General features: G+C 40.0%; 5 protein-coding genes and 1 non-coding gene across 6 annotated transcripts; 3 read left to right on the forward strand and 3 right to left on the reverse strand.

The window, feature by feature from the left end:
- Positions 1–61900: 61900 nt before the first annotated feature.
- On the reverse strand, positions 61901–61994 carry trnai-uau (transfer RNA isoleucine (anticodon UAU)). The gene is made up of 2 exons: positions 61957–61994; positions 61901–61936 (listed from the first exon to the last, which is right to left on the reverse strand). It is a non-coding gene; the product is annotated as a tRNA-Ile (tRNA).
- Positions 61995–63737: 1743 nt separating this feature from the next.
- On the reverse strand, positions 63738–66232 carry hcar1-3 (hydroxycarboxylic acid receptor 1-3). Its single transcript, XM_023279402.3, has 2 exons — positions 66117–66232; positions 63738–65369 (listed from the first exon to the last, which is right to left on the reverse strand). The coding sequence occupies exon 2, from the start codon at positions 65316–65318 to the stop codon at positions 64335–64337; it is 984 nt and encodes a 327-aa protein (XP_023135170.1). The 5' UTR covers positions 65319–65369; positions 66117–66232; the 3' UTR covers positions 63738–64334.
- Positions 66233–69072: 2840 nt separating this feature from the next.
- Positions 69073–72478, forward strand: LOC111574673 (transmembrane protein 229b-like). The gene is made up of 2 exons (XM_035952474.2): positions 69073–69230; positions 71204–72478. The coding sequence occupies exons 1-2, from the start codon at positions 69179–69181 to the stop codon at positions 71671–71673; spliced, it is 522 nt and encodes a 173-aa protein (XP_035808367.2). The 5' UTR covers positions 69073–69178; the 3' UTR covers positions 71674–72478.
- A 1319-nt stretch (positions 72479–73797) lies between these two features.
- On the reverse strand, positions 73798–80438 carry haao (3-hydroxyanthranilate 3,4-dioxygenase). Its single transcript, XM_023279401.3, has 10 exons — positions 80267–80438; positions 79952–80030; positions 78636–78719; positions 78308–78414; positions 77157–77246; positions 77021–77064; positions 76792–76937; positions 75140–75208; positions 74376–74458; positions 73798–74182 (listed from the first exon to the last, which is right to left on the reverse strand). The coding sequence occupies exons 1-10, from the start codon at positions 80353–80355 to the stop codon at positions 74110–74112; spliced, it is 864 nt and encodes a 287-aa protein (XP_023135169.2). The 5' UTR covers positions 80356–80438; the 3' UTR covers positions 73798–74109.
- Positions 80439–83920: 3482 nt separating this feature from the next.
- Positions 83921–100720, forward strand: papolg (poly(A) polymerase gamma). The gene is made up of 24 exons (XM_023279386.3): positions 83921–84280; positions 86150–86308; positions 86601–86667; positions 86851–86932; positions 88918–89027; positions 89141–89194; positions 89621–89732; positions 90012–90101; positions 90333–90471; positions 90606–90678; positions 92541–92661; positions 92852–92936; positions 93678–93731; positions 94351–94470; positions 94573–94682; positions 95699–95820; positions 95914–96071; positions 96260–96360; positions 96651–96853; positions 96968–97051; positions 97138–97197; positions 97330–97433; positions 97542–97642; positions 98444–100720. The coding sequence occupies exons 1-24, from the start codon at positions 84264–84266 to the stop codon at positions 98602–98604; spliced, it is 2487 nt and encodes an 828-aa protein (XP_023135154.2). The 5' UTR covers positions 83921–84263; the 3' UTR covers positions 98605–100720.
- A 2458-nt stretch (positions 100721–103178) lies between these two features.
- On the forward strand, positions 103179–116887 carry rel (v-rel avian reticuloendotheliosis viral oncogene homolog). The gene is made up of 11 exons (XM_023279388.3): positions 103179–103296; positions 103721–103759; positions 105073–105212; positions 105372–105520; positions 106338–106429; positions 112890–113030; positions 113691–113795; positions 114003–114221; positions 114365–114430; positions 114535–114609; positions 114716–116887. The coding sequence occupies exons 1-11, from the start codon at positions 103290–103292 to the stop codon at positions 115621–115623; spliced, it is 1941 nt and encodes a 646-aa protein (XP_023135156.1). The 5' UTR covers positions 103179–103289; the 3' UTR covers positions 115624–116887.
- The last annotated feature ends 5009 nt before the right edge of the window (positions 116888–121896 follow it).

Below are 121896 nucleotides of genomic sequence, written 5' to 3' on the forward strand. Positions count from 1 at the left end.
GCCGTCTACAAATCTGTATTGCTCTTCACTGATCTGTGGTTTAATTTGTTTGTTGTTTTTTGTTATGACCAATATAATTCTTAATAATTATTTTGTGAGGTGGCTCATAAGGCTGATTGTTCTGAACTGTTGTTCCTGGTTTCTTTGGGAGTGGGGTGAAGTCAGTGTTCATGACTTCACAAGGTCTTTTGGAAGATTACCGCTGTTGTACATCATATTTAGAAAAGCTGTTAATTTCTTTGCTCCAAAATCCTCAAGTGCCTCGTACATTTGCACTGGGATATCATCTGGTCCAGTTGCTTTTGCCTTCTGCTTCTTCTTCATAGCATGTTCTACTTCTGCTTTTAGTGTCGATGGTCCATTGTTATTGTTGTTGCCAGGGAAAGTGCTGTCCCATTCTCTATCTTCATATAGTTACTCTGCCAAGGAGGCGGAGCCTCGGTGTAGTTATGTGACGATCGAGATAGGTTTGTCTGTTTGATTTTCATCTGTTTGTCTGTTTGCAACATTAATCAAAAATGGACTAATTTTCAGGGAAGGTCAGAAATGACACAAGGACCAAGTGATTAGATTTTGGCAGTGATGTGGCTTATAGTCTGGATCCATGGATTTGTTAAAGATTTCTGTATCATTGTGAGATAGCGGCACGGTGTCTCTGTAACTATGACAACAAGTGAACACTACGTCAGCTGCCCGCTGATGATCACATGATTGCGATCCTGCTATAAATCGACTCCTGCGGACTTATCAGGACTTATCTGTTGGAAATGATACAAGGAACAACTGATTAAATTGTGGGGGTGTTTCTGAGTCCCATCGATTCCCACTGCCCGCTACATATTTAGGGCACACGATTCGGTATCCGTACATAACGTACACATGCATAACACGTGTCTGCGCTCAACACAAGGTCATTTTGTTTGTGGATATATCTATATTAAATATATTTTTTCAAGATTTCAGCCATTGAAAATGATAAAACGACTGAGCAGCCTTGGTAAAGTACTGTGCTTTCTGAGTGTTTTCCTTGTTCTCCTATGTATTCTGACCATCTTCTCAGGTTGGTGAGGTTCAAGATTCCAGCTGTCATTCATTTCCTTTTCCCTATTCTTTCTTGTTTGGAGAGAACCTTTTCTGCAGCTTTTGTTATGCTATCCTTCGGGTTTCACACGATTGTTCCATATCGCTGATGTTTTGCAGTAGACCATACCTCTTTTTTTTACCTCAACTTGGAATTTACTTTTGATGCCATTGCTTGTTCTCTGAAGTCCACCGTGGATCAGGCTTGTCCCAGCACATCGGCCAACACCCTGTTGACGGTTCATGATTTAGGTGCTCACCACTGCTGACTGGGAGCATCTCACTGCTGTTCTACAGATGATGCAACCTGGAAGTCTGGCCATAACTATGTGGTCTTTGCCATGGTGGCTCAAATGTTAAGAGCTGTCAATTTCTTCCTCTACCACCACGACAACCAGCTGCTCTCTTCCTGTCTTGTATGTCCCAGACTTGGATACAGAAACCATGAAATATCATTAAATGCATGACATAAAGATGAGACTAATCAACTGATGAAAAAGTGTCTTTTCACCTCTTAAAACTTGATTTTGAGCCCATAGGAGATGACAGCTGATGGCTGAGGGTTAAAGTCAATGTAGTGAACCCCTGAAGAAGAAGAGAACCAGTTCAATTACAGGCACAGACATTGTCAGCCTGTAGACTTACACATGGAAAACCCACAGAACTGTATTTTTAACTTTTGAAAGAAGGAATAACACATTCATTGCTTGACACACAAAATGTTTTAGTAATAAATAATAAAACAGACCCATGTTGCATTAATGCAAAATTGCTTCTATAGCCTCATTTAGTCTGTTATGACAATAAGCATATATTGGTTAACTGGCTAATGGCAAACTTTATGCCACACAGCCAATGTACTGTGTGATTGTCTATAATAAACACCAAATTAGCACAGACAGACTGAGGCAATGAGCCGTTGACTTTTTTGTAATGCCACTAGTTAACACAACAATGCTGGGCGTGATTGTAAAATGTTCCATCAATTCAGTGTTTAAAAAAAAATCCACCTTCAACACTCGAATATAGCATTTTAAAATGTTCTCAGATGTGTAAAACAGATGTCTCCAGATTTTTTTCACTTATGTGCTGACTTGATTTTAGTTTATTTACCACCTTTATTGTTGCACCCAAACATACCTCACTGTCTGTCTAAAATTACCCTCAAGTTCAAAAAGCCCTCTCTTATTCTGTACCTGAAACACAGAAGGTTTTGTTAAAGAAGACAGATGTTGCACTGCTCTTTTTCAATCACATTTTAGCCAAGTATAAATTGTAAAGTGTTTCGGGATGACTTGAGAAGGTTGAACTCCATCAGCAACTGAATCTATCAAAACAAGACAGTTGGATGCAAGAATGCCATTAGACTCCTGAATGTCAGGAAAGCATGTCCAAGCATTTAGAAATATCTGCCTCATAGAATTTCTAATGTTTTTAGAGAAATATAATAATCCATTGTCTGTTTTCACAAGATTGTTCAGAATTTTATGGATGTTACCCGTTTGGTTTTTCCTTAGTGCACCTACATCTGAGCAAAATATAATATCTTAAACAAGCTTCTCATGGCAAACATTGAGAGGAAATGACAAGAAAGTGGAGACTTAGCGAGGCTCTTCCCATGACTGCTTGTATCACAGAATATTTTTGCAGATATTTGGCCCCAAAGCCTTTGCAGTCGTTACATCCAAAATAAATCTGGAGCTGCTGCTGAGTGAAAAAAAAAACAAAAAAAAAAAAACAGAACCAGTCTGATGATTTACTCAGGGAGATTTTTGACCAGAGAGGTTTCACACAAGCACAGACACAACAACTGTTGAGTCGATAAAAAGGTGCACGCACATTTCCACAGAAGGTGACCTCATGACCCGGAAAAGCCCCATCGCCCCACCAAATCCCAGACTGGCCTGACCGCACTTTTAACACATACCGACAGGTGTGTGTGGGGGGAGTGTGAGAATCTCTGCTAGTGTGACAACAATGGTGAGAGATCACTAACACCACAGGCTTAATGTATAGATTCCAAGGTCAAGCTTTTTCTCCCACACGTCTCGTCTGGTGAATAACCCTCTATGTGCCACGGCCGCCGGTCCAATGGCCCATCCGGATGCCGACACGATTACCACGGGGATACTGCGGTTGGATTCTTGAGTGGCTGCTGTGACATTTCAGGATTAGTCATGATGGCTGATAGCATGAGCGACTGCTAATTGCATTATCAATGGATGGTACTGTCTGCTCTGTTTGCCCACTCATATTTAAGGAATTCTCTCTTCCTCATGTCCAATTTTTTGTCTTTGTGGTTCTTCTCTGTTCAGCCCTGCACTGGGGGGATGCTAAATTACTCTTATTTTATGTAAAAACTGTGTCTCAGACAGTCTAGAAAATATTCTGGATTTGGTTTGATAACCTTGGTGAGAGCCTGTTTGGTTCCACCACATTTTGGATTAGGTTTAATCATCCTTGGATTCGCTGGAAACAGGTAATAATCAAGTTTGTTTTTTTATTTCCACGGGTCCGTTTTGAATCAAGTCCAAAATATTGGTCTGCTTTAGAGCTCTGATCCTCAGGGGATCACTGTGTAGAGATGGACAGTGAGAACTATGCAGACTATGAGATCCTCCTCTAAGCCCCAGTGATTGCGGGATAAGACGAAGGTCTGCCGAGGCGTCTTAGTGGAGTGCGAGGAAGCATGTTAAAACCAACAAAAACAAAACCCATCATCTCTCCTCAACATCTGCAGCCACTCACAGTTTCCATGTTCTGGCCTGATGAGCCACAACACATGTTGGGTCTGAGCAAGCACTTACACAAGCACCACACATTCACAACGAATCACTGGCAGAGCTTATACATGTGTGTGTGTGTGTGTGTGTGTGTGTGTGTGTGTGTGTGTCTGTGTCTGTGTTTGTGTATACTAGAGGCAGGGGAGAGATGTTCTTGGCTGAAGCACAATCGGGACTCAGACATCTTTCTTTGCCAAGGACAAGTTTAACTCTATTCTGCTTATTTTTGGCAGCAGTGGCCCGAGTAAATCACAGTGCTGCTTTATTGGCAATCAGTGAGAAGCTGCCACAGGCTGCAGCCCAGTTCTGATCCACTCGCTACGTCCACAAGACTCCATGCTGTGCGGGGATCAGGGTTCGCACGGCTGTACAACTACAGGCCAGTGAAAGGGGACTGAAACTGCAGAGCATCAGTTACAGACTGGAAAACTATTTTTCAAATGTCTGGAAAACAGTGAGACAGCTGCCCCTTTTCTCAGTGACAGACTAAAGAGGAATGTACAGTAATACTAGACTGTGACTTAAGAAGGATGCTGACAGACAGAGGCATTCACAAAGTAGTTTTTCCATAGAAGCGTTCAACGGACAAATCCACGATGTTTGTTGTTGGACTTAAGGTCAAAGAACAGTTTAACACTTGGCTTTTATTCACATTCCTGCAGAGACTTCTATGAGTAGAGAGACGACACTTTTTTTTTTGTTATACTTTTTATAATTTCCTCCAGAAACATCCATAACACAGACGAGCAAAGTTACATAAATACATCAAACAATAACAGTACAATTATATGCATCATTTACAGGTGCATGTATGTATATATATGTGTGTGTGTGTGTGTGTGTGTGTGTGTGTGTGTGTGTGTGTGTGTGTGTGTGTTACAATGCATAACAAGTTAGGATATAACTGAACAAATAAAAGAGATAACCAAACAAAAAAAAAATCAAACCAAAACACTATAATAAACAATGTACTATCAAATATGTCTGGAAAGAAACCATTTACTCTTTACCCAAATTCCCATCCCATCCCGCCAGTCAAACATACTGAACTGTCAGCTAGGTTTTGGTTCATGTATATGTCAAGTATCATTTAAGTTACATTCCCTGGTGTTAGAACGACTCCCAGATTTCTGCATAAGTGTATAGTGAGGCCAGTAAAATGGTTGGAGTTACATTCAAAGGAACCATACTTAGAAAATAGTTCAATTTAGGGCCTATAACCATTTTTATGGACTGGACTCTCCCCCATAACAAGATCTGCAATTTGTCCCAACCTTTAAGAAGGAGCTGTATCTTGTTGAGAATTGGACTGAAATTGTCAAGTATCATGTTCTCCAGCCCTGGGTTTAAGTATTTTAGACTTTTTGGCACCCATTGAAATTTCCAGCTTTGAAGGTACTTCTGTAACAGTATTTGGATAAAGGCGTATTTGGCCCAGTTGATTTTTTAGCCTGAAACACCTGATAAAGATTTGACTAAATCCAGCAATTGGGGTACAGACACAAGTGGGTCTGACATCAGGATCAGGATATCATCAGCAAAAATCAACTATTTGTTTTCCCGACCACCCGTTGTGATCCCTCTGATAGACTGATTAAGTCTGACAGACACCTCTCTTAAAAGTGAATGAAGCTACAGCCATGTGACTGTTAGCTTAACTTAGCATGACTCTGTTAAACATAAAAATATTTCAGTTTTTTAAATCTATACAGAAAGTGAAATGGATGCATTGCAGTTATGGTCAGGTTATGTGCAGGGCTGTTTGTAGGTCAGACTCATGCTGTTGGCCACTTTCTATTGTTTTTATGCAGGTCTGCCTTTGAAAAACAAGTGGCTAGTTTCTTTACCTGTTTACAATGTTTATGTAAAGCTTGGCTAACCAGCTGCTAGTTGCCACTTGATATTCAACCGTCTCAAGACTATTCCTTTAAGATTAATACTCTCAAGTGAGTTTGAAGTGAACTTTTAAATTGTTCTGAAAATAAAACAGATAAATTGCGAATTAAGCTTGTTTCCATGAACTTCAGCTACAATACACATGGTTGTAACAAACAGAGTAGAAGAAGCCAGAAACAAAACCAGTTCACCAAAAATATGTAGAAGAACAAGAGACAATCAAAACTTTGTCCATTTCAGAAAGTTGAAAATATCATGTCATGTCAGTCGGTATCAGTTAGCTGTGGACTCTCAGCAAAGCAAGTCAACAGAGAGGTGAAGACACAATATAAAACTGAGGGGTAGAGATATATAATGACCTTGTTTTGTACTTATTTTTTCTCAGATCTTTGCCTTTCTGTTGGAGAAATTTGTTTGTTCATCTAAAAACTGCTCATTACATGATGTAACGGCCCTCATGTGCCACCTCTGATGAGGGCTATGAGTATGTGTTGCTGTACCCCGCATTGGCTATAAAGGGCTACAAGAAGAAAATAATTGGGTATGAGTGGATTTATTCTTTCCTAAATAATGATAGTATATAAGTATTAGTTGTTGTATTGGAATATCTCCAAACCTTCAACTTTGTTTTCATCTTTGCATGAAAACAAGTAATGAGATTCAGCCAAAGCTGTCGGCACTTTAGAACAATAGCAACCCTCTGGGCTTGAATCACTCTTTCCATCTTTTTCGAGTAGATGTGTTTACTGGCATTCAGGAAGCCGCCACCCACAGCATGGAAACATCTGATTCTAAACTCAGTTAATACAACATTTTTAAACATTTGCAGAATATTCACTCATACATGCACAGTTCTGCAGCTTGTTTCTACTACCATAAAAGTGAACATAAGTAAACATTTTCCGTGTTTGTGTTTTTCCAGTGTTATGTAAGGCATCAAGCAAGTTCAGAATGTCATGTTCACAGTCAGGGGTTCTGAGGGGGTAAAGGGGTTAACAGTGTTGGTGCCTCTCTGGTGATTAGAGTATCATTACAGGAGGATTACTTGGAGGATCATCTAGGAGGTTACACTAAAGACAGCTGTGCAGTGGAGGGTGGTCTGGTGGGCCTGGGAACTGAGGGTCAGACTCCGAAACACAGAACTACACACAATCAGGTCATGTCAAGTGTGAGAAAAGTCAAATCCCGCTACGAGCTCAGATACAGTGTTGTGTCTGGGAGTAAGACGTGTGGTGGGCAGTCAGAGGAGGCCACTTTGACTTCAAACTAACCTCAGTGGGGGAGTCAAGTGTCTGCAGTGTCACCGCTACGATTCATGCAGAGCTGAAACCAAACCGGCTCCTTCGGGAGAACTGGGCAACCACTGCCTCCTTGTGTGTCACTGTAAGACATGTATGTGTGTGAAGAGGAAACGTGAGAAAGTGCGGTGCAACCCCAGATGTTCAGGAGTAAAACACGTTACACACACAATCAGAGAGAGAGGTTACACTCAACAGTCCAAAATGGTGTAGTAAACGTACAAGGCACCGCTGCATGTTGTCTGGCCTGTTAGCAGATTTAATTTATGTGCTGCTGTGTTGTAAATGTCAATGACAATTTTCATATCAAAGAAACACATTCCACCTATGGAAAGAATAAGAGAGTGAGGAGTGGGTGCTAAAGACTTAGACAGTCTTTATTATCATTCAGTATACAGCAGTGCACACAGAAGAAAATTACGTTGCAGTTGGCTCAGTACATATTTAGCATAATGAAGAATGTGTTCAGATATAAAATTGTCACACACACATTTGATTGCACATCTGATACAGCAGTGATTGAGAGGATGGATGAATAACAGCCTTGTATCAGACGTCACTGTGTGAACAGAGCCAAAAAGGTCTCCATTCATGATTGCTAATCATAGGACTGTCGCTTAGCAACGGCAAGAAAAACAAAAATGTTGTGGAACAAATTAGTCGACGTGATTCAGTGAAAATTCATGAGCGAGGACATGAAGCTCCGGATGGTGAATGTTTGAGTCATGAGTGAGATGCTGTACTGAAGAGCTTTGATACAATGCAAGAACAGACACACAGAAGTAGACATATTAGCATACAGAATCCATCATGCATACATTTTAACATGTTTAAATATGCATGCAGCACACACATGCACCGCTCTCTCTCTCACACATAAACATCTGTATACTATGGAGGGCCTTTACAGCTCCCAGTGGATGAAATCCCTTTATTAGTGGCCAGGAGCCCACTGGCTGACTTTAAACCTGGCAGGGTCTGCCTGGGCCCCGGAGAGAGTGGCGAGCCATCTATAAATGTGATGATTGTTGCCCTGCGTTTTCCCCTGCGCTGTGTAAAAACCAGCCAGTGACCCTCCAACCTCCCACCCTGGCACCAGTCTCAGCATCCCACTGGCCCCAGAATGGCTCCCGCAGCAGAGCCACGAGCTCCAGTCGCCTGCACTTAACTGTAATCTCAGGGACGTTATTGGGAATTCAATAAAAATAACAGCCGCTGAATCTTTCACCCAAATTATAGGGTTGAGTGTTGTGCAGACTCAGGAGGGGTAGGGGCTGGAGGGGTGTGGTGTGGAGGGTCTTGACGAGTAAAAATAAGAGGTGGGAGCAGGAGAAGGGGTTGTGCACTGTACAGGCTGAACCCTGAGTTACGGCCACAAACTGACCGCTAATGAACCAAACTCACACTCCTCTGTGATTTGTGAGGGGTGAGGGGTCGGCCCACAACTCTCCGGCCCTGCTCTGTATCCAAGAACCTCGCAGCACTGCCATTTATTTTCTCCATCCTTCAGTTTCTTCCTCCATCCACTAACACAGTGCCTCTCAATCTCTGGTTCACGATCCCCAAAGGAGTCACAGGATGATTCATGGAGTGTGAAAACATGGATCTTTAATTCACAGCTACACAGCTGCATGATTAATGACTTTTTCCATATGAAATTAGTGTTTGCAGACTTGAGCCTTCTAAAATGAATCAAATAAAATAGCCCCAGAATGGGAATATCAAATTCAGTGTTGCAAAGTCTTACAAATGTATGTTCCCATCCACAGCAAGAGGGCTGACCCTGGGGTCAGACTGAAAGATTGGTTCAATTTGGACCTTGCAAGAAAAATATTGGCAACTGACCAGAATCTGATTTGGATCTCACAGTAAGAGCTCTGGTCATTGCACTGACAAAGTAGGAGTTACAGTCTAGAACCAAGTCAACAAGAGGGGAGAAAACCTGCAGTTTAATGAGGCAGATTGTGAACAAGCCAGCTCCGCTGCACTATTTGCACCATTTACTACTTATATTTGCACCATTTACTACTTATATAATGGACTCTATAGTTCAGTACGTAGTGAGTAAACTGAAACATTTGCTCATCTTCATTTTTAAGCTAAGATCATGTTGGTATCTGCAAAATCTGGTGGAATGGATTATGGTATAAGTTGGGGTAAAATAAGTAAGATGGCAGATTACACTGTTTACCTCATGCTTTGGTTCTGAACATATTTATTTGCAATGAAATTGCTCAGAATGATCCAAATTAGGTTTGGAAACCAGAGCCCATCTGGTTAACATTTTGGTGGAAATGCCCCAGTAAACTGTAATGGTTACTTAAAGGACAGATTGGCCTTTACCATTTACCAATAGTTTTACTATTTTCAAGTAGATTTTTGTAACCTAGAAGTGTGCTTGTATATTTTGCCCCAGCTAAAGTCTTTTTAGTGATCTCACCATGTTCCCAGATCTCAGCAATTTATGCAGTCAATACAGTGCTGCTATTATCAAGAGGAAATAAGGCCAAAACCATGACAATAAACCAGTATATCTGATGTCTGCAAATATTTCCCAGGAATGGTACAACATATGGTGTCGGGGTATACTTTGGAAGAAATCCAGAAGATGCACCAGCTGTACAGAGTTAGCGGTACAAGCATGTGCCACTGATGAGGATATGACGTCAACCTTAATCAACTATCTGACACTTTTCAAACATGGCCACTGCTAAAGGATCGCTTTGGTCTGACAATGAAAATAAATGTTTCGTAGATATTAGATCAGACAAAAACATCCAATCAATGAGAGGGAAACACTAACTGTACATAGAGATGAATGAGCCCTCCGTGATGTCATCCATTGGTTTCCTGAACAGTAAAGTGAAGCTCAGTGTGGTGACTCCAGCTGCTTCCATCTTTGCATCGCATGACTCCTCATAACTCCCAACTAATCAAAAAATTTGCAAAGAGGTGGAATGGTGGTAAAATGACATGGGCCATGCAAACTTCTCTGGGTCATGGATTGTCATATGATACCCACCTGTTAGATAAAGCTGGTACACCATTAATTATGTAATTTCAAGCCTTAATTTTAAGCCTTAATAAAAAATAAATAAATTACCAGGCTGTAAACATGTTTGTTCCTACTGTCAAGTTTGATATTTTAACACTGGAATCTATGGAGACTGACCTACTTTTGTAGCCAGTCTCAAGTGGCCATTTGATGAAGTGCAGTATTTTGGCCTCAGTTTTCAGCCCAAGTCATAAAAATGTCAAAGTGTGCTGAATGTCCTCGCATTTGCATACAAAATAAAGGCAGCCGCAAAGAGAACTACGGCTCCATTCTAAACATTAGTATGGAACATTACTGTGTACTCTTGGCAACAGAGGAGTTACAAGAGAGGACAATAGTACCCAATAAGAGTGAAGCTGTAATAAACCAGAATGACTCTTTACAATTATTAAAATAAATTTCAAAATTGTTGTGTAATTTTAGGGGTTTTCGAGAGTTTCCCACCCTGAAAAGAATAAGTTCAAGCCTCATCCAGAGGTGCAGTAATGTGGGACTCCCAGCAGACCGGCCCAGGGAGCGTGTTTTACGACTGGGTGGAGGCCTGAGTCCTTGGACACAAAGGCTTGCCATAAGAAATAGTTACAGCAGCTCAACAGGGACACATAACATCAGACGGGCTTAAACTGCAATGATCCCTGCGAGGACACTGGGCAGACAGGGCAATCAGTGGTCATGACATAAAAACTGATCTGGAAGGGAAGATGACGAAGGAAGAATGTGAATTCATTCCGTTTGTGCTGCACTTCAATCAGTGACACCATCTCCCTTCCTTCTCTGCCCCCATTTGACAACATGCCAGCAACTCTACAACCAGCTGTTTCTTATTTTTCTTCTGCGCCCCCCTCCCTCTTCGCTCCCTGAATCATTCAACCTCCCCCTCCTCCAGTCTCTCCTCCATCAGCGCTCCCTCCATCCAAACATCCAGCCCCTCTCCCCTCCACATAGAAGCCACAGAGCCTACCTGATATCCACATCACACACACACAAGCTCACTCTGGAAGGGCGGAGGCATTCAGAACACATATGACTGGTCTTTACCAGCATCCGAGGTGATTTGATTGGCTCATGCCCTGCACACGCAATACCGCTTTTGCTTTCAAATATTATGCAGCTTGAAAGATGAATTTGGGAATTTGGGAGACGCGCTTTCTCACATAGAGGCTGTGTATTAATGCTGCCTGTTCACAGACTGAGGTGAGTAGCGCACACTCCGAGTTGTCAGCAGTCGGCCCCGACAGTGATAGCGTTGTGAGGGTCTACACACACACACGTACACACACACAAAAACACACGACCTGTCCAATTAGCTCCTGACATGAAAAACAGTGCTTAGTGCTGTTTTCCTGTAGTTTATTGAGTAAACAGTGCAAGTAAATGAGCATCACACATCAGCAGTAAAAGGCACACACACAGCTGACAGAGCCTCTCTCACTTTCTCTCAGTCTCTCTTTATATCACTCACTAACTCGCTCTCTGGGCCTTAAATAGAATCTCTTTATATCTAAATATTTTCCTTTTTCTTCACAGAGGAGATGATGGAATGATTCCTGAAATTTAAACTTGTCAAAATAAGTCTATGGAAACGTGTGTGTGTGTGTGCGTGTGTGTGTGTGTGTGTGTGTGTGTGTGTGCGCACACGCGTGCGTACATGCATGTTTCTCATAACTGAGACTTGAGCCTCTCCCAATATCTCCAACTGACTTAAGGCACATATTTACTCAAATCAGGCTCATTCATCTAGCAAGTACGAAACACTTTCTGCTTTTGTATGTTGTTTCTTAACTCCATTCATGCACATGCACTCTTTGTCTCAAACACAGCTACAAAAAGCATCTTTGTTCTTGCACTATCTGGAGTGGGCCGAAAGATAAACAAGCATTCTTTTGGGGGAGATGAAAGAGAGCTGGAGAGAGGGAGGGAGGGAGAATGTAAAGGGAGAGGTGATACTGAGATGTAATCCTAATTATATGGGTGAGATACAGCCTTGTATTGGGAGAAGAAAAGCCTCTCCTGCCACAAACAAAGCAGCTTCTTTCTGATAGCAGGATGATAGAGTTGTTAATCAGGATGTGGGCATTGCAGCTTTTTCAGCATGTAGCTAAATACAAAGCCTGAGTCAGTTGATTATCTTTGCTTATCACAAAGTCTGAAAATGAAGAAACTGCTAGATTGGTTCTCATGAAAAATACCAAAAACCTCAGTCTGCCATTAGAACACAGCTGGTTAGCAGGTGACGCAACTCTCACAGTGGAAACTTGGCAAGATGCAAGAATCAGGGTGCTGAAAGACAAAACTCCAGCTACACCATGAGAACAGCTGATTAAATGACTGAACAAAGCCAGAACATTGGATTATTTATCTGTGCATGTCGAAAAGTTCTTGTTCTGCATTACAAAAGTTGGTAAATTATTCAGACAAGTGTGAATTTCAAATTTTGAATTTCAGACTTTTTCCAGACTTCATCAAGTCTTGAGATATGATTAGCGAGCTTCCTTCAAATGTAGCTTAAACTTCATCCAAACCTTTGAGAAAATCAGCAAAACAATACGATTTAATGTCTGTTTCTATTTACCATATTGTAACGTCCACACGTTGACTGACCTTGGGAAAGACACTGTAGCTGAAGTTGTTCCTGATCCAGGCAATACCTTGCATGGCTGCACTGTCGCTTTTGTAGTGTGAATGGGTGAATGGGAAACACACTGTAAAGTGCTTTGAGTACCACTAAGGTAGAAAAGCTCTATGTTAGTGCAAAGCATTTACCATTTGATACAAATAAATGCTGTGATCAAAAAGTTCTGGGACTGTTCACTGTTAACGTGCATGAAGCCCAGTCACTTACGCAACATACAGTATGTGAGTAGTAACTGTCAGAAATCAGGACTCTGTGTGATATTGCCGTATCACCAGCAGAACGTGTGTCAGGTAGCTGTGTATTTCAGATTTCTTTGTGGTCTGCAAACTTGAGCAAAGTAGAAAGCATCATTTGTGAAGGTGATACAACCTTCATGCAGAGGATCATTACTTGTAATGTGTGGTGGGTCTGCAGCAACCACTGTGAGAAGAAATTGCACGTTTCACAGTGAAAGAGCAAGCTGTTTTCTGAATTGGACAAAGTGCTTCAGGTCAGGAGTGTATAAGAGCATGTTGTTTTCTTCAACATTCACATGGTTGTCAACCGGGAATTATTCCTTCAGGGTCAGACTGTCAGGTTCTTCTATTTTACTGCAACATCTTGAGGTGTCTGAGGGAGAACACTCGGTGCAAACAATCCTCTGTTGCATTTTCTTTGGAAGAGACAGTAAATTAGCATTTAGTACAGCCATTTGGGCAGAATTCGCTGAAAAAATGAGTGTCTTCATAAAGCGTAAATGGGAAACCTGTTAACAAGCCAGTTCTTATTTCCACATCCTGCATGCACATTAGCGTGCATTTGGAGTCATGTTTTTGAAGACCTGGCATAAATAAAATCCAAGGTTTAATCTCCTTTTAGCTGTGGTTGGATCTTTGTCAACCCAGGAGAAAAATGTCTAGTGGTTTAGCCGGTAAATGCTCCAGCATCTTCACCAGCTTGTCACTAATTTCATCTGTCCACACGATGGTGTCGGGTATGTAGCATGCAGTGGAATTCATCAGAACCTTTTCATTAAAAACAGCTGCAGGTTGCTGCTGGGGATGACACTGATGAGAGCTGTGAAAGTGAAAAAAAATTAGTAATGTTGAGTGTCATAAAACAACGAGCTGGAAGAAGTTGCAGCTCTCCATACACCTGAGGAACTGCAGAGTTGGGTGATAAGTAGCTGTGGTTCCATCACTAGTGTTACCTCTCGCCTTAACTCATTATACAAAACAAGCAGTCATTTAATCAACTGTTTGTCAGTATCTTGGTACATTGACTTAAATTGGTGATATTATTTAAGTAAAAGACTGCAAGTCATTTCAACCGCAGTGTGCAGAGGTCAGAAAGCCAAAACAGCAGGCATTGTGTCACTGCCATTAAAGTACTGGTACTAGATCTTTCTGATGGAGATAAATTTAACAGTATATATGTTATTGTACCCCACAGACCTTTAACTAATGAGTAAACATTGCACAAAATTAGTGGATCAAGTCAGGACTCTCATAAACCCCACAAGAGCCAATCCTTTACTATAAAACTGTTCAAGGCACTGTGAAAAGGAATTATCAGCTGTCTTTGGATGGCATGTGTGTGTGTGCATGTGTGTTTTTAGGATAAGGGGTTTTGAAGACAGGAGAGTAGAGGGTGATAAGATCGAAATATCTCAGCAGTGTGTTTACTTTAAGCATCAGCGGTACTGATGTAGTCCAGACCAGCTGAGAGTTGTCTGCAAAATGAGGGATCAGGGAGGAAAAATGTGTGTGTGTGTGTGTGTGTGTGTGTGTGTGTGTGTGTGTGTGTGTGTGTGTGTGTGTGTGTGTGTGTGTGTGTGTGTGTGTGTGTGTGTGTGTGTGTGCGTGTGTCTGTATTACTCATGTTGTGGCGGCATAAATCGGTTTACACAGTCACATTGTGGGGATCCATACCTATAATGTAACCCATTAAATTTTACTATGAACATTGGATTTAAGGTTACAATTAGGCAAGTAATAATCATAGTCGGGGTTCTGAATGCAAGTCAATGCACTGTTCTCTGAAGGGAAGGAAACATGACTGTGTGTGTGTGTTTGTCTGTCTTCACTCCCAAAGTATTGTACAAAAGGTCAGCAGGCTAAGGAGGCTTGCATCACATTCAATAAAAGCAGAACGACAGAATATTTTTCCTACATCTGTCTCACTCGATCTTGGTTTCTCTCTCTGTCTCCTTCTCTCATTCATTCTGCAGGGAGCTAATGCGGACAACTGTGTCCCTTTGCATCCAATCACAGCTGTCCTGAAGTCTTGTGTGCCAGGCTTGAGAGAGTTTTTGAGTTATGTGTACACAGAGGGTTGCAAAATCTAAACACATGGATGCACTCAATGCATCTGGGACAGCACTCTTAGACATGCTGGAAGCCTTCAATAGACACACAATGGTTCATCAAAAACTTCCACAAAACGCAGCTGCACAGACAGCATGCAAAAGGTTTAAGCAGTAACTACACGAGTCAGAAGACTGCATGAGTTTTTGTGACCACAGGTAAGTACACATTTGCAATTTCTCCATGGACGTCAAACTGTATCAGACAAGAGTATCAGTATCAGTCAGCAGCTGGAAGGAGTCAGCCTTTATGTCGAGTGGAGAAGAAACGGCAGTTTTCACAGTGGAGGAGCTGGCAGTTTCCAGCACTGGACAAAGTCTGTCGGGTGAGGAGTGCATCAATGTTTTCCTTGAAATTCATGTTGCTGCGCACATTAATGTTGGATGTTAATTGCATTCCCCAGGATCAGATTGACAGTGCACAGTTCTACTGTAATGCTCTGAGCTGTCTGTCACTTGGGGCAGATTACTTTTACTCTGATGCAATGTCATATGGCTGCTCCAGTGTACTTTCTGCCCACTTGCAGCATGGTGATTACACACTATTTTTTTATTGACAATTGACAACAACACAATCCTCGCCGCCTGCATGCTTCTTGCTGAAATGTTTTCATGTACATATATTTGTACCTTTTAGTTTTTACTAAAGAACAAAATGTTTTCCATCAGTGTTGCTCAGGCTATACACCGATAATTCAACTTGAAGAGTTTCAAGCTCATGCGAGCCATAGAAATACCCCAGCTGTCAGTCAGCTAACATTGTCAGCTGGAACGTATGAAGCAGAAGCAACCAGTATGCCGTTACAGTGAAGGCCTCAATCTGCACACATTCCAAATTCTGATCAGATTATACACATTGGCAATTTGTATGAACTGCTGGAAAATGAGGAAACAACAATCCATTACTTTGAATTTGATCATATTTATTGATAACTGTGGTGTATTACCGTATTCAATGAGAGCAGTCATAACTGTTACAGGAAGCAATGGAATAAATAACATTGCTTTCCCAGAATCGTGTGGGGAAAAAACCTCTGATTTAAATTTCCAGCGTCACAACACCCTCCTGTGGCCTACAATGAATGAACTAAACCATGCTCATTGACACATCATGATGTTCCTTCACACGCAGCACAAACATTGTTAAATCCCCTTGATTTTGGGTTCCAACCAAAAGTTCAAGAAAGCCGGATCTGAAGCGGTGCTATTTTCCTGCTCCTATATATATATATATACACCGCTCTCTTTACACGCTCTGCTGCTTTTCATTCTCTCAGATGGTGATTGCTGTCTGTTCTCAAGAGCCCAGCGATACTTCCCTGGTGAATGGGGGCCATGATACTTTACAGATGTGTATGCCTGTGTGTGTGTGTGTGTGTGTGTGTGTGTGTGTGTGTGTGTGTGTGTGTGTGTGTGTGTGTGTGTGTGTGTGTGTGTGTGTGTGTGTGTGAGAGAGAGAGAGAGAGGGTGCATCAGCGCAGTTTCCAGTGATCTGTTATTGGGTTTACGAGCTGGTCTGTCAGATGCAGAAAGCTCCTGAACCATTGCTGCAAGTTTCTTCTCACCACAACAGCTGGGCGCCTGAGGTATGAGCTTGTATTTGTTTGTGCATACTGCATACTGCATACATGCGCGGATGCGTTGCTCTCCCGGGCCAACAGGCATTTTCTTTCTGTCGCTCAAAAAAGCAGGACCCAACAAGCCTACATTTATTAACCAAACCAGTCCTTTGGAAATCCCTTGTAATCCTCCATAACTCCCCTATAGCCCTTTTATAAACACTCCAAAAAGTTTACCTCATGCTTTAGCCTCATCAAGGATCTGCATTTCCAACCACCATAGACAAAAGATGAAGAACGCCCACCACTCAATAATGAGAGACAGGCTGATTGAATGGTGGGCAGACTCAGAGGCAGCCAGCGCCTGTCATTTAGGTCACTGTGTTACAAAAGATGAGGAGCATCGTTGTTATTAAAGGACGTTTTCTGTCTACTTATTTCTGTCTGTGTTAGTGTGCTTTTGTCTTAAATATATACAAGTTAACAATTTCACTAATACATTTCATTAGCACTTCAAAATGGCCTCTCAAAAAGCTAGATGGTGGTTCCTAACAAAATGAGCATGGAAATATTCTGTGCATATATTGAAAAGATAACAGGATCACAGTTTGCCACCTAAGATACTCCACAAGCAAACTTTATTAATTTTTCCTAATGAATACCACTAAAACAGAGTGATTGATGATGTAAAAGGCATTTGAAAAAGAAAAAACATTTCACTAAATCAACTTCTTAAAGACAGTTGTTCAGTATTGTGCAGTGCTTCCAAACAAGATCATAAAACAGATCTCAACTGCTTAAAGCAGCCTGTGTGTTTCTGTTTTCTCTGGCTCTTTGCATGGGAAAAGTTATTTGGTCTGTAATAGTAGTCTTAAAATAAAGTGCCACAGAGCTACTAATGTTGAATGTCAATTGTACATACACACTGGTTGTGAGTATTGCAGTAGGTGTACATGTTGCCTTTTAATGAGAATTATTGCTGTTATTATTGCCATTTAAGAGTCATTGTCATCACTTCATTTAAATTTTATTGTGGTTGATGATACAGCTGATGATACATACTCTTCATTAGGGAAAGAGTGCTTCAGTGGACAGTAATCCCAGCCATATAATTGTGTGTGTAGTGACAAACGTTCCAGCCAGGTCTATGCCTTTGTCTGAGGATTAAGTGTCTCTCTGCACCTTCACCCAGCTTCTGATCTCTGGCTAACAAACACACACATATAGACAGAAAATACGTGCTGATTGCAAAAGTCAAGGCCAGTTAAAAATGTTGCAATCAGTATGAACTTACTTGCTCAGTAACAAGGGTTACTTGCACATAAGTATGATTTTATACACCCCTGTAAAGTTTTTCACAAATTCTTATGCATCGGGTCTTTGTGTGGCTATATGTGTGTACAAGCATACATAGATGCTCAAATTAAGATCTTGACTTTATATGGTTTCTTTTGCAAGTCCATTCACAAATACACATGTGGATACCCTGCAGTGCAGGTGCATACACGTATTAATTACAACATTAAAATCTCTGACAGGTGAAGTAAATAGCAATGATTATCTCACTACAATGGCCCCTGTTGAGGGGTAGGTTATATTAGGCAGCAAGTAAACAGTCATTTCTTGATGTTGATTTATTGGAAGCCGAATAAATAAGCAACATGAGGATCTGACAACCTTTGACAAGGACCAAATTGTGATGACTAGTTGACTAAATCAGATCATGTCCAAATTAGCAGGTCCTATGGGGTCTCCCTGGTATGTAGTGTTTAGTACCTAACAAAATTAATCTAAGGAAGGACAACCGGTGAACCAGAGACAGGGTCATGTGTGCCAAAGGCTAACTGAGGTACATAGTGAAATAGCCTGTGTGGTCCAATCCCACCAGAAGTTACAGTAGCAGAATTTTTTTGAAAACCTTAACCACAGTGCATAGCAGTTTGCTGTGAATGGAGCTGTGCAGCCGCAGACCACTCAGTGTCCATGCTGACCCCTGTCCACTGCCAAAAGCTCCTACAATGTGCACACGAGCTCTTAAACTTGGCCAAAGAGCAATAGCAGAAGGTGGTCTGATCTAATTAATTATGCCAAGTTTGTTGCTTACCAAGGAAAGAGATGGCAAGGGAATGTAGCAGAAGTAGTCGGATGCTTTGAGCAATGTTCTGTTGGGAAATTTTGAATTCTGCATCGACGGGGATGTTGGTATGAGACGTACCACCTACCTAAACATTGTTGAAGACTTCACACTACCCTTTAAGATAACAATATTGCCTTACAGCAGTGATATTGATCCCTGCAACACTACAAACATTGTTCAGGAGCAGTTTGGGAAACATGACAAAGAGTTCAATGCGTGGACTTGACCTCAAAATTCCCTAGATCTCAATCAGATTGATTGAGTCCAGGCTTCAAGAGGCCAGAGCAGTTTTTTTTCCGTTTAAGGGAAACCTGCACAATATTAGGCAGTTCTATAGACAGCAAGACTAGCAGAGCTAGCTACTCCGATTCATGTAGGTCTGGAAAAAAGCTTCGAAGATTTAACGCCAACCAACAAACAAGACTGGTTCAAGATGAATTGTGAGAATACATGTTTTCCATTTCCTGTCACAGCCCTGCTTTGGGGAGGTCCACCCTCGCTGTCTGGAAAAGTGCATTCGAGCCTGGAGCAAGTCCACCTGTATGAAATTTGATATTTTTAAAGCTTTACTCACAGCGTAAGTCATTATTACTCTTCCTGAGTGTTTAAACTTTTCTCTGCTTTTTTTAAAAGTCAAAATAACATAAAGATCCAATAAAGTTTTATTTTTGCTTGATGGCTTATTGCAATTCCTCATGTCAACCACATAGAAAATGCACAAATGCTCAGATGTGTTTTTTCAGGTGCGAAGAAAAATTAGGAAACAAAACAAAATACATATAACTTTTAAGGAAGTCTTTGTCTCAGCAAAAATGTATCATGTAATGATTTGTAGCAAGTGACAATTGGAACATGACTTTAGCTGTAGTGTCTCCTAACCTGGACAGGGCCTTTATTGAAGACCTGTGGTCTCCCTGTGAGCAGTGTTGCATTTCAAACACTCAGCAGTCATAAACCTTGCTGTTTCCAGGTCCAGACTCTGACTGGCTCAAAGAGGGGTCATAACATAGGACAGGAATCCAACTAGTTCACCTTGTTTGTGTCAGAGGAAGATGGTTATGGGAATAGCACACAGTTTAAGTCATGTGCAGTTGTGTCTTTATTTGAAGAGGCTGCAAGGAGCTTCAGATTCATGCTGGCACTCCAACAGAGAGAAGAAATGAGGAACAGATTGTGAATAGATGGGTGGTGGGGTGGAGGTAAAGAGTGTCTATAGAGAAACTATGTGAGAGAATTTAATTACTGACATGTCTTTATGGTTGCAATATAATACTGAGAACAACCGATAAAAATACGTCATGCTAAACCAAGCACCAGTACAACTATACCAGGTGCAGATGAAACTGACTCACAGTTGAAAATTAAGTTCCAGCATAATATTAAAAGAAAGGAAAAAATAGAAAAGGTGAGTAGGGCTGCAGAGCAAAGGGCTTTTAAATCAAGGTCAGCTACACCATAACTCATTTTTTTGGCTCGGTGGCCAGTTTGACTGCACTAGCTTGGAAGATCCTACAGAACCCAGATGCAATTAATTTCCAATAGGTGGATGTGCGTCCAAGGGGGACACATTTATGTCCCAGTCTCCCTCACAGGCTTGACTTCCTGCTGTCTAAGCAGAATGAATTGAGTGTGAAAAGGCCATCTGGAAAAATGAGAGGTGATCCAGGAGGGGAAAAGAAAAGGCAGAAAGGGAAAGATGCAAAGTGAAAGGGAGAATGGTGGGATATTTATCTTTTCCTTCAGAGGTACAGCACAGAGACAGCTTTTTCTGCATCTCAGGATTATTATTATTATTATTTGAAAATGCTAGTTTTGATTAAAACTATTGCTTATAATGTTTGGAAAGATCATTTGACAAAATTAGATGTGATATCTGGTATTACTTAGGAATGCTTTTTCCCTAAGTACCAGTTTACTATATTGAGTGTCAAGAAGGTTTGTGCTTCTCTGATATGTGGAGTTCCTCAAGCCTCAGCACTGTGTCCTATCTTCTTTTCTTTTTGGTTAAGAAAAGAATCATTAGTAAAACTTTCTGTGTTTGTGAAACTTGTTGACCTTTGGTCATACAGAGAGCAAATTTAACCATTTTACATATTTCACTTAAGGTATGTAGCTGGATGTGTCATAGTTTTCTTTAGTGAAATCACATCTACACTGAGGTTCTGGTCTTTTGTGGACTTCAGGTTTACTGGGTCATAATCTATCCCTAGTCCTTTTGGAAATATTAGCTGAACATTGATTTTCAGAAATCTTTGGGTCACCTTTAAACCCCAGTTTAAATTTGAGAAATTATCTTAAAAGACCGATATCATGCTAAATCCTGGTTTTGATCGTTTTTAACATAAATATGTCTCCAGTGTTTCTAGATATCTACAAAATATGAGAAAAGACCATTCTGTTGTTTCTTCCTTTCTCCATAGTTCAGAAAGTGTCTCTAAATAAACATGTCTGCAGTCTGTTGTGACGTCAGAAAGAAAATTCAAAATTGAACTCTTAAAATAAATGTGGTTCAACCCTTAGTGAGTTGCTGATCCCACACAGTCTCACCAGAACTCAAAAGCCATCAGAACAAGGACTCCTGGTTGTGCACCAGAATTCAAGACCAGTGGTGACCAGTCTTTTGCTGGCTGGTTTGTTGGGTTACAGAACACTCTCCCTCTGGGGCTCAGATTAGCAAACTACGTTGAATGTTTTGAACCTCATCACATGACCTCTTCATTTCTATTCTGCTATTGAATCAAATAGACTAGTTTTGAGAAATGCTTTGAAACTGTGCAGCAAAATTAACCGGCCTAATACTGGGTTGATTTTACCCACTTAAAACCACCCAAGACAATATGGTTGCAGACTGTTACAGTATCCTCTAGCGCTACTTACATGCCAGTGTTTTCATATTTATTTTTATATGTAGTTTTGATGTCATATGCACATTGTTTTGTACAATTAACAATATGTTTATGACAGTTTAGTAAAGTTAAAACCTGAACTTATGCTAAATAACTCAACAGTAACAAAAAAAATTACTCTTAAGTTTCCTGTAAAGCGCCAGAGTGATGTTTAGTGTGTAGCAACGTGAGACTGTCAGTCTGCAAAAGATGTTATGCAAGTGTCCATTACAAAAAATGTCAGAAGTAATTAGCTGGCAGTAACATGTAGCTGTAAAATAGAGGAAAAGAAAAGCAGCCAAAGGGGGAAGAAAGAAATTATGATATAAATGGGAACAGACAGAAAGAGTAACAGACCCTGGGTCAAATCATTTTTGAACATTTACTTTAACCTGCCTGGAGTACTAGCAGGTTAAACAGCACAAATAATGTTAAGTCAAACTGCCAGCCACAGAAAAGTTCAACAAACTGACTTTCAAATACTTTCAAATGATTGTCTAATAGTTCTGGCGTTCACTGTATTGTTCTATGTGGCAAATCCCACCCATCTGGCACCGAAGCAGAACCAACACAAATCATGAAAATTATCGTCAAATATTATTTGGCTTTGGATTTCAGGCCCCTGGTGGGAAGAGAAGGAAAGAGAGATGGAAAAATAGCAGTTATCCTCTCCTCCGTGAGTCTCTAGCTCCCCCAGTGGGGCGGCTGAGGCGTCTCACAGGCACTCTGCATCCGTTTGTCATGTTCTTATCTGACATCCATTAAAACATAATGGAGAGCAGATGCCCTGGAGATGGATAGCTCACCATAACACCCACCCACACACGTACACTGAAGCACACACAGACATCTGCAGCATCTATAGAAATAGGTCTAATTACGTAACACTTGCCCCACTCTCTGTGGAACACTGGCAACCATGCCAGGCTTTACTAAATCAAGAGATGCTTGGGAGATAAGTGACACCCACTTGCAAAAATACACAAAATGACAGCCTGAATGTATGCTGTCTATGGAAATGAGCACGTACACGCACACGTTTTCATGCAGATATGCAAAATTGATTAAATGATCACAAGCAGAAAAAGACAAACGCACTCACACAAACTCTATCAGTCACACATTCAGATGCAGTGATGTAATGATGGGGAAATGGAATAACAATTAGTGAAACGCCTTGGGAGAGCAACGCCTACAAACTGCTGAGGACGCAGAGTCATCAGCCAAGAATAGACCGTCAGAGAAAGGAAGGGAAGAGAGGAAGAGAGAAAAACAGGGGAAAATGTGCAGTGTCACTGGGACCAGACCTCCATCATGTCTCTTCACCTGCCAAGAAAAACAGCCATCACCAGCAACACAGAGGGAGAGGGAGAAAGAAGAAGAGAAAGAGAGAAACAGACAGGGAGTGATGGAAAGAGAGGAAAGGAAAAGGCCATATGTAGAGAAACAGAAGGACAAAGAAAGGGCTACAAATGGAAAACAAAAGGAAGTGTTAATCTGTAGAAGGTCAAGGCTAGCAGGACGACATGATTGGACAGCCTCGTGAAGGCGACGATGATGCTGCTGATTGGAGGTGAAGGGCCAACGCCTTGGAGATGGAGCCAGAGTGACCATGCGTTTACGTGGAAACGAGCATTGTTATGAGTACAGTTTGTCCTCTGATGTCATCCTGCTGCTTCTCGTGGCCGGGCCTTCAGCCATACCGCTGGCCTGCTGGTTAAACACACAAACACACAGTGACACACTAACACAGAAACACACACAGATGCACAATATGCAACAGCAGAAAACACACACTTAAAGGCACACAAAATGCTCCACATTAACATACATGGTCAAAGCTCACACAAATACACACTTAGCCATGCAAAGGTGTGAAACAGCAACTAAGACCTTATGAATCTAGCACCCCAGTGTCACTTGGACCTCTACCATGAGTCCACACAGATCATTGTGGTGATTATATGAGAGGCTCAGGTTATGGAAATGCGGTGGGTATGCTGCTGAAAGTTGCTGAGAACTTTGCCCCTCCTTCCAAACAGAGATTTCAGGGTCTGATCAGAGACTAAGTAAGCTGACTGTCTCACTCCAAGCCCGGCCAACGATGACTGATTCTATCTCCTTCAGGGTTTGGGAAGCGCTGACGGATCCTGTCACCATTGGCAAAGTGGGTCTCCACATGTGCACAGTCACTAGTCTCCACCCTGCAGCCTTCTAAGACAAAGACACACAGACAGCAGGACGGATACACACAGTCTACTGGATTTGGGGTCGCATTAAATCAGGCCATCTAATGCAACAGATTGTTTTCCAATATCAAAGGAACATACCACTATATAGACTGTCTACTGAACTTATCACTAGGGTGATGAGACCCAAACCATTCATTGCAATGCTTATGGTGTTAATGCTTTAGCATGTAGCTGAATGTGAAACTTACAACAGTGACACAAAATGACTATATGTTAGTACATCATGGCTAACACCTAAGGAAGAGCTCCACTGCAGATATTATCACTAGCATGCTTGATAGCCTGTTGTACATCAAGATTTACATTGAGAAATCAAAGCATTAATACCTGCCTAATATGAGTTTGGTTCTTTGCATGTCACCAAAACAGCTCCAGGCTGCCAAGGCTTTGACTGTACAAGAACCCTGAAGGTGGCCTGTGGTATCTGGCACCAAGACCTGGCACTGTTGACTTGTTCCAGCACATCCAACACAGTGCTGCCAGGTTATGGTATTTTCCTTTTCCTACTGTTAGTAGGCACTCACCACTGTTGAGAGGGAGCACACCACAAGCCTCGTCATTTCAGAGATGCTCTGATCCAGTCATCTGTTTACAAGACTTAGACCTTTGTTAAAGTCATCCCTGACCTTGACATCACATCTCTTTGAGTATTCATAATACTTTGAGTATTCATGTTCATCCATGTGTTTCCATGCATGTGAAGTAAATGCAGCTCATGGACTCTGTGCATAACCGTGCTGAATTCAGAAAGGAACATAATATGTAGTTCTTAACAGGCCTTAAATGTGCCTCTAGTGATTGTCAAAGTACAATCACACCCCCTGTCTTTCTTTCTATAGAAATATAAATTCCTAAGCTGTTCGTGGTTGTTTGCTCTGGTTACCAGCTCCACAACTCTGCCCAAGCAGTGCTTAATCAGTTTCTCCCCATGTTCAACATCTGGCTCAAGGCAAAAGGAACTTTTTTTATGAGACATCTGCAAGATTGTACGTACCAAAATATGTCATCAAAGAAGCAAGTTCCATACACGCTCAGTGAACTGTGGTTGGGAGACCTCTGGTTGTAAAATCATTTAACCTGGCTCATCACTGGTAACAATAACAAGATTTTATAGACACCAAAAAAAAAAAAGAAAGAAAAACAGCTTAGCAGCATTTGGGAAAGTTTTGGGACAGTGCCTGCCCTCAAAATTGGACCAACATTGGACAGATTTTGACAGGCCATTTATCGCTAGTGTTGCATCCATCCCAGAAGCAGGCATACTGGTTTGGGGTCTCTTTTGAGACAATTACTATATGCCATGTTGGGATTCTAGCATTAAGTTTAGTCAGCAACAACAAAGTAGCTTCATCTGGCGATTAAAGTGAATAAATATTTGGTGTCATTAAATACAAAACTGCCAGACTTGTCATATCAACATAGTAAACATACTGTTAACATTACCTCACCACAGACACACAAATGTTTGCTTGCAGAAGGCAGGACTAATCAAGACTAGGACTATAACTTTAATTTTCTTTTACTGTGGAGGATGGCAAAACTTGTGCAGTCTGTAGAACTCAAGTCCAGATGAACTTGTCACAAAGTCCACACCAGAGTCAGCAAGCAATCAGTACTACAGGAAACATGTACAATACAGAACTTGCAGCTAAATGCCATGTACATAGTTTTCCCAGCAAGGAAACATAACCAGGATGCAGTAACGTTAGCTTCGCCCAATCTTAGTCAACAGGACAGACAACCACACCAAATATTCTTATTGACACACATGACGATGATGCCTACTTGTCAATATCAGGTCCCTCTCACAAGAACTGAGTACCTCAGTAAAGCAGAAAGGAAATCCCAGTTGCTGAAGACCAGCCAGTTTATACACTTCTGCTGTAGGTGAGGCCAAGCAAGACTCTACCTGCTTTTGGTTTGAATTATTAAGACATGACTGGATTTGTTCTTGTTTAATTAGGCTTTTTGATTTATAAACAATCAAAGCAGGCTTGTTTTTGCTAAATGTGACATCACTGGCTCCCCGTCATTCCATGACTGATGACATGAGCGGTGACCTTGTGGATATTATTCAAAGATTGCGAAATTTGAGTGTCCTTTGTTTTGTTAGGCACTTTTAAAGTTGATATAGATATCCTGAACAAAGACCAGGAGACAGTCATATCTGAGAGAGTTGAAATGTGTTGGACATTAGATTGATTATCATTTACACAGTAACCTCAGGGCAGTAGTTGGAGGGTGAAATGCTCACAGCTCGGAGCTGCACTGCAGAATACACAATTACATATCTTGGGATTTAAATAAGCAGCCAATAGATCGACAAACTAGACTGGTGTTAAAGTCCATCTCCAGTTGTCAGTCTAACCCCTTAAAAACACATTCAAAGTTTTTCATGAGAATAATCCCTTCCTGCCTTAAATGGCTTAGATGGGACTCTACACTGTTTCTTCCTCTAAAATGGATCTATGAAGTCCTTGCATCTATCTCAACCCACCGCTACCATTTGCTGAAGCTCAAGCACACTGGATCACAAACAACTTTGCTGAAACAATGTAAAGCTACTCTACAAGTGTAATTCAGCCATATGTGTTCATTGCTGGAAATCAATTGTAAAAAGGATTAATGACAGAAAGTGCCACCCACAAATTGACTGAATTGGTTCCTTAGATTTGTCATGTATAAAACCCTGGTTGTCTGAATCTGTTTTAAGACTTTAAGAGTAATTAGTATCCACCGCAGTTTCAAAGTTTAAAAAGCTCAGTAATTGCTTTAACTGCTTGTTTTGCTGATGAGACTTTACCAGCATAAAAAAAAAAAAAAACATATAAACAACTTGATTTTCACTGGACGGGGTCCAGAGGAATCCCTTTCTGTAAGTGGAGATCCCCTGGAGAAGGACTGTTTATCCCTGTTAGGATGCTCTTAAGCAAAGCACTTTCTCATATAATTGTAACATCATATTAATTGAAACTAAATACAAGTAAGAATTACCACTAAAAGGGAAAATTTGATTAACCAGCACTATACGCTTAACCTCATCCAAACTCTGTTTGCTGTGTTTACATCAGCGAAGGTACTGACAGATATTTAAGTGTTCTTCAGGGCCTGATTGTGTGGGTACGTCCTATGGGAAACCCAGATAATATGAGTCCTCTCATAAATTTGTGGCTTTCCGGACTCAGTGTTCTTCGGGCAGCTATGATTGACTGCCGCTCCAAGGGTCACTATTTTCTGGGTGAGCGGCTATGTCTTAGGGGAGACAGAAAGTAACTCGTGCCTCCGGAACCAGAGCTATAAATCTGCATGTGTTTGTGAGTGGATTCAATATGTGTCTATGTCTGCATTTTGCTTCGAGGCTCACTTAACTCTGGCGTGCAGTTCACTCTTGCTCGCCCATCAATCAGTTCTCACTTTATAACAGTAGGGACTCGCTGTTCAGAGAGAATCATGGAGTCAAGTACCTTTGACCCTAAAAGATCAGTGATTGGTGGATCCTGACTTCTGAATTCTACAGCCACGTGAGATGTTGTTTTCCACTGTGCCTATTATACAGAAGGACAAAGACATAGTAGCAGGTGTCAATTAAATACATAAGGGACAAAATAACAAGGAAACAATGTGGCCATTGTTGAACTTCTTTGATGTAATTATTTAAAAGCAGGTGTCCTATTGTTCACTGAATGTGATGTAATATAACTTATTAAATATTATGCAATCTAACTGCAGGTGTGGTTGTTAGTTCTTTTATTCTCTTTTCATGTGTACCAAAATATTTGTCTCCAACCCTGTGGAAGGCAACTCACACTGATTCCTATTCTATTTTTTTAAAATACAGTTTTACAGGCAGTAATTATTACTACTAATTGTTGATGTTTGAAGTTGGAACTGTTACTGTTACGCAGTTTCCAGGCGTGTTTGTTTCCTGTCTTGCTTCCTTGTTTGCTATCTCTAGTCATTAGCTATCGAGTTTACTCAGACTTGTAAGCATATTAAAGCAGAGGTTTTTAACAGCTAATTTAAATATTAAAGACCTTTGACATCTACCGCAGTCGGAATGCGGCATAGTTTCAGCAAAGCTGTGTACATTCAACTCTGTTTTACACATGCTCATCTTCTGTGTGTACACAACTGTCACATCACATGAAATCCGCATAACTGACTTTACTGGTTACCAAATGAGACATGAACAGGCCTGCGGTTGGCGCAATGAGGATGACTCACTCACCCATAATAACACACCCTGGCTGGGATTTGCCTAAATCAATCAAACCTCAACAACAACAGTAGGTCTTCTTTGACCTTATAAAATGAAGATTTGAAGTGAAGCGAGTCATGTTTGCAATTTAACTTGTCTGCACAAAGACTGGAGACTTTCATATCATGACAAAAACACGTTACTTTTCTTATGTGTTTACTGTTTACTACTGTGCGCTACTTTTGTTTACACGTTTTTTTTTTACAAAATAGGGTGTTACAGTCCTATGGTACTGCAATGAAATGTTTCAGTTCTTTATGCAAAAGTATGTGCAACATAAGCTTGATCCACAGATGAGCCCATGTCTTTGCTCTGCAATTTAAAATATCTGTTTTTTTATCTGTATGTAAAAAAAAAAAAAAAAAAAAAATCCCCACAGCTACTGCATTTCATAACCATTTTTGAACTAGAAAGTATTAGAAACAAGGCTTTATTCTCTGTGGCAACAGTAAGTTAACTAGCCAACACTGTTCTCTACTGCAGTTTGGATTTTTCACACTATGTAGACTTAATATGTCTGTAAAGTATTGTTTGAAAAGTCCATTCAGGATTTTATATTTTATGAGACATAGAGGTGAGGCAAATGTGTTTGTCCTGCTTCCCGGAACTCCAGCCTGTCAGGACATTGAGTCTACACTTGTCCTAACATGAGCATTAGTTCTAGTTTTTTAGCCAGTCTTCATGCAGGTGAGGAGAAGAGAATTCACTGTTTCACCTGCCATGAAAAACACAGTTATGTGCAGCACATATTGTTGACAGGAAGTTAATGTTTCTGAAAAGACCATGGAGTTCCAGATGGGATGTCTAAGCCAGGACGTGTGTGAAATGCAGCTGTTCTGCTCATGTTGTTCTCTGAGATTGGTTATTAATATCTCACACTGTGTTAATCACCACAGTTAATACAACGTCCACAGCCACTGCTGAGCAGCTCCACAAACTCTGTTCTTACTTCTGATGTCCTCCAGGTGGAATAGACGAAAAAGAAGATCTTTCTCTACCAGTCAGACTTAAATGTGAATGTAATGTACAAACACATTTTTTGTAGATAAATAGCTAAGCAAAACAAACAAAAAAAACACAGCTTTTAATAGTTTTTAAAGCCAACCAATATAAAAAAAATCTGAGAGGGCACGTGCCTGTTGAGACGATGTTGAATTTATCTACAAGAAAAAAATAAAACTCTTGTCTGACAGAAACCTGGGTGGCCATTTTGGTTGGTTGGTCATATTATATTGTTTATTTATAGCTGGGCAACAACAATGTAATCCAAGGAAATGTTAGCTCAGTCTGTGGTCTTGTATTCCAGCTTCCACTCTGCTTCTCATTGATACTATCACATAATTATTCCTTCAAATAGCAGGAAGAACCTAAATCATTGTGATGTAGGCAGAAAGCAAGGACACACTCTGAATGGCTCGATGAAAGCCGAAAACAACATCTCACTGCGAATGTGGGAGACTCGAGAATCGAGGAAAAGCATTGTGACAAACTCTGCGTTCTTGTTGTTATTGTTACGATACAGCAAGACAAAAGTGAAACATATTTCTCTTTGCAATGGAAAACCGCTCGGCTCAGTGCGCTCCAGCTGCTTCGGTTTCCTCCCTCACCCGTCTCCCCCAGCAAGACGTCTTTCATGCCATTGTGGATGTGGCATGTTGGAAACACAATGAGCCCAAACTACACTTCCCCTGGCACCAGTGCTGCATTGTGGGACCTGCTGGGAGGAGATGTAGGGTCAGGGGAAACTCAACTGGGGCCTAAGAGTTTACAGTTGAGAAAGTAAAGACAAAGGGCAGCCATGTATATACATATTGACCTTTTGGGTACTTTAACGTCTTGTCATGTTTTCTACCTTTACAAAGTTCATTCTTTCCATTTTACAGTCTGTTGGAAGTCAAGTATGTGGAGATTAAATAGGTAGAAGTCTAATCCATGTTTAAATTGTTTTACCAGCAACGGTGGAAACGAATTCGGGATGGCAATGATTTATATTAACAAACAGACACTAAATATACCCAACGTCGTCAATGACAGGATGTCAGTGCCACCACAGTCAGACAATGTACCGTGGTTGTGTAGAATTGGATTGTGGACTGTGGTACCTCTGTCATTTTAAATGAAGGTGTGTGCATGTCTTAGTTTTTAGCAGCTGCCACTCATGGTATACAGACAATCTACAGATTAAAAATTCCCTGGAGGCCACCATTACAAAGAAAATGTTTGTAAAACTTTGGACAGGACACCTCCCGTTGCAAATATGGCCAATTTTTACTCTTTCTATTGTGAATTTTAGTTCATGAACATTACAAACTTGTTAAACATCCCAAGAGCTCCAGAAAGCAAGCATCATTTGTGCATCATCTCGAATGGAGTGAGGGGCATCATCAGGGTAGGGGCCTAGCGGCTTCACTTTGTTGGCACTGCGGCACACTTTCAAGCTCGCTAACGGAGCCAAGCCCCACCACTCTTGACCCATCACATACAACATACTTTGTCGAAGCCTCTTGGCATTACATTTGAATGTAATCTGTAACCATTAGTGTCATTTTTTGTGTGAAACTTCATACAGGTCTGAAATAGATGCACCAAAATGGTCATGCTTTCCTGAACTTAAATTTTCCGTCCAGTTTTGGATTAAACCTCTAAAAAGTCACCTCCATCCATTGAAGTTACATATAGAGAGGCTTGGATGTAACTCTGCAGCAATGCCTACTCTAGAAAGTGCAGATCAGTGAGGTCGCCGACTCTTTTTCCACTCACATTCACAACCATAGTGTTGAGTGTTTATTTTGCTCATGATTTGCCTTCCAGCATATAACAGGCTATATGGACATGTTGGGTGTTATCACTGGAGAGTCAGTGGTCCAGAGATGTTTGCATTGCCTATCTCAACTCCAACAGCATTTGCAACATTTAATACAAGCTATTTGCTGTATAAAGACAGCCAGAAAACCATGAAGTTTTCAATATTTTTCTAATCATAACTGAAATTCTACCCGTGTAATTCATTGGTCAATACCTGTTCGAGAAAATGTTTTAGAAAAGACACTCGACATAGATGAGTATGGTGTATTTTCACAGGTGGGAACAAAGAAGTCGATGGTTTGAGATCTTCTAAATAGATCACCATAGCAGTTACAGTTTTTTTATCAGCTGATCGTTTTTTCACGTTGAACCTTGGAGTCAAGAGGTTTAGTGGTCAGTGTTTTGGTTTAATTAAAGAAACACCCTCAAGCCCATTAGCAACACCTATTTACAGCACGTATCTCGAGCTCACCCCAGAGGGCTCTGTAGGTTGCAATTACAGCCTCCACCCACCACACACACACATGCATACACACACACACACACACACACACCACTAAACCTTTTTCTCCTGACCATGACCCCACTATCCACCTCCTGTATGCCTCCAGCCTCTTCCTCCTCTGTCAGAGCTTGGATCAGGTTACAGGCCCATCTGATTGTGGTAAACACTGTGGTTAAATGTTGGACCGGGCCTGTGAGTTTGTGCGTGTGTGTTGTTGTTAGGTGGCGAGAAAGCAGGAGTTGTAAGTGTATAACAAGAACTGCCGCCATCCAGCTATTCTGCTTTACAGACTATGAACCCTGTTTGCGTTTCAAAGTAGATTATAGGCTGTTTTGTTTTCCTCTTCTTCTAAATTCAATTTGCAGCTGTGCACGTGGTCTGCGCTATGTGTTTAACTCCATTATCTGTTAGGTCATGGTCTGTTCAGCCGTGACATCCATACCATCCTGCCCCTGCAACCGAGCCAGTCAATTACAGTAATACTATTGATCCAAAACACACCTAACCCCACCATTACATTATCTTCCAGATCGACCACAAACAGCAAGGCATTCTCTCAACCTATACATCGGCACCACGAATAGTCTCTGAGAGCAGCGCTCGATTGTTATTAAAAATGACATCTCACCTCCCATCCAAATCAGACCTTCCTCTGAAGCTCCTCTCCTCCAGCTCCTTTCCAGCTTTTTCAAATGTAGCTGTGGTTATTTACAGCTGTCTACTACACAGATGAGCTGGATTTATGTTTGTATGTTAACCTGTTTCAATCCAAGCAGTCTGAGTGGTGTGTAAAAGGGCTTGAATTTGAGCTGGGAGTCTGCGTTTTTCTGTCATCTTCCTTATCGTTTAATGGTGTAATTACAAAAGTCTACATGATCTCTCCACATATGGGCTTAATTTGCAATCTGAAAGGCTAATGCCATATGTAGTCATAATTTACAGATGGTGATGAAAGCCAGTATTTATCTAATATTCTGTCTTCCTGCATTTTTCTGCAAGTGAAGTTCAAACATTTTCCCTCATTCATCTATGCTTGTAAAAGGTGGAGCATTCTAAGGAGACAAATGTCTTCACTGAAAACCATAAATGGTGAAAGGAATCATGAATAAAAGTGTACAAAGAGGAATTCTGAACAAAATGGTCTCTCCACAAGCTTTTCGTTGGTTTTTAATATCAATACATGTGTACATTCCCAACAGCACACAAAAAACACATAGAAAAAAGAATTCAAAAGCAGCTTGAATAAGGGCTTGGATTTGTTTAGTTAATTCTCCCTGATTGTGACCACATAGGTAAATGTGTGTGGAAACCACCAACACAGACTATTGTAAGTGCTCCTAGTCTAATACACTGCTGCTGATTACATTAGCAATAGATTCAAGCCTTGATTAAAATGACGCACAAACATGCACATGAACAGCTGCAGAGACTATGTAGTTGCTGTAATTATATCACTTAATAGTTCATTTGGAGTTCGTTCAGAGGACTCTGCTCCAAACATGGGTCAGCATCTCATACTCTGCCCCTTCAAATTTTGCACATGGATGTCTGTAGGATGTCTATCACATGCTTAGGGAGACGACACCATTCATGTCATGTGGACCCTAGTGGACCTTCATAAAGACATATAACCCTCATTTTAGTCCTTTGGAGTGACCATCAAAACAGGACACAGGACATGGACCTGCCAATAACTGTGCTGTGTTATAAGGTTTAAAGTCCTGATTGGATCCTTAATTAAACACTGTTAAAGTCACACCCTGCAAGTTGGCAGGATGGGTTCTTTAGTTTGTTATTGTGAAACCCTGCAAGTCTGAATCCAGTCATAATCCTGGCATTGCTACACTGCAGTTTCAAGGTGTTAAAGCTCAACCATGCTGTTATGACATGTCCTCCAGCATATTAAAAAAAAACATAAGGACATGCAAGCAAGGTAAAAATATCAGTTTTCACGTGACAGGGTCTTTAGGAAGAGCCTGATGAACTGTACCACTGACCACAGTTACCAGCAGGGCGTTAGCTATGTGCTGAAACGTCCTCACAGAACACCATAGAACGGCCTTCATCTAGTGACAGTAAAACTTAAGCTTAGCTAAACTAAGCGAATCAGTAGCTTCTCACAGAACTCACTCTGACTACCAGCTCTGTGACACTGTCTATCTTATAATGAGTGTCAATCAGAAGGTTAGCATGTCTTTTGTTAGCTTTGCTACTTATTAAACTTAGCTTAAGAAAACTAGCCTAACTAAAAAGACTCTACAGCCATGCTGGTGGTTCATTATGATTGTGTTTGGACTGAGTAGTGATATGAGCTAAATGCTAACATGCGCACAATGATAATTCTTACACGCTGGTGTTTAGCAAGTATAATGTTACTTAAGATTAACTAAGCAATGTAGCATGCTAATATTTACTAATAAGTACATTCCACCAAGTACAGCTGAAGCTGATTTGAATGTCATTTATTTTGCAAGTAAATGGTAAACCAAAGAATTACAAAAACCTTTGACCTCATGACTTTAAATCAGAAGTCTGAAAATCACAGAAGTTGTGAAATCCAGGACTATCGAGCTGACATAGGATGACTAAAATGAAGGTTGAATAAAATTGTTCCAGTTAAATTAGCAGACCATTAAAGCAAAAAGAGGTTGTTTTTTTCCCCTGGAAATATATTCATATGTTCTGGGGAGACAAACAACCAAAAAGTTGAAAGTTTTTTTAGTATATTTAGATAGAAAATTTTGAGTCATCGTTTCCTGTGAATTTCCCATATCTGTAAAATTACTAAATATCAAGTGAAATATTTGGGTATTTTGCTGAATATTTAAAGACAGTCCAACAGAAGCAGTGACTTGCTCTGTAAACAGATAAACACTAGCAGTGTTCTTGTGCTGAGAGTTGACAGATGAGCCACATACCAGTGTGACAGGCCTGTTTCCATAAAACAGTAAAGGAGTCCTGTGATTACCTGCTGCAGACGGGTGGGACTCTCATCTGTTCGTACAAGAGCGCTGAGAGATGGACAGATTGGAAGATGGGGGGCCAGATTCCTCAAACACAATCACGCACCTGAGATCAGATCATCACCTGCAGAGACGCACACTCACACACAGATTACACCCCTCCCTCATCTAGTCACATACACTCAAACACACACACACCTTCCAAAGGCAAACATAGTCCGCTTGTACAAACCACTGAAATGAGTGTAAATTGCGATGACATAAATGCAGGAAACTCAAGGATTAAACCAAATAGGCTGCAGCAACAGGTACCAGGATTCCAACCAGAGCTGTGGTGTTTGCACAGTATTTTAGGGGGGGTTGTTTCACTGCGCTGAGATGATACAGGTCATGTAAGGTAAACAGTGACATCACACAAAACTGTATGACCATTCTGGGATTATCCAAGCTTTCCTGGTAATCACTCTAAAGCAACTATATTTTTCTGCCAGGTTTATTTCAGATGTTGCAATCCAGGAGGCCTCTGCATCTGCTGCTACTGGCTGAAGGGGACATAATGTACAATGTGCTTTTCAAGCTGATCAAGCACACATAAACACACACACGCCAGCACATGGAGTCAGGAGGCAGGCATCCCCTTGTAGGCATTTCTGTGGGCAGCTGTGGCTCATAAGTGGTCAAGGCAGATGCAGACACAGTCAGAATGAGAGCGACATGGAAATCTAAGGCCCTCATTAGCACAGATGATTCAGCCCCTTTTCACATGACCATGCTGTGCGTGTGTCTGAGTGGGGAATGAAAGTGGGCGTGAGGGCATTTTCTACTAAAGTGTTGTTTACAATGGAAAGGTTGCGACCCCTGGATTTTCAAACAGGCCTTGCACTTAATATGTTTCCCAAGTAGATGCCAGGAACTAATGGTATTATTACACCCGCTGCTGTTGCCGTCATGTTTTCCTCATCTGGGCAGTTCTCTTATAATCACTTGTACATAAACAGTTTTAAACACGGGCTGAGATTTATATGCAGCTACTGAAGCTCCTGAGGTCAGAGGTCTGGTAGGAGGGCTGCAGGTGACCACAGGTGTGTGTCCGTGTGATCACAGAGGTGTGTTTTACTGCTGGTAGGGGTCAACGGTATACACTACAACTGCAACACAACACCAATAGTAAACTACAAACAAGGACTGAGTGACAGTGTTGCATAGAATAACAAAGAAGAAATTAGCTGCCGTCACTGTGAGACTGACTACTTCAGCTTTTCACCTGAAAACACAAAAAAATTTACCAGTCACTTATTACGCTTTTAAAGGGATTGTATTAGTTAATAGGCCACAAGATTTTGATATATTTTAATGGGCAAAAATCAAGTTAAATATACAAAATAAGAACCAAATCTTAAGCCTTAAAATGGCTTTAAAATTACAGAAATATGCCTTATCTTGAATTGGTGTGCTTAAAGGTGCAACTCTTCAACACCAAAATAACAGTAATAATTGGGGAAAGCTGTGTAGCTATTAAAGCCTTGTATCATAATTAATAGACTTAAAAGCTATGGTGTTTTCAAGCGTTTGGTTTTATTCTATTGAGTACCACTGCCTAATACAGTATAACTTTAAATTTATCATTAATTGAACAATCGCTGTTTTAAATTGCTGTGTAAATTAGGGGAGTTGTGTTGTAGTCTACACTTGTTAAGGTCTTTTGAGATTAAAGTAGTACACTTTAATTTTAAAGCTGCAACATTGTTCTTTCTATGTGCACTTGGAGGTAATGTAAGAGACTGTAAAAGCAACACAGACATAGAATCTACAGACAGTTTCCAAGTGACACAGAGCAACATTAGCTTTCATTAGGAGTTATGTTTCTGGCCATGTGGTGATTGTAAGTCACTCTTCTCTTTGCACTATTCTAATCTGCACTGATTCTTGAGTCAAATCGCTGCCCCTTAGCTGCTAAATGCTCCGCTGTGTTATCCAGCTATAGTCGCTAACTTTGTCTATGTGTCCTTTGGTGCCAGGAAGACAGTGTGAAGTTGGTGTATCTGAGTTTTCCGCTGCTGTTGCTACTGGAAACAAGGTTGATAATAGCAGTGACATTAAACCAAAACAGTGAAATTGTAGGGCTGGAAAACCAAAACACTGAGATGAAAGGAAGCTAAAAAGCTCCACAGAGCTGAGGCAAAGTGTAGTATGAGTTTCTAACTCTGTATTTTTGTCACTGTAGCAACAACTCTCACACTACAAATAGTCATTTAATTCACTGTCAGCGTATTTGTTGGGCAGCTTGAAGGTGTATAAAGGGGCTTATTAGGGGACTTTATAGAACCCCTAATCATCTTCATATCTTTAAAAGATTTTTTGATTTGAAAAAATGTCAGAATCAAAACGTGAAATATCAGTAATGCAACACGTCAAATCTACCTTGTGTGTTGAGATGAAGGTCCTGTACAGGGTTTAGGTTTATTCTTCACATTAAGGAATCTTCAGTCACATACTCACAATAATTTGAATAGACATCTATGGAATGACAAACTAATCAAATGACAAATGTTGTTGACTCCATCACATCACCGTCTTTAACACATGAGGTTTGCCAGTTTTTTCGACTTGTTCTTTTCTTTCTGATGTCATTAAGCCTCCTCTTCCATGATTGGCTTAAAAGGTGAGACTGTGAGTTCCAATCTTGACCTGGAAACAGCTACTAATTGTACCAAGCTGCAGACCGTTTTGTAAGCTACTTTTTCTACCTTTCAACTAAGTCTTTCAGTGGTTTCAGGTTTATGTAAGAAATCATTGTTTCATAGTGCTTGAAAAAGGCCAGATCGGCAAGAAAATTAGAGTATATTGTCAAAATACATTATCATTATCATCATTCATGGATAATTACTGGATGGATGGAAATGTGTTCTCTTAAAACTGATGTATAATCAGATGATCCATCTTGCTTCGTCCATGCAGGTGTGGACAGAAGCTTAACTTATTAAACTAACCCCTTTAATTAATGCAATGATGAAAAATACTGCTCAGGTAACTGCCTCAGGCAACCTAAAGCCAAACACACCCTGCCGACCACCTGAAGCATTGTGAGATACTGGAACAGCCCCCTGCCCCCAGTCCTCACCACATCTCTTGTCCTCCACCAAACCCCATTAAAAAACTCAAGCTCCAGGAGGAAACACCCACTTCCTCCACATTCCTGAAGGATTTTCCATACAGAGAATAGTAAACAAACCTGCGAACAAAGAGCGAGGTTGGAAGAGGGAGGGGCGCGCAGACAAGTTAATGTTATTTCCTTAGCGTAGTAAATCAAACCACAGGCCGAGGAGGTGGAGCGGCCGATTTCTTTTGTGACTTTGTGGAGGTGTTTACCGTCAGCAGCGGTGGCAGCAGGACTGGTAGAGGAACAAAGGCACTGGGCGAAGGCCTGCATCACCCTCCTCATCCACCCACTTACCTTTCCCAGCTGCCTGACACACAGACAAACACACACTGCATGGCACTGCATGGGGAGGAGAGTGGAGTTGGCAGGGGTAGGAAGGCCTTCTTATCAGCTTTCAGCATGGGAACCTCTGTGTTGTTCAGTGACTCGTGTCAAAACCTTGGCCTGAACTCGACGCAGAGGGAGCGCTTTTGTGTGAGTGTGTGAAAGAAGGAGAGAGAAAGAGGCAAATCTGGAGAGACAGGAAGAGAAACAGTTTGTCGTTAACTGACGAGTACAAACAGTCAGTCAGACAGTTAGCCCAAAGATAGATGTTTGGCTTATTCCCAGTGCATCTGACAAATAGGTAAAACTCCTGATTCGCCAACTGTTGTGTGTCTGTGTGAGATGCCAAGCACCTACTGGCGACATTTAACATTTTCCCCGACAGAGCAGGTGAGTCTTTGAATTTTCCAGTGCTGAGGGGTCATGCTGGCATACAGCTGTTGACTTTTAAAAGCGCTGATTTGTACAGTTGTCAGACGTTTCCTGCTGGCACACTGGCACACACACACAAAGCCTTGGCCTACACTAACCTCCAGCCTCTAAAAAAGTCAGCTTCCTTCTTTAAAGGTCACTCCACTCGGCGCTGACAGTTTCAGAGGGCATGTAAATTCATCATTCCACCTTGTCCAGAGACAATAAACCCCCAGTTTCAACCTTAGACCTCCAAGTTGCACAAAATACCGGTTATGCTCATATGTCACAGGAGGCCTGTTAGAGCCATGTTAGAGTGTTATGGAGGCCAGCACAAGATGTGTGAATGACTCATCTTCTATGCCGCTATCTAGCAAGGGCCCACTAAATGTGAGTCCTGACCTGCTGCTTGTTCTGACGACGTCCTTTGTTTTGTTTTTTTTCTTCGCTCAATCCCTCTGGCAGAGGCCGGCCTGTAGTTGCGGATCCTGCCCCGGCTTGCACACAGGAATGTACTATTGAGAAAGCGCTGCACCGCAAACCCTTCCAGCCATTCCAACCCGTAATCAGATCCAGCCCGTCATCCCCCATCCCGTCTCCAATCTCTTTCTCTCTGACTCTCTTTTACGCTCTTCAATCCACCCTCTCTCTCTCTCTAAATGAAATGCACACACGCAGAACACAAACACCCACATGCAGAACAAGCAGTCAGACACCCACACAGAATCACAGACATCAATTTGTAGACATGTAAGCTTGTGCAAACACGCCTCTCAAGTCACTAGTAAATGCAGCTTTGCTGGGGGAAAAGCACCCTGGTTGCACTACAGATGACAAAAAGAATGAACTGATATCATAATTAAATCAAGTAATTCCACATTTCCATAACTCGTCCATCACATTTGTATAAAATGGAGAAATGGATACCGTAAAAGGCTGGTCACACAGGAAAGTGCCATGACGCAATAGATAAGGAAGCTGGGAGCATGATAGCGCTAGTCAGTTTATAACCTTTTGTTTTTAAGAATATACAAAATTTAAATCAATACAGAAATATCAGACATGACAAGCTAGAAACTTACATTAGCTTGTAAGGATTTCTGTTGTCTTGATAATGTTTAACACTGTTAATCAAATCAATCAATAGAGTTACCGAAGTGGGAACAGTATATAAAAGAAAGAGGAAGCCTCTGGAACATCATCAATTGGTTTGTGGAATACTGTTTTTTAGGGTCTTGGTCTTTTTTAACCAGATCAGATCTTTTTTAATCAGTTAGAAAGTACATTAGTTTGGTTACAATATGTGTACAGCCTGGTACACAAAATTGTTTTGGTCTCTATTCCATCTATCATCAGTTATACAAGGTATGAATTTTTATGTAACTCAACTGTTTAAATTGAATTTGGGCTTGAAGTTTTGCATAATTAAGGATGTAGCCAGTTTGAGTTTGGGTGCTTCAAAGGATAGTGAATGTCAGAGACATTTGCATTGCTCAGCTATGCGTCACTCTTTGCTCATTTTTAGATTAATCAGGAGTAAGGTGGAGCCCGGCATGGTCAAGATGGTTATGATGAGGCTCAAAACACAGAGCATGAAAACCCCTGTTCGGAAAATCTCTGTGTATCTTTATATACAGCCTAGGGAGGAGAACTGAATACAAGATCACAAGATGATACTATATTTATTCAAATAAAATAAATCCTGCACGGGCTAAACATTTATCCTATACTGACCATCAAGTACCCATTTGTATCTACAATTCTGGGCCCATAGAAAATGCTAGTTAGCATCTTTTTAATCAATCCTGTATAGAGTACATGTGACTGAGATTTCCACTGGCCGAGCTGGCTGACTTCCCGCTCCCTGCAGGCCAGTCTCCATCACATGATGATGTAGTAATAACGTGGTTTGGCCTTTACATCAAAATCACAGCTCGGGCGTGACTGGGGGCTTGGCTTTTCCAATGATTATCTTTTCAGAATTGATGTTTGTAGTATAAGTAGCTAGGCTACTAAAAGAAACAAAACTTTAAGATTGTTGGGCCAAGAAAGCAAAGCTAATCTACAAGCCAACCGTTACCTGTAGGTTCCTCTATTGGCCACATGATTCTCTCCTGTTGGCCAATTTGCAGTTCGTCCCGATTGAACTTCTGTGCAAGAAAATCTACTGATGGTCATTAGTCATCAAAGTTTGAATGGCTGGTGTGACCAGGCTCTCAGAGTCAGTCACACAGAGTACATCTTTATGAGACAGGCACACACAGACAATTATTACACTTTCCACATGTTTTGAATTTCAAATGCGATCGACATCTCAGTCTGGTTCTGACATTTCATGAATGTTTCAGTTTACTTTCCCTGCTTTTGATAATCCACTGCTTGTCCCCTGCATGGAGAGTTTTGGTAACACTTGTTTGTGCATGTGCTTGCTGTGTTAAATCTAAACCTTGGTGGTTTCAGAAATAATGTTCCATCAGAACAAATATTTCAGCTGACATGCCCAGTTACAGTCTTAGTTGTCTCAGTCATTCATCCTGACAATGAACAGTCTCTTCCTCCCTCTATCTCCAACCACCAAATCTCCTCATCTCTTTCCACCTGAGTGGTTCTGATTGCTGCTGATCCTTCGTCTCTCATCTTCAGACCTCCCTCCCTTTCCTCCCTGTCTCTGCCTTTTCACTGAGGCAGGATGGGGAATATTTCTTTAAGCTCCCTTTTTTCTCTTCTCTCAGGAAACTCTGACTGCAGGGCTGTTTTGCTGGCTTTCAATAAACTCTTGGATCCTGTGCCTCTCTGAGAAACCACAGCTTCGATTACACAAAATGAAGCACCACACAACCCTGGGCAACCGAAAGGTGTTTTCAATAATTACTTATTATATGTGTTTGGCGAATCAGAAACATCTGCGGCAAATTTGACTGAAAGAGCCCCAAAACATTCCTAAAATAGGAGTGACGCACGCAGGCTCAGAGACACACACTGTCTCTCTAACACACACACACACACACACACACACAGCGGAGGGCTACACTGCGCCATTGTCAGTATGGGTCTATTTGCGGGCTGTTTTTTTAGCTGGCCACAGCTGCGGAAATGAATATCAAATGTGGTTCTGCTCCCATAAATCAAAACCGTTTGCTGCGTTCTGACTTTCTTTCCCCGTTTAAAGTCAATTCGCTGGGGCAGTGTGCATTACACTCACACCCCACGGCTTAACTCTTTCCTGTGAAACAGTCACAAAGCAGCGTTCAAGAGCTGGAGGTAAAGAGGACACAGAGAGGGAGAGGAGCAGATAAAAGCATGTTTTGAAAGTACAGTCGCTTAAATGTGTATCATGTATTATGTATGGCAACAGGAAGCCTAAGAGAGCAACACTGAGTACAGAAAATGTGGGAAATGAAGGTATTATGATTGCAGGAGAAACAATGGAAATAAGTCTGTGTTGTACACCCAGTATGTATGGAAAAGAATAATTATAAAGAATAAAAAAGAATTGGTTTCTCTTTAATGATGTCTTTGTGGTGTTTGTTCCTTAATCAAATTCTGGTGTAATACTGTCTGGAGTAATATTTCTGATGAGTGGACCTCGTTTCATGGTTGACATTAGAAGTAGGTTGAGGTTAGAATAAAAGTATTTTCAGGGCATTTGCATGTGTATATTTATGTGAGTTCATTTGTTATAAAGGAGAATTCCTATCACTGTTGTAGCAAAATCAGTTCAATCCAAAACTGCAGCAATTAGTGAATCCACTGATTACATCCTGCAGGGGCATAATAAGTTCAACTCTGGCGACATTAATTTATATACATTTAATGAGTTCCACATGCAAAAAACACTGGAAAATTATTATTGTCCTGTTAGCAAGTAAGCTAACAAACTTGCTAACTTATGATACCTGCCAACAAGATTTCGAGAGACGGGATGTTTTCCTGCACCTCATTAGCATTAAACTGAGGTATTGGCTGTTTTATACAAATCAGGAGCATCCACTAAATAACCAATGGTTGTTGAGGACAGCTGCTGATAATGCAAAGCTTATTTCTAATATCGTCAAATATTTTCAGAAAACAGTTTTTGCATGACAAGAGAAAGTTTGTACAGACAAACAACCACACTCGCATTCACACCTACGGACAATTTCGAATTACCAATTAACCTCAACATATTTTTGGACTGTGGGAGGAAGCCACAGTACCCGGAGAAAACCCACACATGCACAGGGAGAACATGCAAACTCCATGCAGAAAGATCCCGGCAAGACCAGGACGCAAACTAGGAACTTTGTAGCTGCAAGGCGAAAATGCTAACCACCAAGCCACTGAGGGCAGCTGCAGTACATAGTAAAATCAAAAATAAAAACTATGAAGTAAAGCTTGAAAAAATGACAGAACAAATCTAGATTAGCTGATAAACAAGTAATATTGACAAAGCTTCCAGAGCTCAGTATTTTGTAAGTCAGTGCAGTGAGATTTGCTGTGCCATTTTCTAATGTCACCAGACTTTTTCTAGTAATGGAAGTTATAACTGCTAATCATATGGGGCCCACTGTGGCAATCATAACACTGTGTGCGTGCCCACATGTGTGTGTATACGCAGGTGAAGGAGGGTGTAGCACTGAAAGCGCCGGAGGTCCTCCAGGACTCGGCTTTACCTCTGTTTTTTTGGGATTAGAAGGGATCCAACACTGTCCAAATCTTATCCTAACCTACCGGCCGGGCCAAACCAACACACACACTCCAGATCAAGCTGTGGGACAATAGACCTGGCCGTCTGTTGGTTTAGCAGGTCTGGATGCTTGCTAAAGGGGGGATTGGGGAGGCCTACTCTGATGTCCAAAGGCCTGGGAGGGTGAGGGAGGGAGGAGGGACTGAAGCATTGCCAAAGGGGAGTGTGTGTGTGTGTGTGATTGTGTGTGTTCAAGTCGGGCAGGGTGGAGAGGGGTCACATAAGGCCGTGTATGCGAGTGTATGTTTGGGACAGTGGAATGTGAGGGAGGAGAGGGCTGACATGCAGCAAGGGACATCCCATTAATACCAGACCTAATCTCCACCCAGGGCACCAACTATATACACACACATACACAGGAGACTGACAGACAGACAGACAGACAGAAGGCGGGGGGTTCATGTTTTCATTCCAAACTGAAATGGAAAGGAAGAGGAAATGTTTTCGTCCCATGTGATATAACCAACTCCTACATTTACACTGTCAGAATTGAATGTTTGAATACACACACATCAAAGTACTTTCTGTCCATTTGACCACCTTTTATAGCTTTTTACATTATTACTCAGAAATATCAGAGCAATATACTTTCAAAAATCATTCGGTAACAAGGTACTGTAGCTCACCTAAACATGTCAAACCAGTCAGACACAGGCAGTAATAAATAAACCCACAAAATAAATGTGCATCTGTTCATTATGTTCTTTATCAAGAGGTTGTTTTTAAATGTAAAACAGCTTTAGTACATTAAGGTAATTGTCATATGTAGCTCAAGGAGATGACATAAACATCAATGCTGAACGTATGATCACAGGTTTACTTCCTATGGATTACCTTAAAAAGACCTATGCATTTATTTTTAATCATAGAGATCATACATGTGGAATTATGTAGTACACAAAAAACTAAGTATAACTATGTTGTTCTGTGTTTTAGTTTCCTCAAAGTAGCCACTGTTTGCCTTCATTTGCAAACTATTGATAGTATCTTTACCACCTTTATGAAGTATTGACCTAGAATGGACACTGGATCAGGGAAAATCTGCACTCCGGTTCTGATGTGGTCAATTTTAAGATTTTTAGTTACAGCCACCAACTTTGTGAGACTCATACACGTCTGTAACTGTAGTTCCCACCGTTAAGCATGGAGGATGCTAACCTTTCTGGCTTTCTGTCACTTTTAAAAGTGAAAATAAATAAGACAATGGAGTCCATAAAAGATCTATACAGTACGTTCAACAATTGTTACCATGGCCTGAAAAAGTTTTCAAGAAGGCTCCTTTCCCATCTGCCATTTCCCAAACTCAAAACGTTTTAATACATATGTGAGTGTGGATGGTCAAATAAATTCCAGATTGCACCTTTAAACTCTATTCAGTGAAAATGACTGCTTCGCCCGCACTGTGCTGTCAGGCTTCATAAATTTCCCCTGAAAGCATGCTCTTTGAATGCAGCCTAATGTGTTTAAGCCCCAAGTCTGGGCAACATGTGCAAGCAAGTGCCTATTTGTGCTGTATTTTTGCACACACACATCCCACCCCCCAACCCCTGTTAGCCCCAGCTTTAACTTATTAAGATGGGCAGATTTACAGCTGATACTGAGCCGTAACTGGCAGCTCCACCCGCAATGATAAGGCAGCAGTGTCAGTTAATCGAACTGGAACTTGTCCGCTGGTGTGTGTGTGTGAGAGATAGTGTGAAGTGTGTTGGACTTTTTCATGCTTACGTCTGTGCGAGAACGCGTAAGCCAGACTCCTTCGGTGTGTATGTATACAGCAGGAAAGGACAGAGCCCCTGTGATGTGAGCTGTGGCTCCAGCTCCTCTAAGCTGAGAACGGCAACAATAACAACCCCCTCGGCACTGGAAGGAGTGATGTCAACCTCTCCCCTCCCTTCACACACACACAAACAAGTGACACCCCCTGGATTGCTCACATCAGACACTGGCTCAGCATAGCACCCTACCTTAGCCAGTCCTTACTCAACACACACAGACACACACGCACACACAGACACACACGCACATGCACACATGCACACAGCTTCCTTTGCCGGGCTCTCCAACCCTTTCCTCCACTGAATAGCCACATTCATGGCCGTCTGCATCGAAACATAAAAAGCTATTAATAAACAGCAAGGGCCTGCTGAGTGACACCTGCCCAGCCCTGCCAATGTACACTTAAGCCCGCTCCAGCAACAAGTGTTATCATAGTCTGCCCTGAGAACGGTGTCATAAAAAATATATTGGAGTTTAAAAATGTAGGAAAAATAAAGATCCTGGAGGGTCGCTTTTTTGTGGCTGGGGGAGGATGGCTGTACTGCACTTTGAGGCAAGGCAGGATGGCAGGGCAACAAGTATAACAGAATCTGCAGCCAGGTGTGAGTGCACGGACGGCAGGTTGTAAACACCGAGCGAAGGGCGTCAGAGGTGATAGCCAGACTGTATATAGGGCAGAGAAGAATGGTGCTACATAGAGAGCCAATGGAATAATACCAGTGGGAGCACTTTAGTGAGCTGCTGCAGCATAGAGCCAATGGAAAATCAAGCTGTGCCATGCTAGTGGATGTGCCAGAGTGAGAGGAAAGGAGAGGAAGAAGTCCATGAATAGGATGAGGATGATGAACAGCAGACCCAACTAAAGAGGAAAAATGGGTGAAAGAGGAAGAAGGTGAGGAACAGGAGTGTGCGCTGTATTACAGGCTGCTACATCGACTTGTTGTCTATATGGACTGGTTAGGTGGTGCTGCATCCCATAGTTTTCACATCTGTATTAAAACAGTGCACATCACAATCTTTCAACATCCTTTAACCCTGCTGTTAATGTAGGTGGCAGCAGGTGAAGCTCATCCCTGTAATGATCGTCTTTGTATATGGCTGCCATTATTAGCTAATTCCAGTTTTAAGGCCTTACAGATCATCTTTTGGTTTGAACATCCCCTTTTACAAATTCAATTTAATGCATTTGAACCACACAGACATGTTCTAGTAATTGTAGTTGCATTTGTAACTGAAATCCTTGGAGTGAAAATGTTAGTTGCATGAATCTACACTCCCTGTCAAAACTATTGAAACAGTGAGGCCACTTCCTTTATTTTTGCTGTAGATTGAAAACATTTGGATTTGAAATCAAACGATGAATATGAGACGAGATCAACACTTCAGCCTTTATTTTCAGGTATTTACATCTGGATCTGATACACAAGTTAGAAGGAAGGAATTGGCTCCACTGTTCCAATACTTTTTGAGGAGAGTGTGATTCACTCAGTGATGTAAACATAAGCCAAAGCGTGCTGGTAATAATAATGCTTTCCTTCTTACTTGGGTCTCATTTATTGAAATAAAATTCAACATGACTTGTTTTTAATAGCAGTGTCCTTAATGATTGATCCAAATGAAACATGGGTCTTGGTTGAGAGGGGCACGAATGTTTTTAGCTCCTTAAGTGGGGCTTTAAAGAAAGGCTCAAACCAGAGTGCATTCCTTACAAATCAAAACTAAAAGCACTTATTGTGACTTCAGGAGACTAATTTACTTGGTTTTAACAACACAGTTTTATGTATGTAAGTATGAGTTTCTTGTGAGTGTGTCTACATCCTCAGAAATCAATGCTTCACATGCAATTCAATATATGACTAGTGGGGACAACAGAGAATGACTGCGAGCATGCTCTGATGTCACCGCTGCCATTTTCTCTGTCATGATGTCAATATGAATAATGTTGCAAGCTCCTGGATTGTCGCCATGGCTTCTGTTTACTACCGTCTCTGCTAGCTGACGTTCAGTGAAAAGATATTTGCCTTTTGGCTGGGGATGATGATGCCCCAGAATGATAGCAAAGATAGTGAACTGCTACTAACTGTTAACTTAGAAAGGTACAAGGATTAATTGATTGTACAATAACCTTACTGTACATGTGATTAAGTTTTTTAAAAAGCAGTTGCTCTTGTTTTATTTACTCTTTTGTTGTGCATCCTTGCATGGTCAGTAATTCTAAGTTGTTGTTTTTTGGGGGGGTTTTTTGAACATGTGGCATCAGTTAGTACCACTCTACCACAGTAGTATGGATATGTGGTGTCTGGTATCTTGTATAGTAAAGCTGCTGTTTATAGTGACCTCTTTAGTTCATGGCCTCACAAACATCGGGCCAATATCTTCACTCTTGTTTTGCTTCATGTTCAAATACTTCACAAATATGAACTGTGGTACGGCACAGATGGAGGTCAGAGGTCAGATGATGACTTGGTACCAGAAGACACGAGTTTCTAGTCTGAGTTCTCAGCTCTGCCTCTGATGGGAAAACATTTCAGACAGACCATCTTGTGGTGTCACTCTGTGCCATCTATCAGCGCTTAGCTCTCATTGAAATACATGGGATATTGTGAGTTTTTTTTTTCTTTGACAGATCACAGATTCTGGCGTATTACAGAGCCTGAGCAGCACTATGCAGCACCTGTAAGTCCACTTGCCTCCCTGCCTGTAACCACAGGCGAGGACGAAGACGGGCTGCAGAGTTTTCCCAGGCTTAGCCAAGGTGAATATAAAGGCTGCTGTGTTCCCTCTCTGACTGCATCTCCTGCTCGATCTCTTTGAACTGGGCGGTCATGTCAGCAGCTCCCAGCCCCCAGCCACCATACCGCCCTTCATGTGCCCACGGGGAGCGATAGACCGGGCGCCGACGGAGCCACACAATATACAGGACTAATGCACACACACACAAACATGCAGTCACACACACTGGACTGTGCCCTGTCCGCCTACAGGAGACGGTGATGCAGGCATGTGCTGAACACATGTAACAGAGAGGCAGGAGGAATATGGACCATTACCTGCATCTGTTTGTTTAGCAAGGTACCTAACAACCCCCTCTGTCTGCATAAAAGTAGTGTTGGAACACACTGTGGCACCATACCCTTGAAAGCATTATTTGAACAGTATTGTACTGCAGAAAGTAGTGTGTTGCTATAAAAATGGCGAGGAAAAGGCATTTTATAATAGAAGAGAGACAGACCATCATAACACTTAAAAATGTAGATCTTTCCTACAGAGAAACTGCGAAGAAAGTCACATGAGTACAGTTTTCTTCACCATCACCACCACCTGGAGGAAACTCTGACAGGAAGAGGTGTGGAAGATCCAAAGCCACAACAGAATCAGAACAGAAGTTTCTGAGAGTCAACAGCTTACATGATAGGCGGCTCACAGGACAACAGCTTCAAACACAGCTTAATAGTGGTCGTTGTAGGCAAATCTCAGTTTCAACTGTGAAGAGAAGACTTGGGGTTTGCAGGTTTGACAGGTCAAGTTGCAGCAAGAAAGCCATTGCTAAAACGTCAGAATAAGAACCACAGCATTCTGCAGCACCATGCAGTATCCTCTGGTATGTTCCCAGTTGGTCAGGGGTTAATTCTGCCGCAAGAAAATGAACCAAAACATAAGTCCAAGCTATGCCAAAATCCCATGGAGCTGGTTTGGGATGAACTGGACAGAAGAGTGAAAGCAAAGCAACCTGCAAGATCCACACATTTATGGGAACTTCTGCAACAGAGTTGGGAAGAACTTTCTGAAGAATATTTGATTTCCATTGTGGAAAGAATGCTACGAGTGTGTAAAATTTTAAGGTTGTCCGAAAACTTTTTTTCCACCACTCTATGTTAGGACTGGGACTTTAGTGCATGAATTTTGATTAATAAATTACAGAAGAAATAACGTGTTAAAAAAAATATAACGTATTTAACCGCACCTTTCTCAGTTCCTTCATTTCTGGCACACCGGTAACACTGATGAACACTCCAGCCCAGTAGGTGTCGGTAATGAACCTAAAGCCTGTTTGCCAGCCATTCAGAAGATACACCACACGCTGCATTGAGTTTATTGAACAGTGATGGATGAAGAGACTGCATTGAGCTTGTTGGACAGAAAGTTTCCTTTTAAAAAACTTCCCCATGGCAGCTTGGATAAAAGCATGGTTGTGTGCAAATTGTGCAAAAAAGAGTTTACTTATCACTGTAGCACTTCAAGCCTACAGCATCACCTCAATATAAAACATGTTGCTGTGACACCAGTGCTAATGTTAGAGATTGTGTGCAAGACTGTTTGTTAGTCCTGGTACCGGCAAACAGTCTTAAAATGTTGAATATAATAGCTATAATTGCACTCTGCATTTGCAATAATCTGTGAATGTAGTAGAAAGATGAAAAATGAAGATAAATACCAATGAAACATAAACATTTTTATTGTTTCAGTTCATGTATATGTCTGTTCATCGATTCAGACATTAACCAAAATTTATTTGAATTAAACAACTTTGCTTATTGTGTCAAATATTGCTATTTGACCAAAATACGATTAATCGCGATTAATAAATTACAAGTCCTCGAATTAATCAGATACATTTTTTTAATTGCGTCCCACCACTAATATATATATATATATATATATATATATATATATATATATATATATATATATCAAGAGTGTGGTGTTAACATAAAGTGTTGTCACTGAATGTACATGTAATGAATACAAATAGAAATCTGGTCTATTTTTACATGTGCAATGTGGCTGTGTGGCATAAGCACCATATATACACTGTGGTCACGTCCAATGTGGCTTGTTTCACTGATTACAGTGGAAGCATAGCATTGCAGAAGACGCGCCGTACACGGTCCATTAGGTGTAAAGTAGAGCTACAGGGTGCGTCATGTACAAAAACTAGTTCTCTTGTGGTGTGTTACATGTGAAGGATAGACTCTACTACTTCACCTGTAAGAGGTGATGCTAGCCTGTTGGAGAAGCCTTTAACCTGGAATAAAACATCACATTTTCTTTTATCAGCATTAGCTTTTGACTTAATTCAGTTATGTACACCTAAAGTCGTCCTGCCATCAAAACACAGACATAAGATATAGGGAAAAAAACACGTTAGCACTCAACAGGAATTCACATAATACAACAAGCTTTTTAATCTTTAAAATCATCTTAGCTAATGTTTATTTTTCACTGCTCTTTTCTTAAAATGCTGTCTTTACAAAAGACTAAAACTCTTGTTTGTCCAATTAAACCCAAACATTTCACTCTGTGTATTGAATTTTTCATTTCACTGAGAGTGTTTGTTGCAATGCAGATTCTTATATATTCTGAGCCAGAAGATGTAAATCTGATTCTGCTGTTCGACCCTTCATGTCCTATTGGATGAGAAATTAAAATGTTAGCATATTAGCTCAGCAGCTAAAGGGAGAATGAGAGCTATAAATTAAGATGAGCTGTGATATCACTAGCTTTAATTAGGTGCTTTTCATTAGGAGCATTGAGTGACCACCCAATATAATTCCTATTTGGCATGTAATGATAACAATTAGGAAAAGGTCACTTTAGCGACAAAGAATTTGAGGTACTATCGCTAAGTGATAGCTACAGAAAAATGGTTTTCTCTTAATACAGATGAACCTTGTGTTGTTAAAAATTGACTTCAAGCAAAACACTGATTAAAATCCATAGGCTTTCATAATTTCCTTTTAAAAAATATAATTTCTTTTGTTTAATCATCAGTTTTCACAGTACTTGATAGTGCAGTGGCCTTTCGTTAAAAATGCTAACAATCCTATTCAACCTCTCCCAGCTAATCCTACCTCATTACTACTTTACACATTCCAAATAAAAAACTTAGACATGCAATAATGTGTATTCATTTTCCCCACTAAACTACATATAGGCATCAGAGAGGGAACAAATTAGGCATTCATTTCTAAAAACATGTTAAAATATGCTCAGTCTAGCCAAGCACATGCAAATAAACATTCCCTCTTGTACACAGTAAATACACAAACACAGTAATCAGGCGTCCTTCCCTTCTTTTCTGGCCACAGTGACGATGAGCTGACGGCGCAGGTAGAGTACACAATCACACTGGCAGAAGATCACACAGTCTGCTGCCTCTATCAAAGGTCATCATCCTGTTATTTATACTATCCCTGTCTGACTCATATCTGTATGTGACACAGTGAGCAAAATGGACACAATGGAGGCTTTATAAATCATCAGGTCCATATTAAGAATTTGGAGAGCTGATGAAACACACCTGACTCGCGCCAAAATCTGGATTGTTTGTCATAGCAACAAAGCAGCAAATACACAAGTCATGGTGACTGGAGGGGAGTGTGTGTGTCTGTGTGCTTATGTGGCAAAAGCAGATGTTTTTAAGAATTTAGAGATGTTAAATATGTGTGTGTTTATCTGTGCATGCAAACCGTTCGTGGGAAAAGACAGAGCCATCAGAAGGACAACTGTGAAAACAAATGCACATCTACAATCTCTCCTCTCTCTTTTTGTGATGAGTTCGGGTCAGTCTTGTTGGGAGGGCTGCTTGGCTCAGACTCTCAGGAAGGACCCTTTTAAGGATCCTGGCTCCCTATCGGGTCACACACTCTTAAGCACATAAATCAAACACACTCTCAGTGCTTCCCCCGCATTATTTCTGACATCTATCTGGATGGGCAGGCACGTCGCAGAGGATGTGGTTGCTCACCAGGCCAGAATCCCAGGTCCAGGGGAGAGGGGGCTGGGATGCAAACAAACTCTCCGGCCAGGATGATAATACTCCCCATGCCGTTTTTATTTCCCTTTGACAAATGAAAGCCTTAAACCTTGCTGGGAAGATATAGGAAGTTGCAGAACTTAAGGAGTTTCAAGTTTCCTGGAAGTTATGGAACACTGAAATAGTTTCCTGGATATAAAACAAGGGAATGCGTGCATTCATGTGCACCTATAACACTGATTCATACAACATGTTGCATATGTGACCCAAGAGATCGTAAATGAAGAGTGAAGTGCTGCAAATCCTTAAAATCCACTGTAATTTCCAGAGAGAAAGCGAGAGAGAGTGTGTGTGTGTGTGTGTGTGTGTGTGTGTGTGTGTGTGTGTGTGTGTGTGTGTGTGTGTGTGTGTGTGTGTGTGTGTGTGTGAGACTGCAGTTGGAAAAAGAGCCAGGCTGTTGGAGGGATGTTTAATTAGGTTAAGTTGGTGCAGCAGGGAAGACAGCCAGCTTGCCTTACACACCCTTGTCCTCAACACACACATTTGTAGACACTCCACTTCTTAAGTGCATTTGGTTCCTCAGGCTCAGCACAGTGTTCACTCCACGTAAAACTTGGACTACTGCATAAATTTTCCAGCTCCCACCTGCTGCTGTGCTCACTTTTCATTACTCCTGAGTGAGAACGCGCAGCACAAATTACAGTAACCTGTGACATCATGTTTATTTTTAGTTTCTATACAACTTAACAAAGTGCATTTGGAAATGCTGAAGTGCATACTTTTGACCTCTGCTTTCCCTTGAAAATATACAGTGTTTGTGCATCTGTTGCACGCCTGTGTTTACTTTAGACTATAGGGATTTCGACACAAGAGTTCTAAAATGTAGAATCTAAACCAATATTTACACTTTCTAAGCAGAGAAATCAGATTATTCAAACCAGGAGGTGGTTTGAAACACATTCTAGCCAGATGTTTAAAAGGTGTATAGTAAATGCATTCTTCTCAAATATAACTATGTCACAGGGGACAGTCTGTAGGATCTGTCCCCTGTGACAGAGGAAGTTAAAGGCTCTCTGTGCACCTCCAGTAGTGTAGTGAAGCTCTGTAAGTGGGAACCAATTTAAAGCCAATTCCTGCTTTCTGCACCTGCACAGTGGAAAGTTCTTTATTCTCCAGAACCTCTGTAATATGTCAGCCCACTTTTCGACAGTGAATCTATAACCAGCTGCTGTATTGTGTAAAAACTTTCAGAAACATCCAGAGGAGTCGTGTTTGTATTTCTGTGTTCGACAAGGAAAGAACAAAGAATTTGCCTTGAGTTTATCTTGTGACACAACAAGAAGTCTTATCATTGTTACTATATACTCCACTGATCTTTAGGGGCTGTTATTTATGCCAAGATATGCAGATAATGCCTCAACTAAAGCAGGAATGAAGGAGACTCCAAGCTTGTACACACAAACATCAACAATGCTTAATTTGGAAAACTGTTTTCTGAGAGGGGGAAATGCTTTAACATGAGCTTAAGAATGCACACACAGCCCATGTTGGTGACTGAATGTGAAGATATCTTTTTTGTGCTCGAACCAAAACTCCGCAAGTCCACCCTTCTAGCTGTTTCATTTAAGTTATTCAGTATTTACTGTAATATAGCAGGTGCTCTGTATGGTTGCAGAATTAATATATGACTTATGAAGCAATATAAAGAGGGCAGCGGGTGACTTACAGTCTGTGATGAGAAATGCATTTGTTGTATTTTGTTGATAATTGCAGTATTACCTGCATTAACACAAAGTCCCTAAAGGCAAATTTTTCCAGTGGGCAGTCATCTTGGTCTCGCCCCCCACCCGCCAGAGATTTAAGGTGAACCAGACCAGGTTCCTACCTAAATGAATTGTAGTCACAGGACATAAAAATTGCATGATAGAATAACTAGTCAAATCAGATATTATTTATTTTTTTATTTATATATATATATATATATATATATATATATATAATATATATATATATATATATACATATATATATATATATATATATATATATATATATATATATATATATATAAATAAAATGCTTGAAATGTTTGGTGACTTAGCTCCAAAACACACAGTTTCATAACATTACACTTGCACCAGTAAAAAATAGGACTGGCTGGATATTTCCGGTGCAGCTGTTAGAAAGCAGATTCTTTGCTTTTTGGGGGGGATCAGTGAGATATGAGTCATACAGCTGCCATCTTTGGTGTCAGAAGATTCTCCCATAGATGTCTATACTGGATATAAATGGTGATTCTCTCCCTTATAATGCCTCTGATTACCACAATCCTCTGGGACTCGTGATTTGCTGGAGACCCAGGACACAAAGACAGATGCAACTGAATTACCTAGTCAACGAAAGCCATGTGGACTTAACAAGCTTTGACAAACTCACATTTTTATTTAGTAATTTATATTGGGTCATGTTGATTCTCTTTACTGTATGTAATGAGCTGGCAATGCTTTAGTTGAAATGCAGTACTGGACTTAATTTTGTTTTGTAACAGCACCATTGTGTAAAGCCAGAATTTTAACAATAACTCTAAATTTTGCTTTTGTTCAGATCAGCTGTAAAACTGCATTAAAAACACACTGTGTTGGTACTAGGACCCTGCTGCCATAATAACTCTGTCAAAAAAGTTTGATTGTAGACATCCATCCATTCATCCATCCATCCATCCATCCATCCATTATCTATACACCGCTTAATCCTCTTTAGGATCATGGGGAGCTGAGTCTATCCCAGATGACTTAAGGTGAAGGCAAGGCACACCCTGGACAGGTCACCAGTCTATCACAGGATTACGTAAAGAGACAAACAGTCACGCTCACATTCACACCTATGGACAATTTAGAGTTACCAATTAACCTGAGCATGTCTTTGGAATGTGGGAGGAAGCTGGAGTAACCGGAGAAAACCCATGCATGCAAGATCCCGAGAAGGCCAGGACACGAACCAGGGATTATCTAGCTGCATGTTATGATCCTGCTCCAGCCTCTGCCCTTCTTCCTCCTTTTCTCTTTTTCCTTCTTTCTCCCATTGTTCCTCATCTGTTTGTTTTGACTTGTCTCTCTCTGGCTCCCTCTGTTTGTCATCTCTCCCTCCTGTCTCTCTCTGTTCACTCACCCCCTTGTTCTCCCTGCTTCACCTGCCTGCACTCTGTGTTGCTGATTACTGCAATGAGTTTCACCTGCAGTAATTAGTTCACACCATTCACCTGTTCCCCACCCATTTAAGCTCTGTCCTTTCATTCACTCCTTGCCGGATCATAGAATCACATCCCTTCAGAGATTTTGCTCCCCTTTTTCGATCCTGTTCTCTCCACCGAACCCTGCTACCTCTTGATTGCCTCAGCCCCCATGGATTCTGCTCCTCTCCCCCTGGATTCCCTGTGTTTGCTTCCCTGCCCCTTCTGTCTAGTTTTCCCCCTGATTTGTGAGTACTCTGTTTGTTTAGTGTAGTTTTAGTGTTTGGGTTTTTTCCTTTGGACTTTGGTGTTGGATTTGATAGTTTTGTTTGGTTTTGCATATTTCATATTTAGCTGGATTTGGTTTTCCCCTCAGCCCTGGTTCCTGTTGTATTGTCTTAGCTTGTTTGGTTTAAATAAAGTCTTTCCCATTATTCCTCCTGTCTCCCTGTATCTGTGTCTGCGCCTGGGTTCTGTGACGCCCTCGTAACACTGCAAGGTGAAAGTGCTAACCACCAAGCCACTGTGAAGTCCCGATAGTAAACATAATTTAGTTAATTTATTTTTCCCTAAACAATGACAATTCTGTCCATGTGTGATGATAATCTAACTATTCCTATACCAAAGAAATTAGTAATGGGAAGTCAACAGGCCACGATGATTTTCCAGGACAGCTGTGGAAAGCATCAGGTGAAGAAGGACTTAACATCATGTGAAAGCTATATGTGATCCAATCTGGAGGAAGGTTGAATGGCTGACAAACTGGGGAAGAGCAGTCTTCATCCCTATCCAATAGAAAGGCAACCTCAAAGAATGCTCAAACCATTGGACCATCAGCTTGATAAGTCAAGTCAACTTTATTTATATAGCACATTCAAAAAAACAAGCAAGGTTGACCAAAGTGCTTCAAAATAGAAAGCAAGACATAATCTGTGTCGAAATATACAGAACAAGATAAACAGTGCCATATATCAAGGTGTCAACACTCGGCTACAGTTGAAAGCCAGAGAGTACATGTATGTCTTCAGCAGGCATTTGAAGGTATCAAGAGACTGAGCAGTTCTAATTTGAACAGGTAAGCGATTCCACAGGCTGGGTGCAGCCACAGAAAAGGCTCGGTCACCTTTGATAAGTCACGCCAGTAAGATTCTCTCTGAAAATCATCAACAACAGGATGAAATAGAAACTGAAGACAGAGATAGCAGAAGAGCAGACCGGTTTTTGATCAGGAAGAGGGACAAGGAACCAGATTGCCGATATCTGCAACATCACTGAAATTGCTGTGCACACTCTATACCTCTGTACTTGTGTTTTATCGACTACAGCAAGGTGTTTGGCTGTCTGCCACCAGAAACTCTGGAATATCGTGAAGGAAATGGGTTTTCCCAATCACACTGTAAAGTTGATTAGAAAACTTCATGAAGACCAGGAGTCTGCTCTAAGGACAAGCAGAGGTGATACAGACTGGTTGCAGATTGAAAGAGGGGTCAGACAGGGATGCATTTTATCTCCACAGCTTTTTAACATCTACGCTGAACAGATCATGAAAGATGCCCCTGGAGAATTCCATGGAGGTATTAAAGTAGGTGACCAACACAAAACAAATTTAAGATATGCTGATGACACCATCTTGGTCTGTAACAGTAGCAAGGAACTGATGGACCTGCTAAGAACAGTGAAAAAAGCAAGCAAAGAAAGGGGACTGTTGTTGAGCCTGAAAAATGACTAAAATTGTGGTTGTTGACGATAGCCACAGTGATGCAGATAGAATCTTTTCTCTGGATGGTGATGTAATAGAAGAGATGACAGGCTTTGAGCTCCTCGAACAGGACATTTTTTTTTTTTTTTGTTAGATTGAACACATCTAGAAAACCCTCAAATCCTGGTTCAGTTCAGGCCTCAAAGCCTGGTTGCATTACTGCTGTGGTGGTAGGGACATACTGTACCAGCAGTTTTTTCCCCTCTTTATTCATTTTTTCCTTGAGATTTTGAAAATCTTAAATGGACTTTGCATTTTGAACTTTTTCAACTGTATGATTATGTTTGTGAACTTAAAGGATTGAAACTTACTGAATTGTTGCTTCTTATTTTATTTTGTAAAATTTTCATTTAATTGATTGTATTTGTTGTTTTCCTTGATTCATATCAAGTGTTTTGTTTTAATACAGTTGGTTAAAAAGAAATTTGTGTTGTTTCATTTGTTTTCCTCCAGCTCCAGAAGCTGCACCTAACTAAACTAGCCCTGTTGGCGATTTATGATTTATTTTGTTAAAGGATAGCTGTGCATATGCATATAAGTAATATTAAATATATTATCATATCTCTTGTTTTGTGAATGTGTGGGGATTATGTTTCTGTTTGATGTTGCAAGTATTTATTACCTCAGAGGAAAGTGCTGCATTGCTGTTGCGTTAGTGTCAGTCTAAAGGTCCCCAACACACACGATGCTATCAGTTGCTGCTAAAGATGATGAAATTCATGGTTTACCTTGAGAAAGTGGACCTTAAAAAAATGTAAATGGCACATCTGGGAATTCTTCACCAGATGACCCCAAAAATTCACACACTTACCCTGAAAGAACAGCCAAACACATAATTCACTTCCCAGGAACAAAACATTATCTCACGTCCTACTTCAAACTCCTTCACCCTCCCTGGCTGTAGGTTACTTCCAACACACACATACATCTACCCCTCTGACAAGACCACACCTTTGACCTCAAAGTTTTACTGGTGTGCGACCAGGCAAAATGACATCACTTCCTTTTGGCAATTTGACAGGTGCTTCATCAGTGAAGTCGCTGCGGGCTTGAGAGAGCAGTGGAAGAAAAAAAACCAATAATAATAATTATACCTTCACACGTAATGAGCAGAGAGCCCATGGGCCACAATACATAACAGCTGGGCCTGGGAGCTGTCAGACAGCTAGATAGTGAGCGAACACTCGGTGCTAACCACAGACAGATGTGAATTACAGCTTGTGACACATAGCTGTGTGGTTTGTAACGGGCTGGGGGCGGACTTGGATTTAAGGATCGTAATATACTGCTGCAGGACGCCTTACAAAACTGAAACGCTGCACTAAAGTTTGATGTTGTGTTGCTACATTTTGAGGGAATTTTAATGCATCTATATCTTCCTACAATGTCTCTGGTGCAAAGAAGCGATCATTCTGAAGTTGGCAGTCTTAACAAGTGAATAAATTGCGTTCCTGACAAGTTTATTCATCATTTATCAAATAAAAGCCTTGCTGATTAATGTGATATTTTAAACTGAAAAGAATACACTGATTTGTGGTCTTTTGGAGTGGTGTGTGTGTATGAAGCCAGTTGATGCTGCAGGCCAGATCAGGGTTAAGACATGAGAACAGGTCCTGCTACAACAGCTACAGACTCGCAGTTACGGCGCCTTAGGGTTCTGTTTATACTCCGGTCTGTCCCTCATCACACACTCATCATCACACACTCTCCCACTCTGCCTTTCCCATCAGACATTTTTTCCAATGGCGTATTCTCACTTTTAAATATCACTCATAGCCCTGCACACATACTCCGACAAGCTCTTTATTCAATTCATAACAAACCAAAGCTATTATGCAGATAGAGACATGATGACCCACATACTTCCCAGACAGACAAGATGTATTCCAAGTGGAATGTGTTGGTTGATATGAACCTACTGTTTAACCAATACTAACCCATGATCTAATAATATTGCACTAGGTTGTTCTGACACAATGCAAACAAAACCAAAAACATGTGTAATGTCTGTATAACATTAGACTGCTGCTAGTATGACATGCACTGTCCTATTACACAGCATCCAAAAGTGATTTGGCAAAATTTGAACAACAATCCATGCAAACACTCTGGCAAATGCTTTGAGGGACAGTGCTAACATTTGTGACTATAGGTTGCATTCTGCTTTGCATACTCAGCAGAGTGACTCCATGCTAATACTAGCATACTAAAAATGAATGGCAAGTTCCATGCTAACACTTTAGCATGCTAAGATAAATGACAATAGACTTCATGCTAACACTTTAGCATGATAAGTTAAGTGGTAGTGAACTCAATGCTAGCACTTTAGCATACTAACACGAAGGACACTCGCATACTAAGTGATGGTGGGCTCATTGTTAATACTTTAGCAAACTAAGATGAATGACAGTAGACATCATGCTAGCACTTTAGCATACTAAGTTAAGTGGTGGTAAGCTCCATGCTAGAACTCTAGCATACTAACATGAAGAACACTATGTTAAGTGACGGTGAGCTCATTGCTAACACTTTAACATACTAGGACAAATGACAGTAGACCCCATACTAGCACTTTAACACATACTGCGTTGACTGTTCATCATCTATACCCTAACACTTTAGCATTTAGTAAACTGAGTAAGTTTTTTTGTCATGTTAGCACTTTAGATAAACTCTTTAAACTTTATTGTCTGCCCCAAACGGTGACAGGAATTGTCCTTCAACAAGGCTCCAATAATAAAATGCAACACATATCAAAACACACTTAAAACACAAGTTCACAAGTACAGATGTCTAAAAGAAACAGCAGCAGATTAAAAAAAAATACTGTGTAGTAAGCTGACTTCCATTAAACCCTGAGTTTGTATTCAGCAAAGTGATAGCAGGCTCCATCTTCCAAACACTATAATTTGAGTGGCACAATGCTACACGCTAACATTATAGCATGTATTAAGCTAAGTAACACTAGGTTTTACTTTAGTATGGAGTGCCAGTGCGCTACATGCTTACACTATAACATTCACTAAGTTGAGTGGCTCTGATAACACTTCAGCTTTCACTGTGTTGAGAGGTGCCTCTGACATTCTAATGAAGTTGTATATATTACAACGACTGACAAGTTTGATTTCAAATTACTAGGCATAAGTTTTAACAGTGCTATTTCCCCTCTTTTAACTACGTTACAACTCCTCTAAACCAATTATGTCAAAGGTTGTATGTTAATAGTTGTTATCATACAATGAAAACAGACTCGAGTTCGTTGTTTACTCAGCACTTTCCTTTCCGTGCACTTTCACATTTATTCTAAAATGTACACAGATAAAGCACATGTTGAGAGAAGATGGCTGGTTTACACTAAGAACTAAGTGAAGGGAGAGGAATCAGCTGTGGGAGGAGAGGGTGGAAAGACAACATTTGCAGAGTGAAAAAACCCTCCTGCACAAACAGGTACGCTGCAGTGATGATAGGAACTGCAATGAATGCAATGCAGGGAAAACGAACAAAGTGCACTTCTTTAATCCGAGAAGACTGGGTAATGTCTTGAGCAGTGTTGGTGAGATTCCCATCCCATACTTAAGAGTTTTTCATAAAATGGTGATCTCATGCTCATTGCATCTGGCCTCAAGTGATCAGAATGGAGCAAGTCTCTCAGCGGGCGATGTTTTCTGCATTAGCTCCGTTCTTGAGCTTGTGACAGTCAGTAATATAAAACATAGCCGCTCATCTACCTTGGGGTTAAAACTCTTGTGTCTATTGACTTAAGTTATGTATTGTATTAGATCACCTCTATTGGCCCCTCTTTCCATCCATGCATGCATAATACCAGTCATATTCCTGCAACTTTCATCCTACTCTCGTGTGTTTTAGCATGCAGATGGCTCTCCAAAAAGCATGTTTTCATCGGCATTTAAATAAAAACAACCTCCTCAGACATCCATATGTGCAGGCTTGTGTAAAATGCGCAGACAGATGAAAACACACACAGAAGTGGGAAAAGTACACACACACACAGAGAGAGAGAGAGAGAGAGAGAGAGAGAGAGAGAGAGAGAGAGAGAGAGAGAGAGAGAGAGAGAGAGAGAGAGAGAGAGAGAGAGAGAGAGAGAGAGAGAGAGAGAGAGAGAGAGAGAGAGAGAGAGAGAGAGAGAGAGAGAGAGAGAGAGAGAGAGAGAGAGAGAGAGAGAGAGAGAGAGAGAGAAACGGATTGTTTTCATTCAAACAGCAGAAGCCGCCAGTCAGATTCAAGCAGGAGGGAAAACAGAACAGCGGTCCAATCAGCGGACAACAGCGACCTCTAGTGGCAGGATACTGAAACATCATGTCCAGTCAGTGGCTATTAAACAGTAATACTTTTTGCACAAGTTTACCCTCTATTAATCTAATCGCTTGCATGTAAATTAGTTTTTGCACTTCCCTATTAACTTTAAACCTTGTTTAAATCAGGAGTGTTAACCAGATGATACAATTCTTTAAAAGAAATTATTTAGTCCAGAGGAAACCACTTGTATTTGAAAAAGAAATAAAACAAAAAGCAAACATAGAAAGACTGAACTCTGTCTATATCAAATTTAAAATGAAAAGGTACAAATCCTTTCATGAGACAATCTATGACTTTTTTGGGGGGCAATAATTATTTTTTGATCATGATGCGAGATTTTTGTCCATATTTAACCTTCTGTAAATACATATTCAGTTTCACATTGTGCAAGGTGTATGCTTTGATATCTATTACAAATTAAAAATGCATGTCAAACAATAATAACTGTAATAGTTAACGTTATTTCTATAGCACCTTTCAAATCTGGAGTGCTTTACAATGCATTAAAATATGCAGTGCACTGGAAAGCATTAAAAGAAGACAATAAAACAATATGAAACATTAAAAGAGCAACTTCAAAAATTTAAAGTGATAAAATGGTATAAAAATAATTTCTTGAAACTATAAGGTTTGGTTAACAGTATGTACACAGATGGAGAGCTGCTGCCTCCTGCTGCCAGTGAAGCTGAACTACAGTTTTAATATTAAATTGAAAGCACACCGAATCACATCTGAAATGCATAACACAATATGATGCAAATCTGTCACAAAATATGGCTGCGGCAGTTTATGGTCGTTTGAATGGTGGTTTACGTGTCTTAAATATTCTCGTACATTCTACTCCCTGTGCGTTTAGTTTACATAAAGTCAGATGCCTGCAGTGATTAAATATACTTGTAGTTGCTATGCCACCACGACAATAACTTTGTCACCTTGTGGTAAACATATTCGCCAAAAACTGTACGCGCAGTCGACATGCAAAAGACTGCTCCAGGTGAGGCTCGAACTCACAACCTCGGCATTGCTCTACAGTGTACTGTCATATAAGTACCGCGCGCTAACCGATTGCGCCACTGGAGCTCACTACGTTGGGCCCGCAGCTCAGTTTATAAACATGACCGGTAGGACTTCCCCCGTGTGGGTTGATTTCTTTTCTTTATCAACGCTGGTGCTTTATCTCTACGCAAAAGTTTATATTTTAGAAGCAAGAACCAAGTAGCAACGCTAGACTTATTAAATAATGTCAGCTACGGTGTTACACGAAGCGCTGCTAAAACGTGTCGGCAGCGTTATCGAGCAGAGGGAATGAACACAACAAGAGCAGAGCCTCAATAGAGCCAAATATCAATTTATGGTGAGATAACATGTCAGCAGTGGTTCTTCCTAACCACTAACTGCACGTGGTGATGACCACGCAGTGTCCACCTCTGACCGTTCAGCTCCCCGCTGATTGAAGGACGCATCAGTGACGTCACAAGTCCAGCTGCTGCTGGGACTGAGGAAACACAGACAGACCTAACAGTTCCGACCGTGTGAGAAGTTCTGAAAGAATAAATGATCTCAAGTGCACCGCAGAATTTGAATCCTCATAATAATAATAATAATAATAATAATAATAATAATAATAATAATAATAATAATAATAATAATAATAATAATAATAATAATAATAAATATTAGTAATATTAGTATTAGTATTATTATATGGATTCATAGGGAATCCAGGGAATCATTGGATTTATTGGGTTTTCATGTATCATTTTCTACGGCCATCACTCAGGCAAATCCATACCATAAATAACTATACATAGTCTTAACCTCTACTTGGTGTTGCATCAGATGATGTTTTAAATGTACTGTATAAATAACAGTGACTCAAGCACAAAAATAAGATTGGCATTATAAATGACCCTTACAAATTTTATACTTCAATATTTCCATTTTATGTTACGTTATACTTCCATTTCACTACATTTCAGAGGTAAATATTGTACTTTCTACTAAACTACATTTATCTGACAGTTTGTTACGTTTACAGTAAAGATTTTAAAGGGATACTGTAGTATAGGATGCTTTTAAATTACAACACATTGTTCAAGACTAAACCAGCGTTTTCGAAACCATGGTTTCGAAACCATCATTATGGTTTAACTTAAATAGATGTTCCTATGATCTAATGTCACCAAAACCCAAAGATTAGAAAAAAAAGTCCAAAAACCGAAAACAGATTTGTGTATCAGTACTTGCTTTTTATTTCTTTTATCTCCTGTTAATCGTGTGATGAGCCCTCAGATTTATCTGCTGTCTGCTGTAAAAAGTAGTTACAACCTGCACCAGCAACACTAACATGCTGCCTAAACACTAATGCTTCATTATTAAAAATCTCAAAATACATAATTATACAATATATCAGTCAGAGGGATCAAATCAGGACTAATATGTTACTGCATTTTGCTGTTAATCGTCATGTCAATACAATTTTTCGCGGGGGACCTTTGCATGCTGTGCTTGTACTTTTTCCAACACTGCAGACAAGAAATGACTAAGTTCCCACAGCCAGTGAGGAAAAGCTAAATATATATATATATATATATATATATATATATATATATATATATATATATATATATATATATATATATATATATATATATATATATATATATATACATATATGTATATGTTTAATGAGCTACATATTAGTCTCTTCCTTTGGTAGCTTGTCTGACAAACTTAAATTGTAATCTTAACACTTAACATATCTAAGTAAAGCATCATTCAATATTCTGTACAGAGAGAAGTAGATGTAATGAATTCCACATATGTATCCACATAAGATTTTATTGCGCTTACATTTCATCATTGTATTAAAGTATTACTATTGAATCCATCCAACAGCTCTGCTGATCACTGTGTTCTCTCGTTGCACAAAATCAGGCTATGTACTGTATATCAATACACACAATTCAAACATTTAAGCAGCTAGAGAAGTTAGTTCTAAATCTTTAATAGGAGACACTTTATTCAAAATAATAACTGAGTTATCTCAAATATAGTAGGAAACTGAAGAACTGAAAGAATACAACCTAATTTTTACTACACTTAAAAATCTCTCCAGTGTTGCTTTAGTTTTAAAAAATCCAGAGTGTCACAAGTACATGAAAATGTCAGCTATTTTGCATGTGTGTTTACATCATGCCTTGTAGAAAATAGTTCATGCTTTGTTATACTGTATATGTGAACATATGAATTACTGAAGGACAAATTTCCCTGGACTGATTTTCAGTACCACCATTAGAGTCTTCCGCTCTAGTTCTCAAAAGAGTGTTTGAGCCTATTTCAGTGCATCCAATATTCCACAGTTCAGGGACTCTCCATTTGTCAGTCTGTCCATTTAAAATTGATACTGTTTCATTGTCTTTATTTCTCAGCATTTATGACTCGGCTGACATGCTTTTTGAAGCAGTTGGAGCTCCTGAGAATGTTACGGAACATGGAGCTGGAGTAAAAGTAGATAAAGGGGTCTGAAGCACTGTTGAGGTAGGTGAAGCTGATGCATGTCATGAAGAGCTGAGTGGACCGGTGGTAGATCTTGCATTTCATAGGATGGAGGTTTCTGATGTACAACGCCACCAGGCCTGTGATGACACTTGGCATGAAGCAGAAGGTGAACACTATACTGATCACTGCTACTGCTCGAATGGCCCTCCGGACCCTCTTTTGCATGTCCTTTAGCTTTTGTTGGTTCAGGTAGCAGGCGATCTTGGCTGAGGAAAATAGTAACAAGAACCAGGGCAGGAAGAACTCTGCAACAAAGGCCACGTAATGTATCTTTACCCCCACGGGAATCACTTTGTAGAAGTTGAAGCTACGACACAGGGAGATGTTGCCATCCTGCTGGAGGAGGTTGGTGGTCAGCAACGGAATCCGAAGGGCAATCACAGCAACCCATGTCAGGCCTGCGAGCCAGGCGGCGTGAGTCAGAGTCATTTGGCTGATCCAGTGATGCGGATGGATCACTTTAAAATAGCGATCCAGAGCCACAACTGTCATGAATGCAATACTGGCAGAACGATTGACAGCCAGCATGAAGAGGTTGATGCTGCACCAGACCTCTCCAAACACCCAGTACTCCCCTCGCATGTGGGTGTGGATGCGGAAGGGCACACTGATGAGGAGCAGGAAGTCAGCCAGAACCAGATTTAAGAGAAAGATTATGTGGGGTTTCCAGAACTTCATGCGAAAAAAGAAAATCCACAAGGCTATTATGTTTCCTGGCAGGCCTACAGTGATCTCAATTATCATGATCATTTGCAGGAACAAAGTCCCTGCATCTTCTTGGGCGGACAGGCAGCGTGTTGAAGTTTCATTCACCACTATGGGGGTTCCAGTCACCAAGTCCATTTTTATCAGTTTTTTTCCGCTGCTGCTTATTTTATTATTATTCTGCCGTGCCTGAAAATTTCAGAAGGCAAAGAAGAGAAGAGAAAAGTACAGAAAAATGTGTATCAGACCTTAATATTTTACAGAGCAAATAGTGAAAACTATAGTTCACCATTATGAGAAATACATGCACCTGAGTATTTGCTGTGGGTTAGACTGTACTCCATTTATACACACTGCTTTGAACAAAAGCATCTGCCAAATATATATATCTAAATACAAATTACTTAGAAATATTATCTTATTGTTATAAGCTGACTGGAAACACAGGGGAAACAGTTAGTTTGACTCTGTCCAAAGGTAATAAAATCCACTTTCCATTACCACTGAATTGTGCTGATGTTATATTGCATGTTATATTTCATGTGTTTAAATCATGAGAAAACAAAGTGTCAAACTAGAGTGCGGTTTTACAAGGCTTGTATGCAAGAATCAATCTTCACTCTGCGCAAGAAAGCAGATTAATGAATGTGCTGAGAACAAGTAGGTGCATTTGGAGTGTATTTCTGTCCATATTTGTACCTAAAACTTAAAGTTTCTGTATTTTAGTGTCTTAATTTGTTGTCGTGTTACTGGCTACATAGGACATATACTTTCAGAAGTACTGCAAGCCACGATTCAAAAGGCCAATAGAATTTCACTTTCATATTTCAATGTTGATAAAAAAAATAAATAAATAAAATCTGCAGAGCAAGCTATCATTCTTTGCAGGGTTAACTAAAAACAGAGCACATAAAAAGTTTAGATTTCAGTACTTACCAGAAGTTAACACGGAATTAATGCATTGAGCAGATGGAGACGATAGAGTGTGCAGGTGTTAGTCTCCTGTTTTGAAAGTGATCCGGTGAGCTAAAATCCTTCATACAGTCTTCCTGTAAAACCTGGGCTTGTTATAACAAGAGGGTAGGAACAGTTCCAGGAAAAAGGTATATTCACGTCTTGTATTTCAAATGGAGCTTGTATAAAGACCTGTAATACAACCTTTCCCTGGAACTGTTCCTGTCCTCATGCAAGATACAATATGTCAGAGAATGGTACACAGATAAATAAACATAATAAGGGCAGGAGAATGATTATCTGACCTAATGAGTAGATGATCAGATGATGAAGTATATTCAAAACAATTTCAAAGTAAACCTTAAACAACTCTAGAAGAAAACAATAACTTCAAACAAACACAAAACTATTTAAAGGACACACAAAACATATACAAAGAGGCACAAAATTACCGCAACCACAAAACATCTTTAAAGACAAACAACTACAAAGAGAAAAAAAATATTCCAAAGAGATACAGAACAATGTTAAAGCAAACACAAAACAACTTTGAAGAATGCAAAACAATTTTGAACATGAACAAAATAACTACAAAAACACACATATTCTACAAAGAGAGACTGAACAACTTCAAATAAATACAAAACAACTACAAAGAGATGCAAAACTACTACAAAGAAAATAAAATGACTTCAGTGTTTTGAATGTTTTTGTCTCATCATTGACTGATTTAATCTCATCTTCTACTCACTCTTGTTACTTGTTATCTCACATCACTGAATCCGGTTTCTTATGATCTCATCTCATTTCATCTTTATTTCACCTCGCAGTTCGTCCCATTTCATTTCACTGGATTTTTAGGACCTTGTAGTAACACATTTCCCTTCACTTTATTTCACCTCACTTACGTTTTTAAATCTCACAACACCTCCTCTCATTTTTTTCATCACATCTAATGTCACCTCACTTCACCTTGCTTTTATCTTCTATTTAATAACTCCACAAATGTAATAAGTTACTAGGACATATAAGTCGTAAATTGATAGTTTCTTCTAATCATTTTGTTACATCTCATTTTGTTTCATCACATCTCATTTTATGTTATTTCATTGTATCCCATCTGACCTCACTACATCTAATTTGATCTCACCTAACATCACCACATCGCACCTCACTATGTCTTTTTCACACCCTAATGCATCTAATCTTATGTAAACTTTAGATACACTTTTATCTCCTGCTCACAAACTCATCCTATTCCATTTTATCAACATCAAGTCATCATTTCTCTCAATTAATTTAAAGTTCATTTGTGTGCAGTCAGTTCAGCATACCAGACCAACTTTTACTAAATGCAGCATATGAAGACTTTTCTGAGGGAGAGAGAGAGAGAGAGAGAGAGAGAGAGAAGGCTAATTTCCTTAACCAAACACTCTTTGGCAACAGTTCAGTTACAATAATTCAACACACACAGAACCCCCCAGTCCACTACTGTCCGACCTTTGTCAGCTAGATAAATTTATGGTCACTGACACCGGCACAGCAGTTCAGTCGCCCTTCACCGCCCTAAACGTGTGTTTGCTGGAACCACTGGACTCTGATCTGGAGGTCTGCCATTCGTTCAATTGCTTTATTAGAGTACGCACAAAACAAACAAGGTGACAAAGGTCGGACATCTGTTCTCAGTGACACTTTATGGTTACATTGTATACTATGTATGTGTAAAACTGTAATGTTACAGCTCTGCATCCATATTCACAGCATTTGTTGGCAGCTTTCTGAACATGGCTCCATCAGTCAGTGCTTAGTGACTATCCTCTACTTCCTTATTTTTATAATTATAATTTTCTAATCATCATGACATAGTAGTGAGCTCTCAGCTCTACCAAAGCCATTCAGCTGGTTTAGTAAACTAAATGATAAGATTGTACTTACAGAGAGGAAGATAGCATATTGTTTATATCTACCAATTAAACAAAACAGAAGTGAATATAGGGTGAATAGGAAAATAACTAAAAGAAATATTTGTATGTGGGCTAGAAAACTCAGTCCATACACGTGCTAGCAGCTCTACAATCTATATCCATGCACTTTAAACTAAATGCTAACATCTGCTATGATACTCACGATGACAATGCTAACATGCTACTGTTTTGCAGGTGTGTTGCTTACTTTGTTCACTTTAATGTGTTAGCATACTAGCCTTTGCTAATTTGCAAAAGTTGTCAAGTACAACTGAGGCGGTGGTGTTAAACAAAACACTTCCCTGGCTATTACATTCATCAGTTTGGAACATTAATGTTTGCACCTAGTTTTAGCCAACAGTTTTACAGACACTTTGCCAAAAACTACAAATATTCTGCTGCTAGTGGCACTTAAAGGAAAAGCTGGGGATCACAAAAGTCTCCAGGATTCATTCTCTGGGAATCACTAATGTCTGAATTTCATTGCAATCAACTGACTGTTCATGTATTTTAGTCTTGACCAAAGTAGTGGACCTACCAACTGAGAAGACAGTATTGCCATCCTTAAATTTACCTGGATATAACTTTTAAACAGATCTTGACAGACAGCCAGTACATTCATCTATCGATATGTGTATATATTCAACCAGCCTCTCTGACACACCTAGATACTGTGTCTCATTGATAGCCTCGAGTGTGACCCGCAACATGACTCATATATAGTGTTTTATTGAGCTTTTGTGTGACAGGGATACTGTCAAGTTTGCCTTTTGAAAGCACACGTCGATACACTTATTTGCACACTTACTGTATGCGTAAAGAGAACACTGAAGCAGCCACTGTGAGATCAATACTAGTATTGATTCTACACACATACACTTTTTCCTCAGGTGGTCTGGGTTGTGCTTCCTTGGTTCCCGGCTTCAGCCTGTGACAGAGACATCACTGTCTCATTCTGATAACATGGAGCAGCTTAATGTTTAGCTCAAGATCCACACACACATAAACACACACACGCATGCACACACATAGGGAAGCAGAGGGATTACAAAGCCACAGAGTCCCATATGCTGTCCGGGGATGGACGCAAGAAAGCTAAATGTAAGGAGAGTGCGGGGTAGTAATGAACAAGGTGAGACTTATAACTGTTTGCATTTTGATATTATTCCTAGTGACTGAAAAGGATCACAATTTTGTCATTACTGCATTGCATCCTTATTTTAGTTGCAAATAGGGAAATAGTGAAGTGATGGAGTTCAATTCAGTGCTAATATTAAATTACATTTGAATGTATTGTTGTTTGAGTAGAAATAATTGACAGTGACAGTCAACAAGATGATGGTTTTGTCGAATTAATGATTGCTTTCTAGTACCGAGTGAAAATCTGTTGAAGATTTTCTAAGTCTTTAGCTTGCTGAGCAGGGCTATTAGGCTGATAATCCACATTAGAGCCTGAACCCTGTGCAGGGTGTCCTGTGGAAGATGCATGAAACAGGACTGTATGCACTAGAGGTAGTATAATGTAAGGAAGAAAATCTAGCTAAAACAACCTGTCATATTTATTAAAATCTTAACATAAGTTATGTTAAATTGAAGATCACAGTAAAAGCAAATGCTGGATAGATTTACAGGAAATGTCTTCAATCTGTATAGAGATTGTTGAAGGGGTATGATTCCAATTTTTTAAAGCAGTCTAGATGATTGGTTGGTTAGACTTGAGATTTTTTACAACTGAGAGTGTCAAATAATGTACACTAATTATTTGTAAAACCATGTCTGAAACAACTCACCCTTTCTCCTTTTGATGTTATAATCTTTCAATAAGAAAACAAATTTTCCGTTGCAGTAATTTTATTTCAAATTTTTATTGTTTGTGTGTGTGTGTTTGTGTGCACGCGTGTGTGTGTGTGTGTGTGTGTGTGTGTGTGTGTGTGTGTGTGTGTGTGTGTGTGTGTGTGTGTGTGTGTGTGTATAAACGAAAACAAAAAATCTTTTTGACATCTTATAATCTTATCTTACAAAAAAACATGGTATTCTATATAGTTCACAACTTTGGGGTGACAAGAGCATGCAAACTTCACAAAGACTATGAAACTAAAGTAAAAACCAAGTACATTTCAGCTAATTAAGGCTAGCTGTTAGCATTAGCCAAGGCTAATTTTGCCACTCTTTCCTGTTTACTATTTTTTTTATTTTGTTGCTCTAACACATTAAGAATTACATTTTTTTAAAATACATAAGACCATAGCTAAATATTGAAATAAATGCAATTGAAAAATGCAACACCAGGTAGGACTCTGTGGCTACAAGCTAACTAGCCTGGATTAGCAGAGACGTGTTAACTCTTCATGATAAAACTCAATCATCTCTGTGGCCTCTCACTGGGGTGGAATTCATGTGACCTGGTGTGTTTTACCACCTTATTTATTATATATAGTGGGTTCAAAATGCACTGAGTGGTTAACACCACTTCCTGTGGTCATTCATTTTATTTATTTTAATTTAGCTTAACCTAGCCTACCATAGCAGAAGGACTGAAAGACAGCAGTTAGCCAGATGCAGTCCATAGCTAACACACCTCACCTACCAGCTCTTCCAAAGGTCACACATGTCGTATGACATATGTTTAGTGTGCATGAAAATGAAACAATATAAATGAGAATCTGGCTGTATGGGGGGTTGGGTGTCAAAACTGAGACAGTCAGCAGAGACTTTAAGAAGTTGTTCCATTTTTTTTTTTTTTTTTTTTTTTTTTTTTTGTCTGCATTTGTTCTCATTGTTTAACTCCAAAATAAGAAGTTGTTCCAGGCCGTGAAATAGGCATATGGTAAAACCACAACTTGCTATTTTTACAGTTTAGCTGTTGTACTAACTAAAGAAATACATTATAAAGAGTGATTTTATGCTCTTCAAACAGAGCTAGGATAGGTGTTTATTCCAGTTTCATTTTTGTGCTAAGTTAAACGAACTAGCTGATGGCTGCAGCTTCATATTTACTGTAAATACATGAGAGTGGTATTGATCTGAATCTCACCAGTGAAGCAAATAAGCTTTTTACTCCAAATGGTTTAAAAACATACAGTAACTTCTCTTTCTTTGCAACAGGGACTGGTGTTGAAGATGAAGCCGCAGCAGAATCCAGTCATCCTCTGTCTTCTCTTGCTCGTCTCTATATGTACGCGCTGCATGGCTGCCTTTGTGAGGTGGCCTTCACCGCTGTGTGGGACTGGTGCAGGACCCAGGACAGGAGACTGGCAGGTCACAGCAGCCTGTGGGCACTGCCCATGTACGCCACTGCAATCTACCTCATGGAGGGCCTGAGGGCCATGCTGCTGGCTCAGCATCACTCGCTGCCTGTGCGGCTGACAGCCTACACCATGTTCATCTACCTCTGGGAGTTCAGCTGGGGGGTAGGGCTGAGGCTGCTGGGGGCCTGTCCCTGGGACTATTCAGATCATAGGTACAACCTGGGAGGACTGGTGACCCTGGAGTACGCTGTGCCTTGGGCTGTGGCAGCATTTATAGCAGAGCAGCATGTGATCAGGAACACTCTGAGGATAAGGCTGCTCAACTGAACAGATATCTTGATGATCTAGAATTGTGTGCTTGCAAAATTAGCAACAAAACATTTTGTGATATTGTTTGTAAAAACATCCGGCAGCCTGACTTGTGACATATTAAAACTGCCCGCTTCAATTCATTCTGTGGGCTTTGTCCCAGACCCTGAAGTGAACCATTACGTTGGAAAAACTGGTTTGGTAGATAAATTGAACTCACTGTATGACAAGTTCAAAGAAACACTGATGAGATCATTTGTTTTCTAGAGTTAGCTTTCAAGATTGACATCACTCTTATATCAGTCTGTTAAATATGAAGACATAGCCAGGAGTTGCAGTAGCTTGTTTTAACACAGACTTGAAAAGAAGTGGAAAGAGCCTTAAAGGTTATTTTTTAAATTTTATAGAAAGTCGTCACGGCGCTGCTGGAAATCAGCCTGGATGCAAAGCAGCCGTGCCAGACTCACACCTGCAGCTCATCCAATCACCACCTGTCCTATAAAGACCGGCACCGTACGCAATACGGATTCTACTGCCTCAGTCGCGAGATGACGATGGAACACGGCAAGAATGCTGACTGCCAGAGCAGCTAATTCCCTGTCGTCCTCCAGGGTGAGGACATGGACCCCTGCCGCCCTCTTAGGGAGAGGGCATGGACCTTCTCCCCCCCAGGCTGCCCCAGTCGGCCAGCTCTGCCTCTCGGACAAGGATCTGATCTGCAGTCGTCCCTGGCTACAGCCGTCGTTCACCCGTTTCCCCGATTGTGAGTGCTTCACTTAGCTAGGTGTGTTATTTTGTTAAAAATAAAGTCTGCTACAGCCCACCCGCTTACCGCCTCATTTTGGGTTCGAATCCCCCCCTCATTCCATGACAGTTGTCCTAGGTGTTTCCTACTTCTTCTAGTCTAAGCTAAATTGAGTTAGCCTAAGCTAAACAGAGCTAAGTTAATTGTGCCTTGGCTTCAACCCACCAACGTTTTCACCTGACATAGAACACAAAAAACAAATGAAAATCTCTTTGAAAATGTTCCTTCAAGTCCCTCTGCAGTCATTAATGAAACCCCTAAAAACTCATCTCTTTGTATCACAGTTACAAGTTTTTATAAATGAAAATAATTTTTCCTGTTTGAAAATGACATAGATATAACTCCACACCGTTCACTCCTCTAGAATGTGGATTTCTATGCAGTTTTCTTTCTCTACTTATCCCTCCCCAAACTGCTGCAGCTCAAGCACACCAGCTCACTGACAACTTTGCTCAACCACTGTAAAATTACATTCTAGTACACAATTGAAACTTCTAATATTGTAGTGTTGCTAATGCTACATAAAGGCTCACAGGTTCACCTTTTGCACTTTTCAACCAAAATAAGAATCTCTTCCTTTTCTTTTCTCCTCTCATACAAAAAGCCCCACAATGCAAGTTGACAGGATTTTTTTCAAACATATAAAATAATACTATATGACCATGTTAACAAGGTTAAAAAAAAAACTTGCTTTTTATTAGAAGAGGTTAAATAAAAATAAAATACAATGTCTAGGTGAAGTTTGTCTTTCAGGAGACATCTCTGTGACTAGAACATAGGATTTAGAACTGTTAGTACAAATCCTGTTTTTGTCATTTTAATGCACCGGTACAGTTTATATTCACAAAATCTGATCATACTATCCTAAACAAACAAGGTACCAGACCCACGTGCATTCCATTTGTTTACTGGCATTTTATCTACAACACATAAATCAAAAGAACCTTGGCCTCATTAATAGCTGCACCCATTCCTGGGAGACAGGTTTTATGGATGTGTCTTAGCACATCTCGCAACCAAATCTTTTCTGAACTCATGCCCAGGCAGTTGGGACTTCTCTAGGAAAGGTCAGCTCATTTGAAAAAAAAGATTGTAAAGTGGATTAAATAACTTCCAAGCAGAGGTTGGCATGCAACACATGGGCATCATCTGACAACAAGGTTACATTCCTGATACTTGTCGAAACTTGTGTTTTACATCTTCTCTGTCACCGGGATTAATGTACTGGAACTGTAGCTTTGACAAGCCTGATAACAGTAGCAGCCATGGAACTTAACGAACTGTAATTAACTGTCAAGGAGAGAGTCTGTTAAGACAAATAACCACATTGTGTGCACTTTCATTTCTTAAGATATATCTTTATTAGTTCTCTCTTAACGCAAATATAAAATTACACGCAGTGGCAAAATGAATGTGAGTGCAGTTTCAGTTTCTGTAGTGTCTTCTAGCCAATAATGCTGAAAGGGGTTAATAATCATTTCCATTACCAAAAAACAAAACTTAACGGAGTTTACACAGCTTATTGTATGTGACAATGATACACAACGTACTGTTTACTGACCGATAGAGCTCTTTGTGAAGAATAGGAGTACACATGAGCTATATCTTCACGAGAGTCTGCTGTATTTGTGTGAATTGGCAGTTGATGGTTAGGGTCTCTTCCGCTCTGGGTTTTGAACCACACACAAGGCGACAGTCCCCTCATCTCTCTGCCACTCATATCTACAAAAGAGGAAACCATATATATTTTTATGGTTGGCTTTGAGGAAGTAATATTTCCATCATAACTGTCAAATCACACACACTTTAAAACGACACTAGAATATCTTGAAAGCTAAATATTAACACCTTTGATCTAAAAGTTGTCTACTAATTTGATACTGAGTTGGTAAATTATTCATTAATATTGACTCACTGGCTCTGCTCAGGAACAAGCAAACTGTCCCCTGCAGAAAGGGTAAACTCCTGCTCATTCAGAGTTACTCTTGACGATCCCTCCTGATAGAGAGACAGAAAATAAGAGAATAAGAGAGGAATAAGCTTGGCTGAGTGAAAGCAGACAGACACGTACATGTGATGATCAAAAAGTTCTGAGACTGTGGTGCCCATGAAGTGGGCATGACACCACACTATCAACATGGAGACACGTGTTAGACATTTTTGGTGACAACTGGTAGGTGTGCATTTGTGACACAAAAACACGTTCTGTCATTCAGTTCTAGAGATGATCCAACCTTCATGTAGAAGAGCATTGTTGGTAATTAGAGGTGTGTCTGTGGGTACCACCGAGAGAAGAAAATATCCTTTTCACATTGTAAGAGGCCACAGTTTCCAAAACTGGGCAAGACACATCAGGTCAGGAGTATACCAACAGCATGTTTTCCTCAACATTTATGTAGTTATCAACCAGGAATTAATGCCTCAGGGTCGGATTCTGTGTCCATGTCAAGGCAGACTTCTACTGTTATGTCCTGAAGTGTATGAAGGAGAAGAATCAGTGCAAACAATCTAGGTCCAAGGACTGTTGCAGAATCACTGAGAGTGCACAACCAGAGTACTTTGGCCAAAGTAAAATCAGTTACAGTTTATGATTTTTACAGGCACAGTTCTGAAACTTTTGAACAAAATCCGTACATAAAGCAGCACAGCAGATGGTTGGTACATACTGTTCATACATACCATTTGCCAAATCCACACATCACTTTGTCGCACTGACGTCTCTGTCAATCCAGGTCCGAACACTGTTGCCTGTTGGAGTCATAAGAGAATCTTCATTTCTGTTATCATCTATGGTATATCTCATATGCTCATGTTGTCTCAACTGTAATTCTGCCTTTGTGTTGAAATTTATGCAGTTAAAACTTGCTGTGACATAATCTTATCCATGATACCAGTAGGGAATTTCCACAAGCTCGACATACCACTATTACCATGCATTATACGTTAGTTTCAGTTTTGCCTTAGTAAAGTCTGTCTTCTACAGAATTCACTCAAGTATCAAAATTAGTTAGAAACCCTAGGAACTAGGACTTGTGTTGAAATTTATGCAGTCAAAACTTGCTGCGACATAATCTTATCCATGATACGAGTAGGGAATTTCCACTGACTTGTAACACTGTTATAAGCTACTGTACATGTATACAAAATAAATGCTACGTAAATAATACATGCAATTATATAAATTTTACAAACTTTATTTAGAGTCCTTCTTGTGTTTTGAACATTTTTGCATTTCAAGGTAAAATTTAGGTTAAAACAATATTCAATTAATGTAAAAACAGCAATACAATGTGCTTCACAAAAAAAACAAAAATACCACTAAACATCAGAAGCAAGAAGTATGAACAATTAAAATGTTTAGTACTCTAGAGTTAATATTTTTTCTTTTTTAGGAAAAAGCAAGCCTGAAAAGATGACGTTCACGTAAGGTAAATTTTGAGACATCCAGTCATTGATTGCTGAAAAACAATTTACAAGTACATCAACAGGGTTTCAATCGAGAGGTGTAGCAGAGGTATAGAGCTGTATGTCATCTGCATAGCATCGGAAACCGTTGTCATGTCTGCAGATGATATAGCCTGATCTCAGCATCTGCAGAATGATGAATTGGGCCTTGGATTTGGCTTTACCAGTTTTTTGAACATCCTTCAAAGTTTCCATAACTATCAAATTCAAATGGGCCACGTGTTGCTCTTTTTTTCTTGTAGCAGGCAGTTCAGTAACAATTGACTGGTTATCAGCTGTGCAACCATCCTGCATATCCTACCAAGTCCTACTCATATTTGAGGGAAAAGTAATTTCTGCCTGTCAGAACATCATGATCAACTGTATTGGAGGTACTTCTAAGATGAAGATGTCCCTCAGTAGTTTGAGCATTCAGACCTGTTCTTTTATCAATAACTGTCGCTTAAGAGAGCTGTCATCTCAAGACAGTATAAATGTTGGACAAATGCTGCTGGCAATATTTAAGTTCAGAAGCTTAATATAAATCTGTTTCTCAAATATTTTCCCCAAAAATATCACATTAGAAATTGATCCTCTTTATGTTACATATTAAACTAAAAAAGTGTCCAAAGCACTTTTGTAGGCCACTGGATACCTGACCTCTGCTACTGAATCAGTAATGCTACTTTTTATACCTTAGTTTAAGAAATATGAGACTGTTTCCTACAAAAACCCTTCGTAATTTACTCTGTTCTCTATTGTTTACACTTTATTAAACAACGACATTAAATAACCACACAAGAGCTTTAACCCATATAAAATGGTCAATTAAATTATCAGCAACTATATAGTCAAAGTAAACAAAAAATTAAAGAAATTTCTTGTACCTCTGTTTCAAACTGAGCTCCGAACATGTTGACAGACTTTCCATTACCCAGGGACGGCCTTTGCTTTTCCAGCCAGTCTTTGAAGGAGAAGGGTGACATCACGTTCATGGTATTAAACTGGAATGGAGGCTCTCTGAAGACTTCATCTGTTCGTTCAAAGATAAACAATTTAACGTTTCTACCCTTTAGATCAGACACAAGATACTTAATACATTTCTGAACAACTCACTTGGATCAGGTTTTCCTGTTTTGCACTGCTTAGACGCCATGAACCTGCAAGTAAAAAGTTTATCAACCAAACAAACTACAATAAAACCAATAACCTTTTCTGATGGACTGTTTGTAAAGACAGGAAGATGTCTTACTCTTTAATTACTGGCACCAGTTGAGTTCCTAGATTCTGGCAGTAGAACCATTTCTCGAACAGGATGTCAGTAGTGTTGTCCACATAGTACCTGGAAACACCAACACACACTAATGTTAATGCTGCTTTGAGTCACTGAGAATCTCACGAATCTACCTACAGCACTGACTTTTATGAATGTTCTGGGCAGAGATGCAAAACAGGAAGTCTTTCTAATCCCATTCTACGACTGCAAATGTAACAATGCATCCATAGGAGGTCAAATAACATCAGCACCATCATCACTACAGTTGTGGGTACATCATGATTTGGGGCTGCTTTGCTTCCTCTGGTCCTGGGCAGCTTGACATTATTGAAGTAGAAATTAATTACAGAGCTATCAAGCTATTTTATCACGAATTCTACATAAAAGAACGAAATGGTGAATGTGATTTTGCCTGTTGGTTTGTGGACTACAATTTCAATGCCTTTTTTAAAGCCTTTTAAATTTCGACAGTTTGCCATCTTGGTATATATATATATATATATATATATATATATATATATATATATATATATATATATATACTATAAAACTATAAAATAATACATATAATACATATGGAATTATGTCGTAAACTAAAAAGTGTTAATCTTCAGTATTAATCTCCAATTTAGAAAAAAATAAATAAGTAAATAAATGAGAAGATGTGTCTAAACTTTTGACTGGTAGTGTATATACATTGTTGTAGAGAACAGTGCAAGTGTGGCTACCCAGCTAAGACTTAGTAAAAGTTGGTTGATGCAACAGCACAATGACCCTAAAAATATTTTTGCTATATTTTCTCATAGATTTTTCAAGTAAACACTAGTATGTGACTTTGAAGATAGTATTAAGACCCTCTGGAGCAGACACCATGCTGTATTGTCACCTACTCCGCATTGCATTAAAGCAACTGCAGTAACTGTCGTACTCCTTGTATTTCCTGCAGCCCACTAAAGATCCAATTTTCTGATTTATCACTTAGTTCTGTAAATTTGACTTTTAATGGCATGCTTTTAGTTTCATTACAGCTCTGTGTATTTCTGAGCATGTCCTGTGGTTATTTTCTTGCCATTATTTCATTAAGAAGAGATGAGAAAAAGGAAAGAGATGGAGTTACAGGAGTTAACCTCAGGCAGTCGGTCTCTGTCAGAAGCCGTCTCCTCTCCACCACCAGTCCTACAGTGTTGGCCTGTCTCTGGGGGGAATGAGGGATCCGAGCAGGCAGCAGAAACATCTACAGATTGGAAGTTAATTAATAGAATGTAGATTGTCACAAGAAAAATTCATCACAGAAGCATGATGCATTTCCTTATTTTCATTAGTAACGGGTATTACAAGGGACAAGGATGTAATGTATTGATTTAAAGATGGACTCTCTATATAGAGAAATTCTGTATAGCTTTACTGTCAAGATAAAATGCAATAGTAATGCATATTAAAAATATTAAAGCTCACCTCTCCCTCCTTGATGTGCACATCTTTGTGTTTGCCGTTTTCAATCACTTTCAGGCACATGTCCCCCTTCAGCTGGTAGAACAACTATTTAAAACAGCGAATGGAAGACAGATAAAGAATAGCACCAGGTTAAATGTTATTCATCAAAATATTTTTTGCAAGTGTTGGCAAGTTCTGCATATGTGGTCAAAGGATGTATAACAGGACACGCTGTAGTCTCCAACTGAACTGTTGGCATTTGTGGTAATAGTGGATAATGCAAGTACCAGTAAGAAGGATGCACTGAACACAAAATGAAAATATTTCAGTTTCTGTTTCTCGAACAGAACATCTTGTTTTAGTCAATACTGAGAAAACTGTGACGAAAATAGAGGCATTTTAACACATAGGATCCAAATTTTAAGGATTCAAAAGTAACTGGACACTTTTGGGGTGATTATGTTGTTTCACCGTTCATTATCAAAGAGCCCAGTTATGGCTCAGAGCTGACAAAGTTAGGTAAGGTAGCGCTCCAGAAAGAACAACACTCTGAAGCCACAGGGGTCTATGTCTATGTTGAAGCCACTGAGTGATTCAGCTAATGATAGGCCCGCAGTATTACCAGACCAGCGGTGCAAACTAAGAAGCATATTTTAGCAATTTACATTGTTTGGGCAGATTTGTAGTTGAGCTGCTGTGTTCAAGCTGCAGTAAGCAGAGGAAGTGTGAGTGGAGAACAACATCTAAGCCATTCGAAGGCAGAAAGGGATTGTTTTCACTGAAAAATAAAACTCTACACGTGCAACTTGGCAACACAGAAGAGTTTTTTGGAGGTTAATTAATGGCCTAAGCTGGACTTTAATTCTAAATTGAATGCACTGAACCACAGAGCTTAAAAAACAATAAATGTAAGAGTGTCCACCTTATCCTCTGGGCTGTTGTTTAGACAGTGTAGAAAATAAGCACAACTTTAAAAATATTAAGGACCACCACTGAGAAATGACTGTTGCAAGTGGCTGTCAGCTGACACTCCGTACTTTGACACTTCAAAGATCACGGCAGACAAGGATGCCAACGACCACAGTTCTGCTAAAAAAACTAATAGTGGCAGCTGGCCAAAATCATTTGACCACGTATTGCAACACTGGTAGAATTTGGCCTTGATGTGGAGCCAGTAATATGGGGAACTATTAGGAAAAAGCAAGAACTGAAAGCTACATTTTGTTCTCATTCATCAAGTTTGCATGAAGTAATCAGGTTGAAGGTGGTGTCCTGGTTTCATTAGGTGCATGTGTGTGTTGGAATGAAGGCAGGATAAATCAGCACTTCTGTCTCACCTCCTCTCCCTCCTCTATATGGTAATCCTTCCTGGTATTGGGACCTCCAACAAACATGATCTGTAACTGGGAAAAGTGCCTGACAGAAAGAGGAATTAGAAACAATCTTGTAGTGACTGTAAGTCCTTAAACAATTTCTGTAGTTGTTAATTTCTGTATGCACCAAAATAGAATTTTCAACCTAATGAATTGTAAAACTGTCAAATAAACTACAGATTGTTTAATACACTGTGAAATCTATCATTTGCACTTACAAACAAAAGCACAAAAATATGTAACAATTTGGCAAATATGAAAGCAAAACATGTTACTCACATGAGCTTGTTGCACACTGGTGGCAGAAAAGCATTTTGGTTCTCTGCTATCCAGTCGTCCACATTTACTAGAAAAGACTGTTTGCTCATTTTTAGGTCAAATGGGCTTTGTGTTGCAGTGTTAAAGCTCTGGGACTGATAGTCTCACTGCAGTTGTGACTGCTTTCAATATTATGACACTGAAAGTTCAAAATGCAGAAATGGGCGTAAGCCAATCAGGGACTTCTGTTTCCTAGACTGGTGAAAGGTTGCTTGCAGTGACATAAGTAACATCCTGTGTAACACGAATAGAGCTGAAATGAAAGCAGGTTTCACTGAACCTACATACGTCTTGTGAAGTATCGTTCATACTGTTTATCTTGTATATATACTGGTGGTATCTCATAGCATTAGCACTGGAATCCACTGTTGATACGGTTTCTGTTGCTCATACAGTTTATAATAGAGAAACTATTTAAACTGGTTATACCATTATTTATCCCTAACTGTACATTTACATTATCTATAAAAAAATTATATCCACGTCTGTACATTCATATACTATCGTTCAAAAGTTTGGGGTCACCCAGACAATTTCAGGTTTTCCATGAAAACTCACACTTTCATTCATGTGCTAACATAATTGCACAAACAAGGGTTTTCTAATCATCAATTAGCCTTTCAACACGATTAGCTAACACAATGTAGCATTAGAACACAGGAGTGATGGTTGCTGGAAATGTTCCTCTGTACCTCTATGTAGATATTCCATTAAAAATCCATCATTTCCAGCTAGAATAGTCATTTACCACATTAACAATGTCTAGACCATATTTCTGATTAATGTAATGTTATCTTCATTGAAAAAACTGCTTTTCTTTCAAAAATAAGGACATTTCTAAGTGACCCCAAACTTTTGGATGGTAGTGTATATCAGTGTGTCCACTGTCCACATTGTTTATTCTGTTTATACTGCAACTTATTCTATATACTATACTGTATATAATGCACCTTACTGCTTTTACATTAGTGATTAAACTGCATTTTGTTGTCTTAGTACTTATACGCTGAGTAATGACAATAAAGTTGAATCTAATGTAAATTTATTGAACACATCAAGGTTTTGTTTAGATGTTTGGTTATACAAAGACTGCAAAGAATACACTGACCAGTTAAAGCAAAATGTCAGATTTCTAATGAAGAATGACAAGCCATGTATGGACTACGTGTACTGGGTTTATTCACATACATTCAGCCACAGAAACAACAAAACAGAAGCAAAATTGTGCAAAATTTGTGGCATCATGTGCTGGGCAAGAAAAAAAAGAAGTACTGACTTTTTTTTTAATATAAGGAACGTAAACAGCTGACGATCATTCACCCAACACACTGAGCTTAGTCAAGGCTGATTATCAAAAGTTCTGTTGACATTAGATGTAATGATGTAAGCTGTCCACTACGTGGAGCTATTAACACAGTCAGTCTACATGACAGCTCTGTTGTGTCTACAGCTGCAGCTTGTAAGAAAACTGCACCTCCAAATGCACCAAACTGGTAGCGAGAGCTTCGCCAGTCTTATGCAAACAGCAATCAGAATTTATTTCAAGAATGCACAATTTTTTAGTAACATAGCAACATACTGGTATCGTCTCAATAATGAAATCTCAAGTTACCGTTTTTTTTGGTTTTTTTTTTACAGCTTTTGTGGTTCCTCTTTAACTGTGAATAAAAATGTGCACCAAAATGTGCATTTACATAAGTTGCATATCTGTAATTATGTAAATAGAGTGAAGAATAACAGCAGAACAATAGCATTTCCTCGATATTTTTTTTTATTAAATTGAAAAACAACCTTAAATGTTACACTAGCCTTCGTTGACCTCTTCGGCTTTTGTAGTTACAAGAACATCAGCTGAATTTTTCTGAGAAACCTTCATTTATTAAGCAAGCTCCTTGAAAATACAATTTTGTTTATGAGGAAGACCTAGACTAAAAACAGCACCATTTTTAATTTAGAAAAAAAATATAAAATCAAAATATAATAAAGAAAAAGTAAAGCATATTAAATCAGCTGAAGCACTGCAGATAATTCAAACGAAATCCAGCTTAGGAACATCTACTGCTCTCTTCACTTACACATATTTTGATGACAGCTTTGAAATCTGCCAGGGAAAAGAATCATTAAGCTCTAGTGTGTTCTGAGGGTTACTTCAGGACCAGGGCACAAAACAGGAGAAGGCCCTTCTACCAAGTTCAAGCTGTCTCCTTGGGCAGCCAAGAAACCAGATAATAATGGATACAGTGACGTATTGTGGACAAGTTAAATACAAAAAGTCCGGACAACAGGCTGCAAAGGTAGCAACATGCATATAAATAATCTCCCCATAAGAATGTTGCCTGTACGAGTTTTTTTACTCACAGTTAAATTAGGGCAAGCTCTATTTTAATAATTAAAACCCATCCAGTATTTCATGAAGTGCACATTATTTATTCTGACAGTTACCCTGTCATCCACCCAGATACCCAAGTATTTGTAGCATGATGCTTGTTAACTTAAGCTGTTGGTAATATCAACACCAGCCCAGACAAAATTACTGGCACTAAAATTACATTTTGGTGTGTCTGTCATTTATTCATCTAGTTACTTTCTAGTTTAATGCCTTTACGTTTCCTTCGTTACACCTTATTTTTGTGGTGATGAGCTCCCTGGTGGACACAAGAGCACACACAGTAATATTAAGCACAACATAGCAGTTTTAATTTCCAGAGATGAGGCAAGTTTTATCAGTCAGACTTTATTTGTTTCACACAAAATGCAGGTAACACAAACTGTGTTGTAGGACAACATAATAATAAAAACAGAAACTCCCAGCTCCCACTCCAGTTCCCCTTACACACTATGTTATTGGTGAAGGCCTCAAGAAACACAGTGACTGAGGAAACACTCCAAGCAGGTTAAAGTCAAAAATACAATTGCAACGGAACAATAACAAAAACTAATTTGTGCAGTGATTAAAAAAAATACATAAAAGAGGCAAAAAAAAGGTTACAAATAATGCAGAAAAATAAATAATTTTAAATACAGTCTATAAGCGTATTTTTTTAGTTTGCTTTTTAAGATATCAATATTGTCACTGTGCACACAGAAATGCATTAATAACATGTAATAGTTCATATTAATCTGGTATCTACTCCACTATCCACTATAGTGCGTTGCAACTGAAGTCGTCTACTTTGTTAAACACTTTAACAAATATAACTGTTAACATGACATGAACACAATGCTTAATTCGTGTCAGCTGTAATGGTGGAACCAGAGTTTTGCTGGTTCTCAATAAACAAGCTTTTAGTAGGAAAAACGTGTTGTTTTGAATATACTGTAAACACATGAGCTACCACAGGCTAACAAACTTAGAACTAATAATAGTTGTGCATACATTTGACCGGCGTGCCTTCTAAGCAGCGTATTATACCTTCGCTTTTCTGTAACCTAATTTCCAAGCTAACAGTTTACTATAGCATGGATTTAGGTCGTATTTCAGCCCCTCAGACCCACCTTGTGTCAGGTGTGTTAGCAGTTAGCTGCTAGCGGTGTTGTTGGATTCATCAGCTTCAGGCCTCGCAGGTCACGTGATTTGTGGCCTCTGCGAGGCGGTGCCTGCCGGTGATGGTCGCTCAACGCGCCGCACGCAAACGGTGTTCCAAAAAAACACGGTTACATTTGTAGTTTGGGATTTAAAGAAAAACTCCTAACAGCAATTGAAGTCATAATTCGCCGCCGGCATCCAAAAATGCCGTGTGTTCAACGGATAAAGTAGATATGAAAATACTTTCAGGATTACCAACTGATACGTTATCTGTTAAGAAGTGATTCCGGGTCAGTGGGAAGGTTTGAACTGCTCTCTGGAAAGTGACCATTGTTGTAATCAGGTCGAGGCTGTTACCATTTCCACTTGCTGACTTTCTTAGTTTTTTTACGGGTTTACAGCAGAAAAACAGTGCAAGCGTTTTAGAGTGTCATGAAAGAAATGTCAAGGTAAGTCGTGCATGTGGCACATTTTTCACTTATGAGCGTTTTCCTTCGCGTTTAAGATAGTCCTGAAGAATAGGCTAAAAGCTAACGTTAGCCAACTGTCACAACAACCAAACAAGGCCTACAGCCGCTTGTTGGCTAGCTCGCATTTCTACTGGTGTGTGACTACTGTGAATATGTCTAACGGAATGAACATATTTAAGTTGTTGGTTTAGTGTGTGTAAATGTCAACTAGTAAGAGGTCTGGCTGGAGCGTAAGTCATTAGTTAAACCAATTCTTCCGTAGCAAACGGCTAACGTTTGCTACTTGCTAAATTAGCTAATTTGTTAGCGCTTCCAACCTGTTTGTAGCCTGTCTGCTAACGTTCGCTCGCCGTTTGAGATTGAAGAGGCACATTGTAAGCATGTTTTTCTGAACTCAGTTTTCAAGATGAAATTGTTCACAACTATAAAGTTGGCGTGTGATGTTTTAGTAATGTAAATTAAGCACGTTGATGTCAGTGGATTGTTTACACATGGATTCGCGGTAAGAGTATGCAGGAACAGAACTAGCTAAATCTACATCATAACAAATGCTGCTGGGGTTGATGAATGTCAAACTGTTACCTACATGGGTAACGGCACATACCATGTCCAGTATTTAATGCATGTTTTAAAAGCCCTAACGTTAAAAAGCGAACGTGATGTGCTATACCGCTCCTTTACTTCACTATCCGATAGCAAGCGAAGCACCGACTGATATCCTCGATTTAATGCCGATATTTGTGTGTAAAAGCTTAACAGGAAATGTAAAGTAGCCTATAATCAGTTATAGTCCGCGTCATCTTGTGAGTATTACTGCTTGTGGAAAGCCATCTACACATGACACTAAAATACAAGGCAAACTAACTGATCGACCTCCATGCCTGTATGCTAAATCTTGTCTATCTATTCATGCAGCCTCTTAAAAGACTGTAAAAGCGGAGAGGAGTGGACCAGATTACACGGGCTTGCTGATTTATATATATTGCCCTGTTATTCAAATTAAAAAGAAATGCATAATGAGGTTGATAAATTCCACGATAACTGTATGAATTAGTCAGTGTGTTGCTGATAGAGTAAACAACTTTAAATTTAAGTATCATGAAAATGCACAGAGTATTGCTGATAAAACAACTATGTCAGTATCACGGGCATTGAAAATAATGAAGACCCAAGAATAATTTTACTGAATACATGTAAGGTGAATCTGGACGAACAAATACCACACCAAACTTTATGTAGCTCTTTGTTGTTGGGTTTATGTTTTGTTTTTTTTAAATTACTATTTCATGATCATATGTGTTTATTTTTCTGGCATATTTATTGATTTGAGTTTGAATGAGGAAACATTTTGCAGTTTTAAGCATGTGAGGAATCCCTAACATAGTCCCAGAGGGATATGAGTCAGTTTTCCATGATCAGTGATAAATGTTGCCATAGCTACAAACTCTCTGTACTCAGATATTACCTGCCACATTCCAAGGACTCAGTGATAGAAGTCTGTCTCGCCCTAGCAACACCTTTCTTGTTCTCTTCAAATCAGTTTCAGTGGCTCACACATCTATAGAGCCATAGTAGTTCCTGTCATCTGGATATTCTTTAACGTAGATCCCCATGGTGTATGTTTAATATCTATAGTGTCCTGTGTTAGTGATAAAATGCACTTTTTCCCCAAAAGAACAGAGCTTAGATATACATTTTTTCATATAAGGATTGATTCCAGATGGGAAACATAAATTGAAAGTATTTTGGTGTCTGCTTTGGCACATCACTAGTAACCTTAGGTAGTCTTGGGTATACTGCTTGTCATTTCATGTGTTGTAACTTAGTCCCATATTCTGTTCCTTGCAGCACCATGCCTGGTGGGCAGCAGCCTCAGAAACACTATGGCATCACCTCTGCCATTAGCCTTGCACCGCCACGAGAAATAGATCGCCAGTACACCAAGAAGCTCTGTGATGCTATGAAACCTTTTGGGGTGTTTGAAGATGAAGAGGAATTGAACCACAGGTGAGGGAAAAAAAAAACCATGTTGACTTTTTATGAAAGCACAGCTATTAAGCACCTTTCATTCCAGCAATCACAGCAACGCTTACAAAGGGAGAACAGGTGTGATCACTTCACTGGTAATCTGAACAAACTTTTAAATCAAGCCTTTCCAAGATGGCATTTGATTCTAAAGCTGTCTTGTGCCTCTTTATGTGACACACTTTCATGTCATTGGAGTAACTAAATAAGTATGCCTTGATGCTTAAAGGACAATTTCAGTGCAGCAACTGCTTAAAGTTGTATTTTCTTTCAGACTTGCAGTCCTCGGGAAGTTGAATAACTTTGTTAAAGAATGGATTGCAGAGATCAGTGAATTAAAGGTAAGTTCTGCTATAGTACCGGAAGTCTTTTGTGTCCAAGCCATAATTTCTGTTGCCTTTTGAGGTCATCAGTAGCGACTATCCAATCAGAGACACTAACAAAATTGAATGCTTTCTTCTGGTATGTCAGTAGAATGGAAGAAGTCATACTGACTCTATACTCTGTGCATCCCTCCTTTACAGAACCTTCCACCATCAGCTATTAGCTGTGTTGGGGGCAAGATATTTACATTTGGTTCATACCGACTCGGAGTACACACCAAAGGTATGTCTTGTGGTGTTTTGACATCATCTGTCAAATCTATTCTTTTTAGCTGGCAAATTTTACAAAGACATTAAACTAACATGGCAACAGCCGTACAGTGTTTTGAGCTATATTGGCACTGTAAAAATAGGGGTAGCAGAACATGACTGCCACACAGCACTCAGTTCTTTCTAAGCAGGCGCACATCATTGTTTATGAAAAGCTCAGCTCACCCTGACTACACTAAAGCACAAGGCTGGCATTGTCACATTGCTCTGCTGTTGACTGTTTTTGAAAAGACCAGTTTTGGGGGCAGAAAGCAGGGTAAACATTGGCTGACTGTGAACTGAAGGCATCAGTATGAATGTGGTCTGAGTTTGCCATTGTTTTAAACAAAAAACAACAAATGTGAATGAAAGGTAAAACATTTATTTGAAAAAAAAAATGCACGTACAATACAAATGTTCACCCTATGTTTTAGAATTTGTTTTCCAAAAAAAAATAGTTTGTTTTGTTTTTTTTTTTTAAAGTATATACAGTGTTTTCGATTTATTTAGATAAGTAAGGATGTTCTAAGCTAATCTGCAAATCTATTAAGGTTTCTGGTGGCAATTTTATTTATTATTTGCTATAAGCTATGTAGTCTGATGAGTTTGGATGCTTTGTGTCTATCAAACAGCTATATAGTGTTTCATTACAGTTTAGCCACCTAATATTATTGTCTTGAGTAAACTGTATAGTGGAGCAACTTGCTTTGATTTCAGGACAGTTTGACAGCCCTAAGCCATTTACAATGAGCTGAAAACTGCATTTAAAGATGTGTAATTTGCTCATGCTGGACATATAGAGGATGTACCAAGGCCGAACACACTCTGTAGATGCTGTGAAGACTACAGAAATTCAGTCTGGACTGCACAGTAGTGTTAGATTGGAGTATCTTCACACAAATAACATTTGGTACAGTACAGACGTTGGCTGTCATGAGGCCTCACAAATCAGACAACAGACAAATGACAAATTAGCATCAGAGTTTCATGTATCTGTGACAGGCATTGATTTATTTAGCAGATACATTAAAATATGCATGTGTATTATATAATATGTGTGAATATTCCAACACAATAAAAGGTGGTCTACAAAAGTAATGATCCATGTCTGTGTAGTAATATTTTACAACATACAGTTCTCTCCAAAAATATATAAGTACTGTTGAGTGAAATTGGTGGTTTGTATTATGCTAGGCATTTGTAATTGAGCTCAAAACACGACAATGAGACAAAAGTAGAATCCAGATTGAATTTTTATTCCAGACAGTTCATTTGCAACTAGCAAATACATGTTTAGGCTGTCAACCCAAAAAGATTCTAGACTGACTGAAATCAATTGGTCACAGGGACATCTCTGATTAAATGGATCAACCACTGTTCACTTAGTACACTCTACAGCCTTACTGCCTAAATCATTTACGATATATATTAAAAGTCAGTATTTGCAACATATATAAACATTTAAACCTGGTTGTTGTGTACTAAAATGATAACATATTTAAGCTAGACCAGTGGGCACCTGTCCATATTCACATGATTTCTGAAAATTTAACTATATAACTCTAACCCAGGTAATTTCAGTCTCGAAAATTACACAACAGAGATATTTATTTTATTTCATTTTTTACTTCTTTGTTTGCATTTTGTGAAAACATCTGAATTGTAGACATTTTGTACTGGGACAGTATGTAGAAAACCATAGTGAAATGTTGCTTCACTTGGAAATGATCTTGTTATATGCACCTGGTATCATGTCTCTAATCTGGTTTCCTTTCATAGCTGCTCTACATGTTTTATGGAACTTGCGCTCCAAGATGTTTAACCTTAATGTTTTATCACATGACCTCTTTAAGCTTGAATGCAGCAACTTTGTTAATATTTCACTGAAGTCATTAACCATTTAATCTACTAACCGATATCAATTAGAATTAGACTGATCAAAGTAGCTGTTTTTTACAGGAGCTGATATTGATGCCTTATGTGTGGCTCCACGCCATGTAGAGAGAAGTGACTTTTTCCAGTCTTTCTTTGAGAAATTGAAACAGCACGAAGAGATTAAAGATCTTAGGGTAAGTTATCTTTACATTTTGTTGCCTACACACAGGACAACATAGTCGCATATCACTATGTCCCAGGTTTGTTTTTGATCAACCCTTATGTCTTTGTGTTTTTTCCCATCAAGGCTGTCGAGGATGCTTTTGTACCAGTGATAAAATTCAAATTTGATGGAATTGAGGTGAGTTACGCTAATATCCAATGGATGCACATTGTAGTTTAGATTGTTACCAGGTAAGGAGAGACACAGAGATGAGATACATTATCTGTCTAACTTTGGAATCTCAATGCCTAAGTGTTGTATTTTGCCTCAATTAAATTTCTCAAAACCTTTAAGTAGAATTATTTTAAGACTAATCTTCTACTTGATGTCCAACCACCCATTATTCCTTTGTGTCATGAAAAAGGGGTTAAGTGGTCCTCATCCAGCAATGTGTGACATTTAAATTTTGTTGTGCCTCATCTGTTACTTTTCTAACCTCAGTCTTTTCTGTATGTTACTGTGCTAAGTGGCAATATGAACATGGCAGGTTAAGCTTATCTCATAGTGAGCTAAATTAGATGTTTTCATCTCTTCTGTCTTTTTTGTCTGTCTCCGTCTGAGCAGATTGACCTGCTTTTTGCCAGATTGGCCTTACAGTCCATTCCAGACAACTTGGACCTGAGGGGAGACTCCATTCTGAGAAACTTGGACATTCGGTGTATTCGCAGCCTTAATGGTAAATTACTGTGGCATTTATTTAATCATGTTCTTGCAGCAGTGAAATTGATATTGCTGTTGTTGGTGGTGCTGTTTTTACCGTGACATTCAATAAGCATCAGAGTAGAATAAGCGTATAGTACGTCACATTTGCAGGACCTAGTTGTGGCAGGTATATGAATTCAGATGGCAGAAGTTTGTTCTTCTGAAATAGAAACCCTTTTTGTGGGGATTTCCACAGCTGTAAGAGTGTAATACTTGTCTGACAGTGTCTGAGATTTCTGTTTTCTCATTACAGGTTGTCGAGTAACTGATGAAATTTTGTACCTGGTGCCAAACAAAGAAAACTTCAGGCTGACATTAAGAGCCATCAAACTGTGGGCTAAGCGTAAGTGTTCTTTACATGCCTGATGCACTTGTACATCTCCTGTTTTTGTTTGCTTTTAGTGCATTTTGTTGTATCCGTGGCTGTAAACATTTGCTGCTTTTATCAGCATTGACCATCAATAAATGCTCCTTTCAGTATCCACTCAGTTTAGTGTGTACTTGACAGACACTGTGCTTGTCTTTTGGATAACACCACCTTGTGTCACTGCCTTGCTGTATCTCGTGACTCCAGGTCGAGGGATCTACTCCAACATGCTGGGCTTTCTGGGTGGAGTGTCATGGGCCATGTTGGTGGCCAGGACCTGCCAGCTCTACCCCAACGCTGTCGCTGCCACGCTTGTCCACAAGTTCTTCTTGGTTTTCTCCAAATGGTGAGACAGTTGAATCTAATAATTTCTTATTGTCTTCTTCCGCTTGATTACATCAGAATTTTCCAGCCTTGCATGACAAAAATCACTGTAACTCAGTATTCCCTCCTTTGACGACTACACTTGCCTTTATGTAGGGAGTGGCCAAATCCTGTGCTATTGAAACAGCCTGAGGACAGTAACCTGAATTTACCCGTGTGGGATCCTAGAGTGAGTATGACACCTGAGTTTTATTTCTTAATGTTTACAGTGTCGTTGTGCCTCTGTTTTGCTTGTGTATTGCTGTGTAGACACAGGTAACATGATCAGGACATAGTACTAAAAAGTTGCTTAAATTGAGCTCTACAGCGGGAGCATTTCATTTCTCTTATTTCATGTTTCTTCATCCCTCTGTCCTCATGTGACCATGACATTGATCGGGTCCTCCATCATGAGCTCCAATGGTCTAAACTCTGCTTGTTGGAGGCTTCCCAGAGCAGCTTGGAGCAAGGAAGACTTTTTTTTTCCCCAATGTGGATGCCGTTTATTAGCTAGATAAACCCCTTCAGTAAAAACACTGCATTAGCACTTGAATGGTGCAACAGATGTGGTATCTCTGTTTAAGTCGCGTCAGATGAGTAGAAGTAATGTGTAGAGTAAAATTTAACACTTTTGCACTCCTTTGTTTCAAATTGCCTTGAAAAGGCACTTGTCCTTTATCCCATTTCTGCCTCAGTTGTTTCCACCTGATTTTACCATTCTCTGATCTTTGCTTAACAACTGCTAACGTAAACATCGCAGAGTTATGAATAAGGGCCTAAAGTGAATCATTCAATGTATATGCATAAATTTATCAGCATAAAAATGTAGGATATTTAACACACTGTTTGGAAAACAATAAAAGGATTTTGTTTGAAACTTGTTCTTGTTGCTCTGATGGTAGATGATTTGTTGGTGATAAAGGAAAATGTTCTGAGTTTTAAAATTTTTTAAATGACCTTTATTTAATGCAAACATGGTGCACTCTGTGGTAATAAAAATAGAACAGGGTTTGGAAGATACTTGGTCTGTTACAAAGCAACGGTAGCACCTACAAACTCCTAGATTCACATACTTGTAGGTGAAAGGTTGCTTATGATGTTGAGACAGGTTTGATTCATGTTAGTGAGTGTTTATTTTCACATGTAAACAAATTGTAGATGCCAGCATCCACACACCAGGTGGTGCTACAGAGTGGGGTTAATGTGCGTCATACAGTCAAGAGTATGAGCAGCTGTGCTTTAAGATTATATTTCCTCTGCTAAGACTTTGACATTTATTTGTTTTTTTCACATTTTTCTTTTGTCTTTTAATCTACTTATCCCAAACTAATTGCTTTTTTGCCTCAATTGAAAACGCTCTTGCAGCTGTTGCAGCTGTGACATGTTGTGTGCCTTCAGCAATAAACAGTTATTAATCATCTGTTGGTCTCGTTTCCATTTAGTCACAGTGGCGACTGCTGAGCTCAGGGCTGAAAGTATATCATCAAAGTCTAGCCCGTTAAACAAAATTAGGAACAAAATGAAAGCTAAAACCAGAGATTTCATGGTGACAATATAGGGCATTTTCGAATAGTCATCATGTTTAATAGGAGAAAGTCAAGTGTGTTAAAGACTTTTAACTAAGCATATGTTGTATACTTAAAAAATGTAATGCTGGTTTAACTGATCTATACACACTTTAAAACCAGGCTTGCTCTGCATTTGTTGATACTAGTCATTCATCTGATATTAAGAAAAATGCATAGTATTCTTATGAAGTTCAAGGGAAGATCCTAAAAATATGCTTCTGCCCACAGGTATGAGATCCAGCTGTATAGCCTTAGTAACAGACAAATCAGCTCATATAATGTTTTTAAGGGGTGCATGTCTAATTACATGCAACAAGAACAGTTGAGGAGAAAATGTGAAGCCAGAAAAATGAACTAGGATATACCACGTGTTTGTGTGATGGGGGGGTGGACTTGCTCTACTCTTTCAGCTTGGTGGGCAGAGTGTGCCGACATGTTGGCAAATATTTAATCTTGCTTCCTTCTGCTATTTATAAATCCCTAGGTGAATCCATCTGACAGATACCACCTGATGCCCATCATCACACCTGCCTACCCCCAGCAGAACTCTACGTACAACGTGTCCACGTCAACACGCACCATCATGAGCGAAGAGTTCAAATACGGTAAAGACTTATTCAACGCTGCAGGATTGAAGAATGTGCAATAACAAGTTCATTTGTTTTCTCCAATAACATTGAAATTAGCATCTGGACAGACAGGAGTGAAGGTGCATTTCAGCACACTGAAGTATAAATGAGTGCTGAACTATCAAACCTAATAGGTGTTTGTCTCTCTGTGTGTTGTCATGTACAGGTCTCAGTGTCACAGATGAGATTCTTCAGGGCAAAGCAGAATGGTCCAAACTCTTTGAGCCACCCAGCTTTTTCCAAAAGTACAAGTAGGTGTTAATTTTGTCAGATAAAGGATTGATTTCTGTAATTTTTCTGCATTAAGGATATTAGATTATTTAACATGTCAGCTTGGTACATATTTTTCAAAACATTTTTTGGAGATGAGCCGTTCATGTGACATTTACCGTTTTGGGAGGCTGCAAAATGCACTTGTGCAGTTGAAATGAAGTGATGCAACTTTTTTTCCTAACCAACTTATTTTTTACACTTTTTGGTTTGGGCAGATTTGACTCATCCTAACTGTGGTCAGTCGAGTTTGGTTGACTCATGCTGTTTGTGAAAGTTTCTCCCACGCAGTTGAAGTACCACAGTTAAGTTTGCTGCCAGGTTCTGTTGTTGCTGTTGCACCAACTCTTGAGCTACACGAGCCACCTGAGCAGTGGTGAGACAGTTCATGGTTACATCCTGCTATGCAGCACACAAATCCCAGAAGTTTTACTTCAAAAAAACATCAAAATGCTGCTTGATCAGACTATTTAATGATTAATATCACAATAATATTAAAATAAGCTATAGCATCAGCACAACAGCATTATGCCTGCACAGTAGTATTTTAACAAATGCTGCTTGACCGGGGTCTTGAGGCTGTTTTTTGTCAGGAATACATCTGACAATGTGTCCAATCCCTGTACAAGCATTTAGTGTCTCTCAAAAGGACTCTCTTAGTTTTAGCTGCATAACATTGTGAATGATGGCATGCTTTGTTTTCTTTTTTTTTTTTTTTGCAGACATTACATTGTTCTAACTGCCAGTGCATCCACAGAAGAAAACCACTTAGAATGGTGAGTGTCAAATGGCAGGATCTCTAGTAGATCGATAACGTTAAGGCACCTTCAGTTTTCACTGAGTTTAAATGTCATTGTAACATTTCAACTAAGATAGCTGGCACATCATTCTTGAGTTTTGTGTTTGAAGTTCCTCTATTAGTGTGAAACTGGCCTGTTGCAATATACCAGTTTAATATGTTAAAAATGAAACATTGATTTAGTGTCCATCATATACATATAATAATATATTAAATAATCCGGTGCCAGTAACTCTGCCTACACTGAAACAACACACAGTATAGTTATGACTTTCTGTCCACCTCCTACGCTTATAGTTTAACCCTAATTCAATTGCCGTAAAAGAGGCACAACATGCAATAAAGAAATTTACCACTGAATTAACTGAAAGCATGGAATTATTTCTACAGAGCTCACAATAGTATTATCATGAATTCTTCTGCCCATAATAATCATATAGTGAAAATCTCATATTGTGACCGCTCAGGTGTTTAGCCAATCCTTCACATAATCTGAAAACAAATCTAAATCATGGAAGGAAATTGTCCTGCTATTCTGCTAAGATCAATTTCACTACCGGCATTTTCCATGAATGCATCCCAATGTTTTCCTCCAGGATCGGCCTGGTGGAGTCAAAGATCCGCGTTCTGGTGGGAAACCTGGAGAGGAATGAGTACATCACCCTAGCTCATGTCAACCCCCAGTCGTTCCCTGGGTCCAAAGAGAACCGCAACGAGTGAGTCCAACTTTATACACGTACACAGACAGCTCTGTGACACAGTAAAGCTTTATCCTCCTTATAAAATGTTATTGCGCTCTTTGTATGTTTCTGCTACAGGAACGACTTTGTGTCCATGTGGTTCATTGGGATCATCTTCAAGAAGGTGGAGAATGCGGAAAGTGTAAACATTGACCTGACGTATGACATTCAGTCCTTCACAGACACTGGTAGGTCCTTTGAGATCACTGGGCATTTTCTTGCTACCAAAAAAGTGAAAATGCAGGGCTGTGTTATTTTGTCTGATTCCATTTTGTTTTTCACAGTAAAGATCAGGAATTTCAAATTCATTTTAGTCCAGGGGCCACATAAAGTCCAATTTGATCTCAAGTGGGCCGTAAAATCATCAGCAGTAAAATTTCTTAAGAAAAACAAGTTCAATTTCAGCAGTATTATACCTCAGTTGATCATTTACACATTACAGCTGCCAGATCACAGTGTATCTACAAAGGAGCAAAACATTCTGTCATAGGTATCTGGAACTGAACAATCTAGTATTTTACTTTATGATCAAAACAACTTGTCATGGTCTGTAATTTTTGCCCTTTGCAAAGTCTTCCTTTGGGCCAAAATGGACCATCTGGGGGCCATATTTTTTACACCACTGGTAAAAATAATCGGAGTAGATGAATCGAAGTGGTGACGTGATCAAGTACGCCGGTGTTCCAATTGCACATTAACGATGCGTTCTCCCGTTCTCAGGAGTCCGTACGTCCGAGTCCGAAAGGCCAGTGCAGTTTGTGCACCGCGAAAAACAGGCCAACATTAAAACAATAGTTCAGCTAAGTAGTTCCACATAGACGGACCTTTTCCTCCCAATCGGTCGCGCCCCCCCGTCATGCCTCTGCGCCCCACCAGGGTCACGGGCCTCACTATTTGAGAAACACTGCTATACGCTGTGGTGTTCAGTGTATACAGTTGTGAATAAGATTAGTTGGGTTGAAGATTCATTAGAACTACTGAAAAAATGCCAGGTGACTTTCCGTCTGTTAGGGTTACAATTTTTTGGCAGTTTTTCTGTTGCTGCATGGCTGCAAGGAGAATTTGAAAATATGAATGTACCAAGGTTGGGTATTCAAGTTTCAGTGAGTCAAGAACTAAAAGAACTCATTTACATGACATTGTAAGTCTCACAAACATTCATGACAGAAGTCAGTCAACCTCAACATCACATTGTTCTCTACAGTGTACAGACAAGCCAACAACATCAACATGCTGAAGGATGGGATGAAGATTGAAGCAACACATGTGAAGAAGAAGCAGCTCCATCAGTACCTTCCTCCCGAACTTGTGCAGAAGAAGAAGAGGGTGAGATATCTTGCTCTGCAACACATTTCAACATCACTGTGTATTTGTCTCTGTTTATTCACCTCCTTTTCCAAATCTCCCCCTTTTCTGCAGAGCATAGCAGAGCTGAACCGCAGCTCTAATGGTGGGAGCTCTAAGCGGATCTCTCTGGACAGCAGTCACCTGGACAGCTCCAGAGACACAGACTCAGGGACTCCCTTCAGTTCCCCAACCAGCAAGCCCTCTAAACCTGCATTTGACACAGATGACAGGTGTGATAAGCGTCATCTAGTGCTGTGTGTTTATTTTTACCGCTGTGTTAAATGCATTTCTTGTATCCCCAGATGTTCAGTTCCTCTTTATGTATTTTTTTTCTTTATGGTAACTCTTGACGAGGAAAAGGCTCAAATCCACATTGTGATGCTTAGTAAATGTTTTCTTTCTGCTCTGTATTTTGCAGCGTCAGCCCTCCCAAGCAACTTTTTGTGGAGAGCCCCCCAGCACCCAGTGCAGCACCTGCTGCTAAAGACCAGGGCATGTCCATCCCTGTCATTGGCTCAAGTGAGTTAAAATATTGTAGGTTATCATACAGACACAATCTATATAGTATAAAACAATAAATTGATCTTCCTTTCCTTAATAACACAAAATTTCATTTTTCAGCATCTGTTTAACCTGCAGTCAGTGCCGCTGTCCAGCCATCAGTTGCAAACCTAATAACAAATACTAGTTAAAATCTTGAAATCTAGGAAACAAGATTAATTTGGTGAACAAAACACATGTTCATATTCACAGTGTCAAAGCTGTATTTTATTAAATTTCTTCACATCTGTTTCCCTCTCACTCTGAAGTGCCTCCAGTTAAAGCAAAGCCTCCTTCCCCACCAGCCAGCAGCTCAGTCAGCACAGTGCTGAGCGGGAATGTGAAGCCCGACGCCACCAGCAGCCCCGGAGAGGAGCCCAACGGCCTGGACGACTCCGTCAATGGAGCTCCTGTCAAGAGACCACACTCCCCTACACAAGAGGACCTTACCAAGAGGCACAAAGACGCAGAGGTGAGGACGGCGCTGTTTGTTGATTTTGGACATTTTGGACTCAGTTACAGATTTGGTGCAGTTTGACTGTCATGTAAGACATAAGCTGTGATATTTTTGGGCTTTTTGTTGCAGGTGGTGCCCAACGATGACTCTGCATTCAAAGAGCCATATCCAGTGTCCTCTGACTGCTATACACATGGAGATGGACCTAATCTTGTAAGTGTAACTCTGTCTGCTTTTGTTAACTGTTAGTGTAAACACAGCTACAAAAATGACATTTTGTCTCTCTTCTTCACCATTAGACTTCTCTGTCTGGATCAAAGGCAAAGCCCATTCCAACCATCGATACCTCAAGAACACAGGTAACCGGTTTATGTGCCTGACTAGTTTTCTTTATGTAGTGGACCTGTTTTTCAATGTTGTTGATATGTTTTATTTGTTAAGTTATAAAAGACAAGTCTGGTGATGTATAATGTTGCTGTTTCTTACCTCAGAGACTTCCCAGCATGGAGCTGCCAGATGCCTCCTCACCTCTGCCAGCCAGTAACAGCTGTCGTGTTGTGAAAAATTCCATTAAACTGGCACTCAACCGCCACAAGTAAGTATTAGCTGTTTTTTCCAGATCTGTTAGTGAAGTTGAAACCGCTACTGTTACTTCTAATGAATAACGCTGTGATATTTTTATCTTTTGTTTCAATGTACGTAGCATCACACCTCCCAAACCTCCAGTGTCTGAGGGCGCCGTCACCACTGACGCTCCACCTGCCAGCGAAGAAAAGGGCATGTCCATTCCTGTCATTGGCTCAAGTGAGTGTCAGTTTCTTTGCCATCAGCTCTGCTAGCTGTCATCAGAATGCTCATGGCTAAGATTTTGTTGTGTCACCTTGATTTTTGTCAAGAAAAGCATAAGACAACAAACTGATATTTTTTCCAACACGAAAATAAAAATCTTAAATTATTGTGTTTGTTAATGGACAGCAGTAACAGCAAGAAACTTAGCACAGCCATGAAACAGCTGCAGGAGTTTATCTGGCAAAGACATAGCTGAGGGGAGAAACCAGCAAGAGCTGGGGGTGGTGGGTGTTGCTACCAAGCAGGACCCCAGCAGTGCAGCTATCCCCTGCTGTAAAACTGTATTGAAAATGTATGTCATTGTGGTTTGGCTAAGCCTAAAACGCTGCTGCTAAAGCAGACCAACTTGGACTAATGGAAAAACACTACAAGTTATACATAAAAATATAGACGAAATAGCCATGCAAACATCTCTGAGCAAACCCAAACCATCTCCATGAACATGCAGCATCACTCCACCCTCAGTCTGATGTATTTCTGCCGACCAGGGTGACATGAACCGTGTGCATGAGCCAATAATCTGTCAGTTATAGACAAATAAACCATGCAACAAGATCAGCACCTGTAACTATGATAACTGTACAGAACAAACATGGCTCCAGAATTAGAAAAGCCTGATAAAAACCATATTAAAATGTCAGTGACGAAAAACACATTTCAGTGTTTAAAAAAAACTCAAATGACTAAAATGTGACTACAACAAAACTAAATCAAGTGGCAAAATGAAAAATTTTCTGCCCCCCTTTCTCTTTGTAGAACACACGGCACCCCCCGTCGGCAGCTCCATTCCCACACTAGTGAGCCGAGGAGCCGACCCACTGAATGGAGCAGCCTCCAAGAGACCCCTCTCCCCCTCTATGGAGGAACAGGCCAAGAGGCTGAAAGAAACAGAGAAGGCCAGAATCCACATAGCTTGAACACGCATCTAACAGACTGGAATCATACACAGACAGAAATGGGGCTTTACAGTCAACACCGAGGGGATGACTTCACACAGGGACAGGGAGCAGGTTCAGGTTAGTGAGTCTGAAGTGTGAAGCAGCAGAACGGACCTCACCTCCAATCTTTCAGAGATTACAGATTTGCCAGTGGATAGGGGATTTGGTTAATGCTGTCTCGCTCGCAGCCAGAGGGTGTTTAACCCCACAGTCACCGAGATATGACATGAGAACTAAAGCAGCAGTTTTTTACTCCTTTTCTCCCTCAGTGTTTAAAATGTACACAGTACAGATGGAAAATGGTCTGTTTTCTTCATTTTCCCTTTTTCCAGTTTAACATGTTTTAAAAAAAAAAAAAACAAAGACCCAGGACATTGATCGAGCTTGCTACACACACTTCTGGTGTATGCTGATTTTTTTTGTTTAGTTTAGTTTTTTTTTCTTTTCATTTCTTCTCTCTCAAACAAAAACCTGTACAGTAAATGTTAATGTACATAACTTTTTGTCTTAAAAAGAAGCAAAAGATTACTGTTAAGTCTTTTGACCATTCTATTGTAGTTTTATCTAAAAAGAAAAAAAATGTTTAAAAAATTGTAATTTTTGTGTTTTTCTCTACTGCTTGTCCCAAAACAAAAATGTCTCCAGCCCTGGATATTTTTTGTAGACACTGTATAAGTTTGGATACAGTTGCAGGGAGGATTTGTTGAGAGTTTGCTTGGGTATAACAGAAATCACAACCACAGCTCTTTGGACCAGCGAAACTAGCCAAAGAGGTCTCACGGTTAGTATCAGAATTGCAATGTGTTGGTGATTGTAGACGCCCAGTGACATCAGAGCTTCTCAGGTGCTGGTAAGTCCAAGAAAATCATCCACATAACGGGAACCATCGTTCATTTTCTTGAAGTGTTTCATTGTTCAACTCTTGGAAGGATTAGCACAGAACATTAGAAGAACCATATCGGAATGCTGAACGTTAATCCTTCTGTCACTGGAGCCTTTGCCACCTACTGTTCATCTTGGTTGACGAGTTTCCTGCTCACTTTTCATGGTGTCTTCAAGCCGTCAGATAAGTGTAGTTGCCATAAAAATGTGAGCACTGAACAGTTCGGACAGTTGTAAGGATGTGTTTATCAGTTTTGTGTATGTACCTGTGACAGATTGTCTGACACCTACCATTAACCTCAAGTCCATCAAGAGGACTAAACAACAACAAAAAAGGAATTTGTTCGGGATGCTGCTTGACCCCCCCGCCCTCCAAAACCCCACAGTCACACCCACCACTTCACAGTGGTCTGCTTGCTTGTGAAGTTTGTTCCTGATAAGACCAAGTTTCAGCTGTGAGCGCGTTTCTTGTCCATTGGAAATTTTGTGGTGCTTTGTGGGAAAAAAAAAATGGTTCGAAGCTTTTTGAAGAGTTGTGCCGGTTTGTGTGTGTATGCATGCATATATGGCTGACTGTGTGTGAGCGTGCATGCATAGGTGGTTGTGTTTGTGTTGGAGTGAGACAGAATTCCCCTTGTTTTGGGTGTTAACCCGCTGCGCCTCCTGTGGAGGTTCTTAAAAGGCATCTCCTGGGGCCACAAGTGATGGTGGTGGGGGGTCAGGAGACAACTTTTTACTTGCCTTGGGTCCCAACTCTCCGTCTTGAAGCTGGGTGTCAGGGTTTGATTTCAGAACAGAGGTTATATCTATAGAGTGACCTGTAAAGTGATGCTCACAAGGCGCCCTCTTCATGGAGCAGGTAGAGAGTTGGGCCACAGGCTTTTTTCCAGCACCAGTTTCCCCAACTAAATGTACAGAGAACAGTTTTTTCAAAATGCATATTCTTCATTATTGGGGGTTTTCTTATCACTTTATTTATATTTGCATATTTGTACCATGTGATTTTTTTTTTTAATAGCATTCATAGCAGGTAGGTCTTTTTTGAAATCTGCACCACTCTGTTTCAGACAACTCATGTTTTGCTGTTTGAAAGCATTTAACAAAACAGGTCATTTAGATGTTTGTTTCTAAAATGTATTGAAAGGGTATTTTTGTATGTGTTTATCACTTCCTTTAATTGAATCCGTACACCCATTAAACCCCTAAAAAACTATGTAGTCTGTGCTTATTTTGTCGCATCTATTGCATTGTTCTATGTGTCATTATCAGTTGCACCACATTTAGAGCTCTCCTTGCAGTAATGGGAGGTGTTCTTAATTACTTACACATCATGTTCGCTTTTCTGGGAAAGTCTTAATGCCTTGATGTGCTTGTTTACTGTAATAAAGTAAATCTTAGTCATCAGAAATGGAAAGTGACAGCCTCATTATGACTCTCATCAGTTTCAGAGTAGATTTCACCTGAAGAAAATTAGTAAAAACATGTTAATTGAATCTCCTAAATGAATTGGTGAAACAACAAGCTGTTGCAAGGGTCAGAAAGGAATTAAAATCGTAATTTTACAGCTAACATGGACAAGATGTTCTAAAGTGCTTAAAACAATGGAAATCTACGCGATCCCATGATGTTTGTTCATTGGTCAGTACAGCTTCAGAAGCATTATGAAACAGACCTTGTGGGGAGAAGAATGAACCTTCTTAATGGTAAAGTTATGTATAATCTGTCTATGAGACTGGTTTCCTGCACCCATAGTATCCGGAGTTTAATCCCACGAAAATATCTTGAGCAATCAGGGATGTAACATGGGCTTTACTCAAACTGTAACATGAAGTTTAGCAACTGCATAAGTCAGCCACATAGACTATATAAAAGACGGACATGGCCACAGTGATGTCACTTGTTGGTTTGTGGACTACTCTTCAAGTCCCAAGTTTGGCATTTTGCCGTTGCCATCTTGCTCTTTTTGAAACCAGATGTGATGAGCGAGTTGTGGATCTGACTGAGAACTCAGGGACACAATGATACAATAGCAACCTGTCATTTACAACGAAGCCAGACTCTGCTTTACTGTCTTTTTTTTGCTGTAAATTGGACCATAATTTTCAAATTGACCATCATGTACTAAATACAACTTGAAGCTTGCAATTGAGACTAGAAAGCTATTAGTAAAATATTTGCTATGGTAACAAATCAAAGAAGAGGAAAGGTAATTTTCCCATTCGACTTCTTTTTGCAACCAGAGAAGTCGCCCCCTGCTGGCTGTTACAAAGAATGCGGGTGACTTCTGCTCCACTTTTCAGACCCAGAGACAAAGTCCATCCTTTCTGTAAAGCCTATGGTCAGCCACTGATTTCACCTTTTTCATAGCCAAGCAGCAACCTGTGGTGCTGAAAAAAATCAGCCAACACAGTGCTAAAAGCTGCAGTTCCTTAAATGTCCACTGGAGGCTGACTAGAACAGCAAATGAATCCCCATAGACCCCCATGTTAAAGTGGCCAACTTTGGAGGAAAGAGTTTACAGCATGATACAAAAAACTATTTTGACTTCATCAGCTTATTGATACATTCGAAACAACACGTGACGCCTTCTTAAAATGAAATTAAAGCTTAAATTTATGCGTAGTTAAGAGTGTGAGCACTTTGAGTGACAGGAGGGTGGAATCACAGCCCTTACTCCGCTTCAGTTCCACTCACAATCTACCTCTTTGCTCATTTTTGGGTTAAACAGCAGTTAGAAGGAGTCAGGAACCTGAGGAGAGATTCGGGAAACCCAGAGGTGACATCACAAAGGGTTTGTCCTTCTTTATATACAGTCTATGGTCACAGCAAACTCCAAGTTATACTTCTCACTGCATTATATTTGAGGCAGTTCCAAGCATATGGTTTTATGAAAATGTGACAGAGATCTTTGAAAAATCTATAAGGTCACTTTTAGAGTTGCTCAGAAACTATTTTCTACTTTTGCAATCATCTGGATGCAACAATATTAAGAAATGTTTTCATGTTAGACCTGCATCGAGCAAATGACAACTATTCACGTGATGGAGGCCTTCATAAATAAAAGTATTTCCACGGTTAGACAGCGTGGGTTAGTCTGTTTAAAACTTTTCGATACGCTACTCCCTCTCCTATGCACCTGCCTTCTGAAATAGATGTAAAGACTTTCTCTGACATAAATGAAATGTATTAAGTATTTGCAAGGCACACTTGACATAAATAGCTATATAATTGTCTCCCTATGCACTCACTGTAATATTAATGTGGAACATGGGCTGAGCCTAGAAAGTGAGAGGGATGACCTTACTTTGTATACAGCAAAGGATCTCACACTGCGTATTCATTTTTCTTTGAAATAACTTGAAAATTGTCTAATTATCAGATAGACATCTGGGCTGGGCTGAGCTCTGGTGTGGGAGTAAATCCTGTCATTCATGTTTCTGTTGGAGGGGTGAGGAGGGGCCAGTGCATGTGCCGTACATGTGAGGGTGAGGTATTCCCTGCGTCCCCCTGGGCATCGCCACCTCCGTGTCCGTCCCCACAGTGTCCACTCTGACCGTGGAGCTACGCCAGTGGATCCTCTCAGCTCCGTCCGCTCTGCGCGCGCTGACTCACGACGCTCCTGATTGGCTGCTTCAGACGCAGCGCAGTGACGGAGGGGAATTCCCCGCCAGCCCGCCGCTCCAACAATTAACACTTTTCTGTCCTCTGTCAGTCATTCAGCCCGAGCTGCTCCAGGAGACAGTACGCGCAGACAGAGCTGAGAGAAAGCGAGAGACTGCATCATGGATGGTGAGTAACAACACCTTTATTTACTGTACAACAGCAACAGGAAGGTGGAGAGTGAGAGGCTTAGAAATGAATACTAACAACCACACCGGTGGAACTGTGTGTTCAAAGGCACTGCTATACATAAATATATGTATATACACACATAGAGATAGAGAGAGAGAGATTGTACATATGTACATCTAATGTCTGATTGCACAATGTTATTATAAGGACCTAATTCTTCACATTATATACTGTCTGGCACCATTATTATTTCTGTTTAACAGCCCAGTGAACTTCCTCTTTATTGCAATGATTGACAGTTATTCAGCATGGATGAAGTGGTATTACTGTGTCACTGTCTATGCTCCAGTACAGGTTTTTCTATCCAATCTGCATGTTTATTTGCCTAATTTGTTCCTACCTGTCACACTTTCCTCCTCAGTTCTTATGCCCTCCATGCTAGGGGAGGATCCACACCTCAGTAAGTCCATTTCACTGCTGTCAAACTTGGCTGCCTGTCTTTAAAAGTGCACAATTTAAAGTGTAAATAAAAAGGAAAAAAATCCCACAATGCATGCAGTCATTGCACTTCCTCGTTTTGTTTTATTGCTAAGTATTGCTTCTTCGGATCTTTGTTGTGAGCATGTATGAGAAGCAGAGTTTCTTCTAATACTTATCTTTATAATTTGTGATGTTTCGACATAGTGTAATGTTTGAGATTGAGCTACATCATCTTTCAGTTCTGTGTTTGGAGCATCTGCAAAATGAGGAAGGCTGAACATGGGCGAGCCATTTTTAAAAATGTTATTTGGCAAACGTACGTTTCTTAATTATGCCAGAAATGTAACTTGACTTGATTCATGCCGACCTACATAAATAACATCTGCTGCACTTTGAGTGCTTGTTGCTCAGCTGTCATGTCTGAGAAAATTACATTTTGTGTTGTTGAAGCTGTAGAAATACTGCAAAGCAAAAACAGAAGCGCTTCCCGTGTCAGTTTTAGTTCCTCTCTTACATAGACATCATGTGGGGCCACTTTTGTTTCCTGCATAGGGGCCAAAGACCTCAGACAAACTCATTTCTTGGTGTATTTTGAATGCACAAAGGCTGAGGCTTGCCTTCTTCATAAGCATTTATGGAACAATTTGTAGTTTAAAACAAATAGAATGCATCTAGCTGGGCTAAAATTATTTTTAAAAAATGAAAGATTTTTTAAAATCTAGGTTACATAAAAGAGTTCCTTACTTTAGGCATTCAGATACACAGTGTTCCAACACTCTAACACAGGCTGCAGCATCTTAGGGACATTCTGGCTACTTTGCCACAGTCGTCTCACAGTATTAAAAGTACAGTTGTCACTAATACCATTAATCATGACTTCCAGCAGGACATGACTCTGAAATTGAAGCAGCTAAATGGAATTCGTGGAATTCATTCACTTCATCATGTACACCTGTGTCTTTCCTGCTGTAACATGTCAAAATGTCTTCTGTGAAAAAGACCTTTATAGTTTGAACCTTCACATCTAGTGTTTGGTGTTCAAGTCACCAAATCAATGCTTCAGGGGTTATTCATGATCAGAAACATGATCATTAACTGTGTATGCCTAAGCCTGGCTATGGATCCAGCAAAAAACTGCAACCAAATATACAAAACAAGCCCTTCAGAGTTAGAATCTTACGTGACAATAGAAGGTTTTAGTTAGTGAGATCAATTCAGATTCTTACACCATTGTCTCATCCATTCACCCTTTCCTTTCTCAATCTGTATGAACTCCTTGTCTTCCCTCTCCAGTGGCTGAACCGGCGGCTCAGATCTTCGAGCAGCCCAAGCAGAGGGGAATGCGCTTCAGGTACAAGTGTGAGGGTCGCTCGGCCGGAAGCATCCCCGGTGAGAAGAGCTCCGACAACAACAGGACGTACCCCAGCCTGCAAGTCAGTCAGGAACACTGTCACCTCCTCAGCCGCAGTCATTTACATGTATATTCGTGCATAGAAGATGTTTTTCCTTGTTTTCTCTTCGTCTCCCCTCTGCTTACATCTTTCTGTACAAGCTGGCTTACATATGTGTCAATATGTACACCTTCTCCACAGATCCTGAATTACTGCGGTAAAGGGAAGGTGCGCGTTTATCTGGTGACGAAGAATGAACCGTATCGACCGCATCCACACGACCTAGTGGGGAAGGACTGCAAAGACGGATTCTACGAGGCCGAGTTTGGTCCAGACCGCAGAGTGATTGCGTGAGTTCTCCTGCCACAGTCACATCTGTCCAGAAATACTCTGCAGCAGTGTTTGCTTCACTGTCACTCACCATCAAGAGCAATTAACACTCCAGTCTCAGTCTTAATCAGCATGCTGTCATCCAAATAAGTAATCGCTCTTTCTTGTGCATGCACACACACACACACACTACAGCATAATTGATTTGCTCTCTATTGACAGCATTTCGTGTTTCGTTTGACAGTTTCAGAAGGTATCAAGGGTAAATCAATGACCTCTCAGATACACATGAAGAAACTCATACAGCACACACACACACACACACACACACACAAAGCATATTTGTCAAACCATGTCTGTGATGAAGATGGCAATATGGGAATTCCCCAAATGACATCACCCATATTTGCTGTGTGTTACAGAGAGAAAACAAAGTTTGTGTGTATGTATGCGTACTGGAGCGAGTGTGTGAGCGAGTGAATGAGTCACGGTCTATTGGTGTGTATAATTTGTAAACCCCTCATGGGCTTGTGCAGTAAATTCAAGATGATTTAGAATATCAGGCAGCCATGTGAGCAAATTGGATTATTCCAGCAGAAGACTTGGATCAGCCATGATAAGAGAATAGTTCATGAATAATGTGCTAGACTTGTTGTGATTTACTGGCTAAACTGGATGGGTCAGGATTATTGCATCACTGATTCAACCTTCGCACACAACATTGTTTTTTTAGATAGATCTTTCTTCACTCAGGTGTGGCCCCATGTGTTGTATTGTGATCAGCTTGTTGCATTAGTGTCGGTTTCTCACGTTATTGTTGTCCTATTATTGACACAGTTTCCAGAATCTGGGTATCCAGTGTGTGAGGAGGAGGGAAGTGAAAGATGCGATTGTTCAGAGGATAACCAGAGGGATCAACCCATTCAATGGTGAGTCCTTCTGCTCCGAAATCCTGTATTCTGCCTGTTTCTGTTTTTATCTCTTTCATTGAGAGCTCATATCACACTGAGTGGCAGCAGTGGTTTCAGCACATCTGGTATAAGATCTTGACTACTGCCATGCTACCTTATTGTGTCTTTAGGGCCGGTATTACAGAAATGCTAACTACAGAATGGTTTGTATTTGTTGTTCACACAGACAAAAGAAAAACAATCGAAAGCACAAACAAAGATTATGGCATTTGTGTAAAGGAAGTATTTTTTAAAAACGCGACCAAAAAAATACATTCTTTTAAAAAGCATTAAATGCATGTCCAAAATCTGACATGTCTCATTCCTCTGTGCAGAGTTCCTCTGTTAAATGCAAACAAAAAAACAAACATACATTTGCTGCCATGAATAGTCATCTGCAGCTGAAAATAGTCCTCAACAAATGTACTATTTCCCTTTGACAGGATAATGTTTGCAAAAAGCTACAGTGCCCACCTAATTTAGGAAATACTGAGCCTTTCAACAAACAGTCAGCTTAATAAATAAAAGTATTTGTTTATAGTGGGCATACAACCATGCTAGTTGCTTTAAAGCTCTGCTGAGGCTTAGCGGTGCTTTGACCTTATTGGTCATTTTTAGCGTACATACCAACTCCAAATGATAATGAACACCGGATGAATCCTATCAAGTGAATCCAGAGAACCAGTCAACGTGACTTTACTTTTAATAAAAAATGATTTTCACAAACACACGTAAACAGTCTCCAACTCACTTCAATAATGATTCAGCGGTTTTTATGCTACAGCACTAGCTGTGTATATATATATATATATATATATATATATATATATATATATATATTTATATATTTACACTTTAATTAGCAGCAGACCCAGTTCTCCGGCAGTTTAGCTGATTTTCCAGCATCTATTTGAAAATCTGCTCTCCTGCCACAGCACTATCTACAGTAATGCCATTTCCTCTACGTGCTTTCGTTCTGCGGTCCTCTTGAGCAGACAGACAGCGGTTCTCGTGTACAAACAGGCGTTGAGCTACTTCCCCATTCTTGGTCACAGTTGCTCAATTCAGCACAGTGCAAGATGCCACGTGAGAGCTGGGAATGCAGGATTCATTAAAAGGGGGAGGGCTGAACCAAGGGGGTTCCCCAGCTCTCCAAGATGATGATAAAAGTAGGGTAGGGTGCTTTACAGGTCTGTAAAACTGTGGAGGGAATGGAAGCTTTATGATCAGGTTGAATTTAAACATATATGCTCTTAATGTTTGAATTAATCTCAGATTTTGTGTCTGTTGTGTTTTTTAAATGCACTGAGCAAAGTTGCATGTTAGTCAGTTTGAGAGTCTGCTCTAAACTGCACTTATTTCACATATTTGCAGATTGTTTTGATTCATTGCTTTATGTGCTTGCAAAAGTCTCTGACTTTACAAAAATTTGAAAGTGTAACACAGATGGCTCCTGTGTGAATTGAAACTCTGACCCTGCTGACATTTTTAGCATCTTGCACTGTTGACTGAGCGTCACCTGACAGGACCACATCTCTATTCTCTTACATTATTGTTACTTTTAGAGCTTGTAGACCTAATATAGGTCTTAGAAAGCTTGAAACACTTGTCGTCTTTTTGATAATTATGTCAGGCTATGCAGTCAGTTCCCTGTACCTGCTGCTATTCAAGACAAATTAATACTTTGTTTTAATACAAGCAACCAGAGCGAGAGCTTTCTGTTGGACATAGAACAGTAGCCCAGTGAAGCATATGCAGTGAAGTGCCAGCTACAGATACAGGAGCTGTATGATCCTTGATGCTACTAGTCAGGTTTCAGGTTGCCATGGCAGCACCACTGACTGGAATCAGATGTATTTATTGCCTCAGATGTGTGCAGTGGACAGTTGGATGTCTATGTTTTTAATGGCTCAACCCTTCCCCTCCCTTTAGTTCACTTCTGCTGTGAAACTCAGCTGCTTCCTGTGTCAGAGGAGAGATAAGACATACCCCCTCCCTCACCACAAGGACACTCGCATGACCACTTTTAGGCACACACACACACACATACACACACACATACACACACACACGCGCACACACCTACACACGTAAACCAACTGAAGTCACTTCATCTGATGTATGTAGATTCACTAAGACTTTGTGAAACACAAAGTGGACAGTGATGACTCAGAACATGCTGTGAGTGTGACGTGAGAATATAAAGATGTATCAGTGTTTGCTCACTTTATATGTGGGAGAGAATCTGCTCTAAAACAGTTATCTTTTTTCCACATTTGCAAGTAATAAATTTCACAGTTAGTTTCTAGCTAAAAGTCTTATTGGTCTTCATCACCTGAGCCTCTCTAACACTTATTGTTCAGTAGTGATTAAACCTGCAAAGCCACAGCGCTGACCCCTAATCAGAGCAACATATTGTTATTTTCCCCCTTGTTTACTTGTGTAAATCACCTTTTCACAGACAGAATGAGATCACTTTCTATTAGGACAACTCACCTCACACAGACGTGAGCATGACGTACTAATGTTTCTGTATTACTGTCGCCTCACATTTTCACATTGTGGTTGTGTGGTGATACACCTGTCAGATGTTTACTCCTTTCACATGGGACAGAAATCTGCTGTTCATAGTGATTTAGGGTGATACATGTGGATTTGTGATATCATAGACAAACCAGGACTCCAATATCCACGAAAACTGCTGCTGCTTGTAAATGTAACATATTTTTTCTGGAACTCAAATCATTGTGGACAGATTGTTTTTTAGTGTCATCACCACTAGTCCTTTCCCTGGTTGACTTTGCTTACTTAAAAGGGTTAACATGAGGAAACTGTCCTTTAACTATACCTATTATTGGTTCTTGCAGGAATAAACTAAACTGTGTTTATATCCAAACTATAATACCTTCTGTAGTTTTTGTGTCTTAAAACAATTTTCTTTTGTGTTGTACACACAATAGTGCCATGAAGGTATAGTATAGATGATGTAACTACAGTATATGACCGTGTAGGGTGACCTCTGCCTCTGGAAGACACACAAATTCAGTGTCGCATGTCATGAAACGTGGTGAAATTGTGAGTCACACAGTGGAGACGCTCATTGTGGTGAGACTTGGCACTGCCTCCCCTTCTTTCTCACTCTCAAATGCTGCTCCCACACTAACACTAACCACTACTTACCCCCCCGCACCCCAACCTAACACCCTCCCCCATCACCGCCCCCCTTCACCAATGACCTCCCCCCTCTCCCTCCCTCCCCAGCAGCTTGCAGCTTCATGCAGCTCAGGATGCCTCTTGCCTCTGGGGCCTAGTTTCTTTCCACCACAAATGCACACACTCACCACCGTTCGTACCTACAACCCACTTTCCTGCACCTGTCTGTCCAGCCTCCATCAGTAACACACTCCACCAACACTCGCTCGCACACATGCAGGCCAACACAGCATGTTCCATCAATATTTGCTCTGACAGTTCCGTCCTCCTTCAGTTTCTCCACTGTGTGTGTCTCCGCCACCTACAGCAGGCAAACCTGATGGCCCAACACAAATCTGAAGTAGAGCAGAGACCCTGCGAGGCTTTGTTTGTTGTTGTTGTTGTTGTTTAAGACAGTAAAACCTCTTCGCTTAGTGAGCATCCATACTGTACCTACTTTGTAGTAAAGCTGTGCCATATGAATAGAATAGCTTGGCAGCACCACACACAAAAGGTGCAACACAAATATAGTCGATTAACTACACATACACTTCTCACTGTGCTTACACAAGAGAATGTAGGTAAAGCTACTCATCAGAAATACAATATTGTAAGCATTTTTACTACAAAATATAGTAATACTTTATTGATAGAATGGTTATTGCTAAGATGTTAGATTGTACTTCCTGATTATAATCGATGATATTAGTTTCTTGTAATGATATTTTGCAACTACTGCTTGCAAATCTGCTGGTAAACCTGAACAATGCACTTCAAAATTGACCCTTTATATTCAGTGCAGGTTTACCTCATTTAAATTAGTACATATACATATATTATTCTTATCTGAGCACAACTGATGACCTGATAAGGAGGGAACTCATCATGTATTCATTTACATACCGTTTTCAACTATTTTACGTTTCTGTAATGTTCGTCACACTTTATGAAGAAATGCACCTTTGTGCTGAGAAACCTCCCCAATTACACTAATCTAATGTCAGAGCTTTATATTTAACCAACAGATATCCTCTGTATCTCTTAAAGAAAGTCTGTAACCCTTAAAACAATCTGCTTCATTATGTACACAGTCATACAGCAGACTGTCTGATTGCCATCGGATATAGAACACTGTAATAAAAATTAGAGCCAGCCACACATTTTGGCTGAATCTGATATCTAATATCACAGTTTCTGAGCAAAGTGTGAAGCTTCATGGTGACACCAGCCAACATTATTATTTCTCAGTAAAATGCATGGAGAGACATGTTGCAGTTGTTTTCCTCCTTTTCACTTCTTGTTAATTCTGCATCTGCTGACTCCAGTCAGACTCTCAGCACAAATGTGTTGCCTTCTGACTAAGCAAAATCCAAACAGATCTTGAGCCTTGGGAAGACTATTGGCTGGTGCCAGCAGCGCATGCAGAGACAGAGCAGGAGAAATATCTGGCTGGCTGTTTACACTGAACATGTCCAGTAAAGATGAGGACTTTCCCTACACCTCATGTGTCGCTACACTGCAGTGGTTTTGATTTTGTTTAGTGTTTCTGTGTAGAAGAGCCACATAGTATGGCTATGGTGTACTTTTGCAGCAAGAAAAGAAATATTTCTGGTTTTACACTGTTGCTGTTTAATTTCTGTAAAGGCATTAAACGTGGTGAATAAGCTTAAAACACTTTCTGGTGTCCCACCACTTTCATAGACGTCAGGAGCCACCGTGGTCACTCGTGCAGGGAGTCATCTCTTGCTTTAGTGTCGTGCAGACACTCACATACAGAGACACACACTACTTTCCACTCTGAGGTGACGTCGCAAAGCGTCACCATGGCGACAAATTGTGGGTGGGGATGGCCTCGACTTGAGCGCAAAGATAGCAATAGAGAGACGGAGGAAGAGAAAGTAGGCGGATGTGAAAGCCTGGTGTGTGTCTGTCAGTGTGTGGGTGTCTCTCAGTCAGAGCTCTGCTGCAAGGTGTGTGTTTGCGTGTTGCCACTGAAGGGATGTGTGATGCTCGTGTGTGTGAGTGTGTGCAAATGAGAATGTAGGCTGAAGACGCTAGAAAAAGCTTATCTGTGACGTGTTTAAGTTGATGTAAAGGTGAGGTTTTGGGGACAACCTACAGATGTGACTGACACAAGCAGGAGGACATCTATCTATCTATCTATCTATCTATCTATCTATCTATGTATCTATCTATCTATCTATCTATCTATCTATCTATCTATCTGTCTATCTATCTATCTATCTATCTATCTATCTATCTATCTATCTATCTATCTATGTAGCTATCTATCTATCTATCTATCTATCTATCTATCTGTCTATCTATCTATCTATCTATCTATCTATCTATGTATCTATCTGTCTGTCTGTCTGTCTGTCTGTCTGTCTGTCTGTCTGTCTATCTATCTATCTATCTATCTATCTATCTGTCTACACTCACAGCATGCTAATGCTTTGCTCTAATAGGGATTTAGTGGACGATCAACATCCTCCTCACCAGTTTAAACACCAGGTCACACTTAAAACTGTGATTTCTAAAGGGTCAGTTCACCCAGATTCCAGTAAGACCCCTTCCATGTGCTGGCAAGCCATGTAGATATTTAGGTGTCCTGACAGTTTCAAATGTACCAACTTTAAACAGTATGACATTTTGCTTACAGCGATTAAAAAATTTTAAAGCTGACATTAGAAGAATTGTAAAAGAAAAAAAATGTGTCTTAGGTAAGCAACAGTTGTAGTTAGAAGTAATCCACAGACTCTGCATTTAACAGTTTTCCGAGAGACTGCTTTGCTGGTAGAAAGTAGCTCCAAGGCAGATTATTTCTGGCTGATTCTGCTGATCAAGTGATTCATGAACACTGATTGATATGCTTTTACTTAATTTCATACATCAACTTCACTACAGTCCAGAGACTATTCTGTAAACTGCCATATAATCAATAATGCATCAGTCATAATAAAAATCCAATAACACTGTTAATGAGCACATTTACGAACAGCACTTGAAGTGGCACTGAAAAGACAAAGTATCTTCTCTAGATAGTATTACATATTCATCTGTGTGGTGTGGTGTCAGTGATCCTTTGTTTGTTTTGCTGATTGTTTGTTTCACGGCAGTAATAATGCCTTCTGTGAGTCAGTGTTTGCTCTCATCTAACTGTGACACTGACTGGGTGTGTGTGTGTGTGTGTGTGTGTGTGTGTGTGTGTGTGTGTGTGTGTGTGTGTGTGTGTGTGTGACCTCAGTGCCACGTGAGCAGCTGCTGCAGACGGAGGAGTACGACTTGAACGTGGTTCGTCTGTGCATCCAGGTTTTCCTGCAAGATGAAAACGGCCATTATACCCGAGCACTCAACCCCATCGTCACCAACCCCATCTACGACAACAGTGAGTGGCCGAGCTCCGTCACTCACGTCATCTAAGGCCTTTACAAATAATGAGAACATGAGGAAACTGCCATATAGTTGCACCCTTTTGGGATACAGGCTGCTTGGATCAGCTGTCCACCTTAGGGTTAAGGTGATGATGAATTTTAAGAGCTCAACATGATACCACGTTAAAGTAAACAATTATAATAAAACTGTAAGAATCGAGAAGTTACACAAGTAGCTGTGTGTGCACTTACAGTACGTACAATATGTGCTAGCTGCATCTGTGAATGGAAGTGTTTGTGTATGTGTCCAGAAGGTTTTTCTCTCAACACTGTTTCTTAGTGATCTAGTTTACAGTTCTTCACACACACAGGCACAAAGGGGAAGTTCTTTAAATACACCAACCCTCTAACAACACTGTTACCATAGAGCACTTCCTCTTCTGACAGCAGGCATGTGACATGTGAGACTTCAACTGTAAAATGAATGTGTGTTTTTCTTCAAGGCTGAGGCACATACTGAAACAGCAATACTGAGTCACTCACGCATTGTTTTCTGTACAGTATGTAAACAATAAAATCAAGTAAAAGGCAGATTCTGACATTTTTCTTGCAATACAGTGGAATTCTTCAGATTTGTTGCATTGGGTGTTTATACTTTGTTTCTGCATCATCAGGGGCCCCAAACACAGCAGAGCTGAGGATCTGTCGGGTCAACAGGAACAGTGGAAGTGTGAAAGGAGGAGATGAGATCTTCTTACTTTGTGACAAAGTACAAAAAGGTGCATATTATTCACGTTTTGTACCATGGATTTTTCCCCAACTAACTGTCATACATGTGACTATATATTGTGTGTTTTTATCTACTTTGCATCTGTTTTCTCCCCATTCATCTTCATTTAGTCCATTTTACTGTTCATAACCACGGAACCCATCTCTTTGCATGCTGATTCAGTTTTCTGTCACCCCATCACCCCTCCTTCCTCTAGATGACATTGAGGTGCGCTTCTTCTCCTCCGATGGCTGGGAGGCCAAAGGCTCCTTTTCTCAGGCTGACGTTCATCGCCAAGTTGCCATTGTTTTCAAGACACCGTCCTACTACAACACCTCCATAACAGAGTCCATCACTGTGCACATGCAGTTGCGGCGACCCTCCGATCAAGAAGTCAGTGAACCAATGGATTTCAGATATCTGCCTGACGACAAAGGTGAGCAGTGATCACCTTCTTTGTGTGCCTGCTAAACTCAAACTCTATGTGTTCTTCTGTATCTGATGCTCGGGCTTAGGACATGGGGCCCAGTTCTCAGCAAGAGCCAGGTGATAAATGTGAACATTCTGTGTTTGTTACAGATCCTTATGGCTACAATGAAAAGAAGCGCAGAAGAGAGCATTTGATGAAGATGTCAGGATTGTCAGGTAAGACCTCTAGTACAATATCTACAGCACTGCCCATTTGATATGATTTCACATGTCCATGCAAGTATACATGCATGCATTGTAACTAAGGTTTCTCTCTCTAGGTGCTCCTTTTGCTGGTCTAGCTATGAGTAGGCCAAAGGCGGTTTCACAGAGTACCATGGGTCACATGCGGAAAGGTAGCTCAAACAGCAATTATTAAGTCTTAAGTCAAATACAATTTATTTCCACTAAATCAGGATACCACAGCCCTGCCATCACACTAAGTGCCTCTGTATTTTCCAGACCTTCCCAACATGTACCTGAGGCAGAACACACCTATGATGCAGCAACAATCTGTCTTCAACCAGCCCTACCAACCCAGCCCTCAAAATGTAATGATGACATCTCCGGCTCCTAATCTACAAATCAGCCGTTCATGGACAAATCCCAATCCAGCACTCTCCGTGGACACAGTGACCATCAACCCATCTGTTGGCATCAGCGCTCTTCCACGCCCTAATAACAGCAGGCTGCAACAGCAAAACCGCGGGTCTGGTTACTCCAACAGAGGGCACAGCAGCTGTGAGAACAACACCCTCCCTCAGCTCTCCATACGGGACTTGCAGTGCTTGGACACAGTTCCTCAGGCCCAAGCAATGAACCAGACGCAGACTCAGCCACCCTTCCAACCACAGCATCAAAGGGAGGAGCTTGCACCAGAGACTCAGGCTCAGAACCCTATGGGCAACCAGAGCCATGGTCTCCAGACTATGTGGTCTGGTTTCAATACCCTCAATGCAGGCCAGAACACCTTTAATGGATCGGTACTTGGAGGTGGACAGGCGTCACAGGGACTTGGCTCATTCCCCTTCCTAGAGGGAATGGAAGGAGATGATTTTCTGAAAGGCCTTGTAGGAGTGGGGTCTCAGACCAGCTGTCAGCTAAAGCAGGAGCCCCAGATCACAGTGGGCCAAGAGAGCCATGCTTCTCTCATGCATTCCCCAAGGGAAAGCCAAGGGAATACTTACACCAACCTGCTTCCTCGTCCTATGAGCAATGGTGCCAACATGGATCCAATGAGACAGGATGGTGTTGGCATCACTCAGCCTCTTACAAATCTGCAGAATCGTTACGGAAACAACAGCATGGTCTCGGAAGGTCACTTTCCAAGTGTGGCTGACTGGCTCAAAGCAACTCGGCAAAATGAGTAAAAGAGTGACATTTTTGGTATCAAAAAACAAGCAAAAGCAGTTTCAAGGTGAACACTGATCTTCTTGAGCCTTGAAAAGTCAGGAATTTTACATCACTTGTACTGGCTCAGTAAGGCTTAATAGATGTTTGCTTGAGGAATTTCCTCAGTGGACATCAGACGAAAATTATTGGCAGCCAGCTGGATCCATAGCCAGATGAAGGCTTTGTTTCAGGCAGTAAACTGATTGACTAGTTCTCTGTTTAGCAACGACCTCACCAGAAACGCTTCCTACTTCTGTATGGCCAAACATGTTACTTGGTTGGTTGTCTTGCAGCTGCTGGTGCTCTCCAGACTGATCAGTAGAACTGAGCTCACATGGGTCCAGCTGGTTTCAGCAATACTAAGACTTGTATGGCTGAACTATGCCTTAGGTTGTAATTATGACCTTACTACAGGCTAATGGCTTCCAAACCAAAGTGATGCCTTTGAAGAAGTGAATGTATTGCTTTCTTTCTTTGTCTTTGTCAGGTGATGTTGGATTTACCGACAGCATACTGTGTAATATGTGTAATAGCGCTATATAAATAAAATTGAATTGAATTGTAATAAATGTTTTGCTGGTGGGGTGGTTTGATCTTAAGAAAAAAAGGGGGTTAATGGATTTTTTTTTTAAAGTGTAGCAGAAGAAATTGCTTATTGCCAAGGGTTTACTTTTTATTTCTTTGTAAAACATGTCAGTTTGATTTTTGGTACCAGAGCATTTGCTTTAAAGTGCACTCTGTACATACATGTTAGCCGTAGTTGAGAGTGACAGCAGTAACCATGCTGAAACACTCAAGAACTGGCAAGGTACTGAAATTTCCATTGAGGAAGTGGGAGGACGCACATTCAGTGGTGTTTCTCCTTTGTAATGACTATGTCATACCAGCAATCACGTGTTATCCAGAGTTCTCAGAGCATTTCTAGCAGATGTTTTATACGTAGATACAGGCATCAGATACAGATGTCAATTTTAATGTTTTATTCATTTTACTGATGCTCTTAGGGATAGTTACCAAAAACTTCTTGCTCAAGGACTGACGGCACATGGCTGATAATGGACAAACACTGACTTCTGTCAGACAACTTTAGCACCTCACTCAGCCTAAAATGTTTTCTTAATTTTATGCCTTCTAGAAGCTTTTTTCTTGTATGAAAGTATATATTTTGATGACTACTTTGTAAGATTTGATATTTTTGTTTCTCTTTTTTCTACAAGATCAGCAATAAACAGTCTGTTTCTACATTGTCTGCCATTCATTCTGATTTTTATGTCATATTTTTGCAAATTTTAAAAAATTCCCAGTTGCAATTATACATTAATGTAAATGCTAATGCACAATGAGGTGGAGGAGTAGGCCACATACATTATTTTCTATAGTGGGACACCTCAGCAAGCATTATCACACATATGCCATTACCACACGGCACTAAATGATTTACAATCTGTCCATACAAGTTCAGAAAAAAAGTAATATTGTGTTAATAATATAAATTTATTGCTGTCCTCTTGCATGAAAACTAAGTGAACTTTTACCAAAATCTGTCACATCATAGAAAGATAATAAGCGTATAACAATGAAGATGGTATAGTGATGTGTGTCTAAACACATTTATGGTCACTGGGTGTGTAAAACAGTGCTTATCTGGTGGAGATAATGAGCTGTTGACAGTCTATCTTTTCCACAAAAGCAGGTGTCAAAAACAAAACGATGGGACTGAGCTATATGAGTTTGCACTTTCAGTTTAAGCTACACTGTGCATGTCCTCGTTCATTATTGTTATGACTTTAGTTATGGCAAAAACATTACTCACTTCCCTCTCAGTCAACACTTAAATTCCTGAAATGAAAGTCTGCAGCTCAAAACCCTGCTTTTGTGGCTTAATCGAGATCTTTATGTGTCCAATCATAAATGGCAATGGTGCTTTTAGCATTGTGCTAGTATATGATTGTCTCATATTACATAAACATATCACATCATCATGAATAGTGAAGCCAAAGCAACCAGTTTAGAGATCTTTTTAATTTTTAAAGGAATAGTTTATTATTTTGAGAAATATTTTCTTTTGTTACGGTCATTTGCTATAGTCACTATGTGATGATTGATACCGCTTTAATTTCTGTAAAGTATAGATAACGTAAGACTACAGCATGCAATTAGCCTAGCTTTTGCAACATTATACAGATGAAAGGATAGTTGGAGAACAGTCTAAGAGTGTGTGAGGAAAATAATTTAACAAACCAAGTATCTTAAACATTGGGTTTTATCACATAATATGGTTGAATTTCGAAGTTATCCATTACACAATAAAGGAAATGAAGTGACTACAGTCACTACTGTTGAGCAATATAATTTCAGTAAGTGCTTATGTTGTTGGACCCAAATACTTTGAAATAGTCTTTAATCGTTTTTTAAAATTATTTTCAACTCATAACTTTGGAAATCCACACAAAACTATCATATATGAATTATACATTGTGGATTGCACCAAACCAAATATCAGAGTAGAGAATCCGAAACCACTAAGGGTTTTTAATATGGTTAATGCTCTTGTAGTTTTGAAGATGAGTATTTCTCCATGATCTTCTGCATATCTAAGCCTCACAAGTTTGGTTCCTCTAACTAAATGTAGTGTCATAATACAACTGTCTTGAACAACTCACGTTCTTATTTGGATTACATTTCCCCATGTTTGCAACCACATAATCAGATGATAATCCATGTCATGCCTCTGTAATGACTTAAATGAGTAACAGATAAAATCTTTTGAAAACACTGATCATGGCAGTGAATTTTGGTTAGCGTGTATGACGTACACTTCTGACACATTTGAAACCAAATATTACCTCAGAGTTTCAATAATCTGTGGGCAAGAATTTGAGAAATCTTTCCCAAATATAAAATCTTTAGTGTCAGAATAGTGTTCTTGCTAATATTCAGTGGCTCATTAACACAGCAAGTTGCTAACACAAGGCAAATCCCAAACCCACAGGCTGAAGGACAGACTTTTAAAACATGCCTCATTTGCTGTAAAGCCTTCTGGTAAATACTGAGATGGTTCCGCATGGATGGAAGAACTGTCAGAGGAAATATTAAATGTGATTGTGACACTTCACAAAGACACCGCGGAAAATAGAAAGATCAATGTCCAGCCAGACAGTGAGGACGCTGCATGACATCAACAGCTATGGACAGCGACCAAGAAAAGAAACTCTTTTTACTCTTTGACACAAAAGTAGGAACAGAGATAAATTTGTTCAGACCAGACGAGGTTCAGCATGTGGAGTGCAGTGATTAAAGCTGCATGACTGTTGGGGAGATGATAGATGTGAATAGCACCATTAATGGATTTTGGATGTACCAAAATACTGATGGAAACTATGACTTACAGTCTGTCGAAGCTTGACAGAAGAAGCACACACCAATATCAGACAAGAGTTTCTACAGAAGAAAAAAGAACTATAATCTGGACAAATAATCTGACCTGGCTTGAACCCAACACAACACCATTAGGTGATTTTAAAGAAAAGGGTAGAGTGACACGACCCCTTGAGCAAAGAGCAACTGAAAAATATAGTGTCTGAAGAATGTCAGAACATCTCTCCAGAAGTTTGGTATCCTCCATGCAGCTTAGAATCAAGTCAAATATTGAAAAAAAAAATAAGGATTTGAAACCCAATAATGAATAATGTCGTTGCAGTATGTGCCGTGGGGCCTGTGTTTTTAATATAGTAAATCTAAAGTCTTTGTCTTTAACTTTACATTACAGTAAATAGCCTACCGTTGAACATAGAAGCAGAGTAATGACCGTGTGGTGATGCAATTTAGAATCATTTGACATTTTAATGATATTGCACAGATGACAGGTAAAATAACGTAGCTCTACAGAATTTCAACTTAAATGAAAAAAAATGATTACAGACGATTGGTATAGTTTTATTTGCGTTGACTCACATGTGTACTTATTGTTGCAAGTGCAGTTATAAGGAATCCATGAGTTTCATGTTTACATCAAAGCTGATCACATTTTCATCACAATAAACCAATGAATGTTGATAGGTTACAAATCAATGTTCTGATTGTAATCTTGTTTCTTGGAAAACTATGCTTTTCGTGTCAACAAGGTACTTTACAGTCAGTGTGTCCTGAAGCGTCATTACCAAGGAACCCAGGATGTATTACACTGGAGATGTTTGTTTTCTCTTGTATTGGGAGACTGAGATGAAATGCTGTATGTAGCTTCCTTCCTGTCTTGTTGTACAGAACCACACTGAACCCTGATTTCACCTCAGAGTACAGGATACTGTCTACAGTCTGCTCACAGGCTATTGGTTTTGGTTTACTGCTCCCAACTCATTTACAGGCATTTCCTATGAAACTTTCAGCTTCATTCTTCATGGCTCACATTGTTTTTCTCTTCTCAGACAAAAAACATGGCTCAAAGAAAACACCTTCTGAATGTTGTGCTTTTCTCTTGAATCTAATCAACTGATAAGACAATGAATGATTTGCAGGAAAAAAAAATCAGAACGCATGCCTGTGAAATGCTTGTCTTGCCCTTTATTAGAGTTCATGAGCAGATGAAATGGTGGCGATGCACACAATACGTTGGTTCCTGTAAAGCTTCTGTTACTACATGTCCTTTAGACAGGACATTGATATTTGGACATCTGAACTAGCGGAATTTCTGTCTTGACATTATGCAGAGTTCAATTTAGATTCAAAACCGTGTGTTGTTGAATTCAGAGGAAAAGTAACGACAGCATCAATCTAGAGACGACATATGTTTTTGTATGATTACAACATCTTCAGTAAATGACAAGAAGAGCAATAATAAATGTTGTGTTTTAACACTAGAGTGACTGTGCTGAAGATGAAATCTGTATCCGGCCTCTCATGATCCAGCAGTGCACTATTGAGCCACGACTCAGCACATGGAATTTGGACATTTTACATTTTTAGCTAAACCCTGTTACAAAATTGGATTAGTATGAGTCCTAAACAACCACTCTTACACTGCAGCAATTTGAACTAGCTAATTTTTATTCAAACTCATGCCAAATCCCACTGCCTCTCGTACTAGATTTCACCATTTGTTATTTATTTACTTTATTTACTTCTGTTTTTGACGTTGCTTTGTTGTTTGGCTGAGAATTCGCCAGCCAGGGGCAGTAATAGTGTTATGTTCTGCACAATACAATGACAGTAAAGGCTTCCTGTTGTAATCTCTGTGAGCTGTGTAATTAAGCAAACTATTGCAACATCAAATCCAGTTTGTGGATAAAAAAATAAGACAGAATGTCCTCAAGTGAAAAAAGCAATATAATTCACCAGGATATTATATTTCTGCAAGGAGCTCCAAGCTTTTTACTATGTAAACTCTGCATGTGTGGATGTGTGCGTGTGCAGTGTGTTGTGTCCGTGTGCATAATTACGCTGTGTATACATAGACAGTTTGTCGTAGATGCTCGCTGCTCGAGTATCTTTCAATATTTCCTCACCATGTCCTGGAAAAGGCAAGCTAGACCTGTTTAGCCACCTATTTCCAGTAATGCCCCTCCTCTGCTGCTCTGTCTCCTCCTCCCCCCTCGCTCCCCCTTCCTTTTGCAAACTCACTGCAAATGGTTTGCTGACAACACCCGGCTATGCTCCACCTGAATGAACGTGCTATCATCTCTCCGAATCAGGCAGGGGTTGCTACAGTGTAGTCCCGTCATCGGTGGGTTCAGTGCCCTGGTAGACATGTATCACTGTCAACAGTTAGATTTTAATGATATTTATTACAATCACTTATAGATGTATTTGCGTATTTTTGAGCAATTCTACCTATTTTTTGACTTGTATATTTCATTTTATGTATAAACAGATGAAAATTCACAAGCAGGTGAAAAATAAACCAGACTTTTAAAAAGTGTCTTTTATGATTTTTGGTCTTACTCTGTTACAGATCTTTCTCATATTCTCATTTCTGACACCTTATACATCACTGAATATTATATGATGATTCTGTATTAAACTAATAAAGTCCTATAAATATGTCAATATTTTTTGAATTCACTGAAGGAAATTTATGATATGTAGAATCTGCATTTAGGCTCCAAACACCTATTTATTTTTATCTTCTTCTGAATTAACTGAATGACGCCCAAAAAACATCAGGACTAATTGTAGTCTTCTTTTCCACGTGAAAAATCATTGAGCCGAGACTTGAAATATGGAGCACAGTTACTGCTTTCATTCTCTGATCCTAC

This window comes from Amphiprion ocellaris, chromosome 16, assembly GCF_022539595.1.
Source record: "Amphiprion ocellaris isolate individual 3 ecotype Okinawa chromosome 16, ASM2253959v1, whole genome shotgun sequence".
Taxonomy (NCBI): domain Eukaryota; kingdom Metazoa; phylum Chordata; class Actinopteri; family Pomacentridae; genus Amphiprion; species Amphiprion ocellaris.

Coding starts and splice junctions, on each gene's coding strand:
- LOC111574673 (XM_035952474.2), top strand. CDS start 69,179: ATGGACGCAAGAAAGCTAAATGTAAGGAGAGTGCGGGGTAGTAATGAA. Junction 69,231..71,203: donor GCGGGGTAGTAATGAACAAG/GTGAGACTTATA, acceptor TCTTTGCAACAG/GGACTGGTGTTGAAGATGAA.
- papolg (XM_023279386.3), top strand. Junction 96,854..96,967: donor AGAGGCACAAAGACGCAGAG/GTGAGGACGGCG, acceptor TTTTTGTTGCAG/GTGGTGCCCAACGATGACTC. Junction 97,434..97,541: donor CTGGCACTCAACCGCCACAA/GTAAGTATTAGC, acceptor CAATGTACGTAG/CATCACACCTCCCAAACCTC.
- haao (XM_023279401.3), bottom strand. CDS start 80,355: ATGAGCAAACAGTCTTTTCTAGTAAATGTGGACGACTGGATAGCAGAG. Junction 77,247..78,307: donor ACAGAGACCGACTGCCTGAG/GTTAACTCCTGT, acceptor TGGTGTTTCCAG/GTACTATGTGGACAACACTA. Junction 76,938..77,020: donor AACAGGAAAACCTGATCCAA/GTGAGTTGTTCA, acceptor TTGAACGAACAG/ATGAAGTCTTCAGAGAGCCT.
- rel (XM_023279388.3), top strand. Junction 113,031..113,690: donor CAACCCCATCTACGACAACA/GTGAGTGGCCGA, acceptor CTGCATCATCAG/GGGCCCCAAACACAGCAGAG. Junction 114,222..114,364: donor ATATCTGCCTGACGACAAAG/GTGAGCAGTGAT, acceptor TGTTTGTTACAG/ATCCTTATGGCTACAATGAA.
- hcar1-3 (XM_023279402.3), bottom strand. CDS start 65,318: ATGGACTTGGTGACTGGAACCCCCATAGTGGTGAATGAAACTTCAACA.